We start from the raw sequence: 103,586 nt of genomic DNA on the forward strand, positions 1-103,586 counted from the left end.
GTGCAGAATAGAATCCCCTCGACCTACCATCGATATTCCGCATTTCACCATAGATATCTGCCTCTAAAAACGTTAAAATTAATCCATGCTTTTATTAATTCTCTGTCAACTCTCTGTTGGTTTTACTGATCTAACTGTGGATTTTACTGATCAACACGTATATCGATTATGATAGACACGCTTACTACCAGGATAGCGTTTCAAGATATCGTAAGTTGGCAGAAGGTCAACTTCGTGGAACTCGTCATCATAGCGTCCCCGGAGTTTCAAGTTTATCAGGTATGAATCCCGACGAATCAATTTCAATTTGCCCTCTCTGTTCCACTTATGGGCGGCCAGAATATCCCATATGTTATCGATGCACTCTTTAATTTTGAGTTGTATATTGTCCATGCCGCGGAAATTGTTGATATACATCACACAGTCGATATCGGCCTTGCCAATGACGGCTGTACCTTTACCTAACGATCCGGACTAGAATTAGAAAAAAAGACACGTACACGCAACATATCAACAAAATGCACTAAAGATATCACATTCACCATATACAGCTAGCTGCTAAACATTGAAGTCACAAAAACAGTCCTACGAACTGAAAGTAACTGATAAGGCCGGCGTTAGAGTCGAAGACTTGAAATGGCGGTAGCGCACAAATCAAAACGCTAAAAAACCTCTGCTTTGTGTTTTCTGCAATGTGTGTTTCTCCGAACACGAAACATTGCCATGTGCGCACGACTTACATTGTTTTTAATGACATGCGTTTAATTCGTTTTCATTTTCATTCAGACAAAATAGTGTCCTTATCGTTTTTTGTTTGTTTTGAGGATTCCGAGGTTGACTGCAAAAGGCATCTGGCGGTGTAAGTACGTACCTTAGAGCGCCAGTCCTAACAAGTTATCGATACGGTTTTTACCTTAACAACTTCACTGACGTCGAATGGCACATTTTCGGAATGAAGATACCTTATCAACATGTCAAGAGCTCGTTTAAAACCGTCGTGGTATTCTTCCGTAGGTTGGATGGAATGAGCTTGAAATGTGTTCATCTCTGAATTGCACGTATCATAAGGACTTTTAACACGTATATTCATTGATCAGAAGCCAGTTCTTCAAAATTTGCAATAGAAAACCATTAGATGCCTTAATTATTATTCTGACCTACCCCTTTGAGACATTTGCATTCGCATGATATCATCTTGAACATTAACTGCTGCTTCTTGTTCATCATTCCTGATGGATATGCGTGAAACAGAATAACAAAAAGTTGACTTTACACTCAAATGTTAACATAGATCTATGCTAATTGTATATAATCGAACGAGTCCCAATGTTACAGGTTGATTGATCGATTTTCGGTTGCTAGTAAAATGGCGGATGGAGGATTCTCCCGTATTTTAATCACAGGGACTAATTGTCATTGTTGATAGTGAATGAATAAAACCAGTACCGTCACATGTATCAATGACCAAATCCAGATGTATCTTCTTTATTTGCAGGTATACTGGGATTGGTCATTGAAATTGGTTTTGTATGGTCATTGATACTGGTTTAGTGCACCAGGTCCATGTGGTTTGGATTCTTCAGCATCTTGGTTGGATGAGTCTATAAAACCACTACTCGAATGGTTTTACTCAAACCGTTTACGTTTTCGACAAAACAAATGTGCAAAACCGGTATTTTTTAGTAAACGAAGTGGATATTTAACCGTATACGGCAAAGTGTTTACTTCCGCTATTTTACCGTACATCATTGCTATATATTATAGTTTAAACTAATAAAAGTAACTATAAAATCATTTTATTCGGTTTAGGGTCTAAAGGACTCAAAGGGTTAGGTTTAGAGATAGAGGTTAGAGTCCGTTTTGCCCCTAGGGATGGGTGAGGGTAAGGTTGGGCGCTATAAGTAGTTAAAACATTCGGTAGGAGTAATTAGAAAAGTGGGGTTTCATACCAGAGGGCGAGAGGGCGAGACACCACTCATCACCACAAGTAATTTTTTTTCCTAATAAATGGGGGAGAATGAACACCAACTAGAAAACAATAATGTCAATAAAAATCAATATTATTGTCAATATTGTAAAAAATACATCGATACATCTCATAAAACACGACATGAAAAAACTGTAAATCATATAAAAAATGTAATAGATTTTGAAACTCCAGAAAATTCTAATGAAAGAAAAGAACGATTAGAAAATATGAATGTGGATGAAATAAAATGTGAAGTTTGTAATGAATTTATAGTAAAAAGGAATTATAATAGACATCTCGAATCACAAAAACATTATAAAAATTTAAATAAAAATGTTTTAGGATTAGAATATTTTGATAATAAACCTCAACAAGTAAAAGAATCAACTTCAAAAACTAAATCAATTTCAAATAAACCTTACATGGAAAATGTTAGAAATTATATTGATTCACTAGAAATAAAAGATACAATTGAAATCTTAGAAACATTACATAGTAAAATTGGTCCTGCAGCTATTATATTTAGATTTTTTAAAGGTACAACAATAGAAGATTATAGTACATTTAATGAAATAATAGAAAAATTACTAGATTTGATAACAGATGTTGAATATCCAAAAATTAGTATCTCTGGGAAAGTAAGTTTTATAAAGTCAGAAGAAAAAATGAATTATAATATTCAAACACACTCTGAAGAAATAATTTCAAAAACACAAATAAAAGAGAAGTTAGAAAAAATATTAAATGAATTTAAACGTCATATTGAAGAAAGATATTTTGAGGGTTCTGGCTTAACATTGAATGAAATTATATATTTAGATTTAAATGTTTATAATACAAAAAGGAATAAAACATCAAAAAGTAATAAAATGTTTAAAAATGATTCAAACTTTACAACAGAAAAGGATATTAAAGCATCATCTTATATTAAATTACCATTTACAACAAAAGCAGTAATAAATGTTCAAAATGAAGATAATAAATGTTTTCTATGGTCAATTATTAGTTGTTTACACCAAACAGAAGATATGACGCATAGTTTTAGAATAACAAATTACCGGAAATATGAAACATTATATAAAATTGATCAATATCCAGTAACTATAAAAATGATTCCTAAAATAGAAAAAATTAATAATTTAAAAATAAATGTATTTGAATTAATGCAATTACCAAAGACAAAAGGTGAAAATATTAAAGATTATACATTGGAAGCTTTATATTTAACAGAATATTATGATGATGAAAATGCTATAGATTTGTTATATTACAAAAAAGATGAAAATGAACATTATATGTGGTTAAAACAAATTGATTTATTCTTTTGAACAACAGAAAGTGATCATCATCGTAAAATTTATCTATGTAGAAAATGTTTATCTAAATTTATGACTGAGAATACATTATTAAAACATAAAGAATTATGTGATAATAAAGATTTTTGTAAATTAATAATGCCAACAGAAAAAGATTATAAATTGAAATTTACTAATCATAAATTTAAGAATATTGTTCCATTTGTAATTTATGGGGATTTTGAATCGTTGAATAAAGAATTAACTGATCAAGATAGAAAAGAAATATATAACAAAAAGCAATTATTAAAATCAATGGATAAAGGAAATGAATTAAATGAAGACGCAATACAAGACCCACCAATTATAAATACAATTAAAAAAGTTCATCAAAGAGCTGCTGCTTATGGAATTTACATCAAATCAAATTATCCCGAATTATATGAAAGTCAATATATTTCTTTTAGAGGTGAAAATGTAGTTAATGATTTTTGTGATAAAATGATTGAATTAGAAAGTGATTTTACAAAATTATTAAACAAAAATAAAAGAATAGTTATGACAAAAGAAGATGAAATTGATTTTAATTATGCAACTCATTGTTGTTACTGTGAAAAACGTTTTTATTCATTTGATAAAAAAGTTAGAGATCATGATCATTTAAATTCAAAATATCGTGGAGCTGCTCATGAAGATTGCAATTTACAAGCTAAAAAAGTAAATTTCGTACCAATATTATTTCATAATTTATCAGGATATGATACCCATCTACTTATAAAACAATTATCGGGAAAATTGGGCGCAATTAATCAAGAAATAGAAGAATATAATGCTATGAATGAAGCAAATGTAAGAAAATATGATTTTAAACTATTAGCTAAAACATCTGAAAATTATATTTCATTTCAATTTGGTTGCATTAGATTTTTAGATTCTTATAGATTTCTAGCAAGTTCATTAGATAATTTATCAAAAAGTTTAGTTGATAATGATTTTGTTATAACTCGATATTATTATCCAAATGAACAAGATTTTAAATTATTGAGATATAAAGGCGCAATTCCTTATTCATTTTATAAAACACATGATGATTTTAATGTAACAGAATTATTAAAAGATCAATTTTATGATAAATTAAAAGAGGAGTATGTGAAAGACGAAGTGTTTAATAGAACATTAAATATTTGGAACCATTTTAAGATGAAAAATCATGGCGAATTAGTTGATTTATATTTAAAATCAGATGTTATGATATTGGCTGACATATTTGAAAAATTTAGAGAAGTTAATTTGAATCATTTAAATGTTGATCCGGTTCCTGAACTTCGCTGAAAAAGCTGAAACACTGAAACGCTGAATCGCTGAAATAAAAACGCTGAAATTTCAGGGAATTTCCGAAAAACGCCGAAATTTCAGGGAATTCCCGAAAAACGCTGAAATCGTGCTAGGTACCGACAATACTCGTTTTGAAATATTTTCCGGGCCGGTGTCCGCTGCCGAGTCCTGAACCGTGTTTTGCATGGGCAGTATGTGTGGAGTATACTTCTAGAGGGCCACTTGTTGGACAAATTAATTCGCTTGAAATCCGGATTTTTAATGCATACAGGCAGCATGATGAGGAAAACCCATTCACAAACCGTGCAAGCCAACTTAAACACTATGCTCAATATTCCAAGAATATGGTTTACTTCTGCAAGACGTAACGTTCATTCATGTATAAAACAGGATTATGAGCAACTTTTCTTTTGTCAACACGTTGATGGGCGACGGACTATGGTATTCTCTGAAGGAGGTAAATTAAATTTGACAGCTAGTTATATAAATGATGCAGCTTTTGGACAAAAGGGATCTAACTAAATTTCTTTTTTATTCACCGTGGAATGGAATGGATTGACGCCAATGACATGCAGTAGGCCCCTACTTATAGGTCATACCAATTAGCGTCAACCAATTAATCTAAATCGGGCAAACCATTCAACACCTGTAATTTATTTGCTGTGGTGTGATAATAATAAGTTTTTTTTGAAAAAATGACATACCAACTGTTAGAAAAATTTACCGATTCTTATTTTTAGACTACTACGGTAATACCGATAAAGATAATCTATAAAAGGAGGAGTCATAGACAAAGTTGATTTGCCTAGCTGGACACACTTCTTGTCCAGTTCATCATCTCAAGTATTGGGTGTTTTGTAAGTTGTTTCAGTATTTATTTACAAAGTGCTGTTCCCTCGGACCTCAGTGCTTTCAAACTAGGCCCACCCCATAGGCTATATCTCCAGGGTGTATTAGCCACTACTCTTTTATTTCCTACTTTAAATGCACTTTTTTCAATTTTTAGACTCGGGCTAAGAATGTGCAAATTTGAGAAATCAGATAGCACTAGTTAACTTCAACTGCGAAATTTACAGCAGGATAGCTGAACGACACAATTTTTAAAAACAAAATGGCTATTTGAATGCTATTTCAGTAATAACTTGATTCAACCAGAGAGAAATAAGTCAATTGCGGATGTACAGTACACCCACTTTACTTATCCGTTTTCCTGGTACCAAATTTGTTATCTTAAGCTAAGCAATATTCTTAGGTATGCTAGTGAATTTCATTAGAATATGAAGCAATGGAACCAGAATTCAAGCCCGAGTTAAGCGAACTATTGATTCTGATATAATGTAAGAACTGATTTCTTTTGTGTACTCTTGCAGAATGTGTTAAGTATTATTTTAAGCTGTTAAATGATATAGTTAGACAAACGTCCAATTATTGGATCTTTCTTGTTGACTCGTTTAATTTTGTGAGTTTAGAGTTCCAGTCAATCCACAATGTGTAGTGCCTAGCCTTCATCTAGTACTAAAGCCAAGCCTGTGTATGGGAAAACGTTGTTCGACTCTCATAAGCCAGACAAATCAAAGCATGCAATACATTGCAGATAGTAGTATCCAGCAAGTAGACAGAGAAAGTAAACCAGGTTTTACCCTGTACCCTACCCGGCATCTTCACCTGTCAAGGGATTCGAACCCACTACACTAAAGCTGTTCTCCGAACCGCTTGACCTCACGAGTCGTTACTAGCCGACCAGAATCAGGTCGGGCCAATCACAGCGCTTGTTACAAATGACATTGGGCATCTGTGGAATTTCCCGGTAAATGGACCAATCAGCGAACACGTAGCGAAGGGGAAGTATTGTCGCGTGTTGATATATGACGTCATGCTCAAAAGCGCCGGTAATGAAATCGCGCGTCGTGAGGCCAGGGGGCTGCTGGAAGCGAGTTTGGGAGCAATACTGGTCTCCTGGCAAGCGAGGATGCCTACCCGGGAACGAAAGACACTTCAATACTCCTTTCTTGTAGAGATTGTAGAAATATGGCACCCAATCGTAGTAATGCTAAGTACCAGTATACTATGACGGTTGAACCTTTATTCACACCGAAATAGAATCAAAGTAGTCATAAGTTCCATGCTAGCACTTAATTTGGGTTATCAGGTTCAGCCTAACTAGCTGTACTTTCATTCAGCTACTACTTTTGTATGAGAATTGGCAATGATAAGTTGCAAGAAATCACCAAACATAAGAAAAAATATTGAGAATTAATATTACTGTAATTAAGAATTTATTCAAATGAAGTGATAATTTCATTGTTAGATCGTACCGGTATATGCGCATAAAACAAAAAACACATCTAACAATCCACGCAAATCGCAATGCAAAAACCGTAAAGTTTCCCAAGTCTCTGTTTATAACGCATGCGCATTAGGAAGTGTTGGGGAAATCCTCTAAGTCTAGAAACTGGTCGCGTGCGCATGCGTCGCTACATGTGTATTTTTTCCTAAACTGGGTCATGTCAGAACGCTGAAACATAGAACTATAACGGACTGAACTTGCGTGAACTTATGCGCAGCGGGAAGGCGCAGTTTGTTTGGTCACTTACGAGGATCATTTGTATTTTTTGGAATGACAGGTGTTCAAGTGGTCTTGCCATAAGCTGAAAATCTAAGATATATATCGGTATATTAAAAAGGATGAATGTATTTTTCTGCTACACATTCGGGATTCGAACCTAATAGCACTTAAAAGTAAATCCTGTCTATTTTATGTTCATTGTTTCATATTCGGGATGCTGTAACTTTTTCCTTGGCAAACAATAACCCAGCGACACTTTAATCATCAAAGTTCATGTCGTAACGCTTGAAATACGATCAGTAATTTTCGGGTTTCGAACCTGATAGCGCCGCTTAAGATGAACAGCGTAAATAAGATCAATATTTTTACGGGATTCGAACCTAATGGAAACTACAGTGACTATTAGTCATTAAAGTTCACATGCAGTTCACATGTAGTGCCGCATGCGCAATGTGCCGATTTCGCGACTAAGAGCAATTCCAGCACTGACTAATGCGCATGCGTTAGGTAGAAACGGAGACTTGGGAAACTTAACGGTTTTTGCATCCGCAATCGATCAAGTCGAACATGACGACGACCTCAAGGCATGTCTCTGTAACCGAAGGTAGAGACTAAAACGGTTCAGGACTCGGCAGCGGACACCGGCCCTGAAAGAATTTCAAAACGTGTATTGTCGGTACCTAGCACGATTTCAGCGTTTTTCGGGAATTCCCTGAAATTTCGGCGTTTTTCGGAAATTCCCTGAAATTTCAGCATTTTTATTTCAGCGTTTCAGCTTTTCAGTGTTTCAGCTTTTTCAGCGAAGTTCAGGAACCGATGTTGATCCTTGTTATTGTTATTCTAGTCCTGGTTTAACCTGGCAATGTGGTTTAAAATATACAAATGTAGAATTAGATTTATTAAAAGAACCAGATATGGTTTTATTATTTGAAAAATCAATTAGAGGTGGAATTAGTGGTGTTATGGGAGATAGGTATTTTAAAGCAAATGATGAATATAAATTATTATATATTGACGCTAATAATTTATATGGTTGGGCAATGATGCAACCTCAACCATATAAAAATTTTATATTAACAGAAGTTGAAAATGGTGATAAAACTGATTGGGAAAACGCAATTGCGAGTTTAAAAGATGAAGCACCAATTGGTTATTTCTTTGTAGTTGATTTAGAATATCCTTAAAATATAAAGTTTAAAACAAGAAACTTACCTTATTGCCCAGAACATTTAACTGTAGATGATAGTTATTTAAGTGAATACCAGAAGAAAATAAAACCGAAAGATCATGTTTTTACAGAAAAATTAATACTTACTCAAAATAATAAATACAATTATATTGTTCATTATAGAATGTTAAAATTTTATCTAAAACAAGGAATGAAATTAAAGAAAGTACATAGATATATTGAATTTAATCAATCGAAGTGGTTAGAAAAATATATAGATTTCAATACTCAACAGAGAACCATATCAAAAACAGATTTTGAAAAAGATTTTTTCAAATTGATGAACAATAGTTTTTATGGAAAAACATGTGAAAATATTAGAAATAGAAATGATATTGAATTAGTAAATAATTCTGAAAGATTAAGACATTTACAATCAAGTCCTAGACATTTAGGAAATAAAAGATTTGAAGATTATTTAACTGCGGTAAAATTAAAAAGAACGTCCATGAAATTTAATAAACCAATATTTATAGGTTCAACTGTTTTAGAAATTTCAAAGCTATTGATGTATGATTTTTATTATAATGTTTTACAACCACTTTTTGGGGAAAAACATATAGAAATCTTATATTTTGATTCTGTTACAGCAGACACCCCAATATTATTAAAATACAATAACCAAATATTAATTAGAAGAATTTCAGAAATAATTCCTAATCAAAATAAATCTTATATTTCGTATGGTAAAAAAGAACTAATACAAATAAATGGATTAATGGATGTTTGGACAAGAAATGGATGGAATATTATTAGACATAAAACAAATAAGAAAATCTATAGAGTTAGAACTAAATTAGGGTTTGTAGATGTTACTGAAAATCATAGTTTGATTAAACAAAATGGTAATGAAATAAAACCAACTGATATAAAAATTGGAGATGAATTATTACACAACAGATTTTACCCAAGAATGAATCATATGTCATTTGATGAAATAATTGATAATATTTATAATATAGAACCCGAAACATTAGAAGAAAAAGAATATTTTATCAAAGGATTTTTCATGGGAGATGGTTCAGCAGGTGTGTATAAATATGTTTGGGGTAATAAATATTGTTGGTATTTATGCAATCAAGACTTAAAATTATTAGAAAGAATTAAGAAATTCTGTGAAGAAGTTTATTCACATAAAACATTTAGAATCATGGACCATATGAAATCATCCGCGGTTTATAGAATATTTGTAAATAATCCTAAAGATTTTGCTACAAAATATAATGATGAATTCTATATTCATGCAATAGTGAAAAGTAATACTTCAACAAAAGAAAAGATAGTTCCAGATTATGTATTGAATGCAAAAATTAATTTAAGAAAGTGGTTCTTCATTGGATTCTATGCCGCAGATGGTTCAAAAAGGTTCCAAAACCGCAAAACAATATCCTTTGCTCAAAAAGGAAAAGTTGCTATATCAGGATTGAATATATTATGCAGTTCATTAGGATTTAATATGAATATTGGATTGATTAAATCTAAACCAAATTGCTTTAATCTAAGCCACACAGAAAATGAGTTAACTGAAGAAGTTAAAGATTTATTTGAAATATATAACCCAACAGATTATGTTTATGATTTATCAACTGAAGATGGTACATTTAACTGTGGATTTCCATTAATAGCCAAAAATACTGACAGTTACATACTAAAAATCAAGACAAATGATATAACAAAAGACTTAAAAACATTAAAACATTATTTTGATTTTAGCAATTATCCTAAAGATCATGAACCATTTAGCAATGATAATAAAAAGATTCCTGGTAAATTTAAAGATGAATTAGGAGGTGATGAAATGATTGAATTTGTTGGGATAAGAAGTAAAATGTATAGTTACAGAACAAAAGATCATGAAGCTAAAAAGTTAAAAGGAATAACAAAACATGTGGTTGATAAACATATAGAATTTCAAGATTATATAAAGTGTTTATATAACTCAATTGTAATGAAACACAAGATGAATTGTTTAAGATCAGAAGATCATGAGATGTACATTAATGAAGTTGAAAAAACTAGTTTAAATCCATTTGATGATAAAAGGCATATTTCAGATGATGGTATAAAAACATTACCTTATGGCCATTAAAACATAAAATCAATATCATCATACTCGAAATCACTATTAGCTTCTTCATTTTCATTTAATTGTTCAGGTTCTTCTTCCATTCCATTTTTCTCATTTAAATAAATTTCTATCTTGTTCCACATTTCATCTCGCTCTCTTTGTTTCTTTTTGTTTGTTAATTCATCAAATGGAATTATAATATCTAGGTTTAAATAATTTACAATCTTATTTAAAAAGAATTCATAATTTATTGAATCTGTTATTCTATTTTCCAAATGATACATTAATATTTGTTTAAATATTTTTTTTATATTTTCCATATCTTCTTCTGTTAATTTAGGTTTTTCATAATAATCGTTAAATAATAAATATAAATACATTTTCTTTTGTTTTGTGTTAAATGTTGGTGGAATAATTGTTTTTATGATATCTTTTTTAGTTATTTCACCATTTTTATTTTCTATTATTTTCATTTTTTCAAGCCATTGCATATATTCTGGTGTATGATCTTCTATAGAAAATGTTTTAAAAATTTCATCAAGATAATTTAATTTTGGATCTATGAGAAAATCTCTAGTTTTTTCTTCACCCCATAAATTCTTTTGCCATCCACATTCAACACAAAATAACACAGTACCTTCTTGTCTTAAGGTCGCATAAATACATCGTGGACATTTTTGTTTATAATTTACTGGTAATAGATCTTCATTAAGCTCTTGGTATTTTCTTACGTTTTCTTTATGTTTTATTGTTCTATTATGTAGATTTGAATTACTTGTTGTAATAATCAATTTACAATATTTACAATAATATGTTTTTCTTGTTAATTCATTATATTGTTTTTCTAGCTTTTCAACTGTTTCTTCATTATCTGGTAATGTTTTCTCATATTTTATTTTTTCTAATAAATTATTTTTTCTTGCATTGAATTCAGTTTCAAATTTATTAGAAATTTTATCTATATGTACTTTACGAAATTGATGATTCTCCCAATCTTCTATATTTTCAGGGTTATATTTTATTCGACAAGGCTCACAGAAATGATCTTTTATATTATCCTTATCATAGAATAAGAAAGGTCTTTTCCAAATAATTTCAGGTTCAACTTCAACAGAATTATTATTACTTTCGTTACTGTCAACATTAACTATTAAGTTATTATTTTTACACTTATGTTTTTTGAAATAATTTCTAGAGAATGTTTTATTACAATTTGGACAGTTTATTTTAGGGGGTTTATAATTTTCATCATGTTTTTTCATATGTCGAGCCATATTACTTTTTCTTAGAAGTTCACCACAAATTTCGCATGTTATCTTCTCATCCATTTATTAAGGAAAAATTTTATTAAAATTAATTTTTAGTGATGAGCGGTAATTTTTTTATGTTATAAATAATGGTAGAATTAAAAGAATACAGAATATTTGTTGATTCTAGAAAACTTATAAATTATAAATCTCATAATTTATTAGTACAATTAGATAGAGAATTTAAGAATTGTGTAGATTTAAAATTAGTAAATATAAGTTTATGTAATTCTTTTTATAATATATCAGATAAAACTGATGAACATAGAAGCCTTCTTATTTTTGATAAACTTGAAAAAAATGGATTCAACTTATGCTTACACCAGGATTATATGATTTAGAAACATTAGAGCAAGAAATTAATAGAAAAGCTCGGATTAGATTAGGTAATGGTAATTCTAAATTTAATATTAAATTCATAAAAAGTGAGAGCTCTAATAAAATTAAAATAAAGCTTGATGATGAACTTATTAAACTTGATAAATCTAATCCATTGATGACAAGAAGACATACTTACACGGTAAAAAAACCTAAAGCTAAACTATTAGGAATTACTCCAAATCAATTTGGTGGAAACAAACACGGTAACTCAAATATAATACCTTTTACACACTTTTATATTTATTGTAATTTAATCGATCCTACAAAAACATTCGAAGCAACTAAAGATACAACATGTAATTCTAGTATATTAAACATTTTACCATTGAAGAATGTTAAACAATTTGGAACGCAAATAAATTATAATTTAGCTGAATGTGATTTTAAACCTTGTATTCCACATTTCAATAATTTTAAATTAGAAATAAGAAATCATAATGGTTATTTAATTGATTTGAATAACTTTCCTGTAATTTATGAATTAGTTATAAGATGTAAAGAGTAATTTTTCCCCTATATAAATGAATATAACTGTTGGACCGAGTATATGTTTTGGATTTGATTTTTAACGTGAGAAAGAAATGAAATTTAACATTAATGATGTAATAACACATATCAAAAATATTGTATTTTCTAATGAAACAACATTTGAGTATGAAACAACAATAGATAAAGAAACTTTAAATGTAGAAAAGATTACTAATTTAATTAGAGAATTTTTAAGATTTTATGAATTAGATGAAGATTTTATAATCGATGATATTAAAAAAATAATAATTGAAATATATACAAATGAAACTAGTAATAAAATAAATGTTGAATTAATCATAAATAAGTTAACTAAATATTTTGATGATAGTAATTTTTTTGATAAATAAATGAGTGATAATAAGTGGATAATAACTGGATTATATAATGGCGCATTACTATCAGTTGGAACGGTTGGTTATTCAATGGTATTAAAAAAAGTATTCAAAATGGGAAGCGTTAATGTTGATAGATTTGATATCAATGATATCTTAAAATTAACATTAGCAGTTACTTTATCTAATTTAACAATTGATTATTTGGAAAAACAAAAATATATTCCTCCCATATAAATGCATAATTTTTTTTGCTAAATAAATGGCTTCTGCAATTATAACTATTATAGGATCAGCAATTGTTAACGCTTTAGCATTCACTGGTGGTGGTTATTTATTTAAACATATTGATAAAAATAGTTCATTAGGAGAACAAAGAAGACATAACTTAGCGTTAGAGAAATACAATAAAGCTGCAGAAGAATATAGAGAAAAGAGGCAAAACTATATGGATTACATCAATAAAGAATTATATGATCAGAAGATTTCACATAGAGATTTTCAATCAGTTGATGATGCAATGAGTTTATATAACGCAGTAACAAATAAAGAAAAATTACATCTATACAAACCTAAATTATCAGATTATTATACCCCAAGTAAAGAACAACAGAAATATGAAATGATATGGATTTTAGGTGGAACAGTTATTGTTATATTTATTGCTTATAAATTTACTAATTAGTAATTTTTTTGTTAAATAAATGGAAGATAAAGTTGATAGTATTGATATTATTCCTCATGATATAAATAAAACTAAATTAAAAACATATTTAGAAAGACAAATATTAGAATTTGAAAGTGACTTAAAGATAAAAAAGAAAAAATATCTAAAAAGTAAAATTACATATTATTTGATTATAAGTGGTTCGGTTACAATTAGTTCTGTAATAACATTTTTAGCAATATTCAGTCCATTAACACCTTTAGCTATATCAATTGGTGTATTAGGATTAAGTTCAAGTGTTTTAACTGGTATAAGTTCAAAATTAAATATAAAAAGTAATAAAGAAAAAATAAAATCTAATATAAAAGAAATTAATAAATTAAAGAACACACTAGATTATATAATAAGTTTAAATGGCCATATAACAGTTGAAGAACAAGATAAATTATTAAAAGAATTAATAAATTATTAATTTTTTAGTTATATAAATGGGGTTTCCAAAAGCTTTCCAATATAATAAATCACATGAATATTATAAATATAATACTCCAGCAATAGATTTTAGTAACATGATAATATATAAAAATTTAGTTTTACCTTCATTGATTAATTTAGAAATTTATGTTACTGAAACAAACTATTTTATTTCTAAAATGGAAAATATATTTAATACATATGAAGTTACTTTTACTCGAGATGAATATAATATATATAAACTAAAATCTAATATGAAATATTGGCAGAATCAATTAAATTTTGCTGTTCATTGTGCAACAGCTGGTTGTGGTGTAAGTTGGCATGATCACTTGAATAACTTAGATAAAAATTTGAAATATTCTGATTTAAAATTCATTCATACAATATTTAGATTTCATGTATACTTTCAAATTAGAATTATATTAAATGAATTAGAATGCCCTTTACCTGGATCAAAATATTTTAAAGAATTAGATAATAATATTAATCTATCTAAGTTTTATAAAATATGTAATGAATTTAATATAAATATTAATTTCGATTTTAGAGCGCATGGTAAATTGCAAGGTGTCGGTGAACAGTATGAAATAAAAAGAATTGATTTTATGCATAGAATTGGAGCTTATCATAATTATAAAATTAATAATAATAATGGTTGGGTTTATTTTATTGAATCTTATAGTGAAGGATTTACAAAACCCGGTATACAAAGAATAAATCAATCAATTAGAACTTATTTGATATGTATTTTAGGTGCACAAGTTGAAACAAGATCACCAATAGTTGGAAATAATAGTACTTCATTTGATGCGCAGAAACAATTCAAAGTATTATTTGAAGATTCCATTCATAATGATAAAAATAGATCGATTCCAGAAAACATTGTAAGATATCAAAATTATTTAGATAAATCACATATTAGATTAAATTATTGTATAGGACCTAATCTATTAATTATTTCTAATGATTTAGTATTAAAGATGGGAAATATAATTGGTTATAATAATCTAATTAAAACTGCAACAATAAATAATTCAATTGGATTAAATGATATAAATAAAAAGATTATTACTGCTCCAAAATTAATGGAAGGTGAAAAAAATAAAAACATATTCAATCAACAGAAACTAAAACTAATAATATTAAATTGAATAATGATTCCAAAATAAAAGATTACAATACTATAGAAAATGGTGCCGTACGGCACCCACACGGTGATATTAAAACCGATAAAATTCAACATGATATAATTAAACTAAATAATGATAATAAATTTCATGAAAATACTAAATTAGCTATAACTTGTATAGGAATTGTTATAGGAGGAATATTATATTTTAAATTTTAATTTTTTTATTATATAAATGGATGTAGAAGGTGGAGAAGATATTGGAATGGATCCTTTTGATGAACCTAACATAACTGATGAACAACCACCTGATTTTGATGAAACAAGTTTTAATGATGGTAATGAGCCAGAATATAATAATAATTTGAATATGCCTGATTATATTAAAAATGCTGAATCACAATTAAATCCTGAAAATTTAGACCCAGATTTAGTAAAACAAGATTTAGATAATTTAAACAAAATACCTAAATTAGAAGATTTAATTGAAAAATCTAATTTTAACATAAATGATGAAGACGTTGGACTTTTAGCAGATCAATTGAAATTTTTAGATAATGGTAAATGTTATTATCGTTTGAAAGGTGATTATTATATTGATATCACTTATAAAAATAATAAAAATAAAATATTATTAGAATCAACTTTAGAAAAATTAAAACCAGATAGAATTAAAATAATAAGTAATAGTAATGAAATAACTGATGTTACACAAAAAGAAATAGATGATAATATAGATGTATTTAAACAAAGAATTAATGAATTATTTGAAATAATCAAAAAGAAATCAGAAACAGAAACAACTTCTGAACAGAATATAACTTCCAAAAATAGTAAACTTAGATCAAATAAAGTTCCAATTGAAAAACTTTTACCGAATGGATTACTTGATGCAACAGATCAAGAATTAGAAGATTTAGATATATTTTCTGATAAAGCAATTAGAGAAATTATTAGTATAAGACTTGCATCTGATAAAATTGCACATAATAAAAGTATAAGAGATTTTAAAATTAGAACTTTAGAAAAAGAATTAACTGATAAAAATAAAGAAATAGAACAATTAAAGTCTGATTTAGATCATCAAGTAATTGATGAAATAGAATATAGGCAAAAAGAATTACGTTTAGAAAAAGAAATTAGTAATTTAAAAGATAATTTAGAAGTACAGAAAGAAGAAATTAAATTATTATTAAAATCATATGATTATAATATTAATAGATTAAAAGTTATTTTTAAAGATTTGTTGATTAAACCAAATTCTGAAATATCATTAAAAGACAGGATGAAGTTATTATTTAAATTAGAAGGAATAACAATTCTTTCAATTCTAACAGCTGTAACTATGTTATTTACAACAATTGGTTTAGCAATATCAAATGCTTCGAAATCTACTCCTACTCCCAATAAAACAGATAAACCACCGAATAATAATAATTCTATACAAGATAAAGTTAAAGATGGTTTAAAGAAATTAGCAAAATATTTATGGGAACTATCTAAAAAATCTGCTGCAGCATTGCCAGGAGTTATTGCATCAATTGTTGGTTTTATATTGAAATCTGCAGGAAACATTATTAACTTTGCTGCTGAACATATTATTTTATTTTTAATTACAGTTGTAAGTGCTATTATTTTTGGGTTAGTAAATATGATATCAAAAAGATATCAAGAAAAAAATAATAAAAAATAAATAATTAATTTTTTTGTTAAATAAATGAGTGGGAGTTATATAAGTCCTTCGAAGAATCATAGAATATCTAATGCTATTAAAGCAGAAAGATCACATCATATAATTACTCATAACCCTTCAAATATTAATCCCGATGAAACTTTATATGTTAGAATTCCTAGATTAACACAAAATACTTTTTATGTTCCAAACAGTATTTATTTATCAGCTGATATAAAAGTAATCGGTAATAATAATAATTATGTCGTTGATAATGTTGGAAGATATTTGATTAAAAAGTTAACAATAAAGATTGGTCCGGAAACAGTTTTCTCATTAGATGATTATAATTTATTTATGCATTATAAAGATTTATGGTTAACTAAAGAAAATAGAAATAATATGATATTTCAAGGAATTCAATCAGAAAACCAAAATAAATTAAGATCTGAAGCCAATAACGCAGTAGTAAATAATGGCGTAGATAATTTGATTAAAAAGATTTATGGAAGCAAATATAAAATTCCATTAGACTTTGAATTGATAAATAATAATGCACCTTTATATAAATACGCAATTCAAGAAGATATTATATTTGAGATAACATTTGCTCCTGTAAATGAAATTGTATTATCTAGCGTTAACAAAGATATGAGTTATAAATTATCGAATATATGTTTAGAATATGATACAGTAACTGATGAAAATATTTCAAATATAATTCAAACTCAATACAATCAAGGATTTTCATTATTATATGATTATATTGATAAATTTAAAACCGTAACTATTAATGCAAATGATGAAATTATTAATGAGAATATTAACTTCCCAAGAAGATCTATTAAAGGTATATTAATATTTTTTACCATTGCAACATATTCTAATGGTGCAATAAATGTTGATAATTATTATAATCCTGAAATAACAAAAGTAGAAATAACTATCGAAGGAATAGCAAATAAAATATTTTGTCAAGGAATGAGAATGATTGATCAATGGCCAGAAATTAGAAAACATTTTATGAATGAAAAAGTAAAATCATCTGAAAATTGTAACATTAATCAAATTGATTATTATACCGGTAATAAATATGCATTATGGTTAGATTTTAGAACAACAGAAGATAATTCATTACATGGTTCTGGAAAAAAACTACAAAACACTAAAGATGGAATACAATTATTCATGAAAAAGAATAAAGGAATCAAAAATTTTAAAATGCACATTTATATTATATCTGACGCACAATTAAATATTGTAAATTCTCAATTAGATAGTATTCAATATTAGAAATATAAAGTTAAAATTAAGGATATATAAATGGGTGGTAAAAAAACTCCTAATACTAAAGAACAATATTTAAGAAATTTATATTACAACCCTGAGAGTTCGGTTGCTTATTCTTCTACCAAAAATATATGGTGTAAAGTAAAACAAGATAAATTAGATAAGATAATCCCACAAAATTTAGTTAAATATAAAGATATAAATGAATTTATGTTAGAACAACCAACATATACAACACATAAAAAAATTGTTAGAAAATATAAAACTCGTAAAACTATGGTAAGTTATGTAGATCAACAGTGGCAAGGAGATTTAATTGATATGAAAAATGTTAAGAAAGATAATGATGATTATTGGTGGTTATTGAATATAATTGATATTTTTAGTCGTTATGTATGGAGCTTCCCACTTTATAGAAAAGATGCTGTACAAACATCAAATGTTTTAAGAAAATTTCTTTCGGATGATAAACTAAAACCAGAAAAAATACAATTTGATGATGGATAAGAATTTGATAATTCACTTGTTCATGAACTCTTAGATAATCATAATATTAAATATTTTTCAACAAAATCAGATAAAAAAGCAGCAGTTGTTGAACGATTTAATAGAACATTAAGAACAAGAATGTGGAAATATTTTACAGCAAATAATACTTTTAAATGGATTGATGTTTTACCAAAATTGATAGAAGGATATAATAATTCTTATCATTCTTCTATTGGAATGAAACCTATTGATGCTAGAAAATCTGAAAATGCTGAAATTGTTTGGAATAATTTATATGGAGCATTTCTTATAGATGATTTTGGTGAACCTAAATTTAAAGTTGGTCAAAATGTTAGAATTTCTAAGTATAAAAAGATATTTGATAAAGGATACGATCGAAATTTTACTAGAGAAATATATAAAATAAAAAAGGTAATAACAACAAAACCATATGTCTATAAATTAGAAGATTTAGATGGTGAAGAAGTTGATGGCTACTTTTACGAAGAAGAATTAAGTTTAACTACTGAAAATCTAGAACAAGAATATAAAATTGAAAAAGTATTAAAAACAAAAACTATTAAAAGAAAAAAATATTCTTTAGTAAAATGGGTTGGATGGCCAGATAAATTCAATGAATGGATATTATCAAGTAAAATTAAAAATATATAAATGAATAAGGAATTATTCATATTTGAGCCTCATAATATGTTAATTTCTGGTGTAACAAATTGTGGAAAAACGTATTTTATATTAAATTTATTAGAAACTGTTTACAAAAACTATTTTGATAATATAGTATTATTTTGTCCAACATATGAATTTAATCAAACTTATGATAGAAATATTACTAGGAATAATAAATTTATTATATTAGATCCTAAAACAGTAAAAGAAAATTTAGATAATTGTATTAAAATAGCAATTGATATTTATAAAGGATCAAATACATTATTCATTATAGATGATTGTGCTAATCTACATGATTCAAAAGTTAGAGAAAGTGAGTTATGCTATTTAGCTTTCTCTGGGAGACATTTTGGGATAACAACTTGGGTTTTAAATCAAAAATATAATTCAATTGTTAAAGACTTTAGAGAAAACATTAGATTTCTAGTTTTATTCTACAATAAAGATAGAAAATCAATGAAAAATGCACTTGAGGAAAATGATATTATTCCACATGATTTACATAATGAATATATGGATGAGTTGAAAAATATTAAAAGATCAAAATTACTATTTAGATTACAACACCCATTTAAATATGAATTTATTTAAATTCAATTAGTTTGTTAATCTAGTTGAATTCTAGTTATTGGTAGTTGTAACAAAAATCAAATAGATTTAACAATATTTTAACTAGCTTGTTAATCTATTTTAATTCTAGTTACATTCTAGTTGAATTCAAGTTGTTAGTAGTTGAAACAAAAATCAACTAGATTTAACAAGAAATAAATAAAAACAACAATATTTCAACTAGCTTGTTAATAGTTACATTCTAGTTAAATTCTAGTTGCAACATCACACAATTAATTTTTGTTATATAAATGGTAGGTGAAAAGAAAATAAAATCTAAAAATGGTGATGTTCCAATTGAAAAAACTTTAGATGATTTAGGAATAACAGAAACAAAATTAACTCCAGATGATGGTGCTTTAAATAATGTTACAACAAATAATAATTATGAATATTATCTTTATTGTAAACATCAATTAGAAATATTAATAGCATCTGGAAAATGTAAAAATTTTGTCGGTAAAAATTTAACTTATAATGAATTAGATACAATGAAATCAGATGAAATTATTAGATTATTTAAGATTTATGAAGCCGCGAGACCAGCTAGAATTAATGACGCGATATCAGAAAATGTAGTAAAAGGTTATAGTAAATTATGTAATTATATACTACCAATTGAAGATGAAAATAGATTATATTCCGGTTTAAAAAATGATTATTTAGTTATGACTGAATTAAATAAATGGATTGGATATTTATCATTTCAATTAGGTGGATTTATGACATTATTATCAACTGGGGTTATAACATTTTCAAATATTGAAAGTAAAAATATTTCTATAATAAATGAGCGAGGTGAAAGAAGTGAAGGAATTAACTGTGAAGAAAAAACCGAGAACTCAGAAACAAATTGAATGGTCTCGGCAATTAGGAATTAAATCACAAGAATATAAAAAAGCTGTAAAAGAAAAAATAAGTAATAAAAATGTTAATAAAAATGGTGAAAATATTGTTATTTCTACTCCTTCTGATAATAGAATATTTGATAAATATTTATATTTTACAGTTGGATTTGTAATTGTATTCATTTTGATTGGGTGTAATTGGTATAAGAAATCAAATAAAATTCATGATATTAGTAATTCTGAAACAACTGCTATCAAAAATGAAAATACTTCTGAAATTCCAAAATTGATAATAAAAAAATGGATTAATATTTTAGAAAAAAAGCAAAAAAAAATAATTGAATATCTCACTACTTTTGTCTATCTATGCGGAGCAATTAAATTGTCCAGATAAGTCATTTCGGATTCTAGATATTCATTATTTTTATTAATTTATTTTGTTTTTATTTGAATGTTTGAATTTGAATTTGTTAATCAATTAACATAGTAATTGATTACTAATTTGATTAAAAATTATATCATAATTAAGTTAAAAATACATAATTCATTTATCAGTTTTCATTCTTACATTCTTTTCATTCGGAATAATTTATAATTTCAAATTTCACATATTTTTTTAGCACCAACAACATTTACTTAGGTGTTTTAGCTAAGTATATAAGGCAATTCATTCAACCACTGGAGTGCCGCCGGGCTTGGCTTGCAGGGGCATTTCGAAAATGCACCTTTGTCCACCCTCCGTGGTTCTCCTTCAGTTTCGACTTTCGATCCTCCTTTCGGGGGTAAGGGGTTGATAGGAAATGCATTAGGCGCCTTTAATATAATGTGTTTCCTGTCAACCATTGAAGGAGAATTGGTGAGGTGTGGGTCACAGGGGTGTAAGTAGAAATGCTTGGGGATAGGTATCTCGTGGCGCCTCTCAATAACGGGATGCTTATCCCCTAAAAACTCTGTGAGTCAAGTCGGGTGGTTTTGCTAAAACTTACCGTAAAAACATTGAAATATTCCTTTTAATCACGAGAGAATGATGACTATCCTCCTATCGTCACGGCCGAGCTAATTTAAATAAACCTCGTTTTCAGAAACCAATGAAAACGCAGTAATTCAATACCAGCTAACTGGTTTGTGTGTGTTGTATGTACTACGTGCTTATTATATAACAACAACGTTGTGCAACACCTGTTTGATTGATCAATATTCAAATGAAGCACTCTCTTATAATAACATGTAACAGATGTACTGTATGATTGTAGTTGTTTATAAAACGACTAAGGTCATTTTGGATTCTAGATATTCATTATTTTTATTTTTTATTTAATCAACAATTTCTAAATCATGATGACCGTCTTCATTTTTCCCATGATATATTATTTTAAATCCTACTAAATCTTTCAATTCCTCCATACTCAATGAAACCCATTTATCGGGTAAAAACACTTTAAATTCTCGTGATGTACTAACATTACAGTAGCTTAAATTAGCTGATACTTTCTCTCCATATTTAGTTTTTATCTTTTCTAATTTCAATATTTTATGTTCAATTTATTTTGTAACATCAACTAACTTTTTTATTTCAAATTGTTTTTTTGCTGGTTTTATTCTGTTATTTATTGTTGCTAAGAATGCTTTTCTATCTCCCATTTATTAGGAAAAAAAATTACTTGTGGTGATGAGTGGTGTCTCGCCCTCTCGCCCTCTGGTATGAAACCCCACTTTTCTAATTACTGGTAGGTTTTCAGCGAGCTCGGTGGTCTGGTAGCATGACGCTGCGCTAGCAATTTACTGGCCCGGGTTTGAGTCTCGCTCTAAGCCCCTCTATTTTCTCATACTCCACACTAGAATTTCGGGAAAAAATAGCCGAAGTAAACAAAAACACTCTGCCGTATACGGTAAAATATCCACTGCGTTTTAGTACACCAAATCAGTTGTCTAAACTTCGGCTTGTGACTTTCTTACCTTCCATATAAGTAGCAAATAACTACAATTCCAATTCCTACGCCGGCCGCAGCTGTTGCGAGTATCGGTATATCCATATTACACTGTAAATATATTGTCCAGGTCCTTACCTCGTTAAAATATGATCTTAGGCATTTCTATAATATAACATACAAACCGTTCATTATTTGATGGTTGAGATCTTATGCAACCTACGAGCAATTATCTAACAATGATATCGTAAAAATCTTAATTATCAACCGATTTTCAAAATGTTTTCACCGAGCTGTGGATTTCGTAAGCGCGGTCATTATGGTGCCAAATACGCATGCGTCAGTTGGCTACGTCTTCTTAAAACTACCTCTATGGATTGCTTTTAGAATCAACGCGCAGCGCTGCTGTCCAGTGATGTCGAATCCCACACACCCCTGACTGTATGATTGACAGCGTTACTGATCGTACCAGTGTGTAGTACACTGATATAGGGCGAGCTTCCTACTGTTTTTTAGATGAAAGTCGAATGAATGTAGTGACAGTCCAATAGGTAAATGCGCGTTTACATCTCTGGGAGTAAGATCGTGACGTCATCGTGACGAAGTGACAAACAAAATGGCGGATATTTCAACGGCAGGGAATGAGTGTAGTTCAAGAGGGCATCTTCAGTAATTTGATGTTTAAAATAGGATGGACAGTACATACATAGAGTCTGCGCGTTCGGAGAGGCAGCGATCTATCAGAGTTTAACATTTTGTTTAGAAGCTGTTTTAGTTGTCGAATCTGATTGAAGATGAATTTTATGTTCGAAAAAAGTGGAAGATTTGTAACAATAATCAACAGAATAACAATTAGAAATAACAACCCTAAATGTAACCGAGTTAGGCAGAGTCTATCAATTCAAAAAGGATGAAAAAAATCTAACTTAGGCATAAGCAACGTTGTGGTAGGCCTAGTTAGTTACCTAATCGTTGGTGGTAAGCATTTTATAATCGGATGGGTGTGGTTTGTGAAAATATCCGATTGTGAAACTAAACCACAGACAGGTTACTGACTATGGTAGGCCACGCTGTTTACGTTGTGCAATGCCTATTGTGTCTAAACATATAGGAAAACTCTCCTCTGATACCTTTAGCGAAAAGCCAAAAAGAACATTTACCGGTAATACAACGTTCCTGTGATGACAATATGCGGCGCCTCACTAGGCTTTGGAAATAACATGTACCAGGTGGCGCTAGCTAGCGGGCGCGCGTGAGGCGGTGTTTTATTTCAGGAAATGAATTGTGGAAACAGCCAATCAAATCCACGGATATCCACAATTCATTTCCTGAAATTTCCTGAAATTGACCAATCGCTGTGCTTGTTAGCGGTGACGTAATTTCGGGATATACCGTTGAAGAGCGCCATATTTGATTTTCCGATCGTAAACACACAGCGCAGTTACAGTCACAGAAAGCAGACTAATTCGTTCCAGATCATCTGATTAAATTACCCGATTATCACGTAAGTGTATGAATTCAGTACTTCCAACATGCGAGGTTTCATACCCGATTAAATCTTTTATCGCAAATGCTTGATTATGCCAATTTTTTGGCGAAAAACTTCTTACTTTTCACTCGCAAATTCAATCAACTTCAATTTATTACAATTATTTTGGGTTAAGCCTATCCTTCATCATCAAAATGTGAATCGTGAACACTAGAAGAGCGAGAGAGTAGAAGTTTTCACTAGAAGGCATTACGGATTGTTTCATTTTTCCATTCCGTGATATTTTGTCAATTCTGTTACTGTTAGGCCCTATAACTTATAAGTCCTTGTTTTATTTAGGCCTACTCCCGTGCGTGGAATAGGTCGATTATCAGCCCAAAAATGGAACAGCCCTTCCTAGCGAATCATTCAGTATTCCCAGCGTCGTAACTGCGTATTAGCCTATGGGTCCGTAAATTCCTTGATGCGCTATGAATTCAAAAAATCTAGAATCCAGGCCAGGGGTAAAATCTAAAATTCTGACTAAGCATTCCCCTTAAAATTCCTATCAACCTCCCTTGAATTATATAAATTAAAAATCATCAATTGTCTAAATCTTTTTTCAACTCAATTTGTGAATGCGACCCTCCCTGTACTTATGCATATAGGCCATTGACCAGAAATCTCTCCCTACAACTTGCAATTAACTTGAAACAATAGTCACAATGATACCACAGCCACTGGCTGTCTCTATTATTGTTTTGTGTATTCTGTGAAAGGTCAATATAAGTGGGAGCTTATTATATCCCTTTATTATGACAGGCATTGTGCTCACAAAGACTTGGTTATCAAAACATAGGCCAATGTGGTTATCAATTCAAATGTTTTGATTTCCAATGACAATAAAGCCCTAGCTTGCTAATTTCTCAATTACCTAGTTGATGTAATTACTTTCATATGTAAGATGAAAATTGAAATTGTGTTAAACTGGACCCTTAAAATTTGTTCGATGTTTAATTGATGTTTCTCTTTTTATTCTAGCATGGAACCAATTTTCCGTCGCCTAAAAAATCGTACGATCGACACGTTTGACACCGATGCCGCCAAGAACCATAAAAGCACTAGTGGTTGGGCAACTCTGGACCCTGCGGAGAAAGTTTTGGCGGATGCGATGCGCCGGGTTGCCCAGGCCGGAGGAGATCAGTCAAACCCGAAACATTTGTTAGGCCAGTATACACTTCAGTTTGGTAAGTTTAGGGGTAAGAAATTTCAGTGGATACTCTCTAATGCTCTTGGCTTTGCAGTAAACCTCTACGTCATGGATGAATGTGAGAAGCAAAAACCACATCCCAAGATAGACCACAAGAACCATGCCGACAACAAGAAAGCCCTCTTCAAATACATGAGGCTGTTTCCCGAAGCCAAGGAAGCGATTGAGAGGAGGAGAGCTGTCCATCAAGAGCGTGTGAAACCTACGATTTCAAGTAAGTCAAGTTTTCAATATACAGTCGGATCGTTTGATATCAGAGTTGTTTTGTGCTTGTTCTATTTATGAAAAATTTTTTATTTTCACAGAAGCTCGTCAGACTCAACCAGCCGGGAGCCAACCAACTGTGACAACTAGGAGGAGTCGCCCATCTGCTACAACCAGGAGCCAACCAACTGCGACAACTAGGAGTCAACCCAGCTCATCGACCACAACTGAGAACGTCTCGATGCCGTCTGATGATGATGATGATCTACTGACAAGTGTCATCACTCTTGAAGCGCAGTTATCTGGTAATATATCTTAATTCTAATGATATTTTTATTGTAGATTCAATTGATACATCATGAGATATACATCCTACAAATTTTTGCAGTGTTTTGGACGGATTGTAAAGATACCATCCAAGTTAACCGCAGTCCTCCCTTTCGGCCATCCACTCCTAGTAATTGCAGCCATATTGTAACATTTAATCATTTATTTCTCAAAATTTACAGTTTATATCTGGATAAGTTGGTAAGATTAATGTTGTGTAGGGTTCCTAGAATATGCTTTTATAAATGTGTAGCTATTGTAAAATGGTATTTTCTTCCAATCTATTTTAATGTACCTATTTCTTTATAAAAACTGGGTAATCATGCTTTATATGTATGCAGTACTGTCTCTTTATTACATAATCCATCTTTATGATATTGGTATATAGTTGCTATAATGGACATTATGAATATGATAACACACACACTCTCTCTTTCTCTCTCTGTCACTTGCAAAATGCAACACTTCTATCCTCTCCTGCTTAATAACTTATTTTTACAGTGATTTCCCTTTTGTAATCTCATTTTTCCAGTGAGTCACTCTTATTCCTCATTTAGAGGTATTTAGATGGTAACATTACAGTGATGCGGTTTTCTTTTGTTCCTTTTGTCTATCATTCTGTTTTTGTTTAATATTTCAGTGAAATTGTACCGGACTTTATGATGATTTAGAATTCTTATGCTATAAACCTCAATCATGAATGAGATAGTAAATTCATTTTCTATTTTTCTCTATCTAGCCTCTCAGACAACACGGACTACAGCGACTACGACTACACCGACCACGACTACTACTACTACTACTACTACTACTACTACTACTACTACTACTACTACTACTACTACTACACCGACTACGACAACCGCGATCGATAACGACCTCCGCTTGCTTTTACCAGAATGGCGTAAAGTTCTGTCCGAATATGAACAGAAGTGGATCACCAAAACCCTCTTCATGAAAACCAAGAGTGGGAGGCTGGAGATGGATTTAGCCGCGTCAATCAGCTTTGGTGGAATCCTCCACAGCCATTGGTAGTTGCAGGCCAGGTACCCAGCAGTACCTTGCCCACCGCCTGTTCTTGTGGATGCCTCGACGACTGTGGCAAGTCCATCCGCGTTGGAATGAGGATCGAGCTATTGCAGCTGTTACTCAAGACAAACAGATTTCCTGCTACAGTGGAAAGCTACGCCATCATATCAATGAGCTAAGTCAAACTGTCCTTGGAAAGAAGCTTTTACCAGCGTTCCAAGGGCCATTGCGTTACACCATTGAACCTATAGGTATTGATTATCTTTACAGCCAAACAGGAGAGGCACCAGTGTCTAACACTAGGTTGCGTCTAGCCGAGGAGGAACGCTTGCTGGACTCTGCTTCTGACCAGGAATTTAGTGACAGCCCTGTTGATGAGCCGCTGCCTCTGTATGATGTGGAAGACTTGACAATAGCTGTGCCGACTGATGAGGATAACGACTTCTGTAAGTCACAATGTTTTTAGAAAATTGTTTGAATAATAATTCTATTTCAGTTCTGTTAAGTTCATTCCTGTAATTGATTCCTCTGATTACTGTTGACTTTGTGACATGCCCTCAGCTGAATCCATTACGTTTTGACTAAGGGATAATGGTTTTGTGTATTATTTTTCATTGTAGTTTCTCCGACTGTGACACCAACTGCACCAGTTCTTCCCGTTGACACCATGTCCGTTGATACTCCGTTGCCGATGGAAACTGAGGAGGTCACTGAGCTTGAACCCGATGATGCTGTGCCAGAATTTTGCTTACCGACCCTTGATACTCCAGAGCTGCAGCCCTTTGAACAGTCGAATGTTCCATCTATTGAATCTCCCCTGGGGGATTCGGATGAGCATGTAAGTTTTCTATAAAAAAGGTTTTCGTTCGAGTTGTGTTGATGTTGTTAAAGAATTTAATTTCAAATATCTATTTTATTCAGGATTCTTTGGGACCAGACGGTATTGCTGGATTTGGAAAGGTTGATGCTTTGGCTGAGAAACTGGTAAACTTGGATGAGAATTCACTGGCAAACAACGAAGCTCGTGAAATCATTGATTTGTGGCAGAACTTGGACGACTACGACAAGAGGTCCATCATCAAACCATGCCATCAACCAACTCTCAGTCAAGGTAGATTTCGAGCAACAAAGAAACGTTCTGGCTTGGCTCCTGGAGTTGAAAGTTCACGGAGGTAAGCCTAATCTACTGTATTTTTCATTTCAAAATAAATGTACTAATAAGTCGAAATTGCCAATTGAATATTAAATGGCGATATAATCTTTGAGTTCAATTTGACCCTTGCAGGTTAACCTAAATAAACTTTATGTTAATCAAGTATTTATGATAATTTTCAGAGCTTTTCTGGGACCAAATTCGGCACCTGCTCAGTGGCCGACTTGTAATCGCTACGTCGAGACAACCATGGTGAAGCTCTGTGCGAAGTATCCAGCATCAAAAACGGTTGCAGGAGTGCGAGTTACGCGATGGATCCTTATCTCCCGTGCCTACAAGCACATAAGAGACGTCGTCGTCGGAAATCCTGTGGTTATGCATCACTCGAACATTCAGCTTCCAGAGTTGAATATGACGACTATAACCCAATGGTAAGTTAACCTTTTATGCCCCACCTCTTAACCATCTAAATTATTATTAATCATATTGAGATTATGTTCATAAAATGGTCTATTTCTTTTTTCATTTTAGGTGGAATCGACGTTCTAAGAAGCAAGAGGAAATGGTTCTCAGGCAGGGAATTCAAATCCCGAATCCTTCTATGGCAAGCCAGCAACCATTGCTTATTGCTTGTCAAAAGCCTTCTGTGCTGCCGAGAGGATCCTCTGATGATCGCCATACCTTTGTACTTCCTACGAACACTGCTGGAATGGCGAAAATAAAGCGGCGAAGAACAACTCCTTCGGCAACTGCGACTTTTGCATCAGTAGCTGCGGCAGCAACTAGTAAGCGGCCTGCACCGCAGATTCCTCAGAATGTTATTGATTTGTCAGGCGCTCATCAGTCCCTCAATACAGATACTACCGCAGATACTACTCGATTGATGGGTTGCTCACAAATCATGACAGGACCTGTTGCGTCTAAGGAGCAGAAAGCTGAAAGTTTGCAGCCAGCCACTACCCAGCTAATAATTGTTGCACCGCCAAAAGACCAGGCCGTTCTGCCTAAGGTCATCCATTCTGAATCCATGGGAAATATACAGGTTGTTCCTTACACAACCCATATGCACAGATTACAAAGGCAGCAGCAATTAGAAGCTGGGGTGAGTCGCAGAAATCTACCTTGACTGAGAGTTGGTTGATGGCGTGGTTTGATGATGGACCTCTTGTCGTAGTCGTCCAAGTTCTGCCACAAATCAATGATTTCACGAGCTTCGTTGTTTGTAAGAGCCAGTGAATTCTCATCCAAGTTTACCAGTTTCTCAGCCAAAGCATCAACCTTTCCAAATCCTGCAATACCGTCTGGTCCCAAAGAATCCTGAATAAAATAGATATTTGAAATTAAATTCCATGAATCTGAAAATGTACTGTACAATGGTAATTGAACTGTCACCAGTTCTGAGCAATTTGTCTTTAACAACATCAACACAACTCGAACGAAAACCTTTTTTATAGAAAACTTACATGCTCATCCGAATCCCCCAGGGGAGATTCAATAGATGGAACATTCGACAGTTCAAAGGGCTGCAGCTCTGGAGTATCAAGGGTCGGTAAGCGAAATTCTGGCACAGCATCATCGGGTTCAAGCTCAGTGACCTCCTCAGTTTCCATCGGCAACGGAGTATCAACGGACATGGTGTCAACGGGAAGAACTGGTGCAGTTGGTGTCACAGTCGGAGAAACTACAATGAAAAATAATACACAAAACCATTATCCCTTAGTCAAAACGTAATGGATTCAGCTGAGGGCATGTCACAAAGTCAACAGTAATCAGAGGAATCAATTACAGGAATGAACTTAACAGAACTGAAATAGAATTATTATTCAAACAATTTTCTAAAAACATTGTGACTTACAGAAGTCGTTATCCTCATCAGTCGGCACAGCTGTTGTCAAGTCTTCCACATCATACAGAGGCAGCGGCTCATCAACAGGGCTGTCACTAAATTCCTGGTCAGAAGCAGAGTCCAGCAAGCGTTCCTCCTCGGCTAGACGCAACCTAGTGTTAGACACTGGTGCCTCTCCTGTTTGGCTGTAAAGATAATCAATACCTATAGGTTCAATGGTGTAACGCAATGGCCCTTGGAACGCTGGTAAAAGCTTCTTTCCAAGGACAGTTTGACTTAGCTCATTGATATGATGGCGTAGCTTTCCACTGTAGCAGGAAATCTGTTTGTCTTGAGTAACAGCTGCAATAGCTCGATCCTCATTCCAACGCGGATGGACTTGCCACAGTCGTCGAGGCATCCACAAGAACAGGCGGTGGGCAAAGTACTGCTCGACGTTGGGTACCTGGCCTGCAACTACCAATGGCTGTGGAGGATTCCACCAAAGCTGATTGACGCGGCTAAAATCCATCTCCAGCCTCCCACTCTTGGTTTTCATGAAGAGGGTTTTGGTGATCCACTTCTGTTCATATTCGGACAGAACTTTACGCCATTCTGGTAAAAGCAAGCGGTGGTCGTTATCGATCGCGGTTGTCGTAGTCGGTGTAGTAGTAGTAGTAGTAGTAGTAGTAGTAGTAGTAGTAGTAGTAGTAGTCGTGGTCGGTGTAGTCGTAGTCGCTGTAGTCCGTGTTGTCTGAGAGGCTAGATAGAGAAAAATAGAAAATGAATTTACTATCTCATTCATGATTGAGGTTTATAGCATAAGAATTCTAAATCATCATAAAGTCCGGTACAATTTCACTGAAATATTAAACAAAAACAGAATGATAGACAAAAGGAACAAAAGAAAACCGCATCACTGTAATGTTACCATCTAAATACCTCTAAATGAGGAATAAGAGTGACTCACTGGAAAAATGAGATTACAAAAGGGAAATCACTGTAAAAATAAGTTATTAAGCAGGAGAGGATAGAAGTGTTGCATTTTGCAAGTGACAGAGAGAGACAGAGAGAGTGTGTGTGTTATCATATTCATAATGTCCATTATAGCAACTATATACCAATATCATAAAGATGGATTATGTAATAAAGAGACAGTACTGCATACATCTAAAGCATGATTACCCAGTTTTTATAAAGAAATAGGTACATTAAAATAGATTGGAAGAAAATACCATTTTACAATAGCTACACATTTATAAAAGCATATTCTAGGAACCCTACACAACATTAATCTTACCAACTTATCCAGATATAAACTGTAAATTTTGAGAAATAAATGATTAAATGTTACAATATGGCTGCAATTACTAGGAGTGGATGGCCGAAAGGGAGGACTGCGGTTAACTTGGATGGAATCTTTACAATCCGTCCAAAACACTGCAAAAATTTGTAGGATGTATATCTCATGATGTATCAATTGAATCTACAATAAAAATATCATTAGAATTAAGATATATTACCAGATAACTGCGCTTCAAGAGTGATGACACTTGTCAGTAGATCATCATCATCATCAGACGGCATCGAGACGTTCTCAGTTGTGGTCGATGAGCTGGGTTGACTCCTAGTTGTCGCAGTTGGTTGGCTCCTGGTTGTAGCAGATGGGCGACTCCTCCTAGTTGTCACAGTTGGTTGGCTCCCGGCTGGTTGAGTCTGACGAGCTTCTGTGAAAATAAAAAATTTTTCATAAATAGAACAAGCACAAAACAACTCTGATATCAAACGATCCGACTGTATATTGAAAACTTGACTTACTTGAAATCGTAGGTTTCACACGCTCTTGATGGACAGCTCTCCTCCTCTCAATCGCTTCCTTGGCTTCGGGAAACAGCCTCATGTATTTGAAGAGGGCTTTCTTGTTGTCGGCATGGTTCTTGTGGTCTATCTTGGGATGTGGTTTTTGCTTCTCACATTCATCCATGACGTAGAGGTTTACTGCAAAGCCAAGAGCATTAGAGAGTATCCACTGAAATTTCTTACCCCTAAACTTACCAAACTGAAGTGTATACTGGCCTAACAAATGTTTCGGGTTTGACTGATCTCCTCCGGCCTGGGCAACCCGGCGCATCGCATCCGCCTTTCTCCGCAGGGTCCTGAGTTGCCCAACCACTAGTGCTTTTATGGTTCTTGGCGGCATCGGTGTCAAACGTGTCGATCGTACGATTTTTTAGGCGACGGAAAATTGGTTCCATGCTAGAACAAAAAGAGAAACATCAATTAAACATCGAACAAATTTTAAGGGTCCAGTTTAACACAATTTCAATTTTCATCTTACATATGAAAGTAATTACATCAACTAGGTAATTGAGAAATTAGCAAGCTAGGGCTTTATTGTCATTGGAAATCAAAACATTTGAATTGATAACCACATTGGCCTATGTTTTGATAACCAAGTCTTTGTGAGCACAATGCCTGTCATAATAAAGGGATATAATAAGCTCCCACTTATATTGACCTTTCACAGAATACACAAAACAATAATAGAGACAGCCAGTGGCTGTGGTATCATTGTGACTATTGTTTCAAGTTAATTGCAAGTTGTAGGGAGAGATTTCTGGTCAATGGCCTATATGCATAAGTACAGGGAGGGTCGCATTCACAAATTGAGTTGAAAAAAGATTTAGACAATTGATGATTTTTAATTTATATAATTCAAGGGAGGATGATAGGAATTTTAAGGGGAATGCTTAGTCAGAATTTTAGATTTTACCCCTGGCCTGGATTCTAGATTTTTTGAATTCATAGCGCATCAAGGAATTTACGGACCCATAGGCTAATACGCAGTTACGACGCTGGAAATACTGAATGATTCGCTAGGAAGGGCTGTTCCATTTTTGGGCTGATAATCGACCTATTCCACGCACGGGAGTAGGCCTAAATAAAACAAGGACTTATAGGGCCCAACAGTAACAGAAATGACAAAATATCACGGAATGGAAAAATGAAACAATCCGTAATGCCTTCTAGTGAAAACTTCTACTCACTCGCTTTTCTAGTGTTCACGATTCACATTTTGATGATGAACGATAGGCTAACCCAAAATAATTGTAATAAATTGAAGTTGATTGAATTTGCGAGTGAAAAGTAAGACGTTTTTCGCCAAAAAATTGGCATAATCAAGCATTAGCGATAAAAGATTTAATCGGGTATGAAACCTCGCATGTTGGAAGTACTGAATTCATACACTTACGTGATAATCGGGTAATTTAATCAGATGATCTGGAACGAATTAGTCTGCTTTCTGTGACTGTAACTGCGCTGTGTGTTTACGATCGGAAAATCAAATATGGCGCTCTTCAACGGTATATCCCGAAATTACGTCACCGCTAACAAGCACAGCGATTGGTCAATTTCAGGAAATTTCAGGAAATGAATTGTGGATATCCGTGGATTTGATTGGCTGTTTCCACAATTCATTTCCTGAAATAAAACACCGCCTCACGCGCGCCCGCTAGCGCCAGCGCCAGAACACTCGACACTCAATACAAAGATCGTTCTTTCTGCCTACCAATTGCGTCTCTTATCAAATACCGGGTAACGGGGAATTTAGAATAGGTGGAATAGAATACGAGGTTCGTATCAACGAAGAGAATACGACGTACATACATCTGATTCACTTAGAACCATTAGTGTCAGTGGTATATCGCTCACGCGAGCCATGATGGCTCACGCGAGCTCTTTAGTACACGCAGTATACGGGGCCCCTCGAACCGGCCACTCTCAGGAGTGGGTTAAATATCTGATGACACATGTGATTTGTCTAGTTACGATAGTACTACAACTCCCTCCCCCAAATACACATTTTCCCTTTTTTCTTTTGCTTTTTTCACTTCACCTCCGAGGTAGTCGCTACGCCATCAAAGCAAAGCCATATGGCGAGAATAGTTTTCTTGTTCAAACAGTTCCTTCATGAAAGGCAAATATTTTTACCCCTCTTTAAATGACTTCATCGCGGAGTTGAAACAAGGAATTAAAAATGTTTTTTTTATGCCCCGGCGGTGACTTGTGCCGCGCACCAGGATTTGATCCATTGATTGCGCTTTTCTGTATCACTTCTCTCCGTCGAATTTGGGAGATGATTTTGATTTAAAGGGTTCCAGCTCAGATGTATGTAAAATGATTGAACGCAAGAGAGCAAGTGATATACACGTACACGTAATTTATCATTTACACGATTCTAAAGTGATGGCCAACAACCGGCATCAGAGGAAATAGTTAACTAAGACATGTTGTCCTTAATTTAAGTGCATAAATCACACTATGAAAACATAAAGTAACCAATGGCAATTATACCAAAAATTTGAGTTTAACTAGAGAGCCCTGAAAATTCAAAATGTATCTATGACATGGGCGCCCTGCCACAGCGGAGCAGTACTCAGAAACCTAGGCTTCATCCGCCCCTGATTTATATATACGCCCCGAAACAGCTACTGCAGTGAACAACCGGCGAGCTCGACACCAGCGTTCTGAAATTCATAATCTTCGAACGCTGCAACTCGCTGCACGACGACCGTACTACGCGATCGGTTTACAGTCATTTTAGTCGTTCATTCGTCTGTATCAAACTCTCATCTTACTTTCACATCGTACGTTATACAAATCGTCCGCGCGTCACCTCAGCGTGACCGTACCAAGGAGTTTACACACGCTCATCAATTTCAAATTCTATACAAACGTGTCTTTCTGCTGGTTAGTATTTGTAATACGGTATGGAGTTTACACCTGGGCGGAGTGGTACATATGTACAACTAAAAATCTGATAATATAATCATACGAATATATACCCGCGTGGTGTCTGTCGATGTTGTTTGGAGTTTCGAGTTATATCATCTTCCGAAACATGAGCGACGTGCGTCATTTGTTCAGCTCAAATATTATCTGATACGGAATCGCGTTTAATTCGATTCCCGATGGTCGAATACACGAGGATATTTCTACTTTTCGCTGTACTACGCGTGTCTAGTCCGGTCGACGTTAATATGTTAGTGCTGATGCCCTGGACCGGACCGTGGCCTATCGGTAAGCGTATCGCTAGTTCCGTCTTGTTGGCCATCGATCGCGTGAATCGCTCCGGTCTTCTACCGAACGACGTGGATTTGAAGTTTACTTGGAACGACACGAGCTGTTCGGCTAAACGTGGACTGTTCGAGGCCGTGCACGCGTGGGCCACGATGAAATCGAATTTACACGCGATAATAGGTGGCGGTTGTAACGAGGTATGCGAACCGTTAGGGCTCCTGGCGTCCCAGTGGAACTTACCGATGATCTCTTTCGCGTGTACGTCCAGTCGAATGGACAATAAGTACGACTATAACACGTTCGCGCGTACGGTCGGACCTTACACGAAAATGGCGCCGATGTTCGTGAAAATTTGCCAGTATTTCAAATGGAAAATGGTGTCGATCATGGCGTCGACGGAGAACGCCTGGCAGCTGACATCGCACGAGATCAAACTCGACCTGGAAGAGGCGAACGTCACGATAGCCACGTTTCATAGTTTCGATCCCGGTTACGTAAATATCAGCGGCCGAGTAAAACAACAACATAACAGTATATTGAAAGATATAGCATCTCATAGTCGCAGTGAGTACGCGTCGTAATCTGTGTCGTCTTAACGGGGCCAATATATACACCATTTGCTTGAATGGCGAACCTCCAACCTTCTGTGGCAATCGAGGATTCCACTGATGGCAAGCGAGGATCCACTGAGTTCGCTAGTAGCCACTCAGTCTTCCGCATCCATTTTTTTCTACTACAGTTAGTGAATGGACTTTTTCCAATGAAAACTACACCAATTTCTCAGTAGAAAAACGAATTTATTGTACATTTGGTTGGTCGTGTGATAATCTATGGATTCGGGAACCTAAAAAATATTCAGTTCAAAGTTAATTGAAAATGAACTAATTTTGACAACATATAACTGAACGCTCGTCTGGCGGTATAGCTGGTGGTGCGGTTTCTCAGTGTTGTTTTTGTGTGTATGTATGATCGCTTGTCGTGTGTCGGGTATGTCGTAGTCAGTTGCTGAAAAGTTGGGTCAAGTTCATCACTATACGCTAACCATATAGCGCATGCTCCAACCAACTTTGGTGCGTCTGACGTCTGTTTTTCACCTGGTTTCCTCGGCCAAGTGGCTAGACTGTTGGCATCGGTGGGATTGGCTGTTGCACTCACTTCCAGTGCTGAGTGACAACCCCTGATCGAGTCCTGCTTGCTACCTACAGTGGTCCTGTCGTAGGTTGAGTTTTAAGAATATAAGGTTGAAGGCGCGCGCTGTTGTGTCAGTATACACGAACAAGCTAAGTTCCTCACCGGTGCTGTACTTATTCGATGCGACATGTTTACACAACTCAAGCTGTGACGAGCCATTTTTATGAGGCTATCATTATCTATTAGTGTTTTTCTCTGTTGATGGTCGTTTCTCTGGTTATCGCGCAGTTATCTGATTACACCACTAGAACACAAGCGATGTGATATGTTTTTCTCGGGTGCAGATTGTACGGCATTGCTTTAACTCCCTTGCAACAGTGCGCATTTCCAAACAGGAGATGTCGCGTCGCTGCCGTTAAGTGGGCGACAGTGACTTCAACGATTCTGTATAAATTGCGATGATAGTGAACTTCTGATTTGCGATGACGACAACGATTCAGTAAAATGATGATTATAGTAAATTAACGAGAGAAACGAGAACTCTCACCAGGGCCCGTTATCGTTGTATACTATCTATCACTAGGGGCGGGGAGGGGGAAGGGGGTTATGGATCTGATTGTCCGCATCAAATCAAAACTTACAAAACAAACAAAGCGTTACGAATTTAAGATGCACGTATTTTATTTGAAGGCATCTTGATGATACCATCAGATAAACTGACAATTTGACAGCGCTTTGGCCAATGTCTTTACCAATTACACATTCTAGTTGTTCATTATAGGTATTATTTTCTCGCGTTTTTTACGCATCTCGTGGTCCACTAACTTAACTGTGTTCTCGAGCATGAAACATAAGCTGTATAGAACTTTCAATATATCACATGATATCCAATTTTCGAAAACAGCTGAATTTGTAAGTACAAAACAATCATAATTTGAATCGATTCTGATGTATACTTCACATTCCGCTTTTTTATCCTGACTCCAGGGTTCAAGTTTCATAAAACAAATTACTCTTAAATCGCTTGAATTTCTTCATTAATCGAGTATAACGTAAACTGGATTTATGCTTCAATCGTTTAATTGAAACTAGGTCTAGTGTTAACTGATCATGCCGGTTCGCATTTTGCACATATTATGTACCTATATACCGAATTTCGTGATTTATGTAATAAAAGGAGTGAATTGCGTGCGTCTATTGCGAAAAACCGATGCCGAAATGAGTTTTGCAAAATTCACACCCTTAATGCTTAGAGTAGAACTAGTTGTGAAACAGGTTTGTTGTACTTTGATGTCAGTAACGTGAGTATCAAAAATTTGATGTGCCAGGCAGGCCTAGTTTATTTCTACGAATAAAACTGCCCCGGGTTCAGAGAGAGAACAGACTCTTCTCGGCCTTCCTGGAAGAATTCTTGACGATCTGTTTTTGCAAAAAAAATGTCACAGTCGATCGATTGTCTGAGATGAGCGAGTATAGACAGCGTATAAACGCTGCGGAGTAAGTCGATCTCAAAACACGAGTCATCCGCATCTTTTCACGCAAAATGATCGAAGAGTACTTAGTGGTTAGTTTCACAACTACGTCGTATGTGTTGAGCTTGTAACACCGAGTCGTTCACCGATAAGACACGAAAATTGAATGGCACCTGAAGTCACGTTCTGCGCAAGATTGATATTTATTTCCAATTAAATGCGGCCGTTGAAAGAAAAGCGATGTTGTATACGGATAACACTAACCCGATCGAGAATGCAAAAGAAAACAGATAATTTGGAAATGCGGAGTCTAGGTCTTTCCACTAAATAAGATAATCATAAATGTGACAAATTTATCTGATCTGCTGATTCATTGTGTCGGATAACCACGACCCGAACGCTTGCAGAGCTTCACCGACGTTTCCAAACGGATTACTGATATCCCACTTTTCGACATCTTTCAGTAACTGCGAGTGAAGACCTTTATCGGCTTCTCGGGCTAACTGACCACATGTGACCGAATCTATGTTATATCCAACGTCGGAAAACGGGTTTGCTGGGTCCACAATCCACGGTCTGAAAGATTAAGGACAATCATGATTTGCAGTAGAAGTTGATTAATTTTGTTTTCTTTTTACAGTTAATACAATCCTGTTTATCTAAGTAAGCATGGCCATCGCATTGTACCGAATGATTTAGGTAATACATGTTCGCCAAATAGAGATTTAATGTATGTTTGCTTCAGCTAGTAGAATGGTTCAGCAGGGCTGTGCATAGCAAGGGTCAGAGGGTAGACCCCGAAATGTCGAAAAGTACCAATTTTGCAAATATCATTGTTATATCCAATATAAGAAATCTAATGTAGAATCCTTCACGTGGGACTGACAAGCATTTTTATAAGCCAAAAATAGTTTTTATTATGGCATATTTAAGAAGAATCATTATATCGATTTTTTTGTTTTAGGTAAATCCCTTTTTTGGGTTTCTCTACCCCCTCACATCCTTATGCACGGTAAGGCCCTGGAATGTATCTACACATGACGTAGATTCATCTAACGCGTAATCGAGATGATTAGTAGATACATTCATCCATGACTGAGTAGATCCATTCATCCATCTATCCACCTATCCACATATCTGGCACTAAGGTCCTCAGTGATGACTGTTAGTAGACCTAGTATTCTAAATCAGTTAATTAATAATTAACAATTACCTGCCAGGCCGCGGTTCACAGCACGGTCGGTCGTAGTTAACAGTCCATTTTATCCTAATGGACCCCAGATCCGTAAGTCGTTGTAACACGGTACGGAGTCCGACTCTGAGGTCAAAGCTCCGAGGACTTCCTGCTCTCTCCCACGTATCTATAACCAATAACTCGTAAAAGTATGATGGCGGTCCTTTCTTGAAAATAGAAATAAGATGATTCGTTGTAAAATTCAAAACACACATGCTTAAACTAAGTATAAATGTTGATTGGGACGCTGCAATTTCGTAGTGATAGTTGTCATCGTCAAATTTGTGTGATCATTATACTAAAATCGGTACTAGAAAATGTCGGTAGGGGGTGAAACTTCGTACGGGATGTAACGATGAAACTTAAATAATTCGATTCAATTTCCTCATAAATTAAATTCATCTTAACTCGATTAAAGAGTGAATCCAGTTACACCTAACTCGATTTAAGCGAAACTGAATAAAGATAATCTGGATTTATTTAGAAATATTTTGATTTAACTAGGGGTCCAGGGACACCATGCCCACTTGGAAAGTGGTTCCAAATGCTCAACAATCTAACAATTTCAATATTCAACGCCCCCTGGTGACCATATACAGAATCCAATAACCTTGAAACTCACCACAATCATAGAACATGTCAGCAGCTACGATTTTGTTATTGATTGTGATAACAAAATAATCCTCGTTACCGCTATAATATGGAAATACTAAGTTATTCTACTATTCAATGCCCCCTGGTCACCATATTCAAAACCCAATGACCTTGAAACTCACCACAATCATAGAACATGTCACGAACTATAACTTTGTAATTGATCATGGTAACAAATTATGCCTAGGTACCAATATAATAAGGAAATAATAAGTTATTCTACTATTCAACGCCCCCTGGTGACCATATAGAATAACTAATGGCCTTAAAACTTGCCACAATCATAGATGATGTCATGAGCTACAACTTTGCAATTGATTGTGGTTACAAAATATGCATTGATACGAATATAATATAGAAATACTAAGATATTGTATTATTCAACGCCCCCTGGTGGCCATATGAAAAAACCAATAACCTTGAAACTCACCACAATCATAGAACACGTTATGAGCTACAACTTTCTAAATGATTGTGGTAGCAAAATACGCTAAGGTATCAATATAATGTGGAAAAAACTTTTTCCCACTTACGAACGAGTACTGCTGACACCAAGATGGCCGCCAATTGCGTCATAATTGGCTGATGAAAATACCTGTCTCAGGTATAAAACATCCCTTTCCAAAGAATACCCATCACAAATTGCAATGAGAAATGATAAACCAGTAGGAAGCTACAGGACTCAGAATTTGGGCCAAAATTAACATTTTTGGGCACTAAAAAGGTCATAGGACGGCCATCTTGAGTCCGATCGACCCAATTTTTGTTATGCCCAATTTTTGTTATGCTGATGGGCCCTGGGGGAATTCACATATATCGAAAGATCAAGGTAATTGATCAAAGCGTCTTCAAAATTTCCCTCAAAAAGTTCAAAAATGTGTAAAAAGTGCTGATTTTGGCGAACAACAATGGCTGCCAGTCGGCCATCTTGAATCTGACAGGGTCAGTTTTAGGCTGAAGACGTGTCTAGGGTAGATACATGCGTAACCCAAATATCAAGACATTACCTTGAAGCGTCTTCAAAACTTCCCAAAATAACTGGATTCCGTCTACGGACGGACGGACGACGGACGAAAAGTGAACGCAATAGCCCGCTGGGACTAAAGTCCCAAGTGGGCTAAAAATTAAACTTTTCATGAAATCGGGGCCAGAAGTGAATAAGTAGTGTACATATGCTACGCAATCAAGGAACAACGATTGGGTGCTCAGATCGTAGGAACAGCAAGCCGTGCACTAATCTGCTGAATATCTTAAAAGAAACATCAAGGTTCAAATCTAGACTATTTTGTGATTGAAAGTGTTGATATTAGAGAAAACCTGGGTTCAGACGGTATGTTCTACTACCGATCCCTATTCAAACGTACTTTATCATTTACCTAGAATTTAGAAATCTAACCTGGAAAGAACTTCTTGTTTTTGACCAGTATTTCACTGTTCGTATCAGACTTTTTACGATCGTAGGTTGTTTCTTAACGAATTCTAGCTGTAACGGGGCAAGTGGTGCAGAATAGAATTCCCTCGACCTACCATCGATATTCCGCATTTTATCATAGATACGTGCCTCTAAAAATGATAGAATAAATCCATGCTTTTATTAATTCTCTGTCAACTCTCTGTTGATTTTACTGATCTAACTGTGGATTTTACTGATCAACACGTATATCGATTATGATAGACACGCTTACTATCAGGATAGTGTTTCAAGATATCGTAAGAGGGCAGAAGGTCAACTTCGTGGAACTCGTCATCACAGCGTTCCCGGAGTTTCAGGTTTATCAGGTATGAATCCCGACGAATCAATTTCAATTTGCCCTCTCTGTTCCACTTATGGCCGGCCAGAATATCCCATATCTTATCGATGCACTCTTTAATTTTGAATTGTATATTGTCCATGCCGCGGAAATTGTTAATATACATCACACAGTCGATATCGGCCTTGCCAATAACGGCTGTACCTTTACCTAACGATCCGGACTAGAATTAGAAAAAAAGACACGTACACGCAACATATCAACAAAATGCACTAAAGATATCACATTCACCATATCCAGCCAGCTGCTAAACAATGATTGTAAGTCACAAAAACAGTCCTACGAACTGAAAGTAACTGATAAGGCCGGCGTTAGAGTCGAAGACTAGAATGCCGATAGCGCCCAAATCAAAACGCTAAAAAGCCTCTGCTTTGTGTTTTCCGCAGTGCGTGTTTCTCCGAAGACAAAACATTGCCATGTGCGTACGACTTACATTTTTTTCTAATGACATGCGTTTAATTCGTTTTCATTTTTTTATTTTCATTCAGACAAAATAGTGTTTTTACCTTAACAACTTCGCTGACGTCGAATGGCACATTTTCGGAATGAAGATACCTAATCAACGTGTCCAGAGCTCGTCTAAAACCCGCGTGGTATCTTTCCGTAGGTTGGATAGAATCAGCTTGAAATGCGTTCATCTCTGAATTGCACGTATCATAAAGACTATTAACACGTATGTTCATTGAACTGAAGCCAGTTGTACAAAATTTGCTATAGAAAATCATTGGATATACAGATATGAAATTATTCTGACCTACCACTTCGAGACAATTTCATTTCATGAAATCACGTTCTTCTTGTTCATCATTTCTATACGGATATGCGTGAAACAGAATAACAAAAAGTCGACTTTACACTCAAATGTTAACATAGATCTATAATCGAAGAAGTCCCACTGTTACAATTTGATTGATCGATTTTCGGTTGCTAGTAAAATGGCGGATGTAGACTTCTCTCGTATTTGAATCACAGGGACTAATTGTCATTGTTGAAAGTGAATGAATAAAACCAGTACCGTCACATGTATCAATGACCAAATCCAGATGTATCTTCTTTATTTACGGGTATACTGGAATTGGTCATTGAAATTGGTTTTGTATGGTAATTGATACTGGTTTCGTACGTCAGGTCCATGTGGTTTGGATTCTTCAGGATCTTGGTTGAGTCTATAAAACCACCACTCGAATGGTTTTACTCAAACCGTTAACGTTTTCGACAAAACAAATGTGCAAAACCGGTATTTTTTAGTAAACGAAGTGGATATTTAACCGTATACGGCAAAGTGTTTACTTCCGCTATTTTACCGTACATAATTGCTATATATCATAGTATAAACTAATAAAAGTAACTATAAAATCATTTTATTCGGTTTAGGGTCTAAAGGACTCAAAGGGTTAGGTTTAGAGATAGAGGTTAGGGTCCGTTTTGCCCCTAGGGATGGGTGAGGGTAAGGTTGGGCGCTATAAGTAGTTAAAACATTCGGTAGGTTTTCAGCGAGCTCGGTGGTCTGGTAGCATGACGCAGCGCTAGTAATTTACTGGCCCGGGTTTGAGTCTCGCTCTAAGCCCCTCTATTTTCTCATACTCCACACTAGAATTTCGGGAAAAAATAGCCGAAGTAAACAAAAACACTCTGCCGTATACGGTAAAATATCCACTGCGTTTTAGTACACCAAATCAGTTGTCTAAACTTCGGCTTGCGACTTTTTTACCTTCCATTTAAGTAGTAGCGAAAAACTTCAATTCCAATTCCTACGGCCGCAGCTATTGCGACTCTCGTTGCTGTATCCATATTACACTGTAAATATATGGTCCAGGTCATTACCTCGTTAGAATATGATCCAAGGCATTTCTATAATATAACATACAAACCGTTCATTATTTGATGGTTGAGATCTTATGCAACAAAGTCGAATGAATGTAGTGACAGTCCAATAGGTAAATGCGCGTTTACATCTCTGGGAGTAAGATCGTGACGTCATCGTGACGAAGTGACAAACAAAATGGCGGATATTTCAGGGAATGAGCGTAGTTCAAGAGGGCCTTCTTCAGTAATTTGAAGTTTAATATAGGATGGACAGTACCGGTACATACATAGAGTCTGCGCGTTCAGAGAGGCAGCGATCTATCTGAGTTCAACATTTTGTTTAGAAGCTGTTTTAGTTGTCGAATCTGATTGAAGATGTATTTTATGTTCGAAAAAAGTGGAAGATTTGTAATAATAATCAAAAGAATAACAATTAGAAATAACAACCCTAAATATAAGCTTAACCGAGTTAGGCAGAGTCTATCAATCCAAAAAGGATGACAAAAATCTAACTTAGGCAAAAGCAACGTCGTGGTAGGCCACGCTGTTAAGATGTTGTGCAAAGCCTATTGTGGTATTGGGTTTTAAAATAACATTTATATAATATAGCTGCAAAGCAGCGATGACGGGTTTTCTGTAAAGCCATTCAGAATGATGGGAATTGTAGTAAATTGAAATATCGATACATAGAATAAAATGCATTGACAGATTCGAACCTAATATGCAACCACTGTGTAAACGTCAAATATGATTCAGCTTTGAAACCGAACATACGTGGACGTACAATCACAAATATTAATATATTTGACCAGGCACTTATTTTGGCATTCAAACATCATGATACTGTATTATCACCATCCTTAAAAATGGATCTGTCCTATTAAGAACTCATCTTAAGCACCTGCTGAGCCGATAGATTGAGTGAATTCACAGATAAGAACGTATTATGATTTAGAATAGATTAGATTTAAGAAGTTAATGTTTTTATTGAAATATTTGAATAAATACATATATCGTAGTGTAGATTCAATCAATAAATTATGAATTGATTTGGTCTGGATTTCCGGCTGATGTTGATTTTGGCTTTTATGGATTACAAATTCTACAGTGATAAACAATTGATACCTGCAACATGTGTGTAAATCAAACCTATTCCACTAGTTGCGTGTGTTTCCTAATAAACGGGAGAGTCACTCTTGATCTGAGTTATTAGAACTAGGGGTCCAGGGACACCATGCCCACTTGGGAAGTGGTTCCAAATGCTCAACAATCTAACAATTCAGGTATCAAAGGTATAAAACATCCCTTTTCAAAGAATACCCATCACAAATTGCAATGAGAAATGGCAAACTCAGAATTCGGGCCAAAATTGACATTTTTGGGTACTAAAAAGGTCATAGGACGGCCATCTTGAGTCCGTATCCCAATTTTTGTTATGCTGATGGGCCCAGGGGCATTCACATATATCCGAAAGATCAAGGTAATTGATCAAAGCATCTTCAAAATTTCCCTCAAAAAGTTCAAAAATGTGTAAAAAGTGTTGATTTTGGCGAACAACAATGGCTGCCAGTCGGCCTTCTTGATTCTGACAGGGCCAGTTTTTGAGCTGAAGATGTGTCTAGGGTAGATACATGTGAAACCCAAATATCAAGACATTACATTGAAGCGTCTTCAAAACTTCCTAAAATAACTGATTTCCGTCTATGGACGGACGACCGACGAAAAGTGAACGCAATAGCCCGCTGGGACTAAAGTCCCAAGTGGGCTAAAAATAATGTTCATTTAGTCATAGAAATTCATTGCCTTTTTGGAGTTTCTGTAATAATATTTGTTCTGCCCTAATTTTTATTACTGTATGAACCAATGATATGCTTTGTAAATATGATGTAATAAAATAAATTTGAATTAAATTTGAACATGAGAATCAAGCATAACTTGTGTTTTTTCACTTGTCTTACTTGTCTTTTGTTAACAGTTCCAGAGTTTCAATTATTATCAAATCCAGATTGGCTAAAAAGTACATAGGACTAAATGAAATGAATGGTTAGTTACTGCAAACCTATTCCAGTGTTATGTCGATTGTGTTGAATCACTTTCCTTGAGTTGAAAGAATCAGATCTTCTATGGTACAACATCGGTCGAAGAGAGATATCTTATATTAAATTATAATGGCACCAGTTATAGTAACATCACTGTAGGGCCGACGAGAGGGAAAAAGTTGTGTTTGTAGTACATAGGCATGGTAGGTATAAAACAAAGGTGTAAGAAGGAGCTTTACAGCAACTTTTTCTCAAACCGAGTTGTGAATAAATGGAACAGCCTGAACGAAAACATAGTCACTGCTCCATCAATAAACTGCTTTAAAAGTAGACTCGATAAATTCTGGGAAGACCAGAAATATCTTATCTCGTAAAATAAATTTTTGTCAATTCAAATGATATGTCACAAATTATAATAATCAATTGTTTATTATTAAAATTTACCTGTATTTTAATTTTTGTTAATCTTAATCTAATCTTTAAAACTAACTTTACAACTAACTGAACTAACATCATATTGATTGTTCTTTGGTAAATCTGCGGAATGGAGCTCCTGGTCTTACAATGTCGGCGGGAATCATCCTGGTACCTCCATAGAGGTTGCCGATACGTTCACCTTGGGCCACACGCACTTCCTTTACCTTTTTCAGAATAACACTAACAACACTCGTATTTATGAACCGAATAAAACCTTCTCCTTGTAGCAAATTCTACAAAATGGCTAGAAATCAAGCGTGTATGGCTTATCAAATGAACTACGCCAAAATCATGACTGATCAGATTTTTTTTATAAAATTCAACCAATCAACTCTATAAACAATTTAATCTTTTAGTAATGAATAAATATACCAATTATTTTTAATGAAAGATTACTAAGTGAGAGAGCTTTTTATGGAAACCCTGTCACCTAACCTATACTAATCAACAAACGAGCCGGACACCAATAGGCCGCCACCAGGCCTCCTTCCGTCCGTGAATTTGATGATGATGATGATGTAGGCTTGTCGTACTCACTTAATACTTAAAACGCTGTTGTTACCTGTACGTGACTGTACGGTGATTTCTACAGGTTAGCCATATGTGAGTACGTTGACGCTCAGACTTGCAATATTGGGATTCAAAACCAAACGAAAAAAAAATCCAGTAGTAGTCCAGTGATTTACCCACTGTGCCACAGAACGTAACTGGTGGGTGGATGAAATTTGATTTACAAATAGCCTAGCCTCACCTAACCCAAACTCTATTCTTTTACGCATGCGCGTTTGCAGATTATAGGAACTCACGTACAGCGTTTTTAGGGAACTCACGTACGGTTAACCTGTGGATATCACCGTACAGTCACGTATGCGTTACAATTTCGTACTTAAAATGGTATTGGCTACTAGGAACTCACGTACGGCGTAAGTAGGGAACTCACGTACGGTTAACCTGTGGATATCACCGTACAGTCACGTACGCGTTACAGTTTCGTACTTAAAATGGTATTGGCTACTAGGAACTCACGATTGGCATTATAGACTTAGTAGGGACCTCACGTACGCGGTTAACCTGTGGAGATCACCGTACAGTCACGCGCGGTTAACAACTACGTACTTAAAATGGCATTGGCTTCTATATAATAGGCCTATAGACAAATAAATACCGGTAGGCTTTCTTATAATCTTAGCTTCCACACTTCACAACCGAACCAACTGACCAACCAGTATATTTAGTCCCAGTACGCACCAACCGGCACAGGCCTAACACTGTTTGTCAACTGTGTGTACCGTTGTAGGCTATCGATAATCACCTGATACTTTTCTGTCGTTTGTTTTCTCTCTGAGACGAAGACGAACGGGCATCAGACCACAATTAGGTTAGTAGCTCGAAGATGCGTAGGGCCGGACCCCAAAAATAGTACCTAGAGTGAAGAAGAGGTCCCCTATAAATGTTGCCATAATTTCTGCAAATGGGATAGGTAACGAATTTCGGTTATATGTATGAAATCCATTGATCCTGAGAGACAGCTTGATGATGAAATAAGGGATTCCCTGGACTTTTTTTTGCTTGGAGTAAGGGTACCAAACACGGTGGGGGATTCCCTTAGATATTTGGCTCGGATGTACTGGCATACCTGTACTGGGATACCCCTCCTTTCTAAAGGTTTGATTATTTCAAAAGTTAGGTTGGGTATGTGGGGCGAAAACCACTTCAATGCGTAGCTAAGATGCTGGCCTATGAGCCATAAGCAGGATTTCCCCTGAATTTACGCGCTTATATATGAACTAAACTCTCGAATTTCTTGTTTTTACTATAGGATATAGAAGATTTTGGAATAGTGGTCTGAGCTCAACGTAATTCTAGTAGCCTTCCGCGACTCAACGACCTTGATTTAAACTTGATCAATTCAAAGTCTGTTTATTGACGCTTTTGGTTACATGAACTGATCAGCAATATACTTAAATAAAATAACCGGAATAACAAGAAATCAAAAATATTAAAGAGGTAACAAACAAATGCCCGTAAACCTGTCAGACACGCGAACGCCGGACTCGTAAACTCTTGGACTCGGACCCGCTGAGCAATAAATTCATAAAATTGACTTTGAAATTGATTGTGGAGAAGAGAGGGAATAATTCGATAGCTCTTCCTCGAAAAGAAGAGAGAAATATCGGTAAGAAAACACAACATGGCTACTAATTGAATGGAGCCAAATTTCCGATGTTTACGGCTCGACAGTGCCTTTATAACGTGGATTTATCAAAATTCCCATGCAGTATCTGGAGATTGAAGTGAGCTGAAGGACATCATACGGATTGTATCGGCGACAGCGGTAAGGTAAGGAAGCCTTTACACTTTTAACAAAAACTATGTGGAAAAGGGAAAAAAAAAATAATAATAATCACGCGAATTTCAATAGGGTTTTCTGTGAAGAAACAGAAAACCCTAATAATCACGCGAATTTCAATAGGGTTTTCTGTGAAGAAACAGAAAACCCTAATTAGGAAAACTCTCCTCTGATACCTTTAACGAAAAGCCAAAAAGAACATTTACCGGTAATACAACGTTCCTGTGGTGACAATTATGTATCCGGTGCCTCACCAGGCCTTGGAAATAACATATACCAGGTAAGGTTAGCCTGCGCCTGAACACTCGACACTCAATACAAAGATCGTTCTCTCTGCCTACCAATGGCGTCTCTTATCAAATACCGGGTAATGGGGAATTTAGAATACGTGGAATAGAATACGAGGTTCGCAACAACGTAGAGAATACGACGTACATACATTGTGTCAGTTAACACCAACCTTCGTCAATTAACACCAAATTCCATGAATAATATCTGCAGCTTTTTGTTTTCAATAATAAACTGATGATGATTAAATGGTTTAATTACACTCTAGAGGAGAATTAAATTTTGTAATTAACTTAATTAAAATTAATTACGTTTTGTGAAACACCAAACTTGATTTAATCATGATGATTCAATCATGATTAGCGATTTAATCATAATTAAGGGTTTATTACGCTTTGTGAAACCGGATCCAGGGGTTTTGTCAGCACGACCACCAAATACGACACCAAGTATTGAATTAATTGATTTTGTCCATAGATATGATAGATTTCTGTCAGTAGAGTACATATATATGGGGTTATAGGGTTAAAAAGTGCTAATCACTGCTCGGAAATAAACCCCATTTACGAGGATTTTATTTTCCTGGGGCCGGTTTCACAAAGCATAATTAACTTTATTTATAATTAGGACCTAAATCATGATTAAATTTCCTTAATCATGATTAGTTAATTACGATTAAAATTCGGTTTCACGAAAGGGTTTAATTACAAAATTAACTAATTACATAATTAGGCAACTTGATTACAATTTAACTGTATCAAAATGGCGGAACTTTAGACAGCCATTTGCTGTCCAAGCATCAACAACCTTCCTTGTTTAGAGGAAAAGAGAAATTCACTCCTTTGGGAGTTAAAGATTGCTCTGAAAGGTCTCAGGAACCAGTGGAAAAACTTAGCAAGATGTCTCAGAAGTTTTTAAATAGAAACTCACCTCCAGTCAGCAAAATTAAATCCTCGTAAATGGGGTTTTTTTCGAGCAGTGATTAGCACTTTTTAACACTAACTCCATAGATATGTACTCTACTGACGGAAATCTATCATATGTATGGACAAAATCAATTAATTCAATACTTCTAAGTATGTGGTGGTCGTGCTGACAAAAACATAGGACGTTTGAAAAAAAATCAATAGAATTTAGAGTATTGACATGCCTTTTTTACAAAAGGCAAAAAATCCAAATTATTTGAGCCAAACAATCTGAAGAACTAAATAAGTGTAGGAATTGCCGTCGTCAATTAATAAACACCAAATTCCATGAATAATATCTGCAGCTTTTTGTTTTTAATAATAAACTAATGATGATTATAAGGTTTAATTACACTCTAGAGGGGAATTAAATTTTGTAATTAACTTAATTATAATTAAAGTTAATTACGTTTTGTGAAACACCTAACTTGATTAAATCATGATAATTTAATCATGATTAGTGATTTAATCATAATTAAGGGTTAATTACGCTCTGTGAAACCGGCCCCTGACTAGGGGGTTAGTTTCTATTTAAAAACTTTAGAGACATCTTGCTAAGTTTTCCACTGGTTCCTGAGACCTTTCAGAGCAATCTTTAACTCCCAAAGGCAAAGGAGTGAATTTCTCTTTTCGTCTAAACAAGGAACTGGAAGGTTGTTGATGCTTGAACAGCGAATGGCTGTCTAAAGTTCCACCATTTTGATACATTTAAATTGTAATTAAGTTGCCTAATTATGTATATAATTAGTTAATTTTGTAATAGTAACCCTTTTGTGAAACCGAATTTCAATCGTAATTAACTAATGATAATTAAAGAAATTCAATCATGATTTAGGTCCTAATTATAATTAAAGTTAATTATGCTTTGTGAAACCAGCCCCTGGTTTTTTATTTGTTTGGTTTTTTTGTTTTGCTTTTTTCACTTCACCGCCGAGTTAGTCGCTACACGCCATCAAACCAAAGCCATACTGAATAACTTCTGCATACTAGCAGCGCCACATTGCGAGAATAGTTTTCTCGTTCAAACAGTTCCTTCATGAAAGATTTTTTCCCCTCTTTAAATGACTTCATCGCGGAGTTGAAACAAGGAATTAAAAATGTTTTTTTATGCCCCGGCGGTGACTTGTGCCGCGCACCAGGATTTGATCCATTGATTGCGCTTTTCTGTATCACTTCTCTCCGTCGAATCTGGGAGATGATTTTGATTTAGGGTTCCAGCTCAGATGTATGTAAAGTGATTGAACGCAAGAGAGCAAGTACACTGTATTAAGAGTTATAGATGAGAGAGAGAGAATGAAATAAGAGTACATGTGCTTAAATAGCTACTGATAAGACACTGGCCAGTTCGGCACTGATGCAAGGTCATTAGTACCTTATATGGACTGACCAGTGTTCTGTCGAAAATATTAAGATAATTAGTTACTACACATATATATTCATAATAGTAATGATAATTATCATAATAGTAATTATTACATCCTTCCTCTGTATCAATTTAGATAGCCTAAGGCCAAAAAAATTGATACCTTGTTTCTCCGCTCTGCTGAGCTTAAATGTTGACCCGGCCGGCCGCCTATCTACCCTATACATTACTTTTTTTAAAATCGTGATCAATTTCACCATAACAGACCCGGCCGCTATAGAAATGAACTGTTTATAAATTTTATCATATTTTACAAAAATGACCCGGCCGCTGCGGAGAAACAAGGTACCATTTTTGTTTAGCCTAAGTCCCAACACATGCGATCCAGGGAAACACAGAAACCAAGTTTCCGAGCGTTTCCTTGTTTTGAGGACCGACCGAGAAACATTAATTACCGGTTTGTTTCAGTATAACTACGTCGTATGTGTTGGGCTTTACACAGATTTATTTACTGATGCGATACAAACATTGAATGGTACTTTAAGTCATGTGCTGTGCACGATTGATATTTATTTCTAATTATTGAAATGCGACCGATGAAAGAAAAGCGATGTTGTATCCGGATAACACTAACCCGATCGTGAATGCAAAAGAAAACAGATGATTTGAAATGTGGAGTCTAGGCCTTTCCATTAAATACGGTAATCATAAATGTAACAAATTGATCCGATCTGCTGATTCATTTGTAATTGTGTTAGATTACGACCCGAACGCTTGAACAGCACACCGAGGATTTCATCAAACGGATCACTAGATATCCCACTCTTCGACATCTTCCAGCAACGGTGAGCAAAGACCTTTATCGGCTTCTCGGACTAACTGATTACATTTGTCCGAATCTATGTTATATCCAACGTCGGAAAACGGGTTTGCCGGGTCCACAATCCACGGTCTGAAAGATTAAGGACACTCATGCTCTGCAGTAAAAGTTGATAAATTTCGTTTTCAAATTTCTTTTTACAGTTTAATACAATCCAGTTTACCTAAGTAAGAATTGCCATCGCAATTCTACTGAATTATTTAGGTAAGACTCCAAATAGAGATTTCATGTATGTTTGCTTCAGCTAGTAGAATGGTTCAGCTGGACTGTGCATAGCAAGGGTCAGAGGGCAGTTCTCCGAAATTTTGAAAAGTACCCTTTTTGCAAATATCATTGTTACATATATCCAATCGAAATCTAAGGTAGAATCCTTCACTTGGGACTGAAAAGCATTTTAATAGGCCAAAAATAGTTTTTATCATGGCTTTATTTAAGAAGAATCATTATATCGATTTTTTACTTTAGGAAACTGCCCTTTTTGGGGGTTTCTCTGCTCCCTCACATCCTTATGCAAGGTCCGGCCCTGGAATGTATCTACACATGACGTAGATCCATCTTACGCGCAATCGAGATGATTAGTAGATCCATTCATCCATGACTGAGTAGATCCATTCATCCACCTATCCACATATCTGGCACTAAGGTCCTCAGTGATGAATGTTAGTAGACCTAGTAATTCTAAATCAGTCAATTAATAGTTAACAATTACCTGCCAGGCTGCGGTACACAGCACGGTCTGTCGTAGTTAACAGTCCATTTTATCCTAATGGACCCCGGATCCGTAAGTCGTTTTAAAACGGTTCGGAGTCCGACTCTGAGGTCAAACCTCCACGGACTTCCTGCTCTCTCCCACGTATCTATAACCAGTAACTCATAAAAGTATGACGGCGGTCCTTTCTTAAAAATAGAGATAAGATGATACGATGTAAGATTCAAACACACATGCTAACTAAGTATAAATGTTGATTGGGACGCTGTAATTTCGTAGTGATAGTTGTCATCGTCAAATTTGAGTGATCTCTATACTAAAATCGGTACTGAAAATCGGAAAATGTCGGTAGGGGGTGAAACGTCGTACGGGATGTAACGATGAAACTTAGATAATTCGATTCAATTTCCCCATAAATTAAATTCATCTTTACTCGATTTAAGAGTGAATCCAGTTCACCAAACTCGATTTAAGCGAAACTGAATAAAAATAATCTGGATTTATTTAGAAATATTTTGATTTAAAAATTAAACTTTTCATGAAATCGGGGCCAGAAGTGAACGAGTCGTGTACATATGCTACGCAATCAAGGAACAACGATTGAGTGCTCAGATCGTAGGAACAGCAAGCCGTGCAATATTCTGCTGAATATTTAAAAAGAATCGTCAGAATTCAAATCTAGACTATTTTGTGATTGAAAGTGTTGATATTAGAGAAAACCATCACTAATTGGGTTCAGACGGTATGTTCTACTTCCGATCCCAATTCAAACGTATTTATCATTTACCTAGAATTTAGAAATCTAACCTGGAAAGAACGTCTTGTTTTTGACCAGTATTTCACGGTTCGTATCAGACTTTTTACGATCGTTGGTTGTTGCTTAACGAATTCGAGCTGTAATCGGGCAAGTGGTGCAGAATAGAATCCCCTCGACCTACCATCGATATTCCGCATTTCATCATAGATATCTGCCTCTAAAAAAGTTAAAATTTATCCATGCTTTTATTAATTCTCTGTCAACTCTCTGTTGGTTTTACTGATCTAACTGTGGATTTTACTGATCAACACGTATATCGATTATGATAGACACGCTTATTACCAGGATAGCGTCTCAAGATATCGTAAGTTGGCAGAAGGTCAACTTCGTGGAACTCGTCATCATAGCGTCCCCGGAGTTTCAAGTTTATCAGGTATGAATCCCGACGAATCAATTTCAATTTGCCCTCTCTGTTCCACTTATGGGCGGCCAGAATATCCCATATGTTATCGATGCACTCTTTAATTTTGAGTTGTATATTATCCATGCCGCGGAAATCGTTGATATACATCACACAGTCGATATCGGCCTTGCCAATGACGGCTGTACCTTTACCTAACGATCCGGACTAGAATTAGAAAAAAAGACACGTACACGCAACATATCAACAAAATGCACTAAAGATATCACATTCACCATATACAGCTAGCTGCTAAACATTGAAGTCACAAAAACAGTCTTACGAACTGAAAGTAACTGATAAGGCCGGCGTTAGAGTCGAAGACTTGAAATGGCGGTAGCGCACAAATCAAAACGCTAAAAAACCTCTGCTTTGTGTTTTCCGCAATGTGTGTTTCTCCGAACACGAAACATTGCCATGTGCGCACGACTTACATTGTTTTTAATGACATGCGTTTAATTCGTTTTCATTTTCATTCAGACAAAATAGTGTCCTTATCGTTTTTTGTTTGTTTTGAGGATTCCGAGGTTGACTGCAAAAGGCATCTGGCGGTGTAAGTACGTACCTTAGAGCGCCAGTCCTAACAAGTTATCGATACGGTTTTTACCTTAACAACTTCACTGACGTCGAATGGCACATTTTCGGAGTGAAGATACCTAATCAACATGTCAAGAGCTCGTTTAAAACCGTCGTGGTATTCTTCCGTAGGTTGGATGGAATGAGCTTGAAATGTGTTCATCTCTGAATTGCACGTATCATAAGGACTTTTAACACGTATATTCATTGATCAGAAGCCAGTTGTTCAAAATTTGCAATAGAAAACCATTAGATGCCTTAATTATTATTCTGACCTACCCCTTTGAGACATTTGCATTCGCATGATATCATCTTGAACATTAACTGCTGCTTCTTGTTCATCATTCCTGATGGATATGCGTGAAACAGAATAACAAAAAGTTGACTTTACACTCAAATGTTAACATAGATCTATGCTAATTGTATACAATCGAACGAGTCCCAATGTTACAGGTTGATTGATCGATTTTCGGTTGCTAGTAAAATGGCGGATGGAGGATTCTCCCGTATTTTAATCACAGGGACTAATTGTCATTGTTGATAGTGAATGAATAAAACCAGTACCGTCACATGTATCAATGACCAAATCCAGATGTATCTTCTTTATTTGCAGGTATACTGGGATTGGTCATTGAAATTGGTTTTGTATGGTCATTGATACTGGTTTAGTGCACCAGGTCCATGTGGTTTGGATTCTTCAGCATCTTGGTTGGATGAGTCTATAAAACCACTACTCGAATGGTTTTACTCAAACCGTTTACGTTTTCGACAAAACAAATGTGCAAAACCGGTATTTTTTAGTAAACGAAGTGGATATTTAACCGTATACGGCAAAGTGTTTACTTCCGCTATTTTACCGTACATCATTGCTATATATTATAGTTTAAACTAATAAAAGTAACTATAAAATCATTTTATTCGGTTTAGGGTCTAAAGGACTCAAAGGGTTAGGTTTAGAGATAGAGGTTAGGGTCCGTTTTGCCCCTAGGGATGGGTGAGGGTAAGGTTGGGCGCTATAAGTAGTTAAAAGATTCGGTAGGTTTTCAGCGAGCTCGGTGGTCTGGTAGCATGACGCAGCGCTAGTAATTTACTGGCCCGGGTTTGAGTCTCGCTCTAAGCCCCTCTATTTTCTCATACTCCACACTAGAATTTCGGGAAAAAATAGCCGAAGTAAACAAAAACACTCTGCCGTATACGGTAAAATATCCACTGCGTTTTAGTACACCAAATCAGTTGTCTAAACTTCGGCTTGCGACTTTTTTACCTTCCATTTAAGTAGCGAAAAACAATTCCAATTCCGGCCGCAGCTATTGCGACTTTCGTTGCTGTATCCATATTACACTGTAAATATATGGTCCAGGTCATTACCTCGTTAGAATATGATCCAAGGCATTTCTATAATATAACATACAAACCGTTCATTATTTGATGGTTGAGATCTTATGCAACAAAGTCGAATGAATGTAGTGACAGTCCAATAGGTAAATGCGCGTTTACATCTCTGGGAGTAAGATCGTGACGTCATCGTGACGAAGTGACAAACAAAATGGCGGATATTTCAGGGAATGAGCGTAGTTCAAGAGGGCCTTCTTCAGTAATTTGAAGTTTAATATAGGATGGACAGTACCGGTACATACATAGAGTCTGCGCGTTCAGAGAGGCAGCGATCTATCTGAGTTCAACATTTTGTTTAGAAGCTGTTTTAGTTGTCGAATCTGATTGAAGATGAATTTTATGTTCGAAAAAAGTGGAAGTAATAATAATCAACAGAATAACAATTAGAAAATATAGCTGCAAAGCAGCGATAACGGGTTTTCTGGATGCATGTGATCGAAAGGAAAAATTAATTACCGGGTATTCGATGGAAAAATAAAATGAGATGATTTGGATATTATCGGAGCAATCCTCTTTTTGGTTGAATGGTCTAACCCCAGTATAATCACCCGTGATTTGGAAATTCTCGGAGCCCTCCTTTATTTACTTACTAAATGACGTCACAAACTGTTCAAGTTCAAGTTCAAGTTCAAGTTCAAATTTATTTCACAGAAAGCATGACAGGCTATGTACACAGGTTGAGAGAAAACAAACAATAAAATTTACAATTTTTTTAAACAAAGCACAATTATAAAAGAGAGAGAGAGGACAGTAGCTTTCAGTGTGGGCCAAGCAAAGCCTTTAGGCCGCTGTCGCAAGCACCCAGGGAAAAAAAACGAAAGGGAAATGAAGAAATAAAGTGGAAGGAAATGAAAGTTGATGATTTTTGATAATTTCAGGAGAGTTTATATGAGTAAGCTAGAGGGTTCAGGAGAGTGAGCAATTATAACAATTAGGGTTATTACATTGATGGATATCATTGTAGGTGGAGGTGAGATATGGTCTGAGTTTACGTTTTAAATTTTGTTTGCTTGTTTGTAGGATATCATTGGAAAAAGGTAGTTTTTGCCAGATGTTTGAAAGAATGTTTTGAGGTGAATTTTGATGCGGGGTTGGCGGTGTTTGTTTTGAAAATAAAGAATATGCGTGGTCTAAATATATGCTTTTTCTGATGTTGACTAAAGGAGATAAGTTTTCCGCGGTGAAGTAATTAGAAAAGTAATGGGGTGAAGATTTGATGGTGTTTTGAATAAAAAGTGCAGTTTTAAGGATGAGGACATCATTGATTTTGAGGATTTCAAGATTTTTAAAAAGTGGGTCTGTGTGTGCAGTGTACTTAGAGTTGGTGATTATTCGAACAATCTTCTTTTGGATTAGGAGGCATTTTTTATTATAAGGCGAGTGGCCCCAAGCCAACAAGCCATAGTTCAAATGAGGATAGACTAAGGTGTAGTAAAGAGAAAGTAAATTTTGTGTGTCTAGGATGTTTTTAGTTTTGTTTATGATACCAGTAATTTGTGAAATTTTCTTGTGTATTTTGTCGATATGTGGTTTCCAGTTCAGATTTTCATGTATTGTCAAGCCGAGGAAATCTATTTGTTTTACTCTTTCAAGTTCAAAGTTGCCTATTTTGATTTGTTGTATGTGGTTTATGAATGGTCTTCTCTGATAATTATGAAATATGATATATTTAGTTTTGTTCAGATTAGGGGTTAGTTTATTAGCGATAAGCCAGTCATTCAATATGTTTAGGTCATAATTGATATACTGTATGAGTGTGTTGAGGTGTGTATGAGAAGCAATGCAATTTGTATCGTCAGCGAATAATATGTACTTCATGTTTACCGTGGAGGCATAGATATCATTGATGTAAATTAGAAAGAGGAGTGGACCTAGGATGGAACCCTGGGGTACACCGATGTTTGAGGATAGTGTAGAGGAGTTGTAGGATTTGTACGAAACGTATTGTTGACGATTAGAAAGATATGAGGAAAACCAATCTCTTGCTATTCCTCGGATGCCGTAATGTTATCTAGTAGTATATCGTGGTTAAGAGTGTCAAAAGCCTTCGAAAGGTCCAGGAAAATGCCGATTGTCCATTCATGGTTATTTAGTGAGTTAGAAATTCTGTCTATGAGTTCGAGTATTGCATGTTCGGTTGAATGGCTGTGTCGGAAACCATATTGGTTAGGAAAAAGGTGTTTGTCAATGAATTTAGATAGTCGTTTATGTACAAGTTTTTCGTAGATTTTGGAAAGTGAATTTAGTAGTGAAATTGGTCGATAATTTTCGATCAGGTTTATGTCACCTTTTTTATGTAAAGGTGTTATTTTAGCTATTTTAAGTAAGTCGGGGAATTTGCCTGTTGAGAAGGATTGATTTAAAAGGCAAGTTAGAGGGTATGATATGTGGTTGATGATTCTCTGTAGGGTGTATGTGGAAATGTTGTCATGACCACTTGAGTGTTTTGTTTTGAGATTATTTATAGTTTCTATGACTTCTCTTTCGCACACTGGCATGAGGAAGAAGTTAGAGTCGGATCTAGGTAAATTGTTCAGGTAGTGTTGAGATGGCATTTGAGACAAGGGAAGTTCATTTGCTAGATGTTCACCAATTTGATTGAAGTGATTGTTAAAAGAGTTGGCAATTTTGATTGGGTCGGTAGTCTTAATGTTGTTAATTTTGAATGAGTGTGTAATGTCTTGTTTATTATTAGTTTTCCCGATTACTTCCCTCAGGATTTTCCAGGTGTCTTTTATGTTGCCGTTTGCTATTTTTAAGGATTTTTGGTAGTGAAGTTTTTTGGAAAGTCTAATGATTGAGTTAAGTTTGTTTCTGTATGTTTTGAAGTTGTGTAGTTCGATAACACGTAGGATTTCATTTTTTATAGACATTAGGTGTATGTATTTTTTATCTTTGTTGTAGATCGATTGAATTATGCCTTTAGTTATCCATGGGCTTCTTGGTGTGTTGTATTTGTTTTGTTTCAGTTTTTTTGAAGTGGTTTCTGAATTAATTATTGTGCTTAAGGTCGCTGAAAATGATTCGAATGTTTCGTTTATTGAAAGGTTGTTGTTTAGGAGTGTTGGGAAGTCAATATCGCTGAGTTTATCACATATATTGTTAAATCCTTGTTCACTGATAAAATTTTTTGTGTATGTTTGTTTACTATTGGGTTTTCGTTTTGTCCTGTGACTACACGCAAAAGTGATAAAATGGTCCGAGAGTGGTGTTGTAAGGATGTTATTTCGCCGGTGCTTGTTGTCTAACAATTCAATTCAATTCTTTATTTACAGTAACCTTATAAGTAATTTTAAGTTTCAAATAGGATGGAAAGTACATTCAGACAATCTGTTGGTTCAGAGAGACCTACAGTATCAATTTATACATTTCGTTTCGAAGCTGTCAGTTGCCGAATCTGAATGAAGATGAATTTTATTTGACGAAATCGGCGGAAAATATATAATAATAATAATAATCAACAGAATTTCAAGAGGGTTTTCGACGAAAGTCAGAAAACCCTAAATATAAGCTTAACCGAGTTAGGCAGAGTCTATCAATCCAAAAAGGATGACAAAAAGCTAACTTAGGCAAAAGCAACGTCGTGGTAGGCCACGCTGTTAAGATGTTGTGCAAAGCCTATTGGGTTCTAAAATAACATTTATATATTAGGAAAACTCTCCTCTGATACCTTTAACGAAAAGCCAAAAAGAACATTTACCGGTAATACAACGTTCCTGTGGTGACAATTATGTATCCGGTGCCTCACCAGGCCTTGGAAATAACATATACCAGGTAAGGTTAGCCTGCGCCAGAACACTCGACACTCAATACAAAGATCGTTCTCTCTGCCTACCAATGGCGTATCTTATCAAATACCGGGTAACGGGGAATTTAGAATACGTGGAATAGAATACAAGGTTCGCAACAACGTAGATAATACGACATACACACATCTGCTGATTCACTTGTGTCAGTGGTATATCGCGAACGCGAGCCCTGATGGCTCAAGCGAGCTCTTTAGTACACGCAGTATACGGAGCTCCGTGCTGACAAAACATAGGATGTTTGAAAATAAATCGATAGAATTTAGAGTATTGACATTCCTTTTTTTACAAAAGGCAAAAAATCGAGAAAAAATCCAAAAAAATTATTCAGCCAAACAATCTGAAAAATTGAATAAGTGGTAGGAATTGCCTTCGTCAATTAACACCAAATTCCATGAATAATATCTGCAGCTTTTTGTTTTCAATAATAAACTAATGATGATTAAAGGGTTTAATTACACTCTAGAGGAGAATTAAATTTTTTTGTAATTAACTGAATTAAAGTTAATTACGTTTTGTGAAACACCAAACTTGATTTAATCACGATGATTCAATCATGATTAGCGATTTAATCATAATTAAGGGTTAATTACGCTTTGTGAAACCGGATCCAGGGGTTTTGTCAGCACGACCACCAAATACGACACCAAGTATTGAATTAATTGATTTTGTCCATAGATATGATAGATTTCTGTCAGTAGAGTACATATCTATGGAGTTATAGGGTTAAAAAGTGCTAATCACTGCTCGGAAATAAACCCCATTTACGAGGATTTTATTTTCCTGACTGGGAGGTAAGTTTCTATTTAAAAACTTTAGAGACATCTTGCTAAGTTTTCCACTGGTTCCTGAGACCTTTCAGAGCAATCTTTAACTCCCAAAGGCAAAGGAGTGAATTTCTCTTTTCGTCTAAACAAGGAACAGGAAGGTTGTTGATGCTTGAACAGCAAATGGCTGTCTAAAGTTCCACCATTTTGATACATTTAAATTGTAATTAAGTTGCCTGATTATGTATATAATTAGTTAATTTTGTAAATAGTAACCCTTTTGTGAAACCGAATTTCAATCGTAATTAACTAATGATAATTAAAGAAATTCAATCATGATTTAGGTCCTAATTATAATTAAAGTTAATTATGCTTTGTGAAACCAGCCCCTGGTTTTTTATTTGTTTGGTTTTTTTGTTTTGCTTTTTTCACTTCACCGCCGAGTTAGTCGCTACACGCCATCAAACCAAAGCCATACTGAATAACTTCTGCATACTAGCAGCGCCACATGGCGAAAATAGTTTTCTCGTTCAAACAGTTCCTTCATGAAAGATTTTTTCCCCTCTTTAAATGACTTCATCACGGAGTTGAAACAAGAAATTAAAAATGTTTTTTTTCATGCCCTGGCGGTGACTTGTGCCGCGCACCGGGATTTGATCCGTTGATTGCGCTTTTCTGTATCACTTCTCTCCGTCGAATTTGGGAGATGATTTTGATTTAAAGGGTTCCAGCTCAGATGTATGTAAAATGATTGAACGCAAGAGAGCAAGTGATATACACGTCCACGTAATTTATCATTTACACGATTCTAAAGTGATGGCCAACAACCGGCATCAGAGGAAATAGTTAACTAAGACATGTTGTCCTTAATTTAAGTGCATAAATCACACTATGAAAACATAAAGTAGCCAATGGCAATTATACCAAATTTTGAGTTTAACTAGAGAGCCCTGAAAATTCAAAATGTATCTATGACATGGGCGCCCTGCCACAGCGGAGCAGTACTCAGAAACCTAGGCTTCATCCGCCCCTGATTTATATATACGCCCCGAAACAGCTACTGCAGTGAACAACCGGCGAGCTCGACACCAGCGTTCTGAAATTCATAATCTTCGAACGCTGCAACTCGCTGCACGACGACCGTACTACGCGATCGGTTTACAGTCATTTTAGTCGTTCATTCGTCTGTATCAAACTCTCATCTTACTTTCACATCGTACGTTATACAAACCGTCCGCGCGACACCTCAGCGTGACCGTACCAAGGAGTTTACACACGCTCATCAATTTCAAATTCTATACAAACGTGTCTTTCTGCTGGTTAGTATTTGTAATACGGTATGGAGTTTACACCTGGGCGGAGTGGTACATATGTACAACTAAAAATCTAATAATATAATCATACGAATATATACCCGCGTGGTGTCTGTCGATGTTGTTTGGAGTTTGGAGTTATATCATCTTCCGAAACATGAGCGACGTGCGTCATTTGTTCAGCTCAAATATTATCTGATACGGAATCGCGTTTAATTCGTTTCCCAATGGTCGAATACACGAGGATATTTCTTCTTTTCGCTGTACTACGCGTGTCTAGTCCGGTCGACGTTAATATGTTAGTGCTGATGCCCTGGACCGGACCGTGGCCTATTGGTAAGCGTATCGCTAGTTCCGTCTTGTTGGCCATCGATCGCGTGAATCGCTCCGGTCTTCTACCGAACGACGTGGATTTGAAGTTTACTTGGAACGACACGAGCTGTTCGGCTAAACGTGGACTGTTCGAGGCCGTGCACGCGTGGGCCGCGATGAAATCGAATTTACACGCGATAATAGGTGGCGGTTGTAACGAGGTATGCGAACCGTTAGGGCTCCTGGCGTCCCAGTGGAACTTACCGATGATCTCTTTCGCGTGTACGTCCAGTCGAATGGACAATAAGTACGACTATAACACGTTCGCGCGTACGGTCGGACCTTACACGAAAATGGCGCCGATGTTCGTGAAAATTTGCCAGTATTTCAAATGGAAAATGGTGTCGATCATGGCGTCGACGGAGAACGCCTGGCAGCTGACATCGCACGAGATCAAACTCGACCTGGAAGAGGCGAACGTCACGATAGCCACGTTTCATAGTTTCGATCCCGGTTACGTAAATATCAGCGGCCGAGTAAAACAACAACATAACAGTATATTGAAAGATATAGCATCTCATAGTCGCAGTGAGTACGCGTCGTAATCTGTGTCGTCTTAACGGGGCCAATATATACACCATTGCTTGAATGGCGAACCTCCAACCTTCTGTGGCAATCGAGGATTCCACTGATGGCAAGCGAGGATCCACTGAGTTCGCTAGTAGTCACTCAGTCTTCCGCATCAATTTTTTCTACTACAGTTAGTGAATGGACCTTTTCCAATGAAAACAACACCAATTTCTGAGTAGAAAAATGAATTTATTGTACATTTGGTTGGTCGTGTGATAATCTATGAATTCGGGAACCTAAAAAAATCAGTTCAAAGTTAATTGAAAATGAACTAATTTTGACAACATATGCTCGCCTGGTGGTATAGCTGGTGGTGCGGTTTCTCAGTGTTGTTTTTGTGTGTATGTATGATCGCCGTGTCGTGTGTCGGGTATCTCGTAGTCAGTTGCTGAAAAGTTGGGTCAAGTTCATCACTATACGCTAACCATATAGCGCATGCTCCAACCAACTTTGGTGCGTCTGACGTCTGTTTTTCACCTGGTTTCCTCGGCCAAGTGGCTAGACTGTTGGCATCGGTGGGATTGGCTGTTGCACTCACTTCTAGTGCTGAGCGACAACACCTGATCGAGTCCTGCTTGCTACCTACAGTGGTCCTGTCGTAGGTTGAGTTTTAAGAATATAAGGTTGAAGGCGCGCGCTGTTGTGTAAGTATACACGAACAAGCTAAGTTCCTCACCGGTGCTGTACTTATTCGATGCGACATGTTTACACAACTCAAGCTGTGACGAGCCATTTTTATGAGGCTATCATTATCTATTAGTGTTTTTCTCTGTTGATGGTCGTTTCTCTGGTTATCGCGCAGTTATCTGATTACACCACTAGAACACAAGCGATGTGATATGTTTTTCTCGGGTGCAGATTGTACGGCATTGCTTTAACTCTCTTGCAACAGTGCGCATTTCCAAACAGGAGATGTCGCGTCGCTTCCGTTAAGTGGGCGACAGTGACTTCAACGGTTCTGTATAAATTGCGATGATAGTGAACTTCTGATTTTCGATGACGACAACGATTCAGTAAAATGATGATTATAGTAAATTATTATCACTTTCTAATCCTCGATGACTTCAACGATTTTAGAGCAGTGTAGAGAGAAACGGGAACTCTCACCAGGGCCCGTTATCGTTGTATACTATCTATCACTAGGGGCGGGGAGGGGGAAGGGGGTTATGGATCTGATTGTCCGCATCAAATCAAAATTTACAAAACAAACAAAGCGTTACGAATTTAAGATGCACGTATTTTATTTGAAGGCATCTTGATGATACCATCAGATAAACTGACAATTTGACAGCGCTTTGGCCAATGTCTTTACCAATTACACATTCTAGTTGTTCATTATAGGTATTATTTTCTCGCGTTTTTTACGCATCTCGTGGTCCACTAACTTAACTGTGTTCTCGAGCATGAAACATAAGCTGTATAGAACTTTCAATATATCACATGATATCCAATTTTCGAAAACCGCTGAATTTGTAAGTACAAAACAATCATAATTTGAATCGATTCTGATGTATACTTCACATTCCGTTTTTTTATCCTGACTGCAGGGTTCAAGTTTCATAAAACAATTTACTCATAAATCGCTTGAATTTCTACATTAATCGAGTATAACGTAAACTGGATTTATGCTTCAATCGTTTAATTGAAACTAGGTCTAGTGTTAACTAACCATCTATTGCTTAGAGAAAGAACTAGTTGTGAAACCGGTTTGTTGTACTTTGATGTCAGAAACGTGAGTATCAAACATTTGATGTGCCAGGCAGGCCTAGTTTATTTTTACGAATAAAATTGCCTCGGGTTCAGAGAGAGAGCAGACTCTTCTCGGCCTTCCTGGAAGAATTCTTGACGATCTGTTTTTGCAAAAAAAATTGTCACAGTCGATCGATTGTCTGAGATGAGTGAGTATAGACAGCGGAGCAAGTCGATCTCAAAACACGAGTCATCCGCATCTTTTCATGCAAAATGATCGACCTTCGATTTTTCCGTCATTCAAACCCCGAGTATATATGGGTATATATGGACACGCTTCCCCTGTCGGCGATGCCATTGCAGCTTCCTCGATGGATTGAAAGTCCCTGATGGTTCTAGGGTAATTTCCTCCCGTAGTCGACGTAGGTAAATTAGCCTGATTCATTATATTCAGTGTGGGATGTTGCTCGTTTCCGCTCAATCAACTACTATTTTTCCTTCAACCAATGTGGTGATTACAGATATCCTATTATCCTTGTAAGTCGCAGCTTCAATGTCACAAACAAGATATTCTTATTACGTGAAATATGACCAACAGAAACAGCGATAAATTGGTCTGGGGATAGGATGGGTCACTAGAAGCGGGACGTTCTCGTGGTATTGTTACGATGGAAATTAGATGAAATAATATTGTCGCGAGTGGCTTCCTATTGAGGTTACTCTCGGGTACTCCCACAAAACTGAAAAGGCTGTCGGACCGGTTTCTCTACCGACCCTGTGAAAGCACCCTCTCGGGACACAAGTTTGAAACTGATGCATACAGCGCGCGCCTTGCTGTTCTCGACTATGACTTCCTTCGCAAAACTTCCGGTCATAGTCATTCGATGTTTTTAGATGTCAGCAGGTAATTGAGATAGACGATAATTTTCACTTATCAATAACATAACCTTGTCGGTATCAGACATCCGTCCGTCCGTGTGGAGCGACAGTAGACACGCATCATTATGGACGAGTCTTTAATATTAATGAAAGTATAAATCTGTCGCCTGAACGAACTTCGACTATAATCGTACCAAGTGAAACTGAATGTCAATTAGTCGGAACTATGGTCCGGAAATGGTCGACCACGGGACTCGCTGTAGTTGGGACCTAGTTTCAAGACGACAACGTTAAATGCGTTACAACCGAACTATAGTATAGTTATGGTTATTTTCTCCGACCACAAGTAGACTAGCTACGAAAACCGAAGTTCACTCTGGGCCCACCCCATTCGATTCAAATCAGACATTAAGCTTTGTTTGAATTTCGACTATGAATCAAATATGTACTGGTATAATGGCAAATATCCAGTTTGTAGTTCATTTTAATCAAAACCGTCTCGGTCGATGTTGATCGAGAATTGGAAGAATAGCGATTAAGTATCGAATGTTTGAGGTATCCAGCTTTAGATTGTTTGATACGTAGCTTGGTTTGTTTACGGGGCTAATGCTTTCATTGTTCGGATTTTGTCGATAAGTCGGCGACACTGGCCGATGATTTTGAAACGGAGCCGAGTAATTAATTAGAATGCGCGCATCAATTGTTATATTTCGACACATGATTGCATCGCTAGGTTACAATGGCATTAACCCCAACTTTAAACTGGCAGGCACATTAAATTGATTGCAATTTTGCTCAAATCGTAAATTGCTTTTGCGACGAAACAGTTTTTATATTGAATCAACTTTTTTTTCCACGTTGCAGTTATCATCGTTTGCGCTAGTTCCGGTGACGTCAGAGAGATTATGCTGTTCGCGTCGTCGATGAAGCTGTTAGGCGGAGATTTCGTATTTATCGTGATCGATGTCCTTCCAGGTACGTTTTATATGATGACAAAATGACTAATTTTCACCGCGGACCCTAAAACGGTAAAACCTTTTGCCGAGATGAAATCTGATTCACCAGCAGTGTTAAGTCGGATGTTCGCTGAATCCAGACTCATATCCGCGAAACAAGACGCAGGTTGTTTTGCAGTTGTCCGTTACGCATGCGTGACAAGCTCTCTATAACTACTGACCCAAGTGGACTGGTTCTACTGTCCATGTTAAAGAATCTAGCGTTTGGTAATCTAGCTGCCATTAAACGTGCTTCAAAATAGTATAGATACATGCGTTGCTTATAGAACTTGTGTCTGGAATGTAAAAAAGAATTCTCTCGGGGTCTTCCAACAGCGTCACGATCAAGAGAAACCGAGGATCGAACCCGGGTCTTGCACGTAGTAAGCAAACGTGGTAACCAGTAGACCAACAGAACTAGTCTACTGACCAGTGGTTATACAGGTTGTTCTATAGGCGTAACATTGGCTCAACTGTCGTAAGATCAGTTTACCAAATGATTAATCCTATCATCAGTAATTCGCCCGAGAACCTCGTGGTTCTCCGCCAAAATCTAGGGATTCACGCCATTTTGTTAAATGATCTCAATCTTCTTTTTTCTAAATACCAGAATCGCGCTTTGGAGTGAACACGTGGATGGGCGACGACGGCCGAGACGCCGAGGCTATTCGAGCTTACGAAGGCCTGTTAAACGTACACATATTGACACCGCAAACCGAAACTTGGAGATCGTTTAAAAATCGAGTTAGAGCAAAAATGAAAGATCCTCCTTTTTACTATACTATGCCGGATGACATTGAGGTACGTTTTCGATTTGAGTGAACTTCACGAGGCTTTAAAAGAATATCAACTCTAGGTAGATACATGCAGATGCCGGTTTCAAAAGTCCAAAAGTGGTCTTAAATGTTAGGACTGGTCATAAGTTATGAGATTGACTTTAGATCTAAGACGGTCTCTGACCTGGTATTTAGTCTGAGCCATAACTATGGAACCGGCCCGAATAGTGCATTTGCATTTGCATTGTCATCATTGTAGTCCGCAAGTATAACCATAATGACTAGGCAAGTTTTAATCAATTAATGATGATAATATAGGAGCCGAATTCGAGCCTAACTAAAGCCGCCCTTATACTCCTGGTTAAGTGGTAGTTTCAGACATGCCAGGGCAGGTATAGAAACTCATCACAAACTGTGACACGGATAATAATCGAAGATGCTCATTTCATATAACACCTTTCTCGTGGCATTAGGCTATACACACGGGTACAATGATGCTCTCATTCTAACACAGTACCGCGTGCCCCAATCTAAAATAGATACGTGACGTTAGTATAACGAGAATCCCACGATATAATGAAGAAAAATTAAGCTTGACGAGAATTCTAACAAGGTTTTCTGTGAAGAAACAGAAAACCCTAAATATGATTCCTTGAGCTAGTACGTCAACGTTTCGACTTTATTCAGTCATCTTCAGGAGTGCTTAGTTAAAAACAGAAATTATGAACTATGTACACGCAGCTCAGAACAAAGAGACTAATTTAGGTAAAAGTGACGTACGTCAACTAAGGAATAATATAACACAGAAACCATGGATTCTCGTTATCGTCACAACACGGGTATACTGTAAAATATAGATCCCACAATCACGAGATCGAAAAAGTTTTTAAAATATCGAAACTATTGAAATTTATTAAGAACCCGAATTTTCGGTTTTACACTAAGAACCACTTTCAAGGAACGGATATACTGTGTTATCAATCGTTAAGATGTCTGAAGTATTTTGTTATTCAGCACGCTATTGTTCGAATGAAACGGTCTTTAGACTTTGAAAAGAAGAAATATAATTTTTTATATCTGATAACGATTGTGCAATGTTATTTTCAAGGAGATATTTCGTAAATAGATTTTTGAATGGCGGGTTTTATATTTTATTCATTGTATGTAGGTTGACATCAGAGCGGCTAATCTGTTCGATGCCGTGTTGTTGTATGCCAATGCGTTGAACAAGACGTTACGAGACGGATTCGACGTCAACGATGGTCTAATTGTAGCTGATTATTTGTTCAACACTCGATATGAAGGTGCGTCGATCGCAAAAAAGCGAGCGAATCAACACTGACAATCCGTAAAATCAGGTTTCTGGCGCTGGTAATGTTTACGCCAAAACTATACTTGTACCTTAAATCGGCTCTGATCAAAATGCAATTAATTTCAACTTAACGCGGGCTATGGGTATCATGAACCTATTCAATTTGTGGCCATTTGATTATTTCATATGATAAAATCTAGTCTCATTTCCTTCGAAACGTTTCATTACATCACAATAGATATTTAAGATATGCAGGTGGCCAACTAACTATTTCATTTTCACGCATTCTCATCATCAGAATCGCCATGCCACGCCTAATGAAATTGTTCTTCGATACGAACCCTGTGATTTTCGTATACGATATTACAATTTCAATTGCTATTCCATATGGAAAGCTTTATTCGGCGGTGGACGTATAATTTTCTCTCTGACTGTAGTTTCATTTCCTGCTTGCTGCTCGGAAACTTTCATGATTATTAATTCTCTTTGATGGTGTTTCGCGCAGGTTTATCAGGACCGGTTGTCATCGATTCTCTCGGTAACAGCGATCCGGATTACGCCCTCGAGAATCTCGTCGAAGGTCACATGGTCGTTGTCGGTGCCTATTACAATTCGAACGATTCCTTCCGGATGTTGTCCGAGGTTCGGTTCCACGGCGGGTCGAACCGGGCGCCCGCTGATTCGCCCGCGTGCGGCTGGACGAATGAACTATGTAACCGAACCACCGGTATGTAGATGATACGTTGGAGTAATTCAGTCTATGATTACTCCAAGATAATAAGTACATTTCACCCAGTCCTAGACTGAGCGTGGGCAGTGTATGAGTTACTTCACTCGACTCGTATTAAACGCCTAAACCACCTATGGCAACATCAGTCACTATGGTTCTTGGCCATTAACTCACACTCATAAAAATGGAAAAAATGCAAAAGTCAAGAATTCATTTCACCCCTGGAAATGGTTGTATCCACAGTGATCCCCGTCGCCCCTAGCGTACCAAACATCTGGCACACTAAGGTTCTCGGTGAAATGCATATTGGTGACTCACGATGATAAAAATGAAAAAAAAATGCAAAAGAGTCTAGAATTCATTAATGCATAAATCCCTTCAGCATGACAATAACAAGCATAACGAAGTCTGAATAGACAGATATAAGATATATCGTACATCATTAATGGTGCTTTGATAAATCAGCTTTCCCTCTGAAGACATGATCCAGATAAATGTACCAACCAGATTTATCGAATGAAAAACGACGTAAATGTATGCGTTTAAAAACTCCCTATTCTTTTCTTTAATACGAGCGTCTAGTGTGAGAGTTCACGCACAGCTTCGCGTGTTTTCCAATTGTTGTTGGAAGTACTGATCGTTTATTATTGGCCAATCAGAGTCAAAAATACTACCACGGCAAGAAAGACGTTCTGCTATTGGCAGAAATATTACGTATTTAGTATGATTGAATATACATGTATCTAAAAGATGAAAAACAAATCTTTTTATTAAGTCAAAAACTAAAGACACAGTTTCATTTGATTATAATATGAAAAATTGCAGTTTGTCTTATCTTTCGAATTTGTAAAAAGGCGCTTCTCAGTTTATTATCTATTTTCCACGTGCGAATGTGCCTATTCTACTGTAATACGTGTTTATAAATTAGGGACGTATGGTCATTTCAAATTTCAGCTAACACAACGACTATCGTGCTGGCCACTTTAGGTGTGATGATTATAATCATAGCGATATTGTGTGCACTGGCGTATAGGTATGTTAAAACACACACCATTTTCTAAAGATCAGCGATTTGCAACCGATGGCAATTTAACGATAATCATAAAGAATTAGAATTGCATTATTTGAATAGTTTTTAATCAATTTTGCTTCATTCCTCAACCCGCTGAACCGAGGGAGAGATAACAAGAATCTTTGCAGTTAGAAGTTTCTTTCTGGTCCCGATTAGGAAGGAACAAATAGAACAAAAAACTTCCGCCGCCACCACCGGGATTCGAACGATATGAAGATTGCGTTTACGAAACTGACAAATGGCTTACTAAATTACATCATCTTGTATTCAAATTGCGATTAACTTTTGTAGAAGCTTTGGTAATCTTCCTCACCAATCTCAAATAGCCATATATAACGTAATTTCTATAGTCTTCTTGTGGTTTTTGTATCGCAGAAAATTCAAGATGGAAATGGAATTGAACGCAAAGGAACTGTGGAAAGTAGAATATAAAGATCTGTTATTCTGCAAGCGAGCGGTGAGCTTGGCAGGCAGTATCGGTACAAAGGTATGTATCCATATTATTTCCGCTAACGGGAACACTCGATGGCCCGATAGCGCGACCAACCTTCAAAACCACATTATTACTGTATCAGTTCAAGGAGGCACCGGTCTCCCCGATCAAAGGAGAATGCGAAGAAAAGGTTGATAGATGTGAGTTCGGTTTATAGATACCTATTATTCAAGGCTCTTTACCCGAAAATGATTGAAGAAGTGTCGCTTTCTTTTCAAAACAGCGCCAGGTCACGTCTCGTCTGAAAATATTATCCTCAGTCCTCGTCTGACGTCAAAGTTGTTCGTGAATATTGCGATTGTCACGTAGCGAATACTTTCAGCTTTCAGCGAAACTGAAGCTAATTAATTATAGTCAGCCGTGGCGGCGTCAACCTGACCTTTTCCCAGTTGGAAATCAGTGCGGTTTACTTTCACAAGTCTATATACATTTCGAGCAAACCATCATTATTACCATCAACTAGCGGCTTATTTGCACCGATATTAAGATGTAGAACATTCGATCAAATCTCATCAAATGAGTTATGATATTAATCATTCACACGATGATGCCATCTTCGTATTTTGTGTTTCTCGTTCTAAGTGTCGCTTCTAAACCAAAACTAAGACTAACCGTTTTAATTTCCTCGTTATAAGATGATATGTATTATTAGTATACACAAAAAGGATACAAAAGGGGAACGAATGATAAACCATTTATAATTTCATATTAGAATTTATCATATTTCACTAATCTGTCGACATCTCACTTAATACGAGCAACCTATTTTTTTCCTATTTTCCCTTTGTCGGTACATATAGTAGACTTGCGGCTGTATTTGTTCAAAGTACCATGCTTGCGACCAGGTGTTTTATACTGTTTAGATATTTTAAAAAAACAAACATGTATCTACCACTTTCTTGCAATTGTGAAATATTATTTGAAAGGTACCATGAACTTATCTTCCAATCATCTTCAACAACTCGTGGTTTTTGTTGTTTTAATGGTCACATTTGAATAAATCTCTATTTCAAATACATGTTTACATTAAGTCAATACTTTAAGTCATCTAATTCATTTTCCCATTTATGTTTATTTTTTAGAATTTGACAAAGGGCATCATCAACCTTAATGTCTTGGTAGATACCTGTTATTTATGTGTTATATCCTAATATTCTAAAATCGATGAACTGGAAGCCAGTGAAGGCAGTGAATCATGTTGAACTAGATGTTCACAACCCATAGGTTCTATCTATTGCTGTTGTAACTATATTTGATTCTTCTTCAGATTGGCAGCCGGCACGTTAACGGACACCCCATCGGAGCGTCTATAGGTAGCGTTCGTCATTCGAACGACAAAAGCCTTAATAGCGTCGCATCCACCGATCGAGCTACTACCGGGCAAATATTTTCATCGGTCGCAAAATACAAGGTAAAAGTAAAATACGTTAGCGAGTAGCACAAATGATTCAATATTTGTCAGAGTCAAAATTTCGAGTTGACCGTGTATGAGTAAGGCGAGGTTTACTGTAACATATGTCTTTCTACGCTCGATAGGGCTGTCTAGTCAGCGTGAAACTGATAGAAAAAAACTCACAGGTCGTCAGTCGACAGACGTTAAAAGAGCTAAAAAATGTGAGTGCCAATAATCAACCAATCGATGATAGATTTCAAGATGGAAATTAGTACGAGAAAGGATTCCAACTCTCCTCTTTACATTCCTTACTTTAGATACGTAACTTGAATCACGAAAACGTAAATCGTTTTGTTGGAGCTTGTATCGAAAACGGCAAAGTCTGGGTACTGATGGTGTACTGTAACAAGGGCAGTTTACAGGTTTGTAACTGGTATAACATTTCCTCGTTCTTGGAACTGTATTTCGCACAGACGACCGCCGGTTGCGGCCTTCCATCCGACCCCCGCGATGAAATCCCGAGTCGAATGCATGCATGGACAACAGGGATTGTTTTAGGGCCAAAGGTCAAAAATTAAACGCAAAACTTGAACAAACTTCATATTTTCTTTTTCTTTTAATGAATTTTAAGATGCGAAACTTGTTTATTCTTGCTGATACGCCTACGCTACAACTCGTAATATATATAATTTGCATACATATGTTGTACAAGGGACCACATCTTCTCAACAATTAACTTCTCTTTTTCTGTAAATCGCCATCACATTAACATGAATATGAATTCCTTTTTAAGGATGTGCTTGAAAACGACAACGTTAAACTGAACGAACAATTCAAAATCTCTTTCGCTACGGATATATGTAAGGTATGTATACAATCCAATGCGTGAAGCCGATTGAACACTGTGTTGAAACGATTATATATACGGTAAAAAACAATTCAAACAGATTCAGTATTCCTGAATATGACTAAATATTTCATTTATTTAATCATTTACTTATTCAGGACCCTTACGACTCCTTGATTCCTTTCAAAATTACCTCTAAACAAACAAACAAAAAATTTATAAGTGTTTGAAGTCTTTTAATTTGAGAAAAATGCTTGAAACTCCTTTAAAACTCCTTCAATTTTGAGAAATAGGCAACTAAAAATGTTTATAGTTGTACGGTATACAACGACTAAATCGATACAGTTGGGACCATGATTTTTTCCCCAATTAGGCGGCTACCGAATTAGAAAAAGAGTTTAGTTAGTGTAAAGGATAAAAGTTTGCTTACAAAACCACTGAATTAATGGTTTCCTGAGATAAACAGTATCGATTTAAGAGGAGTCTACTGTAATTGGGATATGAAAGTGATGCTCCTCTGGGATTTGAAATTTAAAAAAAAAACCTTATATCCAGGAATGGCCGATCTGCATAGGCACCTGTGACTTATTTATCGTATCGATTCATTTACAAGGTGAAAGTTTAGAAGTCGAAATGTTGAAAATAAACAACTCGCTCTAAGAAACCCTTTCGGACTCACCTTTTCATTTTTGTATTGTGGATGTTTACTGTATTATGTTTCAAGAAGCTATCGCGTACTAAGGAGAGATGATACTTTCCAGTAGTCGCGCGAGTAAGATCATTAAGTAAGGGTCAAAGTTCTGAGTCGGTAATCAGTAGACTAATTATAGTCACCGATGAAGTACGTCTACAGAGATGAAGCCGAAATTGTTATTTCTGTATGAACATTAAATTAGACTTCGATTACCTATAACAAGCTACGCGTGATGTTTTTTGCTCTACTCACAGGGAATGGAATATCTCCACTCGACTAATATCGTCTCGCATGGTCGTCTGAAAAGCTCTAATTGCGTAATCGATACGAGATGGGTGTGTAAGATTACGGATTACGGATTATACGCGTTTAAACGCGGCGTGAACCCGACCACCTCACCGCCGATCTCTCAAAGGGAAATCTGTTCGGGTACGTGGCCGTTAAGGAATACTGTGAGAAAGTAATATTGAAATTTTTGCTCGGTGGTGACCAGTCAGTTAAGCTGATTGGTTTATTGATGTAGATGGTATCCAGGGACAGGATTTGCAAACTGCTATCAGTTTTGTATCATACCCGGGATAATTCAGTTCATCACCGATTCTCCAAGAGGCCGAGGCATAAGTACATTTGCAGTGCTTAAAAACCGGTCCCAGAAATCTACCCGATATTCATGATTAATTCTGTCCGTCATGTTGCTTCCATTAGAAGAATATGTATTTTCAAAATAGAAATTTCTTACCACAATTCTATAGATTTAAGCCGCTATTTTAACGAGTAAATGAATGTAGTAATTTTTGAACACGTATTTTAAGAAGACCAGTATATTTCTAAGAAAGATTTTGAGGCGGTTCCAAAATATATTCACAGTGTTGCATTATATATCACTCGCTTGATAAATCCATATCTTCGGTGAAAAGTTCTAAATTGTATCTCAAACCATGAGACAGTAACAAAGAGCCAATGACACTAAATTCCCAACTTTTAAAGGCACCTTCTTAAGTGACGTATTTTTTAATCAATCGCGTTAAAGATTTTAGTGCAAAAAGTGTTGAAATCATTCCAATAATGTGGGACCTGTGTACCGAAAAATGGCGCCTGGTAACTGGAAACCTCGCTTGCAGTCGTATTCATACGTAGGCTTTTCATGGGCAAACTTTTTTGTAGCATTGCTGTGGACGGCTCCGGAAATTTTGAGAGCGGAATCTCCCACAACTGAACGGGGTACACAGAAAGCTGACGTGTACGCTTTCGCGATTATACTCCAAGAGATTGCGGTTAGGGGGCCTCCGTATTGTACGCATACCGTCGAACCCGAAGGTACGTCCTGTGGCTGCGGCTTATGGCTTTTGTGTTTAACTATCGTCAGAAATAAACCTTTCAGTAAAAATACAAAATAACCGATAGAATTAAAAGCAAATCAGTCCTACCTCTATCAGGAAATGGTGCGATTCAAGAATAGGGGACTATAGCAATATATATGTAGTGATAGTAATCAATTAAGTAATAATATTAGTAATTGATAATGATGATATATAATGATAGTAATGTATATAGTAATCAATGATGATTAGGGAACTAAACCTAACCCTAACCCTAATCCTAACCACTAGTCCCCTATTCTTGAATCTTACCAAAATTACTGAAAAGAATCCCCGCCGGTCGGGAATCAAAGCACCTGGCATAGCAAATCATATTTCAATGCTTATCGAACCCTGATTAACTTTTTAACTACTATATTGTGTTGTTATGTTCAAATTCCAATAAAAACATTCCCTGTGCTATTATTGAACAAACACATATATGCCAATCGACTCCCAAATACCATGATTATAGCACCAAACTAGTCATTCGATCGTGCCGGTCCCGAGAGTTAACAACCGAGAATCACATTTGTATGTGGAGATCGTCCGGGATCAATGTTTCATAATTCGATATTTTTTCCGTTCATTTTACACACAGGGGCTCGTATCATAAGTTTGGGGGTGAACTGTAGCTTAGATCATCCAGTATCCCCGGTACTATATATATAAAAAGAACTGTTCTTTTTATATATATAGTACCAGGGATAATGGATGATCTAAGCTACAGTTCACCCCCAAACTTATGATCGAGCCCCTGCGATTTTACATTAGGCAGAAATAGAGTGATTGAAGGTGGGGATCGAGGGCCAGGTGCCGTAAATCTCATACTCATGGTTTCGTTGCATACTCATAATATCCGATTTTCAAAATGTCAGTATATTTTCCCCGTACATAGATGTAATCGAAATGGTACAGGCCCGTTCCAGTCCGCCGTACCGTCCTCGAATACCGTGGGACTCCTGTAAACCGAAGATGCACAGCTTAATGATAGAATGTTGGCAAGAGAACGCCGCGCTCCGTCCAAATTTCAGCAAGATAAAATCGAAATTGAGAGCCATAAACAATAACAAGTAAGTGATGAATGTTTGAATGGAAATCGTTGCAGTGACGCGGACGGATACGATTAGGCCAGAATCAAATTGGCTGGTGTCAAGTTAGAAAGTGCGTTCACACGTTAACCACTCACTCGTAACATAACAAGGCGGAGTCCCTTCCGGAACAAGTGACAATTCACACGCTATATATAATTTGAGCGGTGCTAAATTCGGCGCGAGCGCTGACGTTTTGGTACGGGCAAAGTCTGTTGGTTCCGGAAGTGATTACACCTTGTCCTGGAAGTGGTCGTTTCCACAGTGATCTCCGTGTGTAGGTACATCAGACCATGGTCGTAGACGATCGATCGATATTTTTTCCCCTCATATCTCTTGTCTATCCTGGTTTTGTCTAAAAGTCTCTATAAAATAAGTATTTCTACTCCGTTCTTGAGAGCTTTTATAATCCCCGTCAGTGAACCTTAATTACAAACACTCTCCTGGTGAAAATCCTCCCTTTTTACGCTAGGCTGCTTCACGCCGACAAAACCTTGTTCGAGCATCCCCTTAGATCTTGGGCAAGTTCGTATCATTTTGCCAAATATTTTGGTTTAGGTAAATCAAGTATCGAAAGGGAAATTGAGTGCTTAAATAAATGTTACAACTCGCAGTAACTACGACTAATTGATGACCGATCCGCGATCCTCGCTTCCCAGAAAGGAAAAGAAAATAATACCGGTTTTCAAATTCGGTATCAAAAGATTTCCTTTATTTACATAACTTTTTCACGCTATACAAGTAAATGCGTTCGAGAACTTTCCCTACATCAACCGCCCATTAGTATCCTACGCTAAAACGCGTCAGAGGTCGGGAACGAGGTTCAATTTTGCCCCTCGGAAGCGTCCTCGAATTGACCGTCATCGACGTCCATTCCCTCGTCGGTATCGTGGTTCCCGTTCGCGACGCCGCCACCTTCCACCGCTCCCGCTTGTAGCATCGCCTCTAATCGCGCCAACGTCGCTCGTCCCTCCTCGGTCAGATTTTCGGGCACCATATCTTCGGGACTCGTGAAGAAATCTCCGCCGTCGCCGTCGCCCCCGATCAATCCTTCGTGGTCGTCTCCCGATAGCGAGTCTTCCGGGTCGGGATGCAACGCTTGACAGTCGCACATCGTCGTATACATGACCTCTACTGTTAAAATAGAAACAAACTCAAATTTTGAGTCGAGACAAGTTCTACCAGCAAATTACACTAACATTATGTTGAAGAACTTTTTTTACAGTCTATACTCGGTGCGAAATATAAATAAAGCTTATGTAGGAAAATTAAACTACAATCAACCCCGATAAACCGCCCACATCGGTACAGAATGATTTTGGCGGTATAGAGAGTATATTGGGGGGTGTTTAAATATGTATTTGTATAGAGATGTACATTGAGAAAACCTGGCGGTAGGCGGGGGTGGCGGTAAATGGGAGGGCAGTATATCGCGGGTGTTTTACTATGTATTTGTATAGAGATGTACATCGAGAAAACCTGGCGGTAGGCGGCGGTGAATGGGAGGGCGGTATATCAGGGGTTGACTGTACAGACCATTAGTAAGGATAAATATAAGTTAATTTTATGTGGAAAACCATTTTGGTACAATCCCTACTCAGTACTAGAAATCTTACAGACTGATACAGCAGATCCTCGTTACAACAAACTTCAGGAGATCAATACATCATTATATCAGCATTCGTTATAACGATATTCCGCTGTAGCAGTAAATATTTCATCTCACAAATAAACATCGAAATGTTTTGAAAATTGCCGTCGATGTCGATGATGATTCTACGTATGAAACTTACACGCGTTTTGATCTTGTGGAATAAATCGTATGTCGGTCGTGTGAGAAGCGAAATCTCGATCCTCCTCCTCGGCTCCTCCTTCTGAACTCTGACCGCTGTCACTGCCTCCTTCTCCTTCAGCTGAAAAATATAACACACATAACTGATTAGAACTTTATAACGCAGCCCTGTTTGAATAGGGAACCGCTAAACCAGCCGTATGAAGTGATGAACACTGAGTATTACGCTAGGCTAATAAGAACTCATTTCTGCTAAGCTTTTAACCCTTTCAGTGCGTCTACACCGCAGTACGGTGTATAAATCAGTGATGGATTTTGCTAGTACACCGCACTGCGGTGTATTGATGTAATTAGTAATTATCTCCATTGAAAGATGGCAGCACCTGTCAAACCAAGTGAAATATTAGTAACTGACGATACACCGCGCCGCGGTGTAGACGCACTATAGTGGTATTCCTGTTATTCAACACACTAGGGTGGAATTTTAGTCAGCACTGAAAGGGTTAAGTTGACCTATCGGCCTATCAGTCGAAATCCTGTACATTTCTTTTTTTAAATTAATCAACTTCAAACTGAACGGTTAGACCCTTGAATTAATGAACTCACGATAAATCACAGGACCCACCGAATATACAATTTCGATTTAATTCATTTAACTATAATCATCCATTTTAATTCATTTTTGTGGGACACTATTTCAAAATGAAATGGGTTTTAGTTGAAAACCGAACGGTTCGCAGTCGTTTCAAAAACTGTTCACGTTGTTTCGTCGTGGGTTTTACTCACCGTCCAATTTACCTTCGACTTGTAAATATAAACAAGGTCTCGGAAAAGAGCTCGTATCCTTGGATATCGCGTGCAGAACAATGGAGGGATATTCTAAATTAAAACCCTGTCCACCAGCCGACACCCAGCACACTTTGCTGAAAATATGCGATAAAATAAAAAAGTTTTTATTTCACACTCTTTAGGGCACTCGATAGCGAGCACAAAATCATGGAAATGACAGTTTTCCAGCTCTACTCAGTGCCAAGGGTCAGTGAGGGCTCTCTACCAAAAACATTTTTGAAAATAAGAGGCCAATAATAAGATGCATTATCCTGGCATTTGATAATTTGACAGCTGAGATGCAAATGAAACTTACTTTTCAGTAATATACATAGTTCCATTACCGGTTTGTTGAGGCGCGCGGTCTCCGATGCATACCTCCGTGTTTAACTCCGTATGACAAATCCCTTCAGTCGGAGCCATCAAATTCGCCAACAACACCATAATGCTTGTATCTGTGAATCGCCTAAACTGTAAAATAATGAAAGAAAGAAATTGAAGATTATCAATTAGCCTATTGTATGTTTTTCCATCAATCAGATAAAAACCCTCCCCAAAACAAACAGGCCCTATTTGGCTATTTTTAATTCTTGAAACTAACTACCACCTGTAGCCGCATAGATGAATGTCCCAGGCAGTCAGTCCCTCCCTCCGTCCCAGTCACAGGGACCTGACAAAAAAAATTTTTGACCCCAGTATCCCAGGTACTATATATAAAAAACCTTTTTTATATATAGTACCTAGGATACTGGGGTCAAAAATTTTTTTGTCAGGTCCCTGTGGTCCCAGTCTTTTATGCCTCCTAAAAGCTGATTCTTTTAACTCATTCTTATAATGCTTGCAATTATTTACTAGGTACCAGTCTTGCTGGTATTACCTTTAACCCGGAGGCTTACTTCTTAATTCATTTCCCGGGTTAATAAACACGATAAAGCCCAAAGCCAAAGGCTTAAACCAGAGTAGTGAGAGCAGAGGTGAGTTGAGTAGTAAATAATCTTACATCTTTAAACATAATTTTGCGGCATAGGTTTACAACACATGAACAATACTATTTTAAAAGCAGGCTAATTGAAATAGCAATCTACAGGCGTCTAACTTACGTTTTATCAATATCAGGGGAATCTAATCTTCTTACTGAATATTCGTTTTCAATGCGCTGTTTTCGTTCGGGGCTGCAGTAGCGATGTCGTCTCGAACTTATTCAATACAATTCAAAGGTAATTTATTATCGTATCGAGTCTGTTAACGCGTATACGTTCTTCAGGTATTCACTAAACATTATCATTCCATGACATCATACGAAATAACTATGAAAAGCGCTTTTCAAATCAAACGTCCTTTGATTTCCAGAAATCATAAGCATGAAATATATTACTTTAAATTGGATTTGGTTACATATTTTGATGACATGGTACATTTTGTTGTCGGTATTGAATTGAATTGGTATCCAATGTTTGGAACGACTACGGTACCTGTTGTTTGGTTTTCTTAGGTACCGGTAACCGACGGCCATCGCCAACGGACGTGTTGATAATACTCGAGTAAACTTTTTTCTATATTTACGTTTGATAAAGCAATTCATATAGTTTTAAGCTGTCCTGCATATCTCAGGTAGTGGTGATAATGGGCAAGCTGACCCGATTTTCTGTCTTTTTTCTCCGATCAGGAGGTCCCGGCAGACGGTTCAATTTTGAGCCCAACTTATAAACAAGGAAATAATCCACAACAAACGAGGGGGTCTTGGGGTCCTCCCCCTAAAAAAGTAAACTGGTTTTTGGTGCAATTTCTAAGCAATAAATGAAGTCTTGATGGGGAAAGTGCGTTCCTTGGTAGGGCTACTGAGACTACAGGCTTGTTTCCGGGGAGTCAAACACTGGGGATCTCGAAGGGCCGGCCGAGTAACTCGCGGGGTTTCGGCTATATCGCAGCGGCTAAACGGATATGACTACTTAAGTTTCTTAGGATGGATTATTATATCAATAGAATATGTATTTTCTTACTAAAATATTTATAAATTATAAAGGAATAAGATAAGTTAAATCGATAAGCAGATATTAAGTATCAATAAAACATAAGGTAATAATAAACAACGTAAATCAGCGTAGAACATGGAGTGAAGTAAAACTAAAATAGAACATCTACAAGCAAGGAATGTATCGGATAATCTTCAGAATGACGCACGGTGTAGGTAGAAGTGCACGCAGTTAGTTAGTATTGTCCGTTTATGTGTCTATCGAAAGTATCAGTCGCATGCTTTACAATTACGGCGATGTACACAGAAATCGCCACAATTACGATTATATTCACGGCTATTCCTACGCCCAGGGTTGCCATACACCATTTCCACGTTTCCTTCGACAGTTTGGCGGCTTTATCGCGATCGCCGCACGATACGGCCGACCGTACGTCCATCGACTTGATGACGGCGACAATTCCCAACGGCCAACAGCAACAAATCAACAGATAGATAGCCAGAGCTAAATGGTCGTTGGGTGGGTTCGAAAGAATCTGCGGCTGAGTTACGATCATGGTTGAATGCGGATACATCTGATGCGCGGTGAACTGGCCGGCATAACCCGGTGGTGGAGGTGGTACTTGATAACCTGGTGGTGGGCCTGTTTGATAACCTGGCGATGGGGCTGTTTGATAACCATGGGGTGGGGCTGGTTGATAACCCGGTGGTGGGGCTGGTTGGCCGGTATATCCTGGTGGTGGCTGTTGTCCTTTCATTTCGCTAGGTGGCGCCAGATACGAGTCGCTCTCCTCTGGTGACGCAGTGGGCTCTGCTGATCGATACGAAACGAAAGAAACAAACAAATCGATATTAGATGCTGCAATTTGTTGGAGCGAATATGCATGAAATATTATTGAGAGATATTTACCGCTCGTAGCGTAAGCGTATGTCGGAGGTTGCTGAGACGACATTATCTGTTACCAGGCGTCAATGTATACGCTCTCCGACAGTGAATCGAAGTCTCTTACAAAACGGCTAATCTGTAAGACAGCGTTCAAAATTAACCTCAAAACACAAGGATTCGTCTAGAATTCGACAGAACCGGGTTGAACTTTGAATCTCTCAGGCGTGAAGCATGCGTGTCCCTATCCCAATTTCACATTCTTGACTTAATTGGCTTTAGTCAGTTGGCCTATGCATAAAACTAGTACTTTTATGGTTTACTAGATTCAGTTTAAGTACGAGCTGTTGCTACTAGTGTATAAATCGGGTAGATGAGATTTACCCGATGAAACGTACTAATGCACTTAGCGAAAGTTTCATATATAAATCTAGTTAGCCTTCAAAATACTGTTTGTCTTTTTGGTTCTATCTACACAAGGCTACTAAGTGGCTACTCTACAACTCTAAATAAGAGACTGAACTAATTTTCAAATCTAACTCTCAAGAAATGTACGAACTCGGGTCGTTGAAGACGGTTAAATATAGTAGTTAAGGTTTTCAGGTTTCGGTTTCGATCACAAATTACTAAATGGTTCTGCGCAGCATTATCAACTGCGCAGTTTACTGTCAACCTACCTTCCGTGTATTCAGACACACTTTAATTCCTTGTTACACTCAAAGATTGTAAGTACTGCGAATGAGAACACGAATGTATAACCTCTAGTACATAATAGGCCATGCGCGCATTCAACGGCATGCAATGACGTCAGCAAGCTTGATTGTAAGATTGATATACTGGTTTTTATCTCTATTTTTCAAAGTACCAACTGGTTTATTACTTGTATGACATGCATAGTAGATGCGTGTAATGATCATATATACGTCGATGGCTCATATGCAACTCGTAATAATTTGAGGTTAGCTCCATAGATAGCAAAACATATAATTTCATCAATGTAATAAAAGTAGGCTACGTCATTACGTAAATATGTGTCGTCAATTCGATACTGGACTATAATGGATGATGTGGTTTATTTATTTGTCCCTGGTATACATTGTTAAGTCATCCTTGATAGGCGGGGATTCGAACCTCGATATCATCACTGCCACGGTACGCCAACCCCTCGTCCAGATAGAGCTATTAGGCATTTAAGTGCCGGGGCAATATCATGAAATGAAATGTAATTCTTGAAAATGCCCATCTATACCATCGGTGATATGAATTTATATAAAGGAATGAAAATTTAAATAGCGAAATCGAAACACCAGCAATAGAATTAATTCTATGCTAGGAATTTGCTCACTAGCGGTTTACGCTAAACAAACCCCGATACACCGTAGTGAACTGAAAACGACTGTAAGACCTCCGCGTATTTCAACGGTATCTCGTTATACCACGACTGCCAAGATACACGCACTGATCAAAGGGGTGTTTTTGGCGTTACAGCAGCCTTACCCGTATTGAAATGTCCTTCGTATCATTTATTTTTCAGTGATCAACCCTACATTTCGAAGTAGTTTTAGATTTTCAATATATGAGAGGAGAGCGCTGCATATAAACGTCTAGGATGCGTGAAAATGAGACTAATGTTTCAAGATTTCCTGGAAGATGACCCCTTTGAAAATTTTGGGTCAGCCCTACCCCCATTGTACATCATCTATTTGTCCAGTAGTCTTCTGATGTCGACACGTGGATGCGTCGGTTCTTAAAAACAATTTCCCGGTAAATGTGACACATGGTACTTTTAGTTATTCTACAATATTTATTCCATATACAACATACAAACATTATAAAATTCTTTTTAAATGGAGGTTAAGGCCGCATAATGAGTATTAACTGCCGATAGCAAGAGGGAGGGGGAGGGACGGTTGAGTAGAGTAGGGAGAAGGGAAGGGTGGGGTAAGGGAGAAGGATGAAGGAGAAGGAGAGGTAGAGGGAGAATGATGAAGGGTGGAGAGGGAAATGGGTAGGGACAGGGAGGGTTGAGGGAATCTCTATACATAGCCTATCATACTTTCCAGAGCCGTCGGAACAGGGCCGTCGCAACACTTTTTTGCTTAACAAAAATTTTTTTCAAATGCACGCTGTACCACGAAGCAGCTCGTCGTTCTTTGTACTAGGTGGTTGGCTCACGACTTCTCATGCTTCTGTGAATGAGACCGTGAAATGGCCCCAAAACGCATCTCCGGCGATTGAAATTTCAAAATTTTTCTAGGCGAGGGCCCCAGACCCCCCTTTAGAAATAGGCCTCGCCACTGAAAAATTCCTTCCGACGGCTCTGCTTTCCGTGATGTTAATTAGAACTTTAACTTGAGTAGAGTTGGTGTGTATAGCTGTTTGTTTCCTATGCGATAGTGTAATACACAACACCAGCGATCCACACGCTATGCATGGCTATGCCGGTAAAAATTGCCATTATACACAATCTGCGAGCAGCTTGCGAGTATTTATCGGCCTGCTGTTTGTTCCCCTCCTTTTTCGCTTCGCGACAATCGAGCGACCTCATGACGGCGGAAATCCCGAACAGCCAACAACAGGTGACTACGACGAATATCGAGAAGCATAAATAGTCGTTTGGGCCCGCATCGATAGAGCTCGTGTCGGTCGTCGTCTGACTGGGTTCGACGACCAGTTTACTAATCGGTTTTTTAGGTGTTTGTCGTTTGACTTGCGTGTAATCGGATAACGCGATTCGAGCTACTTCAATCTTTTCTCCCTCCGGTATGCGCTCGGGTATTTCTATTTCGGGATGTCGGAAAAATGCTTCGGGAATCGTTACACCAGTTGTCGGTTTTATTGGCGGCGTCGGCGTGTCTGCTCCCGATGAAAGATTGTCGTTTTCGTTTGCAGCCGCCTCTGTCGGTTCCTCAGTTGTTGCAGACGATCCGCCTATATCTACCACTTCATCAGGATTTAGCATCTCTATAGAATCGTTAGTTTCTCCGTCCGACTCTTCAACCGACTTTGCAATCTCCTGTACGGTTGTCTCCGCTTCAGAAATGGTCACCGTAACTTGATTACCTTCCTTCGTATCTGCGGCTACAGTTCCTATATATTGAAAATCATCATTATCGTTTCAAATCAACGTGTACAAGATTCATCCAAACTTTGGAACTTTTTATTCAATTCACCTTCCATATCTGTGTAAGTGTTTTCCCATGAAATATTGCCAATCAAACGCTGGTGTTAACCGTGGACAGTGCTACCTACAAAATCGATCAAATACACTTTTGAAAACTGGTAAGTCTTTTCGTCGCTCTGTCCCGCTCTATGACGTTAACAATAATGCGCAATTTCTTCTTGTTCAACACGGACTTCTGCCTCTATCCACAGAACGCCCAAGCAACGTATTTTTATATGCCCGTAAAGATGGTAAGCAACGAAATTAGTTTAGGCAAGTGACAGTGTAGGAGGTATATCTACCCCCCCCCCCCCAATATTGATGAAACAATAAATATAAATTCTTCTCTGTTCTAAAAGTGTTTTGTCTCGTCGTAAGGCTCTTCGCTTGCGGTACATTTGATAAAACCCACAATAATTATGAAACGGATTCGGAAAGAAGTATTGTTCGCATCGCATTCAAAAAATGTATTTCCGAATTCATAGTTATTGTTTCATAACTATTGAGGGTACCCTATAAGTGACCCTTTATAACACTTTTAGATGATTTTGTAAGCTATGAATTCGAGGAACTTTGAGCACCTTATTCTTCTGTGCGTATGTATATAAAACCATACAAAAGTTGGCTTCGTTCTGCATTTCCTCCGCGCATTATCGAGAACTGACGTCGACGTGAAGCCTTGCTAAAGTTTTATCGCGTCGGCTTGATTTGATTAAAAACACGGTGTTTGAGGTGGGTTCTAAGATTGACCACACCCTGATTATCAACTGTGTGGTTATTTCAAATTACAAAGACAGGGCGGTCTTTGATACTCTACGCCCAACCCCAAGACTGAGCGTTTTGAACCTATTGTTTAGATCATTGGCTATGATTTCTAGAAATAGCTATGCAGGTAATCGAGCTATAGATGATAGCCTAAGAGGCTATGAACTTGAGTCTTTTTAAAGCAAACCTAAAGAATTAGATGCATATTATATTTTGCAACAATAGAAATCACCTCAGAATTGCTATCAGTATTTGACACAGAATATTTCGAATTTTGTAGATCTTAGGTGTGGTGATTTTAAACAAATTTGTTGTATGATAATACAGTAGACTGTGCCTCGTTCGATAGAGTTGGGACTGTTAAATATTTCACCGAGTTAAGAATCGGGGGAGACGTTATCGTAACGAATGTCAGCAGGCAAAATTCAAGTTGCCCGCACGCGAAAGCACTGCGCCGAAGGAAATATGAAAAATGGTAGATATTTGGCAAACGGCAAAATACGCAGAAAAAAATCACCCGCACACGAGCCGAATAATGCACCGCGCACTTTGCGTGCGCACTATTCGGCTTTTGTATGGAGGAAGTCTACCGTACATCGATATTAAAGAATATAAAGTTTACCTGCTGTTCTGCTGATGGCGGTGGTGCTTCTGGACGTGTAGCTGCAGTTACGGTGGCTATTATTAACAACAGACGCGAAAGTTGTTAATACGAATCTGGACCAACGCCCAAACACGACGATGATTAGTTAGCGATGTGTCAAAACAGTTGCTGATTACACTGACAAGTTGATATAATAATAAGCAGTAATCTTCGCGTGAATGCGTGTGAAAAGTTCGAAACATTGCGTAGTTTCTGAATTTGGAGATATGACGTCATTTAGTAGTTATAAATCCAGCCCCGACCTACTGTCAGTCACACATGTTCCTCGTACGACTTTTCCTTCTCTAATGTCGTTAGTAATCAGTTGATATGCCTTGCATCAATTTGTCCGGTAAGGATTTTACATTCAGAAATAGACAAAATTCTTTCCTAAATTTGTTTTCATTTATCAGCGATAGAAACGATAGAAACCGCGCCGCGGACACTCGGGACGTTGCTGTGACGTTTGTGTTGTCCCTCTAATACCTGTAATGGGTTTGAGTGGAAATGAAATAAAAGCCGTTTTTCAACATTATGCGAGCGTATTCTAAGTAAACAATCGCTAAGAGATGAAAACAACGACAATTTCTTTTACGTGAATTCATAGTTTATTTCTGAAAACTAAATCCTCAACAAACTGACACACACAGAACAAGTGATATCAACGAAACGAAGCGTCGCACGGAGCACACGTACGATTCTATATTTAAGCGTATCTATACTATACTAGCTTTATCGGGTGCGGTGATTCGTTTCTAAATTCAGAAGTGTGAATATAATGGACAACATGATATTATTGATGGAACAGCATAGCGACCATTTAGAGGAGTTGGTTAATCAGCGGACCACGGAACTGGAAGAAGAAAAACAAAAAACCGACGAACTTCTGTATCAAATGTTACCTCGGTAAATTAACTTTCCAATAACGCACCCTCCCCCGATAATGACAAGACACCATATCTTGTTTCCAAATTTTGCAATTTTGCAATTTTGTATGGCCGTCTTTTATGAACAGCCCCAGTAGCAGAGTGAATAAATTTTACATTCTGAATCCATTTTTCGGCAATGCAGAAAGATACGATTTGTCGCCAGTGAAAACCGTCTCTTTTCGATAACCTCCATTATTCAGCCACTCCATGTGAAACAACGAATAACTGGAAACACTTTAATGAAACCATAGAGGGGGTATGGGAGCTAACCGTTTGTATCTATTTCATTAATGTTGTTATTTTATCATTATCCAGAACGGTAGCTGAATCGCTGAAAACTGGTTCGACCATTTATCCGGAGAGTTTTGAAGAAGCGACTGTATATTTCTCAGACATTGTCGGCTTCACGAAACTGTCCTCGACCAGTTCACCGATGCAAGTAAGTTTTCAAGAAAGCAAAAGCGGCCGATGAAAATAGTTAAAGTTAAAGGACATTGTTCGGAAACATGTTTCCGTCGCCTGTTTTCGTGTTTCCGCGCTTCGTATGCGTTGGGCTTTATTGTCTCGAATAAGTCGCAGGACTCCTCGTCCGTGATTAGAAAGAACCACGAACAACATGGCGGTCGCTGTAGTTCAAACATAAAGATGGCGGGCACACCAGCGAAGAGTCTCAAATTGAATATGCGTTCGATTATTAGTTCCGACCACAGTCGACTATATACGATATACGATATACGATATACGATATATGATATAAATCGAAGTTTTTTGTATAAGCTTTCTCGTAGTTCAATTGTAAGCCGCCTACTTCGATATTGTGAACCTATCGTATTTCATATTGAAATCACCGTCGTCAGGAGACAGACTCGCTTTATACGCGGGCGACGTTTTCTAAGAAATGCGAGACGTATAGCCGGCATTGTTTCTCTCGGAAACAAATTGGAAACCTTAATATCTCGCACGCAAGCTCGAGCGCGCCAACCATCGGGTTTATCGATATTAGGTTAAATATAGCCGCCTGCCTTCTATTTATACGGTATAGCGGATAAAATACAACAACTTCCATATCTGTTTTTATCGAAGTAATTTTCTGTCGTATTGATTTTTTCGGTGTGGATATCTACTTGCGTAGCGACAACAGCCGCCAACATTCACAAGTTTACTGTATTAGCAGAAAAAAGCTCGGCTCCATCATTAACACGACGCGTTGGACAGAAACTCTTATAGATCGCTGCGAAGCATCTTCTCTCATCATTCCGTATCTCGAATAATTCATTCTTCACAGATATTCTCGACCCGGTTCCGCCAGTTCTAAGTCCAGATTTAAGCTCGTTTATACTCATCGATAATTATGTTAATCGGGACTAGTTAGAATTGTGGAACTTTCTGATTTAATGTTACCTCAATCCAGATCAGTTTAAAAGACATCTCAAAACCGCCTTGTTTTGTGACTATTACGATGAGATTTTCTCATTTAAACAGTATTATAGGATCCCTTCGCCATATGACAACAATTCATTTATCCGAATCGGATCCGAGATCAGTCTGAATTACTATTTTGTTAGAAAGTGTCCATCGTGGTTTTCTTTGTGGCCCCATCCATAATGGCCGCTGTCGCTCCTCATTTTGTGTCAAAACTACTAAATTACGTTGCAGCCAAAAAAAGCTTTTGAATTCTAGTTCAGTTTCAAACCCGTTCCTCGATGGGGCTTTCTTTTTCATAAAGCCAAATATTCATCCACCACATCGATGATTAGTGAAGATGATAATGCGGATTTGGACCGATCGATGGGTTAAAACCCCGTTAGCTCTATCTCACAACACTGAGGAGCTGAATCCTGGCTGATACCAGCGTAACTAAGTCTATATGATTTAACCTTTCACAGATTTAGGTGGTACGCGTTTAATTAGGTATATTTCATTTACAGGTGATTGATTTGCTCAATGATTTATACACGTGTTTCGACGCTATTATCGACAATTACGATGTTTATAAGGTGAGAATATTTTGTTACATCGCGGCGGGTGGTTGGAACTCAGAGTAAGATAGAGTACGAAATCATTAACTCTTAAACTAATGACTTAATCTGATAACTTCATTCTCAAATTCGTTCTTCACGGCTCTTGCATTCTACTTTCCAAATTCTAAATTTTCACTTGTTTTTAACGACGAATTTTGGGTAGATGTGCCCTTTACGTCATCAATATTGGGGTTAGCGTTGTTGGACTGGTTACCAGTCAATGCAATCGTCGATATATTCAAATACAAAATAACTTTATTGATCCTTAATATTGATCACGGTCGATGATATTAGGCAAAACAAAACGTGTCATTTTTCTTCAAAAGGCGTCAATAATCTTGAGTTAGCTTGTTGTCGTATTTCGCAGGTGGAGACGATAGGAGACGCGTATATGGTAGCGAGCGGACTACCGGTGCGGAACGGACGTCGCCACGTTACAGAAATCGCCACTATGGCGCTGGATCTGCTTAGTTCTATCGCTAGTTTTCGAATGCGTCACAATCCGGACGAGAAATTGCAGATGAGAAGCGGTTTTCATACAGGTAGGCTGTTGCGAGATTTCCTCTCTGGAAAATTTTTAAAAGCATCGTTGTACTAATCGAAATTAATCACGGACACACAAAATATGAAACATACAACTTTGAATTAGCCTCTATTTTAGGATAACAGGTTAAGCTATTTCAGGGCCGGTCGCCAGTGGAGTAGTCGGGCTGAAGATGCCACGCTATTGTTTGTTTGGCGACACTGTAAACACCGCCTCGAGGATGGAGTCGACTGGTTTAGGTATGGACCCAATATACCCCGACGATGATTTCTTTCATGTCTGTTTTAGACTTTTTAACTTTCCTTCGCCTATCTATTAGATATATTTGATTTGGGTCGGCAGGGTATCACTTAAACGTATCACAATGGGTTCGGATCTTACATCAAGCCTGAACTAGCAAGCGACTGATTATGGGGTTAAATTTGTTGGGCTGCCTTATTCAATACATCGAGATTTGGAAACAACTATAAGGGTTAAAGATCGTATATCGTTCATTTATATTTTTGGTTGTTTTCCACGTGGTGTAAAAAATCAAAAAGTTCTTTCTCAAGTATATATTGATACTTCGACCCTTATGCTGGTTTTGAAGACCAGTTTTTAGTTCAATTAACCATAATTTTGAAACAACTATGTTGATGATAATTTCCAGCTCTTCGTATACAAGTCAGCTTCGAAAGTTACATCGCGTTGGGGGAATTCGGTGGATTTTTGCTAGAAAAGCGAGGCGACATTTCCGTCAAGGTAACTTATTCTGAAAATATCAGATTTGATAAGCAGCACAAGTTATGAATATCATCAAAACGTCTTGTTGTATCGTAATATGTGGTTAATATATTTTACTTCTTGAAATCATGGACTGCGAGTCCGAATCTTGAAATCTTTTGGCGCTTGTATTTGGATCAGAATATTCGGTGAATGGCATTTTTATACGATTTCTGAAATTGCCGTCATATGCCAAAATATGGCTCGAGTCAAAACAGTTGATTCCCCGTGTGTATCAGGAAAGGCATCTGTGGAACGGGTTTACTCACCCTAATCTATGCATACGTACATGTAGTTAGTTTCAACGACTGAAAAGCGTCCTATATTTTGGTACGCGTATTCTGAGAAGTGGATATCACTTTTACAGAACGACGATTGAATTATCACTGAACGGCGGACGATTTATAATTAATAATGACCCGATTTTTTTCAGGGAAAAGGATCGATGACGACATACTGGTTGAAAGGAAAAGACGGATTCACGAAAGCCCTACCCGAACCGACGATGCATCCATTATGTATCAAGTGAAGCGGTATGAGAAATGTAATGAAGTGGGCTGACTATCATCAAAACGTAAAAGACTGACTTTTTGGGGAGGGTTGAATTTATGTCATTCATTTATTTATCTAATGTTTTGGAGATTGGCCCTGTATCAATTCAACAACATGAGTCAGTGTTCTCGTAGAATACGGCTTTTTATCCGTATAGGGCCCTATACATACCATACATCGGTCTAGGGCAGCTATAACGGGGGAAGTAAACTAAAAATTTACCAAAAACAACAAGAGACTTCAATATTTCTCTGCTCAGGTGTATTGTGGTAAAAATGTGACAATCATTCGATGTATTTATTCTAGAAATGATAAAAAATGAATCTCTGTTTAATTAGACGTTGTTTGATAAAATAAATTCCGTAAAATGAACCGCACACGATTTGGGTCAGTTATTTTTGTTGATGTGTCTGACGTGAGGTTGTTGAACTCATGTCGGCTCGTGGGATGATTATACAGAAAAGAACCGGTTTTGATGTCGTTCCTTTGGCTTAAGAAACTACATCTTAAAAGGCCGGTAATGATACCCGTTCACGAAGCGATGGCATAGACCATAGCTTAAGCTGTAGTCTATAAGACCACTGGGCCCGATATAGCTGTTCAGAAATTCAGAAAACCGGATGAGAAGCTTCACAAACGTAAAGGCGATCATTGCTTAGATTAAAAAGAGGACGCATATACCGTGAATGGTTCCTCACTTTGATCTGTCGTCTGTATTAGGTTTTCTAAGTGACTCGTAACGTAAAGGTGGACATTTTAAGTCGATAAGGTATATACACAATATCCGAGCAAGATGAACACGTTAAAGACAATCCGACAATAAGTGCAGTAAAGGACGAATAGTTCTATAGCGAATGAATGAGTACGCGTATGAGAAAATGTTCGGCATCAAGCATCATCAGGCATATACATGCCTGAACATGGCTGTTATCAGAGTATAAGCCGAAAAGTTGCTCAATGTTATATTTATTTACTACGGAACTTTTCGTCATTTTCTGAACGCATTTGTAGGATATTTGCGAACACCGAAAATAAAACGGGAAACGCAGAAAACACAGAATCAAACACGACGCAGGGAAACGCTTGGAAACTTGGTTTCTGTGTTTCTGTGCGTCGTCTGCGTTGGGCTCGATGAGCGTATGTTCTGCCGGGCTCGAACCGTGCGCCTCGCAAAAAGTAAACAGTCACCCGCTCCTCGCGCTCTGATCGAAGACGCGCTGAAAATCATTCGCGACAAATTGGTTAGATACATGCGGCGATAGTTTTCAGTTGGCGCACTCGTCACTGTTGTATCCAGGCAAGCGCTGCTGCAGCAGTTCTTCTCGATATCGTCGTGTAAATCGAACGGTCGAATTCCAGAGCACGAACGGGACTTGTCGTCGTTGTTGTTGTCACCGAGGCGCAGACACCACGAGGAGGAGGAACCGTCGTCAGCTCGTCGAGTCTGGTAGATGAACTTTGGAATTACAAAGAGGAACTTAACAATTACAACAGTGAAAATAGCTCGTAACACGGTTTTGAAGATGATGTTTGGGTATAGGCCTAACGATCACTTTTAAGGTAAGACGTCGGTTATTTGCATACACAATATACACTAGGAACATTCCCTTATCGATATTATGTAGCCATATATACTTCATTTCTCAATAAGCACTTTTTGTTCGTTTGTTTAACAAGATGAAAACCCAAAAGAAATTGTTATTAGGATTATGATGATGGACCGAGACCTATCGAAACGTACGACCTTTTCATAATCCACCGATTGTGACAAGAGATTTTGCAGACTCTTAACAGGCTGAATATTTAACACAGTTTCTGATAGCGCATCACCCGTTTGAAAATGATTCTTTTAAGTAAATAGCTCCATTAGTTGAGTTTGTTTATGGCAAATCGATTGAGGGCGAATATTACTATGAAACCCTATACGTATCTATCAGATATTATTAGGACATGTATTTTCATTGTCGATGTTAGGACTTAAAGCATACCAAAATCTTGTGAACGCATGCGGATCAGAGAGTGGCGTAACTTAAGCAAGGACACAATCCACGACAAACCCCAAAATATGTTTAAAAATTTACTGCATTTTCGTGCAATTACCAAGCAAGGCCAAGGGCACGAAACCTTCACGACGGTAGCGCGTGACTCTGCGGCAACGTCTGAATCCGCGCCTTGTAACGCAATAGTTTCCGAGTTGACCTTGTTGAGGCCAGCATCACACCCGTCACCACTCGCTAGCTACAAAATACCATTGATCTTAACGGGGAGAGGGAACTTTTTTTTCGAAAACTAATTAGCAAGTGTTCACACAATGAACCGTAGATTTACATGCCTCGATGCCTCGCTTCATCAATCTTATATACGGCGCGCGCCTTTTTACAACAAAGCCGCTTCGTCTTTTCCTCTCGTTGCCTCTATCCCCTCCCCACTCTCTCCGTCATCGTCAAACGGCTGATAATGAGACTGAGGTCGTTAAACATTATCATTAAGGAACTGGGTACCGTGTCCTACGTTGTCGTCGGGATTAATACGCCGCGAGCTTGTCACTCCGAAGAAAAGATGATGGTTTACTTTATATACGTGCGCGCCGGGGAATAGGTCCATTGTGTTTGTAATCACCTGTAGAGGGCTGTGCGAGTGTAGCGCGATTATTTATCGCACGATCTCAGAATTAAGTGTTTCGCGCCTAATCGATTCGAAGAACAGAACTTGAATCATGACTGACTTAGGCTTCACACGCGTATTGACCGAAAAACTAGGCGTTTTCGAACTTCTTAGGGTCAATAAAAGTTCAAGCGTTGATGCAAAGATCAAGCGCTTATGTTTACCCGAAGTCATTGGCTTTTTATATTAAAATATAGGGATTGACCCTGTTATTAATTTGATTGGTATATTTAACTATCAATTTTGAAAGTAACCGTCGTCGACTGTCGGCTTTCACTTAAATAAGACCGCCGCCATGGTACATTTCATTTAGTCCATTTATTTTCTGGATACGTTTTTAGTTTAAATTTCTCTTGAAGATTTTTTTGATATGATATAAATATGTACATTGTATGTACATGTTGCCAGCTTCAAAGACCGGATATCAGATTTACCCGTAGGGGAAGAACATCAATCTGGGTAACCCAATTACCATTACAACTATGGTAATAACTGACACATTTTCAAATGTCCTCAGGTGATATTTCGCTCCCACGTCTATATAATATAACTGGGCCCTGGACTATAACAACGGGCCCCTGGATGATGCGTAGATGCGTCGTAAGCTTTGTCTTATTCGATATTTATCGTTGAAACTGGACGACGTGTTGCACGACGAAGCGTCGTAGATTGTTGCAAAATTCATAGCCATGTTGTATTGTTGACTTTATGCGTGAGTTCACGTAGCTTCGTCACAGTGCGCCTTGTCGAAGATCGAACTCCGTAGCTACTTCAATATGGTATCATATATTAATTTCTCCTTGATTCGATATAATGCACAAATGATTTTGAAATGAAATTGGGAATCCCCAGTGACATCTGATTTAGATGACGTCACTATCGTGATCAGGACTGCAGTTACCGCCCGAAGGCTTAATGATGTGAATTTCTACCAAAAATATCCAGAGTAGAATCGTTAAAATTATTTCAATTTATCAACCGCATGGATAGGTGAATCTGCATAATTTCTGAAAATGAAAAAAAATGTGAATAGGAATATTAAAAAGATACTAACAAATTATACAGCATCTTGAAGGGGACCGCAGAGGAGCCTTATCACTGTAACATGTGAGATATATACACCTCTGGGCCCAGTGAACTACAAAGACAAAAAACAACCCAATCAATGATAACCGTACAATGATAAACGAACTGTAGTAAGAGTGAAACAAATTTAAGTGAAAAAAGCAAAAGAAAAATTTAGCACCGGATTAAAATTAAATTGAGCAATCAACGACCAGACCGGATCATCCAAATTTCGAATTGTTGCAAAAAGCATGTAAAGTTTCAAATCCTCTTTATTATTGAACAAGTTCCCGAGTAAATAACAAATATTCAATAATTCAGAGAAATATCTTTCGTCAAATAATCAGAAAGCTTTCGTTACGTTTTCTTTGATTCGATCGAAACTCTCGTTTTCACACACGATTCGTGGCATGATCCGGTCTGGTTTTCAGCAGCTCCCGGGTTAGGGAGAAGCGGGCTGCAGCGGCGGCTTGGTTTTAAGATGTTACCGCTACTGCTGTAATAGATTTTGACGTTGATTTCAATTCACAGTCGAGTAGAGATCGATGTGTCGTTACCTGTATCCATACAATGTGTATCTATACGCCCCTCTGGCTGAGCTTGTCATCGATTTTAAACCTCTCTCTCATAATTCTTGTCAAAGCAAAATATAGATTTCATGTAATGTCAGGTATATTAATAATTCAGACGCTTGCTGTATAGTTTTGCCCGTGGTACGACCAGCGAGTTATACGCTCTTGTGCGCCCGCCGCCGCCGCCGCCGTCAAATGTTTGTCGAATGTGGAATCCAGTAATTAACCAATTAAAACTGTTATCAACATCAAATATAAACATAAACGTCGTTTCGTGCTTAATTCAATCTTCGGCATCGGAATGAACGTAATGTATTGGAATCTGCTGAATTATTAGATCCGATTAAATTCCCGTCCAGTAGTATACCCTCAATCCGAGTATCCCGGAAATTTAAGAGGATACCAACAGACGAGCAATACTCGTATTTTGAAAAAAAAAACTAGGAGCTATCCTAATACTACGTATTGCCAGCGATCAGAATATTGTGTCTTCTTCTTAATTTTCTTCAATCGTACATCAACAAAACCGGTAACCTAACCGCTTATCTAACCGGTAAAGGTAAAAGAATAGATCGATCTTTATATGTGCGACTAATTTATTGACCAGCATTACGTCCAGGATGTTGGAGAATCCAGTTTTTATCCCGATGCTGAAATCATTGAATCGGCGTAATGTGATGATAAAAAAGATGGAAAATACTTAATATCTGGATACCTGATACCCGATCAATCATTAATCATTAAAGAAAAAATAGTGATGGAAAGTACTTGGTCACCTTTGAAAGCGGCGTCCTCGCAACACCCCACAAGATTCCACAATGATCCGCCAGGTGCGCTAGTAGTAACTCGGTTAACTGCGCTACAATTAGTTCTAGATCTCGAATCAACTTTTCTCATTAATAAATCAATGTTCAATGGAAACTATACCAGACACAGCGACTAAATTGATAAAGCCTGAAATTCGGTTTCAGATTGATCGAAAATGCTGCTTTTCACCACGTATATACCGGCACCATATATCATAATTAATACGCGGAAATTTGAGATGAAAATCGTAAACGATTTCATACATCTTCCTGCAGAAAGGATTTGGGAAAAATATCGTCGAGGACTGCATGCTCACATTGCAATGGGTCCGATGCGCGCAGCGAGACTTCGGTCGGACACTTTTCCTCATAGCGAATAGCGACGTCGTCTTAACGACTCTCGGCGTACAGCTATACTACTTGACAATCCACGCACGAGCTTTACTGGCGTCGAAAACTTACCCGCAAATATATGACCTCTTGTTGAATACACGCTAATGAAAATTCTCCGCAACATAATGCTTGAACAAATAGAGACGATGACTCGATCGTTGTTCGTGTTCGAGGTACTCGCGGTTGCGGAAAACATCGTTCGACTTAACAAGATCCGATACCGCGACTCTCTTGTTTCATCCAATATATCTCTATCGAAGCTTTCCATATACAAGGCTCTGACGCTCGCCGTTTGAATAAATCTAAAACCTTTCTCGACTTCGTCATGAGCGTTTCGATGATTGTGTAGCTGATATTAAAGACGCTTTTGTGAAACCGAAGACGTTAGTATCACACGCCTAAGATTAAACAAGCTACATACATCTAGCTTGCATTATGCATTTACCAAACCTCACTTTCTTTGTGTTTCTACATAAAATGTGACTTCACGAAGATAAGTGCAAACGAACTGAACCAGTGATTCTGAATCTTATTCACAATTGTGGAACTGGGATGAACCGTATCTTTCGAAATGAAATGTAACGGTTAGCATTTTGAAAGGAAAAGCCCTTCTGATTGACTCATAAATGAAAACCCGACCAAAGAGCGATGCTGATCAAGAGACCATGGTTTCTTACTTTCGAAGAAATAACTATCTTTATGTAGCATTTCCTGACGTATATATGTGGTTTATTTTGACTTGTTTTTACCTCTTATTATTTTTGCTAGAATGTATTACGACTTGAAGCAATGTGTTCCGGAACCCTCATCACCCGTTAAGTGAAGAACAAAACCTCGTTAGGAAATTGAATTGGGTCTTGATTGCTATACTTTAAGTACATAAAGTATCACTTCTTCTGTTTCGCTGACTACTTCAACGCTAGGGGATTTGAAAATCCATACAATATCGGACTTAGCCGTCCCCTTACAAACACTTCATATCATACGAACGTCGCTCGTAGAATCCTCGATTGCGTCGAAAGTTATGGACATAAGACGGCCGCAAGATATTCATGTTATGCAAATTCATGCAAATTTCTCAGAAGTCGCGCACAAATATTATCGATTATTTTCGTTTTAGAGAAACCGCTCGCATTCTCCTCGTAGCCGTCTGATGTATATGTGAGCGTGTGCGCCTAGCTGTGACGTAGAAATGAAGAAGACCTTTTGCTCTTGCTTTCTATGCAGACGATATGAAATATTAAAGGTCGCGTTCGATCCTCGACTGTCTGCATTAATGGTTTCATCAATAAAATCATGTCACTCCACCATTTCTTACGGCGGTGACATTTTTATGCATACATTACCGACAATAAGTTTGGTCGTTGGGGTGGAAATCATGTACATGTTTTAAGGCAGGCTATACATTTGGTGTGCTCCATTTACGGAGCACTCCGTGCACTGATCAAAATGGAGTCGCTTCCGATGAAAAGACAAATCAAACCGAGATTCTATTGATACAAACGACGACAGAAATGAGCGGCTTAGCTATTTAACATTTGTATTGAAGAATTGAACTTAACAGGAGAAATATGATACCACTGTAAACGGGCCTGGTACGGGTATGTCGTTGGTGAATGCCAACTGCATCTGGATGTAACTCGCTTGCCACAGCTTCATTTTGATATAATTCTAGTTACGAGTGAGTGATTTACGTATTGTGAACGCACTCTCTGAATTCGGGCTAGATTAGACTCGGATCTTGTCCGGGCCAGCTTAGCCCGGACCAAATCGATGAGATCGCAGCCCATGGTTAGGAATATCTATTCTGGCTTCAGGTTGGTGATATATCCAGGCATGAAAAGTGAGTTAGATCATACCCTAATCTAACCCTTACCATAACCGTTCAAGCCATTGAGGTAACTTTTCATCACTGGGTATATTAGAAAAACCCGGGTATCGGATGGTATGTATACGTCGGTAGCTATCTGGCGAAGTCGACGACGGTCAATTTACCGCGCTGGTATCGGGGGTTATTGCGTTTGTACCAACGGCATAAAGCGCCAATTTTGTCCGACAGCATTTCCAATCGTAACGTCTAATTGAGTCCAATAAAAGTGGTGCCGAACTGTGAATAAAAGAATCGGTATTCGTACCGTTAATATCGGTCGGGCCGTCTTTGTGGTAATCACAGTCCATTTTGTCTTCTTTGGTTATTCCGGTGCGCATGCTTGATGTGGTTCTATTCTATCGTCTGACGATTTATCCGGATTATTACGACCACAAGTTCCGAAGTTCTGCGATATATTTTTCAAATAAATTTTTCATGCCAAAGGTTATTCAACGCTTCGCGACTAATCGCGGAATTGGTGAAAAATTCGTCATCCTTTCGCCTTGGTTTCAACTTACATGTAAGATTGATATTCGCGCTAATATTCAAATCACACATTGGCCTAGGTTTACAGCGAGCACATTTTATGCAAATCAGCGGGTAGCTGCAACAACAGTTCTACTACCAGATGGCGTGACGAAGATTCAGTTTTTCGTTGTCAAATTAGTTCGTTTTCAATTAGATTTGAACTGAATTTTTTTAGGCTCCCGAATCCATAGATTATCACACGACCCAACAAATGCACGTAAGATTCATATTTTCTATTCAGATATTGGTATAATTATCAGTAACGATGATCTTTTTAAGAGAAAATTTATTCAGCTTTCATTGAAATCTATCACTTCATAGAAAATTGAACACGGAAGATCGAGTAACTACTAGCGAACCAGGTGGATCTTTGCTTGCCATAGGAGCGTTGGAGGTTTCCCATTGTAAGCGAACAACCTCCCGTAACTGTAAAATATATAGTAGCAACGAGGATGTAAAAAGAACATCTTGACTACTTTTTATATTGTACACGAGACTGCAGCGAAGAACGCGTGTAAATGGTCGACCGGGGCCTCATCAGCCGTAATGCTGTAAGAACATTCACAGCCACATTTATCAGCCGTATCAACTGCGTATCATGTATATTAATAGGCCGTGTTACAGGAGAATAGCACCGTGAATGACCACGTAATAAAGTTATTGTACACGGTATGTGTCATTCCTCGCGTCAATTTCATTTCCAACATCGGTAGTTCTGTTCTATGAGTGATAGCTCCCGGAATCCGTCTTAAACCTGTCCAGCGATGCAGCGGTAATTCTGCCCTTTGCCGCGGCACTTTAAATCTATTTGTACTCCGACAATGCGTGCATATATTTGATTTGCATTAGTAATTAACTTATTTGCACTGACAGTATACGCGGCTTTCATCGACGCTTCAGTTCGCTATTCACGAACCTGTTAACATTCGTATCAACAATAATACGCTCAACGCCGTTGCCAACGAAGAAAATTGATTTCGGTGGTAATTTTTGAATCGATGTTGTTTGAAAGTTCAGAAACCTTAAACTGTCATTTAGAGCCCAACGTGTACACGATGCAGGGAAACATGGGAACACAAAACCACGCATCAAACCTGTACGATGTCGATCGTTTCCGGAACCATGTTTATCGTAAAAGGAAACGCATGTTTCCGTCTGCTGTTCAGTAATTCCTACAGTTCAATTAAAAATGATATAACCTCTAAATCTGAGTTTTATGTCGATCGAAGTATTCTGGAATTATCAAATTTGTGGTGATTTTTTTCTCCCACTAACAAGAGCGAGTCGTCCGAATGGAAGCTTCACGAGTTACCAACAGTTCCACTGGAGAACATCTTTCAGCAATCGACGCGTCAGATCCGCCGATTCTCTTCTCGGCTGTCTATACACGGGGTAGTTTTAATGAGAAAGCGCGTTTCCTCAGTGAGAAAGAAATAGAAAGCGGATAGCGAATGCGAAAGATAAGATATTATCGGATGGGAATCAGTTGACATGATTTGTAGTAATCTGGCGTGTCAATATTAGTCCGATCTTATATCAACATTTTACTGTCTGTGACGTCAAGGAATATCTGACGTTTTCCCTACAGCCCGACTTATACATGATGAGTACAAAACGCCTCTTATATCAGTACGCTTAGATTCTGACCGGTTGATGTAAATGGCAGGTCATGCGATGTTCGGTGTTCTATTTTTTGGAGAAGGTATCAAAATCTACAGCCCTGAACCCTGAACGACCTCCCAATATGAATGGGTGTTACTAAAACTAAGCACTGATAAAACGAAGACCTGTATACCCAAGAAAGCGGACCCTTATATGTAAAGTGCATGGTATAGCTTACACTCATCACCAAAGGTGGTTAAATGCACTGATATCCGATAACATTTTTAAGGGTAGCTAAGGCATTCAGTCTTCGTTTTAACCGTGCATAGTTTTAGTAACAATCTGAGACAAAATCAACATTGTGAAGTTTTACCGATGACTTTTCGAAAGTGTGCTGACGAAATGTCTGATGCCTGGTGTTTGTAAATTAGTTAATTTTCAAATATGTATTTATAAGGTGGGATAATAGACTAATGAAAGAACTGCGGCCAGGGCCACCTTCGGTTATCGGAGTTAGTCGACTATAGTCGAACTAAATGAAACCGAATGTCCGTTAGTCGGAACTATGGTCCGGAAATGGTCGACCATGCAATTGAGCACGTGTCGCTACAGTTCGGACCTAGGTTCAAGATGGCCGACACTGTGAAATACGTTACGACCGAACTAGAGTGTGTTCGGTTATTAGTTCCGACCACTAGTCGACTAGCTACGAAAACCGAAGTTGGCCCAGAGTGTTTGTGTTGGCATTAGCGAATCTGCCGGTGAAAAACGACGCGTCTGATTGGCTTGATACATAGACTGGTGGCCGCTTAGCGACAACCTGTCCACCCGATAAATCTTGGGTTTAAACCAATTTGCCTGTCCAATTCTGCGCCACCTTCATTCGCAGTCAGAATAGTATGGTCTTACTAACTCCAACTGAAGGTAGAGACCGGCAACAAGTCTATAGACCAATGGAAGGTTTGCGGCCAGGGTTTGTGTTGGCGGGAGCTTCGGCGAGAAGCGATCAGACACTGGCAAGCGATGATGCAACGTATATAAACATTATTTCAACGCCGCTTTTTACGGCGTCAAAAAATTAGAATTCTCGACAAAACGAAACATAATACGTGTACACAATATACGGTATACTAACGGATGATACGACGATTATAACTCATACACGTCTGTGATATGCGGCAGAGGAGGCGATAGAGAGTCGTTTACTGGTTTTAACTACTGGTGCATGCACGCGTGTAATGAGAAGGCGAGGAGGAGGATGGTTACTCACTTGCATATCACGACGGCGACTATTTTCTATACGACGCGTAGACGACAAATCTCTGGGCGATACCTATACAGCGATAGTTAACACGTCGGATAATTAGTCTATGCGCAGGTAGCAGTCTGTACGATTCTAAAAGATAGGTGCGAGCTTTGATGATGATGATGATGATGATGTAGTCCCTTGCGCACGACGATGCATTCGTGAAAATCGTCGAAATGATAATGACGTGGGTTCTGAGTGACATCGCGTGTCGGGTAAAGGTCATCATCGGTTTATCTTGATTTACAGTTTTCTACACGCATTGCTGATCCGTACGTAGACCGTTCGGTAAACGATGGCTGACACCGAAATCCCCTGATATCATCGAATCTCGGAAAAGCTCTATTTCTTCGGCAAAGGGAAAATGAACTGATTCTGAATTTGAGCCACATCTGCGGATACTGGGTGCACTGTGGGCTGTACCTGTTCAGCAAAACTGATCAAGTAATAGGATAAAAACCCACGTAAACCCACGTTTTTAGTCAATTTCTCACACCTGACGATGATCTCTATAAGTGTGAGATCGAAACGTCGTGTTTTTTAACAATTTCAGAAATAAATTCTCGATTTTAGATACTTTTAATTGTACATAGTGGGTTTTTACCGGACCTATTATCCGTTCACCACGTTTGAGTGCGGTTATCGCACTACCAGATCAAATGTCTCACTACCAAGAAATTATGTATATGTGTGGTTTAGTTTGATTCCTTTTATTTTTACTTTTGCTTAAATGCGTTACAATGCAATTTCTTATGAATTCAATTTCGGTGAAATAAACGGTCCCAGGTATACTACGAGAAAATCGGAGTCTTCCTTTGTCGATATTTGAGACAGGCAAGTCTTTCCGTAATGTATTCGTCATAATTAGCTTTCGAATTCCGAGAGAAAGGGGCAACGACTTCAATCGTGGAACCTAATCGCACTTAAGCGTTCCTTTTGTGTATACGACTTGTATGTATTGCATGAGAGCCCGTTTAATGTCGGCAGTAAATCAGAAATTGCACGATCTCTGATCAACAATTTCTCGGCGCCTTCACGGATAAGACGCATTAAACATGCGGTTTGTGCAATCGGGCTTATGATCCAATAACCCATCTCGTTTCTAGTCAATTTGTAGACGTTCTGGTGTTTCGCAGTCGACCGAGTACGAACACATATACGCACACACACACACACGGCGTACTGGTGCCGTTCGATGTTACAGCGAGCGTGTCCACTGGGCCGTGCTAAACGACCGAGTCTATTCCATCCTTTACCCGAGCTTTTAAATATTAATTAAGCTCGACAGCCACGTAACGATGGATGAAGCTATCGGCTTGTAGCCACCTTCTTATACTTCTCCGAGTCTACTCAACTTATTTCAACGATATTTCGAATGGGTTATGTATAGGTTGTATTATACACTTGAAAGATACCGATTTCGGAATAGTCTTAATCGACGAATAGAATGCGTGTAAATGATCAACTTTCGTGTCCAGTCGAGAATTTGGAGTCGATACGTATAGCACGGCGTGTTCTCCATATTGAAGATGGTTTGAACGGTGCAGTCGAATTCCGGGCATTCCTCGAAAATTGAATAGACACCTAAAAACCGGATGCGCTGTGATACCTAATATCCGGAATACTCCACTCATTGCTCGAACAGTGGTACCAATCTGCAACACTCCGCTGTGTTACAGAACTGTCGTAGCTTTCAATAGTTTATCACTTAAAAATCAATGATATGTAATGTTTACCCCTGAAGTGAAATGAGACGATGGTTTTCTTCGTGAAGTGGTTTGCGTTCTGTGTTAAATACCTTATCGTTTTTAATATCAATAACATAGATTATTGATTATAGATTATTGATATTATGCCCCCAGTTCATCTGGAAATATTGACGATATTTAGGATGGCTCATGGGTGGATTGAGGGGCCCTAGGAGACAACAGCTATTTTTGTAAAGATAATGTTCTAACAACCTGGCTAAGAAGTTACACAAACAGGCGAAAATAATTGCTGGTCATTTTGTTTTAGAATCATTCAAATTTTTCAAGACTCCTTAAACCCTGTAAAAGGCTTTGCACCTAACGGCGCTCGCTGTTCAAGCAGGCCAATACCGTATTCATGTAAGCCTATAACGTTTGCTCCATCTTCTTTTCCACATCTCTGAATCTGCCCCGGGGGCTGCAGGACCGGCGGAAGCAAGTTGACAATTGACCCTGCTCGTATCCGACGACACGAGGCCTTGAGT

General features: G+C 37.1%; 6 protein-coding genes across 11 annotated transcripts in view; 1 reads left to right on the top strand and 5 right to left on the bottom strand.

Moving 5' to 3' along the window:
* The window catches only part of LOC141910636 (2'-5'-oligoadenylate synthase 1A-like), a 27,193-nt gene extending 3,184 nt beyond the window's left edge, over positions 1-24,009 (bottom strand). The window contains exons 1-6 of the mRNA XM_074801330.1: positions 23,972-24,009; positions 22,840-22,922; positions 1,162-1,229; positions 914-1,047; positions 186-474; positions 1-63 (exon numbers count right to left, since the gene is read on the bottom strand). The exon at positions 1-63 is cut by the window's left edge and continues 104 nt beyond it. Of these exons, the coding sequence (XP_074657431.1) occupies positions 1-63; positions 186-474; positions 914-1,047; positions 1,162-1,229; positions 22,840-22,916 (631 nt within the window). The 5' untranslated portion in view covers positions 22,917-22,922; positions 23,972-24,009. The remainder of the gene's footprint in view (positions 64-185; positions 475-913; positions 1,048-1,161; positions 1,230-22,839; positions 22,923-23,971) is intronic.
* Positions 24,010-36,963: 12,954 nt separating this feature from the next.
* On the bottom strand, positions 36,964-48,557 carry LOC141910638 (2'-5'-oligoadenylate synthase 1A-like). Its single transcript, XM_074801336.1, has 8 exons — positions 48,350-48,557; positions 43,183-43,322; positions 42,230-42,281; positions 41,978-42,111; positions 41,346-41,634; positions 41,057-41,223; positions 38,986-39,173; positions 36,964-38,348 (listed from the first exon to the last, which is right to left on the bottom strand). Exons 3-8 carry the CDS (start codon positions 42,246-42,248, stop codon positions 38,126-38,128), a joined length of 1,020 nt encoding a protein of 339 aa, XP_074657437.1. The 5' UTR covers positions 42,249-42,281; positions 43,183-43,322; positions 48,350-48,557; the 3' UTR covers positions 36,964-38,125.
* A 2,754-nt stretch (positions 48,558-51,311) lies between these two features.
* Positions 51,312-59,395, bottom strand: LOC141910637 (2'-5'-oligoadenylate synthase 1A-like). Of its 4 annotated transcripts, none has more exons than XM_074801331.1 (8): positions 59,237-59,395; positions 55,406-55,536; positions 54,421-54,488; positions 54,173-54,306; positions 53,448-53,733; positions 53,156-53,322; positions 52,349-52,536; positions 51,312-51,711 (listed from the first exon to the last, which is right to left on the bottom strand). In XM_074801331.1, exons 2-8 carry the CDS (start codon positions 55,504-55,506, stop codon positions 51,570-51,572), a joined length of 1,086 nt encoding a protein of 361 aa, XP_074657432.1. In that variant the 5' UTR covers positions 55,507-55,536; positions 59,237-59,395; the 3' UTR covers positions 51,312-51,569. The 4 variants fall into 4 exon arrangements, with proteins under 4 accessions (XP_074657432.1, XP_074657433.1, XP_074657435.1 ...); XM_074801332.1 differs by having other exon boundaries at positions 55,406-55,482; positions 59,237-59,394; XM_074801334.1 differs by lacking the exon at positions 59,237-59,395 and adding an exon at positions 55,557-55,573 and having other exon boundaries at positions 55,406-55,482.
* A 554-nt stretch (positions 59,396-59,949) lies between these two features.
* LOC141910634 (atrial natriuretic peptide receptor 1-like) lies at positions 59,950-90,881 on the top strand. 2 transcript variants are annotated; one of them, XM_074801328.1, is made up of 21 exons: positions 59,950-60,136; positions 65,797-65,907; positions 66,538-66,728; positions 67,872-68,007; positions 68,521-68,742; positions 69,700-69,778; positions 70,193-70,304; positions 71,578-71,721; positions 71,847-71,924; positions 72,021-72,125; positions 72,497-72,568; positions 73,499-73,673; positions 74,409-74,561; positions 75,501-75,675; positions 86,505-86,645; positions 86,984-87,107; positions 88,597-88,665; positions 89,057-89,231; positions 89,374-89,472; positions 89,883-89,974; positions 90,429-90,881. In XM_074801328.1, the coding sequence occupies exons 2-21, from the start codon at positions 65,838-65,840 to the stop codon at positions 90,522-90,524; spliced, it is 2,508 nt and encodes an 835-aa protein (XP_074657429.1). In that variant the 5' UTR covers positions 59,950-60,136; positions 65,797-65,837; the 3' UTR covers positions 90,525-90,881. The 2 variants fall into 2 exon arrangements, with proteins under 2 accessions (XP_074657429.1, XP_074657430.1); XM_074801329.1 differs by lacking the exon at positions 59,950-60,136 and adding an exon at positions 62,252-62,322.
* Positions 76,384-79,674, bottom strand: LOC141910639 (methylosome subunit pICln-like). The gene is made up of 5 exons (XM_074801337.1): positions 79,414-79,674; positions 78,630-78,784; positions 78,272-78,408; positions 77,487-77,606; positions 76,384-76,827 (listed from the first exon to the last, which is right to left on the bottom strand). Exons 2-5 carry the CDS (start codon positions 78,755-78,757, stop codon positions 76,517-76,519), a joined length of 696 nt encoding a protein of 231 aa, XP_074657438.1. The 5' UTR covers positions 78,758-78,784; positions 79,414-79,674; the 3' UTR covers positions 76,384-76,516.
* Positions 80,322-81,970, bottom strand: LOC141910640 (uncharacterized). 2 transcript variants are annotated; one of them, XM_074801339.1, is made up of 3 exons: positions 81,846-81,970; positions 81,196-81,307; positions 80,322-81,096 (listed from the first exon to the last, which is right to left on the bottom strand). In XM_074801339.1, exons 2-3 carry the CDS (start codon positions 81,236-81,238, stop codon positions 80,522-80,524), a joined length of 618 nt encoding a protein of 205 aa, XP_074657440.1. In that variant the 5' UTR covers positions 81,239-81,307; positions 81,846-81,970; the 3' UTR covers positions 80,322-80,521. The 2 variants fall into 2 exon arrangements, with proteins under 2 accessions (XP_074657440.1, XP_074657439.1); XM_074801338.1 differs by having other exon boundaries at positions 80,322-81,099.
* Positions 90,882-103,586: the final 12,705 nt, after the last annotated feature.

This window comes from Tubulanus polymorphus, chromosome 9, assembly GCF_964204645.1.
Source record: "Tubulanus polymorphus chromosome 9, tnTubPoly1.2, whole genome shotgun sequence".
NCBI lineage: Eukaryota > Metazoa > Nemertea > Palaeonemertea > Tubulaniformes > Tubulanidae > Tubulanus > Tubulanus polymorphus.

Excerpts from the sequence above, each read along its gene's own strand:
- LOC141910634 (XM_074801328.1), top strand. The coding sequence starts at position 65,838 with ATGCTGTTCGCGTCGTCGATGAAGCTGTTAGGCGGAGATTTCGTATTT. Across the intron at positions 69,779-70,192 it reads TTGTGTGCACTGGCGTATAG|AAAATTCAAGATGGAAATGG; the intron begins GTATGTTAAAAC and ends TTTGTATCGCAG. Across the intron at positions 72,126-72,496 it reads GTAACAAGGGCAGTTTACAG|GATGTGCTTGAAAACGACAA; the intron begins GTTTGTAACTGG and ends TTCCTTTTTAAG.
- LOC141910637 (XM_074801331.1), bottom strand. The coding sequence starts at position 55,506 with ATGACCTGGACCATATATTTACAGTGTAATATGGATACAGCAACGAAA. Across the intron at positions 54,489-55,405 it reads TTTCGCTACTTAAATGGAAG|GAATGATGAACAAGAAGCAG; the intron begins GTAAAAAAGTCG and ends CATATCCATCAG. Across the intron at positions 51,712-52,348 it reads TGTGTACCGCAGCCTGGCAG|ACCGTGGATTGTGGACCCGG; the intron begins GTAATTGTTAAC and ends TTAATCTTTCAG.
- LOC141910639 (XM_074801337.1), bottom strand. The coding sequence starts at position 78,757 with ATGGTGTTGTTGGCGAATTTGATGGCTCCGACTGAAGGGATTTGTCAT. Across the intron at positions 78,409-78,629 it reads ACTATGTATATTACTGAAAA|CAAAGTGTGCTGGGTGTCGG; the intron begins GTAAGTTTCATT and ends GCATATTTTCAG. Across the intron at positions 76,828-77,486 it reads TCCACAAGATCAAAACGCGT|TAGAGGTCATGTATACGACG; the intron begins GTAAGTTTCATA and ends CTATTTTAACAG.
- LOC141910640 (XM_074801338.1), bottom strand. The coding sequence starts at position 81,238 with ATGTCGTCTCAGCAACCTCCGACATACGCTTACGCTACGAGCG. Across the intron at positions 81,100-81,195 it reads ATACGCTTACGCTACGAGCG|CAGAGCCCACTGCGTCACCA; the intron begins GTAAATATCTCT and ends CGTATCGATCAG.
- LOC141910638 (XM_074801336.1), bottom strand. Across the intron at positions 41,635-41,977 it reads ACGTCAGCGAAGTTGTTAAG|TCCGGATCGTTAGGTAAAGG; the intron begins GTAAAAACACTA and ends TTCTAATTCTAG. Across the intron at positions 38,349-38,985 it reads TGTGAACCGCGGCCTGGCAG|ACCGTGGATTGTGGACCCAG; the intron begins GTAATTGTTAAT and ends TTAATCTTTCAG.